Genomic DNA, 144,179 nt, shown 5'->3' on the forward strand with positions numbered 1-144,179 from the left:
CTATTCAAAATTTTGTAGGCACACTAGCAGTATTAACAGCATTACCCCTGGAGCTTGTTACAAATGCAGAATCTCACACCTAACCCCAGAACTACTCAGTCAGAATTTTTGTCCTTAACAGGTGACTCGCACGCACATTAAAATTTGAAAAGTGGTGCCTTGGAGTCTGATGCTCACACTCTTGACTGTTCTGTTTCTGTAATGAAACTTAGATCACAGCAGTCCACAATTACCAGGAATCTCACACTGAGTTACAAGGAGTCCTGACTGAGTGCTGGATCCCAAACCTGATGGATCAACACTTTTTCATTAACTCTTTAAAAATTATATTTATTTACTTTCTATATCCTGCACTGTTACCCCCAAAAAATTTTATCTTCATTTATTTTGTGCATCCATTAGCAAGACGTGTTACCAAAAAGAAATTATAAAATATATGTAATACAATACTTTTAAGGTAATAATAATAGAAACCAAAAATAATAATGATATTGTTGGAAATAAAGGTGAAGAAAAATATGGATAAAAAACAGAAGCTAAAGGAGAGGAGGGTACACAAAATCCATGCAGAGAGATCTAGTACCTGTGTGTTCTTTTTCAATAAAAAGATTGTTGAGGACAGTGCCTGTTATGCTAGTCCATGCTACCTGTAATAATATCTCCATGAGACAGCCTTCTAAAATTTAGTGCCAGGAAAATCTTTGTCTAATTTGGAGAACTATTGTGCTCCTGTCTTTATGATAATAAGCTTATATAAATTACCAATGTTTCTCTCTTTTCCTAACTGCTAGCAAGCACAGGGCCAAATTTTTTGACAACTATTTTAACCTTCACAACTGAAATATTTCATTTTCTTTCCTTGAATACTTAAAATGATTTAATCTTATTGTATGTATGTTCTGTATCATAACCCAGTTCAGATCACTTTTGGAAGTGATTTCTGTAATGAATAATGACTATTAAATCAACATATAATCAATCAACACATTTTGTTTCCATTCTGACATTGGAAAGGATGAATGGTGACTTTTTTGCACCAGTAAGAAAAGTGGATTGCTCATTTCCTCTTAACCAATCTGATCCAACTGGTTCCAGAATTTGGAGCATGCCCAGTAGAGAGTGATTTCTAACAGAGAGGAAATGATTAAGGAATAATGTTGAGAGCTATACCTAAAGGAAAGACAGGAGTGACTGTGAAATTGGACATAGAGGAACTTATGTAGTTGTGTATGATGCCCCACTGTAATCTCTATGGATCAACTTCCCTTATGTGCCAATGTCAGCCTACAGAGGTGAGATAGCAGAGTGTGCCATTTTCAGTGTAGATAGTGTAGATACATTCACGAGTAAGATGAGAGTCCCACAGAATGTTTCTTCTGCAGAAAGATGTGTTTTTTGGTCATGGCCATGGAAAGATGGAGGTAGGCTACCTAGCCATGTGTTTTCATTTGCTTTAATACTTGAACATTGCCATTCAATTCCATCCATTTAAGCCTTTGGGTCTTGATTATATAGAGATCATCTGACTTACATTACAGTTTAATTAATTTCCTGCATTTGCTCCTTGGATGAAAGAAATGTTTGTGATAGATTTTGATGTGTGCAGAGGGGCTAAGGGGTGTGAAAGCATGAACTTTGGGGACAAAAGGACAACAGTGAAGGTAGTTGTGTCGGAAGATAGGAGGAAGAGAAAGTTTCTTTCTCAGTGGGTACTTTCTGCTCTTCCAGATCAGGAAGAGATAGTGGTAGGTTTTTCTTATTTCTCTATTATTTATTTGTTTGTTTGTTTGTAAGCTGGTTGTCAGAGTGGGCAGGGTGTTTTTCAAAAAGAATCCCAACAGCCTCAGTACAAAACTATTTGCCATATATCCATATATCTTCTTGTTCAGTTCTGTGAGTTAATTAAGATCTGGGAGTCAGCCTTAATTCTAGATTGTGTTGCTTGTAGCCAATTGTGTTAAACATTAATGTAATTGAAACTTTATCTTTTTAAAACCTGTGAATAATTCAGTTTTGTTTTCCAAAGTATTTTCCCTTAAGAATATTAATATCAAAAATACAACATATATCAAACTTTAAGAGTTTATGGTCACAGAAGTTACCTGTGAACAGGATAGCCTTTTTCTGCATAAGTTTTAAGTGAATAATTATTTGTATGTATATAATAAATACTAGGCAGTTTGGCTTTAGTTTTTCAACTATTATATTGTAATTATCTTTTTAAATAGTAGAATTTTAACTAAATTTGCAATATCTTACTAAACTTCTAGCATTAATATTGTTTATGCATGTTCAGTGGCATTCAGGTTTCTTGAATGTTATAGGTAGAACTGTAGGCCAAGCCTGTATAGAAGTCTTGCCTCTATTTTTATTTCTGCCATTGGGTAGCATTTTTTTTACAATTGATTGTCAGCCTGTAATTTTTTGCCTTGATATATCTTTAACATTTTACAGTTTGCATTAATTTTTATAATATTTACACCCTACCCTTTTGATGCATTTTTTAAAATAGTAAAATGAAGTGAGACGATCTTTATTTAATTATGTCTTATTGCACCAGAGGTTCTCAAGCAGGGTTGTACAGTAAAGATACTTGGGGAACTTTCAAAAATACAGGTGTCCAGGCTGTACCCAGATTAATTTAAGTTAGAATCTTTGGACCCAGGAATCAGAATTTTTTTTTAAACCTCCCCAGCTAATTCCAACATGTAGCCGGGTTTGAGAACCACTGGATGGGGCAGAAAAGCACATCTGCTCTGAGCCACTCCTGATGGCCTCAAAATTGATTTCAAAAAAGATTCTGTGCCTGGGGCTTCATACCCATTTGGTGTGTTCCTATCTTGCTTCCTAAATCAATTTCAAGCCAATAATAGCTTGAACCAGTATAAAAGACAGTGGGAGTATTTTGTAGCGAGTTTTACCTAACAAAGTCATTGACTTATTACAATACAAGGAATTCCAAACGTTGAGTCTTTTCATAGGCATAATTGATTGCATCTGAAGTTCATTATAAGCGCTCTATCTAGGAAATACCCAAGTAAGCATTCCACTGAATTAACATTCAACATTCAAATTGGGTCTACTATTCACAAATTATGTATATGAACCCATGGGGCAGGCATACATACAGATATAAAATTTAGATATATAGATACATATCTGAGAATCTTTCCTAGAGCCCAGAAGAATTGGTTAGTCTAGGTTGGTGCCAGGAACCTTCAAATTGGAGGCAGGAGCCTGAACTTTCTTTTCTTCTGTGTCTGCTTCTGCCTGAAAATTCTGTCAACTTTATTATGTAGACAGTTAAAAATGTAAAATCAGGTGAGATTGATTTCTCCTCTCTCCACCGCCCACATTTTTTTTTTAAGTGCAGAATCTCTGGATAAATATCCTTAAGTAAGAAAGTTTAAGTGCCTACTCTGACAGTTACAAATAATTTTACACAATAGGCAGACAGACAAATTGTGCTGATCGTCTGTATTTCTTTAAAAAAAAAAAAAGGAGAGAGGGAGAGAAAGTCTGGTCTGGAGACTAGAGTAAATCACAAAAGTGATCTCAAGTGAACAGAGATAGATTTCTGGAATACGGTGTGCAATGAAACCACTGACCTCTTATACACGGGTTCATGTCTTTTTCTACAGAAACAGATGGGTAATAGCATAATGCCGAAATCATGCTCTACATAATATGGACCTAGTGATTGCAGACCTGATTGCTTGCCATATGGTTGCTGAAGGGTTGAAGAGAAAATGGGATGATATGCAAACCCTTAAAAGCAACATTTTTATTGAATGGCCATTACATTAAAATCCAAACTCTGCAAATGAAGGCAGGAACTGTGGTGAATAATGATGAAATAACAAAGCAATAAAAACAGCAGCAGCATTGTATGTATTTTGTTTTCGATATGCAAACTAAGGGCAGACTTATTTTTGTCACTTTGCCTAGCATTATTATGAGCATTAGGGGGTAAGGTGGTGGGACATAAATGCCTTTAGGGCAGAAATACTGTATGTGTGGAGCATTGCTGCATTCCACTAGGTCAGAGAGAGAAGGAAATAATCACTTGTCCCAGAGGAACTGAATTTGACTCAAAAGCTACCTGCAGTATGTGACTAACCTCCGTGAAGTTCAGTATATCAGCAAGAAGCTGGTAGTAAAAACCTGTTTTAGAGTCTAGTGTGATAATGCAGAATGAAGAAGCTTGTTTACTTTTTGCCTTTGAATTTCCTCATGCAGATTTTGCTGTTGCCTCACTGTTGGCAAACAGGTGTACGGGATAAGGTGGATACCATTTCCCAGAGCACATTACAGTTTAGTTGAGCAGCTGTGATCTGTTTTGCTCTGAGTTTTGTTTTTAGTGTGTTACCAGGAACAGATAGTTTTTTTTTTCTTTAAAGAAATTTATTTTATTAGTTTGCTTCAAATTTGCATATACTTCATTTCCTGTTTTTTTTTTTTTAATGAATGTCTTTCAATCATGCAAAAATCCTAGAGTTTGTGTTCTCAGAAATGGAACTCAAGTACATTAAACTAAACCTACGAAGAGTGTATGGAGGGTAATATGCTGAGAGGTAAAATCTAAGGACTTCAGTGAGAAGTATTTATTTTAGCATGTGTGAGCTACTGATCAGGACCAAACATTTGAACAGTGTGTGTTACTGTGCTCACTAACCTATGTGGATTTGGGGAATTTATATTCCTGAGTGCCTACCTGTGAAGGTTCACTCCTCAAGAAAGGTTTTTTTTTTTTTTTATTCAACACCCACAAATGGCATCTTACTGTGAATTAACTTACTAAATTTTATAGATTTTTTTTTAATTTCTAAGAGTTAAACTATATGATAAGTAAGCAATTTGAAGAGTTTGCTTTTATTTTCCTCATACTTGATTTCTTCTGAACATGACCACTGTTGTAATTCCTATTTCCAGAAGCAGAAAGGTCCTGAGAGAGTTTTAAAGTTCAAGATGAGGGGCGCCTGGGTGGCTCAGTCGGTTAAGAGTCCGACTTCGGCTCAGGTCACGATCTCGCGGTCCGTGAGTTCGAGCCCCGCGTTGGGCTCTGGGCTGATGGCTCAGAGCCTGGAGCCTGCTTCCGATTCTGTGTCTCCCTCTCTCTCTGCCCCTCCCCCGTTCATGCTCTGTCTCTCTCTGTCTCAAAAATAAATAAAAAACATTAAAAAAAAAATTTAAAGTTCAAGATGAAAAAGATTCTGGACCTCTTGTGAATACTGCACTTGACCATTGTTTATAAAAATTTTATTTGGAGGAAGAGATTGATGTTGGTTAATATGAGAATGGGGAATATCCTTTAATGTACCTTGATTCTTTCCCTAATTGTTAAAGATGGTTAAGAATTGTTTTATCAAGTTGAAACTGTCCACTGTCAGGCTAAGTTACTGATATTTCAGTTCAGGGATTCTTAAACTGGAAGGCCGGTTAAAGCACAAATCACCTCACCTAACCTAGAGTTTCTAATTCAGTAGGATCTCCATGGGGTGGGTTATAATTTGCATTTTAACAGTTTCTCAGTTGACATAGATGCTGTGGATCCCTGGAACTACACTTTGAGAACCCTGGCTATGTTTTTAGTGCCTAGTTGTCAGGCAGAAACCTTAGTACTATCAAATATTATTTATTTGAACAAGGAAAAAGTTTTGCGAGCCTTCAATTTATTTGATGTTTAAAAAATAATGGCTTGTACACCTAAGGCAGCTAATGAGGCCACACTGAGCAAGCACAAGACAACTTTGTCTAAATTAGCAGTGGAGGTGCATGTGGAACCACCTTAGCCCTGATGAGAGAACTTTCCATGTTTCCTCACTGCTAAAAGCTATCAGCCAGGTCTGCATCCTGTGACAACATGCATCACTCTGATTTAGTAGCTTAGAGTTATGCACCTTCAAAGTCCCATTTGCTTTTGCTGGAAAAATACGAATTTCTGTAGCACCGTTTAAAGAACTCCCGACCACTTAAACGAATCCTGGAATTGTTAGCATTTCATCAGCCTCATTGCTTTTATTACTTTCTGTGGCCTAAAGACATATGGCAAACGTAGTATATAGTATTTAAGACATTTTATGTATGGCAAAAGAGTCTCCCCCCCCACCCACCGTGATGAGGAGCATTTTCTTCCTGCCTAGAAAGCTGATTTTTATACAGCTTGACTAGTGACATATCTCCTGTGTGGCAGAAATAAGTTTTGCATAACTTTTAAGAGCCCAGGCTGACCTATTTAACAGATACCCAGTGCTACATAATGTATTTAGGTCAAGCATTGTGTTTGAGCTCCTCATCACTCTTGTACTAGTCTTGCATTCTGTGAAAACCTCAGGTATATCACAGATACAGATATAGGCCAAGGGATGTTGTCTGATATCAAAATGTAATAAATCTCTATATAACATAATTATCATGTCATCCAATCCTACCGCTATAGTTAAAAAGGAATCTTAGATTTTAATGAAATATCTGCCCTACTGATTTTACTATAAGGCATTCACAATGCTGCTATTAACACCGAGCTATAACTGGGCTACTGTAAAACATCAGTCAAGTGAAAATGCTTTTGAGTGTCATTACTGTTTGGAATACTTTTCTTTAAAAATTAAAATAAAATGGTCTTCTATCATATTTTTGTAACTTTTTACCTGAGTAGTCGAATGATTAAGTTTTGACACATGCCTCTCAGGGTTGGGTTTTTTCCTAGCAGAAATTTCTCAGGTAAAGGTTGAAGCCTGAATATGGGCAGTGTCATTATCCTAATATGTTGGGAGATGAATCCATCCATCTTATAACAATACATTATTGCCTCCAAGGATCTTAAAATTGTACGAAAGTAAATGTGAACTTGAAATGAGATGTTGAGAAAATGCAATTTAAAAATTATTCTAAGCTAGCTTTTAACATATATTTATCAATCACATTTCTTCCCCCTGTCTAATTAGAGAACATTGATTTTTTTTTTTAAGAATTGGTGCTAATATCCTTTTATTTTTATGTTCATGTCTCCCATTGTCTCCTCTAAGATATCAAAACAAGTGCCTTGAGCTTCAGGTAAACCTATATCTGAAAGGGATAAGAAAAAAAAAAAAGCTTCTCATTTAATTCTTTAGCTTTGGTATGTAATATACCATTATTCCCATTTTATCGCTTGTAAACTAAGATCCACTTGCCTACCAGCGTAAATCCATTGTATACCATAGGTTAGAAATCAACTTCCTGCCTCATCGTGTAGTTATACCTTGGCTGCAGTACTCAGGCTGTAAAATCAGTGGGTCTCAACCCTGGCTGCACATTAGAGTCACCTGGGGAGCTTTTGAAAAAAAATACCAGTGCCTGGGCCCCACCCCAGCCCATTAAGTCAGCATCTCTGGGGACGGGGCCTGGGCAAGGATTTTTTTTTTTTTAAAGCTCCCCAGGTGATTCTAATTGTGCAGCCAAGGTTGAGAACCACTGTTTAAAATGAAACAACGTAGAAGTTCATCCTCAGTCTTACACAGGAATCACTTTGTCAGCGTCCACATTTTTAGTCACAGATTGCTAGCTACTCTTACACAAAAGAAAATTAATTATACCCATGGAGGGAAGGAGAATCTATGGTATTAAATTCAATTTGGTAACCTACTTACACTGAGAATGGGGCACTTGACCGAGGCTTGAGGAAAAAAAGCTCCGACCAAGTTCAATATGAAAACGATGACTGTCCTGGATGTCTTCCCCCTGCCTTTGATTTAGAGCAAGAATTGGTGAAACAGGGCATTGAATGCACAAAGCCAGATGAGTTACTCACCCACTCTCTTCCCTCATCATTGTCTACAAGATGGTGATAGGAATAGGGTGGTTATGAGAGTAAAGAACTTAACAGATCCATGTATTGAAGGCATGAAATAAGTGTTTTAAGAATTAAGGATCACAGTTTCTGCTTTGGGCCAATGACAAAGCAGTAAAATTGCCTCTCATTACTTTTGTTTCTGTATACCAAAGGGATAGATTAAAGTGGATATCAGTAGGTATAGTATGCATCTTAAAATCAAATGTCAGTGACCTTTAAATGAGCTATTTGGACTATTTGTGTGTCGTCTGAAGATACTTGAAAAATGAATTCCTCCTCTTCACTTTCCCCTTCCTATTACTGTTTTTTTCTTAGATGAATGTGATGTTAATACAGCTTTATTGCTGTCATTGTGGGACAAGATCTTGTTGGGGATAGGGCACATATCCAAGAGCATAACTTTGTGAATAGTGGCCATGGCATAGTAAATGAGGAATTCTACGTGAGGTGTGGTTAGTGTACTTCCATACCCCATGCACTGCTGTTGCCCATGTTACTTGGATTTTATAAACCTCTACGTTTGTTTTTCTCCGTCTTCCAGAAAGTAAACACATATTTACTCTGTGTATTGTTTCTTTACTATGATTTTTTTGGTTAATTATTTGAAAACATCATTTATCAACCTTAACCATTAGCAATTTGTCACTTGCATATTTTACATCACTGGTCATTTATTATCTTTTATTTTTAAAATACTAGTAAATTTACTGGCATTTCAAAATAAAAGAAAGATAGCAAATTTTATTGACCTTATTAAAACACATATGTGCATATGTGTGAACTTCAGCTATCACATGATCTATTTCTAATGTCCTGGTCTGAAGTCCACCACCGAATTGGTAGATTTATTATTTTTTTAAAAAATGTGTTGGGGCGCCTGGGTGGCTCAGTCGGTTAAGCATCCGACTTCAGCTCAGGTCATGATCTCCTGGTCCATGAGTTCGAGCCCCGCGTCAGGCTCTGGGCTGATGGCTCAGAGCCTGGAGCCTGCTTCCGATTCTGTGTCTCCCTCTCTCTCTGCCCCTCCCCCATTCATGCTGTGTCTCTCTCTGTCCCAAAAATAAATAAACGTTAAACATTTTTTTTAAAAATAAAAAAAATAAAAAATAAAAATTAAAAAAAATGTGTTAAGATGGCATATAAAATTTTTTTCTTTAAAGAAAGATACTTAATTTTCTTTTGTAATCATGACAAGATTTTTACAAATACAGAGGCTTTTTAAATCATTCAATTTAAATAATTTATAATAATGCTGTTTTTTACTCTATAATCTTAACAATGTGGAGAAAAGCTGCATTTAAGTGAAATGGGTAGTGTACTTTTTGATTCAGTCCCATTCAAAAGCATGACCCCAGTCTGAGAATCTATATATTAATTTAGGTGCATTAAACATTCTCCCCTCCCCGAAAAACAAAAAAGACCAACTGCCCTCAGAGGAGAAAATCCTGCCACATGGTGCGCCTTCATTCTCATCCTTTTGTCCCATTCCCAAAGCTTCCTCTACGAGTCTTCCATTTTGATTAACAGCCTTTCTTAGGAAGTGGGAGGCAGAGACTAAGATGCTAAACTCTCTCTGAAGTGTGTGCTAAATGATTCACAACAGTGTGAATGAATCAATTTCTGCAAGCATTCCCAACCTTTTAAATATGTAGTCTGCCAAATCTTTGTTGGATTACATTCAATAAAGAAAAAAAAGCACCTTTCTCCATGGCACCTCTTTCCACACAACCCACAGTATGCCAGCCCTTTGAATTTCAGCTTCATTATACTTGCCCCAGAGATAGACAGTGTTTGGGGGAAGCATCTACTATTAATTGGTCTTGACATTTCAATGTGTTAAGGTTTACCTCTTTCATTTTCATCATTGCCATTACTATTGGGGTTCATTTTAGTGGCCTCAAATGTTTATTTTAAGAAACTGCCAGAAATAAGAGAAACTGAACATTCCTATTGATGCACAAGTACATAATGCTGAAGAGGGATTACCTTCTCCCAAATGGAAGTGAAATATCTTTTTCTGAGTATTTCTTTTTGAGGGAAAACAAGTCAGCAACAAATGTGCTGTTTACACTTAGCTAATTGTGCATTTAGGCAAAGGTTGCCCAATTTTTAAATGCATCAGTGTAAATAATTAGAGTTCATTCTCAAAACTGATCTGAGAACTAAGTTGAATCTCCAAGCGGTGTGATATAATTTAAGGACCAGTATTTACTTAGGGGAAGTTGGTGACTATATTCCAAAGGCAGCAACATTAACACTTAGGGGTTGTCTTTTATTCTGTTGACCGGTGATGTTCTCCCTCCATATGGGAGTATATTTCAAGATTGGTATCACTGTTTAGAGCAAGGACTCTCATGATTCCCTGTGTGTAACTTAGGAGCAGTCAAACCTACAATACCTAAAACTCAGCTTAAATTCATTATCTCCAAGCTCAAATTCATTATCTCCATTCCCCTTCCCCTACCAAAAAAACCCTCAATTTCCCTTTTTATATTCTGTGTCTCTCTTAGTGGTATCACCATACCCCAGTCATCTAGGCTAGAGAAGAGGTTTTGTAGAAGGGAGGTTATGAACTACACATAAAGAAGGTTCAAAGACTAGTATGACATCACTAGAGGAGTACCTTTAAGGTCTGGTCTGCAGACATCTACACCAGAATGACATATAGTTTTGCTAAACTGAGAGATTCCTAGCCTGTCTTCAGATCTACTGAATTCAAGATGCTGAAAGTGTGGCCCAGGAATCTTTATGTTCACAGGCTCCCCGGGTTAGGCTTGCTCAAGTTTGAGAACACTGTTGTTGAGTTTTAACATTCTGTTTGACATCTCTCTTAATTTTTACAACTAATCATCCAATCCCACTGCATAAGCAAGACATTTATTCTGAGCATACATTTGTTACTGAACTCCATGATAAGAAAAGAAGTTTGGCTATCATGTAGTTATCAACATAGGAAAAGAGGGAGAAAGTTTGAATATTAGGTCCCAATTGTTTTAAAGAAATCTCTCATGAAAACTGGAGGATTCCCATTACGAAGAAAAGAAAATTCAAGCCATATTAGTTAATGAAGTTTTGTGGTTTGGGCACGACATCTTCATATTCTCCCCTGGGTCATCTCTATCCCTCCCTTTTCTCTCCCCCTTTCCCTCTGTGCTTCCCTCCTCATTATAGAACTGTTGTGAGGTATCTTAGAATTTATGCTCTGAAAGTTCATTTCTTTCTGTGGCAAATAATCATCTTAAGTAGCACCAGGGTTTTTTTTCTTTTAGAGGAGAATGAAGAAATTTCACCTAGACACAAATTATATTTAATATCCCTGAATGGGGTAATGAAGAATATCAACACCTTATGTAAGAATACAAGGTACTGTGGAGGCACGTGGGTGGCTCAGTTGGCTAAGCATCTGACTCTTGATTTCAGCTCAGATCATGATTCCATGGTTTGTGAGTTCAAGCCCCGCATTGGGCTCTGTGTTGACAGCCCAGAACCTGCTTGGGATTCTCTCTCTCTCTCCCTCTCTCTCTGCCCCTCCTCTGCTCATGGTCTCTCTTTCTGTCTCAAAATAAAAAAAATAAAATAAACTTAAAAAAAGAGTACAAGGTACTGTGGTATTTATGTTGGGGTGCAAGGAGATCTGATTATTACATTTAAAGAATAAAACATTTTTTATTTCTTAGTATTATAAAATATTACTTTTTATTTTTTATTTCACAGTTTACAGAGATTTAAATTTAGAGTTTATTTTTTGCAGAAAGTAGGGATGTTTCCCATTTGGTAAGAAATGGAGGTTAATGATTTACTAAGCTCTGTGACACTCAGTTGGGATGTGGACAGGGAAGGCCAAAGTTTCTAGGGGGTTACTATCATAAAATAATATTCCATTTTTTTCCATTGCCAAAGTAGAGGGTTCATTGTATCTCCTGTGCAGACTAGAGTGGTTGAGTTATACACTTTTCCCTAAGAATGCCATCCAAATTTCATTCTTTGAACGATTAAAGCCAAGAAGCCCAGAGAAGTAAAAATACATCTAGATGGGCTTCATGTTTGCCCTGGTTGCTTTTTTTTTTTTTTTTTTTTTTTTTTTTGGTGCACCGATTATTTTCTGGGTAAGTTGGATGAAATTGCTGTCACTCACCTGTTAACATCCTGAGTCATTCTTCCTGCAAGAGAGAAGAAGATAATTCAGGCTCTCATTGCTTCCTCTCTGGTCAGGTTCCCTAGCAGCAAAGCCTGAGACAAGGATGCACTGCAGAGGAGAAGGGGTGTGAGAAAGCCCGGTAGGGCGTGTGGTATAAGCGGGAGTCTAGTTTCAGCTTGCCCTGCAAAGTTGATGTCCCTTAAAGTTGAAGGAGCTGGCTTTTGTACCCCTCATTTCAGACAGTCCTTGTAGAAGTTGATAGTGGAGGATGTTTTAACCTCTCCAATGAAGTGGATTCTCAAGGCTGAGGACAATTCTGCAGAAAAGGGGACAGCCAAGGCCTTTAGCGGTCAACACTCCCAGAAGCTGGGGGATGGCTGCCCCCTGGGAAAGGAGTTTTGCAGGAAGAACCAACAGCATTCACTTTTTGGTTTTTGTCTCTCATCTCTTCAGTTCATGCTTCATTCTGCATTCATCAGGTCATCATTCTGTTCAGAAACTACCAAGACTTTTCACTGCCTAGAGAACACATTCCCAATTTTCCAGTGCTCCCAACTTTTTTTTTAAGTTTATTTATTTTTGAGGGAGGGAGGGAGAGAGAGAGAGAGAGAGAGAGAGAGAGAGAGAGAGAGAGAGAAGGATCAGGGGAGGGGCAGAGAGAGAGGGAGACACAGAATCCAAAGCAGGCTCCAGGCTCTGAGCTGTCAGCATAGAGCCTGACACACAGGGCTCAGACTCATGAACGGCGAGATCATGACCTGAGCCAAAGTCCAATGCTTAACCAACTGAGCCACTCTGGTGCCCTGTGACTTTTATATTTCCAATCTTTTTCTCACTGTTCCTGCTGTTCTCCCTAGGTAAGCAAACCACCTCATCCTGCACACGTTTCACAAATTTCTTCCATTCCTTTCTACCTGACATACTTCTTTGATTGTTCCTTCATCTCAAATGCTTTCTTCCTCATGCCTTGAACTTAGAGTCAACAGAGCAATAATTGAGTTCCCATTTGAATACATTTTTGCTTGGGTAAATTATTAACCTCTTTGAGGGGCTGTTTAGGTCTAAGGTCAAATGAGATATTGCATTTTAAAGCTTTAGAAAATTCTCTCTATGGTACTCACTTATAAAGGAGTCTACCCACAAAGACACCATGCTCCTTTTATTCTATGAACTTTGCTGTGGAAGGTTCTTGATACTTTTTTTGTGTCAGCTGTTTAGTATTTATCATAAGTACACTTGAAGTATGAGGCAGCACTAACTCTGGGCAAACCATCTTAAGTAGACTGTAAGCTTCCCAAAGGCATGCCCACTGTGTAACCATCTTCCATAGTGGCTAATGTAGGCGGTCTTCCATGGAGGTTTGTAAATTAACTTATTTATCAATGACAACGTGTATCTGTAGAAGGAAAGAGAGTTTCAAGGCTAGATGATTACAGTTAAAAAATCCAGGTAAGTTTAGGTTTATGGTTGAAGCAGAAACTTAGAAGCTAATGGTGATATATAATGCACAGTGATCAAGAAAATCACTGGACAAGGGAACTTTTTATGGAATCAAGGGACCTCTCATCCAAATATATGTAAAAAATAAATGGTTGTAGTAACCAGTACATTAGCCAAGAAGTTCCAGAAAGTCATCTCCCAGTTATTTGCTATCTTCACTTTTTATTAAGTTAAAGTCAAGTAAAATATACCTTTCAAAACATTTTCAATTTCCTTAGAAACTTTGAGTATTATATACTCTTCTCTCAAGAATAAAATATTTAATTAGGATATCTGATTGGAACTATGTGTCAAAATGATTAGAGTCAGTAGGTTAATTATAAAAGGCAATGTTATTAAGAATTATTATTTGTTATGTTCTTAGTGGCTGGAGTTTATTTTTTTAAGTGTATTCCATTATGCCCCACGGGTATTTATAGACCAAACTTCTTAGCAAGTCTGGCTTTCATGATTTCACTCCATACACTCGGCTTGTACAAGTGGCTATTGAACACCAGCCAAGATGATTCACTTTTTATCATACGATGGAGCTTACTTTCAATATGGTTCTATCTTGAGATATCTGTTTTCTGCTACTAGTTAAATACCAGTGACATATAAGGTAGTAAGCATTCATTGAACACTTTAAAATACGTAGTTCGGGACTTTAATCAGAAAGTTGGGATCATGATGAAAAAATAAACGTGGACCGTATCACTCCTTTACCTCCCACTGGAAACTCTGAAACAGATAGGAGGGAGAAAAAGAAATTGTGAAAGACCTAGAGGAATGTCCAATTAGCCTGCTTATTTCTACTATAGTTGTAATTGATCTCTTTTGAAAACAATCCATGGTTTATGTGTGTCTTTCAACTGAAACTTAGAAGATGAGAAAAGATAGGATATTTGGAATGTCATATACAGGGAAGTATTTCTGTCAAACACATTATTGAACCTGGAAAAAAATGAAATTGAAACAAAGAACACCTGCTACTTTAACTCATTTAAAAAAAACCATAATATTCTTTACTTGCTGACTGGAAATATTGTATTTTCAGAGAAGAGAAAGTGCTAATCTAAATGGGAGAAAAATGTAATGATTCACTATGCAATGATATGAAATAAGAAATATTTTAAATTGGGTGTTTTAGTTTGTGGAGGGGTAGGCATTTTGTATAGAAATGGTTTTGCTCATCAGGTGGTGAATATTTCTCACAAATTGCAGTAAAGAGAATAAAATCGGCTTGTCACTAAAGATTTTTTTTTTATTGACATCTTTAGCTTGTCTTCATGCCAGTAATTAAATTGCTAATTATGTGTTTCTGTTACTGTGGTCATGCCTTTATTACATAATTGCTTCAAGTTTTGCTCAAATCACTAACAATATTTACTTAACCTTTTTGTGCATTAGATAAATTTTAATATATAAAAGCTTTGGAACGAGTTCATTGACTCTGTTTTGATTAGCAAAATCAAAGGAATTCTAACCTTTCTTATAGTTACATGGGTTGGGTCATATTTTCAATGAGATTGCTGATAATTATTAATTCAAGCAATAGCAATCATTGAAAGACCAATTTAAATGGAAGAGAAAAAACACAAAGAAAACTTTTCAAAACCCCAGTGCCCATTCTAGAAAAATAAAATGATCTTTCTTGAGGTAATTGGAAATACAAAATTAATAATTTGATCCTTACTATGTGCTCATATTTTTCCAAGAAAATATTTGACTAAATTGTGGGTAATTCAGATACCAAGCTTCCCCTCCCCTTTTGAATGTAGGTATAATTTTTGTCAGTGTTTCAATGTATTCAGGATTTTTTTCTCGTTTATTTTATGCAAACCATAGGAGACATTTTTCTCAGTGAAGATTGCCTCTTTATTTTATTTTGAAATATTTGTATATTTGTTTCATTAAATGAGATAATGCTTTTTCTTATTAACATAATTTCCAGTACATTAAACATATTTCTCCACAGACAGAAGAGAGGAATCAAATTAAATGACAGCTAAATCACTTGCAGCAATTTCAACTGTTAAAAGAAATAAGTGTCTCTGTTTTCTTTGTGATCACAAGATGTGCTGTAAAGGGAAATGAAATGCTAAAGAAAGAAGGGAAAACATAAAGAAATAATGACTGACTTATTGCAGTAATACCATGGAGAGAAGAAAAATTCACTACAAATAAAAGGAAAAGTAATATAGTGGATTTGAAAGTTACCAAAATTCATTTCTTATTGATGAGTTCAGTGGAAGCCTAATACTAAGTAAACTGATGGAAAAAAAAATCAATGCAATAAACTATGAATGATGAAAGTTGAAATAAATACTTTGCGTATGGAGGACCATTATTCTAAATGTCTTTAATTTTTTAATAATTCATGTCTTTATGTTTATAAAAAAGGAGGAATTATTGCTTGGTAGACTTGAAATGCATGTAAAAAGCATCTACTAGAAGCCCATATTTAGTAATAAGTCCAATGATATTGGCGACCTTATGATTTTACTATCATATTCTGACTTTGACAAAAGTACGTTGGGGGGAGGTGAACCTGACTTTTAAAAATGGTGCTGACAAATGATCCTGGTGCATATTTTACCCTGTCACAGATAAACTACTTTCCAAAAAGACAATTAATTTTTGGACCATGGAAAGAACACAACTCAGAATATGTATGTATATTTGTATATAGTATATGCTTATGAATATCCTGGGGGACAGCAGTAGCAATTTTGGCAAAATTCAGCACTGCCACACACATGCGTATGCATACATATCTGTATCTATATCTGTATCTATATCTATATCTGTATCTATCTCTATATATCTATATCTATATCATCTATATCTATATCTATCTAATCTATCAATCTCTATCTATCTATCTATCTATCTATCTATATCTATATGTGTGTGTGTATTTTTTTTATGCTGGTAAGGTTGTTAATTTGTTCAAATCAAGCATACAGCCCACCTGGTTCTCTGTATTTGTAGGTGGGCTTATGCATTCATTTTCTCTCTTCACACATCATTAAAAAATAACTAGTTAATTTAATCAATTCAATCAGGAGGCAGTCAATTCAGTATGGGAAAAAAAAGTCACTTGAGTCACTTTTACTGAATTGAATCTGTCTGCATTAACCTAATACAGTTGATCTTGAAGCCCTCGTTATTTAAATTTTTGTCTCCCTCTCCCTTTCATGTCCTCCAGTCAGTTTGTACCCCAACCCTTCACCCTCTATCTTTCCCTTTGCCCTGCCACCCCTCCCTTTTGGCTTCTTTTCTCCTTTCCTCCAACATGTTGGGAGACCTTATCCATCTGCTCCCTCTTCCCGTTCACCCTCCTCTTTCCCCCTCCACCACCACACACAGTTTCCTCTGCCCCACTGGAAAAAAACGAAAAACAAAAAAACCACTCTAAAGCTGGTCCTTCCTTCCTGCCTTCCTTTCCTCCATCCTTTCTTTCTTTCCTTCTTTTCTTTCTTTTTCTTTCCTTCTATCTTTCTTTCTTTTCTTTTCTTTCTTTCTTTCATTACAGAGATTTTGAAACTATTGCTTTATTGAAAACATCTGACTGCCAGTATAGACTATGACTCTTAAGGTAATGTGGTTTTTCCACTTTAGAGACCCCTTCATACTAAAGGTTCTTGGGTCCCCACTCAGTATAAACTTTAAGACCATCTCTGGGATTATTTTCTTCTCAGTATGATACCTTGTGGGTGTGTGGGTGTGAGCTGCAAGTCGCACAATTTTCTGAGGAGGAGGGAAGGGCTGACATGCAAGGGAGGGGAAGGAGGCAATGTTAATGTTCAGGACTCCTTTTGTGTGCCCACTTTGGAAATACTTCTCCTTATCTTTCATTCAGAATGCAGGGGATAAGGCAAAAGTGCAGGCCACAACTGAGAGATTTTGAATTATGCATTAAGCTGATAACGCCCCAGAATGCAATCTGATGTCAATAAATAACTAGGCTGGTAGGAGGAAGGAGGTCACTTTACTTGTGTGGAGGGCACCACATAGGGAGAGAATAGAGGAAACCTAGGTGAAGGGTGAGAGGGAGTTCACATACTTTAGCTTGCTCTGATGAAGAAGTAAGAAGAGTAAGTTAATATTGAAATTATTTCCTAATGCTTATTTGCTTTTAAATTGATTTAACCAAGATAACAAGACTCTCCAGTGTGGGCCCTATGTGCCCAAGTTTGCATTTGGGGCAGGGTTAGCCCTTCTGTGGAACCTTATGTAAAGAAATTCTGTCTAGGGGAGAAATTAATTTGAATCCTTTAATGGGACCTATAAACTCTTTAAAAAAGCAAGATTTTTCATGACGAAATTTGGCAAAATACATAATAGGACACTCAGGGTTTTGTTTCACTGGGTATCCTTTCCTTATTAATATGTAGTAGAAACGCGGTAGAAGTTAAGCTAGTGGAAGGAGCAGAAGGATTAAAAGAATGCTATAAATTACCTCCCTGGCCCATGATACAGCACTGCCCAATGCTGATGAAAACTAAGTCTTTAATCTTTGCATTACTTCTCCTGCTTTAGTCAGATGCATCAATGAATGTGACCATTTTCTAGTATGAGAAATTAATCGTGGTTCAGGGACACACACACACACACACACACACAATTTAAAAACATATTTAGTTTATTTACCAAGAAAATGGAAAATGTCCAGGGTGGAGACACTGGCCGATTAACATCTGAATTTTTGCCTCTTCTTTTCTCACACACAAAAAAAGAGAAGAAATTACACATATATTTCATCATTTTCCTACTTTTAGACAGCAATTTGAAGCCTCTGGTTCTGCAATCAGAAGCCTGTGCTTAGACTCTGCAGCAGTGAATGCGTTTGGTCAATTCTATATGCACACATGGATATATACACACCAACAAATTAAAAATGAATCTGGGAAGACACCCCGCTCCTTAGAGAGTCATATCAAGCAGTGTTTAAATTAAATAATTTGCAGAGTATGGGGAATAAAGCCTTTGTAGCAGTATCTGGAGGTTATCTTCCCTTGGGAAATTCCTGTCATTTAGTCCAATCTGGTGCATGCCAGTGAGACACACATTCATGCATACACACACTGGTAGATAGATTTTCTTTCATATCTAAATTATATTTATTTCTTGGGGTTATCTGCCATTTTGTGTTCATGTCCAGCCAAAAAAGAAGTGAACCTCTTGTGAAGGGTTTAGGTCATTAAGATCCAAACAAAGGAGAGGAAAGGTTGTTAGTGAGTAGAAATAAGGGAAGGCTTACTTCTTCTGGCATAAAGCCAGTTATCCCACAGCTCCTGGGGGAGCATGGCTGTGATCGGGAGTATGTTTCAGTTCAGGTCAGTGTTTGATTTTGCTCCCAGCCCATTGACTGATGGCAAGCAAAGAGGAGACATGGCTGTGATGAGGTAATGTGAGTGGGTAAACCACACGTAGCAGAAATTAGTTGATTTCTTGCTACTTGTTCTACTCAACCAATATGAAATCTGAACTGGATGTTAAGTAGAAGTTTTCCAGTTAGAACCACATGCCATGTTTCTATTTAACTCATTTCTGTATCGTTGGATGTATTCATAGCCTAATCAGCACACCTGTCCTGTGGAGAACTCAAGGCCAATCACAATAGGGATGGTGAAAGATGTTAAGAGGAGGTGGGAGAGAAAGAAAGAGAGAGAAGGTACCTAACTATGTTATCTATGTATAGGGAATTTTTAAAATCCTGGGTATGAAAATAGAGGTATTTTCAAGAGCAAATATTTATTTTCCTCAGGGCTAAGATTATCTTTGTACCCCTTAGACTCCCACTTTAATCCCTTAAAAAAATTCTTATAAATTACTAGTAGCCTATATAGAAACCATGAGTTAGGGCAAAATTCCTGGTGACTCCTGCATTCTGGCTCCCCTCTGTTTCTTTGACAAAATACTGGCGTATTATTTTTCTAGGACTGCCATAACAAAATGCCAGACTGGGTGGCCTAAATAACAAAGACTTATTTTCTCACAATTTTGGAGGTTGGAAGTCTGAGAGGGAAGTTGGTTAGCAGGGTTGATTTTTTCTGAGACCTCTCTCATTGGTGTGCAAATCTCCATCTTCTCCCTGTGTCTTCATACGGTGGTCCTTCTGCATGTGCATGTGTCTGGTGTCCCTTTGTGTCTTCCTATAAGGACACCAGTCCCGCATTTCCTTAAAGACATTATCTCCAAATATGATTACATTCTGAGGGGGTTAGGACTTTAACATATGAATTTGGGAGTATGTTCAGCCTATAACAACTGGTCTTCCAAAATATTTGGTAGAATGATAATTTTCCCATGCATTTAATCTAGCTTACTTAGAGATTCATTTCCCTAACTTTCATTCTCTTCTGCATGTTTATTTAGAACTGATTGAAGGTAATTTATTACGATTAATGTAGGTGGTTGTGTTTTGTTGCCTTAAGGAGTGAAGGTTGGGGAAAGAGAAAAAAGCTTATTTAAGACAACAAACAAACCTTGTCTGAATTTTTTAAAAAGAGGAAGTCATCTCTTTTTCCTACTAGAACAGCATGGCAGCAGGCAGACAGTTTTATCACGGAGACTAAAAGAACAGGTTTTCGAGTCGGCTGCACACGCGTGCTAACTCTGACCTTGAGCAAGTTGCTCAGCCACACCGTTCCCCTGATTGATTCTGCCTCTCTATACTGTGGATAGAAGTAGAACAGTTTCAGAGGGTTGCTGGGAGGATTAACTGAGATGATATGTGTAAAGTGCATGGCATATTGCCTAACTCACAGTAAATGCTTATTATGGTCTGAATGTTTATGTCCTTCTCAAATTCATACGTTGAAGCCCTAACCCCGATTTATGGTATTTGGAGGTGGGACCTTTGGGAAGTAATTACGTTTCGATTAGATCATGAGAGTGAGACTCTTGTGCTAGGGTTAGTGCCCTTACAAGAAGAGAAAAAGATTTCTCTCCCTTTGGGGGCACTGCCAACGAAAGACAGACAGAAGGCAGCTATCTGCAAGCCAGGAAGAGAGGCCTCACCAAATACTGACTCTGCCCACACCTTGATTTTGAACTTCCCAGCCTCCACAACTATGAGAAATAAGTTTCTGTTGATTATCCACCCTGTCTATAATATGTTGTTACAGCAGCCATCGCAGACTAAGAGAGTGCTTAATAAATACTTACCGAACGATAATAATAATCACCACAGATACTTACAGAATGCTGTACTGTTCACGGGTCTTGACAAGATAATATACCCTTTCTGAATTTCCTCTGATTATAGATTGTTAGAGGTGGAGCTAGGAACAAGTTCTTTTTCTATTAGTTTAAGTGGACTTTGATAGAGAGCTGGACTTACAAAGTATAGGAAAAGGACAAATAGGCTTTAGTGTTACCTCCTGTCCTCCAGTGATCCAAAGATGCTTAGTCAAAAAGTAGAGCAATGAGTCAGAGGGACAGTGGAAAAGAGGGGCTGGGGTCTTCTCACAGCCTGAGTGTCACCAGGAGCCTGGCTTGTCCTCCTCTGGAGAATCTCAGCCTATTTTTTCAGCATAAGTGGCACACACCAGGTGTGTGTCCTCTGAGCTCTCAGAGGGAAAAGCCACCACACCCTCTCCTTGTCCACTGGGCACAGTGGCCCAGCCTGAGTCTGGGAGTCCCAGACACATCAGGAACCACAGGACACTTAGGACTGGCTGCGAGGCAGAGGTTACCTACAGTTTTTTGTAAAAGGTGTCATTGTGTGCCAAACACGGTCTTACGATTAAGTGAAGTTTTGCCAGTGATACTCAAAATGCTGTACTGTAATCAACTGGCATCAGCCAGCACTTTACTCTCAAGGCCCTCAGGGCTCAACTATTTTAGAAATAGTCTGGTAACTAAGGAAATATCTATTGTTTTAAAGTTGCATTTCCTTAAGGAGCCTGTGGCCTCATAAAAGGGATTGTCCCATGAAAAGCTACTTTAAAATACAGTGCTTAGTTTTGAGAGAAATCTTGAGAAGTAGAAAGACAATTAGAATTGAATACAAAAACAAGGTGTTGGAGCTATGTTAAAATAATCTACTAATAGCTGATGTTTATTGAGCATTTTCCTGGGAGACACCATGCTAGGCTCTTTATATATACATATATTTTACCTTATTTAATCTTCTCCATAATCCTATGAGATAGGTATATGATCTCTAGTTAAGAGATAAATAATGAACTAAAATAGGATTGCCAGGATTCAAACCCATCTATTTGGGATATTTAGCTGGGCTCCATTGCAACCAATGGCAGTGGTTCCTGTATTTAGATGATGATAGGAATCACCTGGAGTTTCTGAAAACAAAACACTTTAATACTGTACCTAATTGTAAAAATGTGAAAATATAACACAAGAGATGATTTGTATAATTGTTAGTTGAGAAAGACTATTCTAAGGAACAGACAGACAATCTCTGTATATTTGAATTATATACAAAGTTAAAAGTCAAGCAGAGAGCTTTTAGAAAGTAGTAAGAAAAAGATCAAACAATACAAAAATGGGTATAGAATATAAACAGGAAGTTCATGGAAGAAATGAGAATGACTAATAAGCATATGAAAGGAAGCTGAAAATAAAAATGTTCTTTTTAATATGTTAAATTGGTAAACTTTTTAATTATGAAAAATATTTAGCATAAGTGAGTTGTGGAGAAATGGGCCCTTTTGTACTTTTTGTAGGTAAGAGTAGAACATGATACAGCTTTTTGGAAGGGCAATTTTTCAGTATCTATTAAAATTTATAATTCACATATGTTTTATACAAAAATTCCAGTTCTAGGAATCTATATTGTAAAAAAAAAGAAAAACCATGTAAATGAAGATACAGTATAAGGATGCCCATTGAAACATTTTATTTTGCATATTTAAAACCATCATATAAGTTAGGACAATAGTAAAAGCAAGGTAAAGGCTAAAATATTTATGATTATATATACTATGGAATACTACATAGCCATTAAAAATAATAAGAAAAGTAGATAATTTTAGATAGATCTAGACATAAATTAGAATAACATGAAGTGAAAAAGTCCATTTGCAGAACAGTATGTGTAGTCTAATTTTGATTATGAAAAATGCATACACAAATAAAATAAAAGTGAATATGTAAAGAAACTTAAAGACACATCTATATTTAATAGCAATTAACTCTGATGGATAGCTGTTGAAGGCAAAGCAAGAACATTCTTTCATATTCTTATTCGTATTGATATGGAGTGTGTTGATTTTTGGCCATAAACATATATATCTTTCATTTAAACTTTTATAAAGTGACCCCCTGAGTGATTGAAAATATTATTGACTCTAGAAAATATTATTGACTTTTATATTGATAAATAAAAATATCTGCATGGTTAAAAAGGTGGGCTTAGACAGTGGCTTTTTAGGTGCTAAGTTTTCTTTCTGCTTTTCATATTTTATTTGCCAGATATTCTATAGTGAGTACTATGCTCCACCCAGAATGTATTGAAAACAAAATCCCAAACAAAGATTGAGATCCAGGGGTCAGCATGTTATGAAGCTACTGGGATAAGTCTGGCAGTTAGTTGGGTTTGAGAGTAACTGACAAAGGCTTCACATCTTCAAAGGATTTAAAGACAACAAGAAGCTTAGAATTTGAATATGCCTAGAAAGAGTGATTTCACTTAAATTTTGCTTGAAGATAAATTCTAGAGAAGTTAATTGTTTCCTTCCTATTCATGAATACTGATTCAGCACTCCTTTTTGGCTTCCAGATTCTCAATCTACTGTGGTGATGCTATTACTTTGGTAAGTTTTCCACACTTGCTGAATATCCTATACCTCATGCTGCTATTTATATTAACTGCATATGGTCGATGCTCTAATTCCAAAGTCAACACTTCTGAGTATGTATTTAATTGTTTACAGAGTAAGCAGTGGGGTGGTTTTAGAAAGCCCATCGCTGGATTTCCACCTCTTCTTTTACCTCTTCTTTTCTTTCTATTTGTGATACGTTGCAGAGTTTCCAGGCTATTGCGCTCTTAGAAAAGAGACATGATTACATTTTATATATGAGCTCCTTCCTTTTCCTATCTAGCGTTGGAAAGGAAGGGCCAGATGTGTGTGTTTTTAAAGGAGCCTTGAATTAATCTACATAACTTTGGACAATCATGTCTGCGTGCCATCATGTCTTTCTGACACACCGGTATGCACACCAAATGTTTGTCCACTTAACAATGAGACACTTATTTTTGTATTCCCAGATTTCCTGATACCTGCTTAGAATGTAGTTTCCTCCTGTATAAACTGTGGAAGAGGATCCATTTTCCCATGTCTGCTCAATACTTCTATACTGACCCATTTTTGCCTTCTGCCTCTTGGGTGTTTCTTATTTTGAAGGTTAGGGTATGGGTGAACTGTTCTATCTCCCCACTTCCCCAGCTACTGAAACACAAATCTTTGGAGAAAAATATAAAATAGATACTTGTGGATTGTCTGTATCTTGAAGGTCTTCTTCACATTCCATATTTTGGAAGCTCAGTGATGCTAGAGTTCCGTAACCTTTTGGCCACAGTATATATCCCTGGCTAAATGTCTCTTGATACTATAAAAAAGCTATAAGCATAGGAATTGTTATGGGGGGGGGGGGGAGAAAGCTCTTCAATAATTAGGATTCATCTACAACTAGAGCATTTTATTAATTACACATTGTAATCACATGGATAGTCACAAAACCAATCGTGCAAGTCTGTATTTAGAGGTTTGTAGACAGAAGACTTAACGTAAACATAGAAACCTAGTCAGCTGTAACCTGCAAAGAAGATAACAAGAAGGATTCTGTCCTCTGTATGATTTGTGAACAATGCTAAGTAAATATTCATCATTAATATATAATAACTGTTGCTTTTGGCAGTTCACTTTTCATTTAATTTGATAATGTGTCCAGTAAATGAAGTGGTACAGGCTACAGTGTTTTACCAACACAATTGCATATTTTCAATCATTGTTAAATGAAGGCAGCTCAAGGCAAAGCTTTAACCCCCACTAGTTTTGTGTGTGATAAAAAGAGAAGGCGCTATCAATCTTTATTGTCTGTCTCGCTTACTGTAATTGCATTCAATAGTCCACTGATTCTGTTGTCTGTGCTAATGTCAGGAACAGAGGAGAGCCAGATGCTCAGACTTGATCATATGCATCCAGTGGCCACTTTGATAAGTTGGCAGCAAGTCGCTGGGTTTGATGATAAATTGTTAACGCTATAGATTATGAACAGCTGAACACTGCAAGTGTACATGGAGGAAACTTCTTACCTTGTTTTAAATCTGGCATCATGATGCTAGCTAAAGGGCATGTCATGTATTATTCAAATGCATCTTGCTCTGGAAACGTGCCAATGACTCATTGTATCCCTATGAATAGTAAAAGCAACAACAACAACAAAAATCCACAGTGATTTGAACATGACATTAATGGTCCCAGGATTATGAAAAGCATTTTGAAATACTGTTTAATAGTTTTGATTATCTAATTCAACGAGAAGAAAGCTTCTGAGTTGTATTCACATTTAATCCATATTAAATCATGTTCTTCTTGGTCATTTCTGTTATATTAGCTGATAATGAGGATGTTTTCTAAAAACAAACTGGTTTTTCATTAGTTAAAACCCATGGCAATTTGCCTGTGAAGGGACATAAATTGGGACTGCGGGGCAAGCAATGTGTTGAAATTTTTGCCAAGATTTTGTTTCACATAGGTGTTGCTGCCTCTAAGAGAGATGTGATATAGGCCATTTGTACAGAGTATACAATAGGTCTTATTTCTATTGAGCCTATGTGACAGTTGTAAAAGTTCATGTCATGGTTCTTACGTCTTTAGACAACTATTAAATTGTTCTAAAACAACTATTAAGTTGTTTTAAAAAGCCAAGATGACCGTGAACTCTATAATAGTCTCATACCAGAGAACACTGAGCTGTCGACCACATTTTAAATGAAAAATCCTAAGTGCAACCAGATGAATATTTCTTTACCATTGGAGGAATTGCTCTTGAAGTCTCTGATCATTCTGTGGTTCAGTTTACCTAAAATAAACACATGTAAGAAGTACTGTTGGATTTCAGGATTGAGACAAGAAATGCAAGAAATGTCTCTTGCCTAACTGGTATGTTCCTTCTTTAGATAATGGAGATTTTGTAACCCTGTGAATTCCTTTTTGCCTGTGCTGCTAGGAAACTCAAAAGTCACTGATACTTACTTTTTGTTAAAAGTTTTTATTTAAATTCCAGTCAGTTAATATACAGTGTAATATTAGTTTCAGGTGTACATTTTAGTGATTCAACACTTACGTATAACACCTAGTGCTCAACACAAGTACACTCCTTAATCCCCATCACCTATTTAACCAGTCCTCCCACCTCCCTCCCCTCTGGTAACTATCAGTTTGTTCTCTATAGTTAAGAGTCTATTTCTTGGGGTGCCTTTCTCTTTTTTCCTCTATGCTCCTTTGTTTTATTTCTTAAAATTCATACTCACTTTTTAAGCTAAGTTTTCAGCTATGATTCTCTCTTCTATTTCTCCTTCATTCTTTTATTACCTTACCTTGTTTTTCCTGTCTCTTATTGGCAGGATGGGTATATTGGGTAAATGGATAGCAGAGAAAAGAAGAGAGGGAATCAACTTTACCATGAGGTTTTAAGGGCAGAGTCCTAAGTGTGTATCACCAGAATAAGGACCGAAGTTTCTAGTTATGACCAAGATGGGATTCTAGCTGACATTGGGAAAGTTACTTCAATCTCTTCTGGGTCAGTTCCTCATCTTAAAAAAAAAAAAAAAAAGATATAATAAAAGCATTTCATAAGATTCTGGTGAGGCTTAATTAATTAATATAAAGTAAACGTTTAATCCATGTTAGCAACTGTGATGGTGATAATGTTCGTGTGAGCTCCAGAAGTGAAGATAATACAGTATGACCCAAATGTTAGAATTTACTTCTGATGGCATCAGAAATTGAGTCCAAACCTTAATGCATTCTCACACACAATTTGGTGTACTACAAGTTAGATCCTGTTTTAAGCAAGCTGATATATGATACTCTTGGCTTATTCATTCGATTATTTAGGAGATGCATTCTTCACTCATAAAAGATGTCTTATTTTGTAAAATTCATTTTATTGTTCTTTGGGTTATCAGGCTTTTCTGTAAAGATCAGTGATTTACATTTACACAAGATTTGCAAGAACTTTTTGGTCTGAAGTATGATAGATACTGCTCTCCTTCTCTTAACACTTGAGAGAGAGAGTTTGACTCAGATAAGCCCTCTCTACCCAGATCACTAGGAATATTGCTAGTCTTCTGTTAATTGTGGTGAAACTCTCAGTTTCCTGTGGCCTGAGGGGCCATTCCTTCCTAAACTTGGTCCTGCCCTTCTCAGTCCCGTAAAAGTTAGAGTTCCTTGGGGTTTGCCTCTAGGCTCCTTGCCTCTCCACCTACACACTCCCCCTTGTGACTTCATCCAATCCAGAAGTTTTAGTATCCATCTCTTTGCTGGTTGCCGCCAAATTCCCTTCTCCAGTGTGGTCCCTCTCAGGGCACTTCATTTCACTTATCCAAGGGTGTTTTCAACATCTCCATTAGACATAAATAATCGTGTAAAATCTAGCTTGCTCCCCACCCCCGCCAATCTCCTCCAGTCATTCCTAGTTCACTAAGTACTTATCGCCATCCCGAATTGCTCCAGCCAAACTCTTTATCCTCCGTGCTCTGCTTTGTTGCCTTCACCTGCCACACCAATCCGTGAGGGAGTCTGGCTGGGTCTCTCTCCAGAACATACCTGACTTGGTCTGCTTCTGTCCACTTTTTCTTTTCCCACCTCAGCCACCGTGCCTAAACCACCTGCCACTCTCTCACTTATCCCACTGCAGTAGCCTCCTGGGGTCTCTCTGCTTCCCTGCAGGCTTCCCTTATAATTTATGCTACTTAAAGGTGTATTTTAAAAACACAAATAGTATCATGGTGCTGACTTCTTCCTAAATCCCTCCAATGGCTTTCCATCATACTTGGGATAAAGGCCAATTTTTTTTTTTCCCCACTGTCTGTGAGGGCCTATTTTTCTGAAGTCACCTCTTGTGTGCCCTCATTCTTTCTCTTCAGGCATGTCAACACTGCTCTTACTATGCCTTTGCATAGGTGTTTAGTCTGCTTGGAACACTCTTCCCAGATTTATAAGGAACTGGCTGTGTTGTGTCATTCAGGTCTCACTCAGCTTGGATGCCATCTCCCTTGGCTTCTCCCAACATGCACCCCCCACTGTGGCTTGCATTTTATTTTCTTCAAAGCGTATAACTGTCTGATTATTTCCTTTATTTATTTGCCTATTTTCTGTATTCCACTATTACATTTGAGCCTCATAAGAATGTGAACATTTTTACCTTGCTTAGCCCCGAGCATTGTGCTCAGCTTATCGGTTAAGGCTGCAGACTCTGGGATCAGATTTACCAGTCTGGATGCTATTGTTGACACCCACTGTCGTGTGACTTCACACCAGTTGCTTCATCCTGTGTGGCTTTGTTTTCCCATATGAAATGGAGACCATGGTAGCGCCTGCTCATTACTGTTGCTGCAGGGAATAAAGGATATGATACATGTGAAATATTTCTAATAGGTCTGGCACTCGATAGTTTTTGTGTATTTTCCTACTCTCTTTGAATAGTACCTCCATATAGTTGATATTCAGTAAATATGTGTTGAATAGCATGTGAAAAGATACATAATGATATTTTCATGTTTTGTTGATGAATATTTCTGAATATTATCTATTTTTTATATTAATCTATGAAAAGATCTTATGATAATTTTTTGACCTCAGAAGAGTATTTCAAATATTTATGATGTTTAACCAATGGACTGTTATTAGCAATTATGTTGTCATTTGAATTTCTAAAATTGATTAAATCTTGACACCTTACTCAATAATTTTGGCAAATTAGCTCACTCATCATAAATGGTGAAATCACCTATTTTTCTTTTCCTTTTTTTAAAAAATGTTTGTTTATTTATTTATTTAGAGAGGGAGAGAGAGAAAGAGTGCCAGCAGGGGAGGGGCAGAGAGAGAGAGAGGGAGAGAGAGAACCCTAAGCAGGCTCTGTGCTGCCAGCTTGGAGTGTGATATGGGGCTCAAACCCACAAACCAACTGTGAGATCATGACCTGAGCTGAAACCAAGAGTTGGACGCTTAACTGACTGAGCCACTCAGGCGCCCCTATTTTTCTTAATAGAATCTTAAAGGCTGATAAAACTATTTTCTCTTATTATACAAGTTTGAAAATTATTTGAGATAATTAGAAAATTTGGTTGAGCAAAATGAAAAAATAAAAATAATCTGTAATTCCTGATATTTTATGTATCCTCCCACTTCCAGACTTTTCTGTATACTGATATGTGTATTTTGTTTGATATTAGCTGTCTGTGTAAGCCTGAAACAAAGGCAATGGGACATGGTTTATTTGGGAAGTAATCCCAGGGAGGTCACTTGTATTGCCATTGTTAAATATATTGTTTTTTTGAAATTGATTTTTTTTCAGTGTTTGTTGCATGCATAGAACTACAATTGATTTTTTAAATTGTATCCTAAGACCTTATTAGACTTAGTAGCTTTTTTTTGTAGAATTTTCTAAGTATACAATTATATTGTCTATTTTATATTGACAATTTTACCTGTTTCTTTCCAATTTTAGGCCTTTTATTTCTTTCTCTTGTCTTACTGCACTATATAGGACCTCCAGTAAAATGAAATGGTGAGATCAGAAACCTTTACCTTTCTTCCAATCTTGGAGAGAAAATATTCAATTTAAAACCATAAATCTGATGTTAGTTGTGAGCTTTTAGCTGATACTCTTTCTCAAACTGAAGTTTCTCCCTTTCCTTTCTAATTTTCAGGGAATTTTTATCATGAATGAATGTTACATTTTGTCATTTTTTCCCCCTGCATCTATTGGAAAGATGATATGTTTTTCTTTTTTATTCAGTCAATATAATAAATTTTGATTTATATTCAAACATGAAACCAGCCTTAAGTGTATTAGCTATGATGTATTATCATAACCACTTGATTATGATGTATCATCTTTTTAATGTATTGTTGGACTCAATTTACTAATATTTTGTAACGGATTCTTGTTTATTCATGAAAAGTTTCAGTCTGTGGTTTTTTGTTTTTGTTTTCCTGAGAATATCTTTACCAGGTTTTGATATCAGAGTTATGTTGGCTCATCAAATGAGTTGGAAAATGACCTCCCTTCCGCTATTTTTGGAGAGAGTTTGTGTGAGATAGTTGCAATTACTTTTTAAAAATATTGGATAGAATTCACTAGTGAAACCAGATGGGTCTGTCATTTTCCTTGTGGGGGAAAGCTTTCAATAAAAATTTAAATATTTTAGTTGATATGGGGCGATGCAAATTTTTTATTTCTTCTGTGTCACTTTTGGAAAATTGTGTTTTCTAAGAAATGTATTCATTTCTTCTAAATCCTTGAATTTATGACCATACCTTTGTATACAGTATTTTCTTAATGGCTTGTATTATCTGTAGGATCTGGCGTGATAGTCCCATTTTCATTTCTGATATTGGTATTTTGTGTTCTCTTTTTCTTGGCCAGCTTTGATACAAGTTTATCAATTTTATTAATCTTTTAAAATCAATATGGGGCACCTGGGTGGCTCAGTCGGTTGGGCGGCCGACTTCGGCTCAAGTCATGATCTCGCAGTCTGTTAGTTCGAGCCCCGCGTCGGGCTCTGTGCTGACCGCTCAGAGCCTGGAGCCTGTTTCGGATTCTGTGTCTCCCTCTCTTTCTCTGACTCTCCCCCATTCATGCTCTGTCTCTCTCTGTCTCAAAAATAAATAAACGTTAAAAAAATTAAAAAAAATAAAATCAATATTTATTTTGTCCTTTTTTCTATTGTTTCTAATTCATTGTTGTTCTTTTTCTTTTTCTTTTTTCTTTCTTTTTCTTCTTTATATTTGGGTTTAATATAATTCTCTTCCTATTCTGTTCTGTTAAGATAGAAAGTTAGATCACTGATTTTTATGACTTTTTTGTCCCTTCATAAACATTTAAATATAATACTATTCATTCCTTTTTAACTACTACCTAAGTTGTATTCCACAACTATTGATATATTAGGTTGTCATTAGTATTCAGTTTGAGTGTTTTCTAATTTTTCTTTATGGTTTCTTCTTTGATCCACAGGAAAAATCAGTGTATTATTTAATTTTAAAATATTTGGGGAACTTTTTAGCTACCTTATTTTGATTGACTCTAGATCTCACTCCATCGTTATAAAAAAAACTCTGTAAGATTTCAGTACTTTAAATTTATTTAGGTTGATTTATAGTCCACTGTGTAGATGAAAAGATTGTGAATTCTGCAGTTGTTGGGTATACTAGTCCATAAATGTCATTTAGGTCAACAGTGGAAGTATTCTGTATCTTTATTGAATTATGTCTGACTTGTTCTATCACTTATTGAGAGAGTGTCAAAATCCACAACTAAGGCCATGCATATTTCTCTCTTTATTTCTGTCAGTGTTGTTTTAGGTACTTTGAAACTCTGTTATTAGGTGCATACACACTTTGTCAAGTCATGACTTCTTGATAAATGGACCCTTTGTTAATTTTGTGTTGTCCCTTTTTATTTCTTGTAATACTTACTGACTTGAAGCCTAATTTGCCTGGTATTATTATAGCTACATGCTTTTCTCCTGAAGCTTTGGGATCTTTCTCCTATCTCTGGTTTAACACATGTTAAAAACCAAACCCCTGGATTTCCAAGAAGGAGCTCCATGCATACTTCCATTCAGTCCTTCCCAAGGCGTTAGATAAGCTTTCTTCTCTGTTTTTCAGATTTTTCTTCAGTCCTGGGTCTGGGGATTTCATTAACCTTCTTGCTAGCTCAATACTACATTAAAAGTACGTTTGTTATGTTTTATCCAGCATTTCTAGACATTTCTAGCAAGAAGAACTTTTAGGTTATCTCGTCTACCATATTGATGAAATTAGTAGTCTCACTAGGCCTTTTCTTGTACAGTTACATTTTTTTTTGATATTCAAATTTAATTTTCAATTTTTAAAAATAAATGTAAAGAATAGTAAGGATGATAGCTATTATTCAAGTCTTGAGGTTTCTGACACATGAAGATTATAATGGAACTTCATGAGCTTTTTCAGTATTTCAAAATTCCTGATGTCACTTATTTTATATGAATATTCAAAAATGCTATGCGTGCTAACTAGTGTATCATGTCTCTTTGCTCTTCACTAAAATCATATTATCTCAGTGTGATAACAATGGTTACATAATGTTGGTCTGAAACACTAGCTCTTGATGACATCTGAGACTAATGAAACATTTTTGTTACACCAAATACTGAGCAGAGTATCTCAGATATTTCTAATTTCATAGTGGTGAGACTTTAACACAATCCCTTTTTCAATATTCCTCAATTTTCTCAATCCTTTTGTTTAATAATTTATCTCAATAATTTGTAAATGTTGCCTTATTGTATTACTAACCTCTTATTTATACTACATTTTGTCCCACTGTCCTATTCATAAATTTTTATGCTAAACAATGTACATTTTATAAAAAATAAACACAGACCACTGGGAAAAGGAAAATAAAAGTAATCTTTGATTACATAAATATTTGGATCCACTGCATTGTGGCTTTTTGGGCATAAAAATGTGGACTAGGGGCGCCTGGGTGGCTCAGTCAGTTAAGCGTCCGACTTCGGCTCAGGTCATGATCTCACAGTTTGTGGGGTCAAGCCCTGCGTCGGGCTCTGTGCTGACAGCTCAGAGCCTGGAGCCTGTTTCAGATTCTGTGTCTCCCTCTCTCTCTCTGTCCCTCCCCTGTTCATGCTCTGTCTCTGTCTCAAGAATAAATAAAAACATTTTAAAAAATTTTAAAAATTGAAAAAAATGTGGGCTAGATGTCCTTATTGCAAAATTGTCTTGGGAACTTGGACCTCTCTACTTCCATTCTAGAGCTTAATATGATTATACTTTGCAATTGTGCCATGTATCATAGCTGAAATTCTAATGGTTGCACTTATGAAGCACAGATCGGAAATGTTTTCATTTTGTAAGATTTTGTTCTAGAACCAGAAGACAAAATAATGGAGTACCTTTATGTAAATCAGCCTTGATCTAAGCATCTGGATTATAGTAGTGAAGTATATTAGAAGGCTAATTTGCTAATCATTTCTCTCAACTATGGATATAATTATAGAAACATAGACTTCCCAGTTTGAAAAGGTCATAAAAGCTAACTCTTTTTTGGAAGTTAAATCCCATTTACAATATTCCTGCCAAGTACTCTTCAAGTATGGAATTCAGCTCTTGTTCTATAGTTATGTGCCCAGTGATGTAAGGTCTCCTGACTTTAGAAGACCAACTGTGCCTCCCAAAATAATAAATAACCTTCAACCTTTGGTGAGTTCCTTTATCTCACTATCACTGAATGTTCGTGCTCCTGAATCTAAATCATTGTCTCATGCTGCATGGGAAAATTGGGACCCCAAACCCAGTGCTTCATTGGTTTTCACACACACACACACACACACACACACACACACACACTCATCAGCTTCGAGCTTTCTCAAGTTTATACATGCCTGTGTATGTGTGTTGTAGGGGAGGATAGACAGGAGTGACATCATGCAGCCTGTAGGACTTTTTGACAGTTTTTTTTTCCTACACTCTCTTACCCAACCCATTCAGTTGAGGTAGTGGTATTCCATTAAGAAAACTTCCATTCGCATTCAGTGTAATTCCTGGGTTAATTCTGTTCTAATTTTATCAGAAAGTTACTTTCCACAAAGGTTGTGCTCACCCTGAAGGAAATTCTGCTGAATAGTTTTTTCTCTCATCACAGAATAATTATCTTTAAAAAATATATTAAATGTCTACCTACATGTACTGTACAACACTACCAATTTGAAATAAATAACCTGCTAATTTGAATATCTTTCATATTTGAAGTTAAGAATTGGTCAAACAGATGACCCTTGAACAATGTGGTGGTTAGGGGTGCCCACCTCCTGCACAGTTGAAAATCTGAGTATAACTTTTGACTCCCCCAAAACGTAACTACTAATAGCCTCCTGTTGACCAGAGGCCTTACTGATAATATAAACAGTCAATTAACAAATATATTTTTATGTTATATGTCTCGTTTGCTGTATTCTTACAATAAAGAAAGTTAGAGAAAAGCAAATGTTAAGAAAATCATAAGGAAGAGAAAATACATTGATGGTACTGTACTGCAAAAAATCCACATATAAACCAACCCACAAAGTTCAAAGCTATGTTGTTCAAAGGTCATTATAAATTATAAAATTTCTGGGAATGTGAATTTTTGTCCAGGAGGGGAAGATTTTTGCATGGATTTAATCATAGCAGGGGTGCCACCTTGATGAAAGGAAATAACTTGCTTGCAGCTTAGATAGTGATAAACTATTGCAAAATACTCTTATATTACATTCACATAAGTAGAGAATCAGTAGCTAAAAATGCATTGCCAGATATCTGTCCTTTATTACCTTCATGAATGGATACATTAGACTAATCTGTAATAAGCACATTCACTTTCTAAATGGAAAACCCTCAAAAGTACTGTCAAACCTTAAATGAGCAACTACTGACTACTCAAACACTGGGCAGCATGGCTTCTCATGTGGTTTCAAAAGTGCTTAGGAAACAGAGCAGTTTCATCTTACCCAAAGTTTTAATTAGACTAATTTCTGAATAATGTACATACATTATTAAATCTTACTAATATGATGATTATTTTTATACAGGGTTATTTATGCAAGGTTATTGGAACTTTTTCCTTTAAACTAAAAGAGACATTTACTTTTGTTTCCTCTCATGGCAATGTTTTTCTTTCCCCTGTCTGTGCATCTGTCCTTTCCCTCAGATTCTGAATGGTGTTGATAAAAATATCTTAAGATCTTAACTAAGATCTGGGAAATCTTAACTGAGAAACCTGGGGCTATTGCCATGCCTATGAAAATTAAGTGTTGAGAGTGAAATAGGTTAGGTATTAAGAAAATATGAGTTAGTAAGAAAGCAATACATTTAAAAGAGAAAAGAAATACTGAGAAGGAAGATCTTTTGGGTGTTGGAAAAAAATTACTGAAATATCTTTGATTCTATTCATACTTATGTACCTGGTAGTGGCAGCGGTGGTGGCAGATGTTGGAGAATTCTTACATTACTTGGATGTTGTTCTCAGTGATTTGCCCCAACATTTTCCTTAGAGACAGGGACCCTGATAAGCACTATATATGTTCATGTATGTATCTCTGTCCATGTTTTTGATTGAAATCAATCCTGTAATAAAATACTTTATTCTGCTACATCAGTGTGAATGTATTTATAGCCATGGGAATTATTTAATGTTGCTTGATAATCTGTTTTGTTTACACTGAAAAATCATTAACTAAGTAGCAGAGAAAACAAGAAGTGGTTTGTTAAATTCGTATTACCTACTGTTCTTTCTTTTTTCTTGTATTTTCTTCAAATTAATCAATTAAAATGCACAGATGTTCAATTAAAACTATAAAAATTTTCCATGGCTACAGCTGTTTTGAAGCTACATTGTTGAAAATTTAACATATCTAGTAATGATTCCCTCTCAGAAGAAATTAAATTAATGACTCTTTGCTAGATTATTTTCCATTTGATAAATTAAACAAAATTAGAAAAAAAACCCTGAGACTTACAATGCCTGCTACATTTATTAATTAGCATGATAGACTAGCAGATATTAATATGAAAAGGCAACAAAATGGAAAATGTTTCTTATTTTTCAAGTGGAATACCTTCAGGACTGCAGTTTATCTTACCAGCAAATGGTTATACAGTATAAATTTTTAAAATTTCACCTGTAAATAGCAGACAAGTGACAAATTTCGTCATCTCACATAATAGAGATGGTAGAGATGTGATTAGGCCGGGCAAATATAACATTTTTTTTCACATTTTTGTCCAACTTCTGCATGACAGACAGTGATCCTTAAATAATAAGTAGAGAAACACGATCTTTTTTTTCTCGGCTGTGTTGCTTTATCTCAAAGAGAATTAGTACTTTTTTTCTCATTTCTAATTCATTGTTTGATTTTTAAAGGTCTGCCCACTCATTTTTTTTCCTTATGCCAAAGAACTAGTACATGCTCATTGCCTTAGTCATTGTTCTCTAGAGAAACAGAACACACACACACACACACACACACGTATATACAGTATACACATATACATACATACTAAGAGACAGATTTATTTTGAGGAGTTGTCTCACATGATTGTGGGGGGCTGGCAATTCTGAAACTTGTAGGGTAGGCTGACAGACTGGAAACTCAGGCAGGAGTTGATGTTGCAGTCTTGAGAAGATTCTTTCTTCTGTGGGAATCCTCAGTCTTTGCTTTTAAGGTCTTCATCTAATTGGATGAGGCCCAGCACGTTACAGAGGGTAATCTGCTTTACTTAAAATCTACTGATTGTCAGTGTTAACACTTCTAAAAAATATCTTTGCAGCAACATCTCGACTGGTGTTTGACCAAACAACTGGGCATCATAGCCAAATAGGTTGATGTATAAAATTAACCATCACACTCATTGAGGAAATTTTAGAAAATAAAAATAAAGTGAAAATGGATATTTAAAAAGTGCGTGTAATGAAGAGCCTGCAAATGATCTCTGCTAACATTTTAATGTTTATCCCTAGAGTCTTCCTCTTATATTTATATATCTTTTCTTCTTCCAAAGTTGAGAATACAGTGGTTATCTCATAACTCATTATTCTCTTAAGAGTATAAACACCTTTTCACTTTACCAAAATGATTTCTTCTGCAACTCATATTTAATAGCTGCAATATAACCAATTGAAGGAATTGTTGGACTCTTAGGTTTTCAATTTTAGAAGGACATTATATCTTTTCACACTTATCCTTTGAATATATTACTACACACTCATTTGCTAGTTAAAAATATGCACATTTTAAAACTTTTTGCATGCATTGCTAAATTGCCTTCCAGAAATATTGTGCCAGTTTACATTCCCAGTGGCAATATTTCAGAGGCCTGTTTTCCTTCCTTTTTTCAGTATTAGGTGTTAGAATTAAAAATATTCCAATCTGAAAGATTAAAAAAATCTTTCATTGTTGTACTCTGAATTTCCTTGAGTTTTAGTGATGTTGAATGAGTTTCTTAAGTTCATTGATGTTTGTAGTTCTTTGTGAATTGTCTGCTTTGCCCAATTTCCATTAAAATGCCATATCATTTTCTCATTATAAAAACTATACAATGTATGTAATCACTTTGACTATCATATATTTTGCAAATGTTTATTCTAATTTATTATTTGCCTTTTGATTTTGTGTATATTTTTTTGATATACTAAAGTTTTTGTTTTTATTTTTGAGTAACCAAATCCATTAGTATCTTCTGTTATGTTATACTTTCTGTTTCATATATTATAGTTTTTCTACCTTGGGATTGTATGTTTTCTGTACCATTACAGTTTCTCTTTTTCTTTTTCTTTTTTAGCTTTGAAACTAAATTTGATATATGGTGTGAGGCAGGGATTATTTTTCGGTTCACAATTTTGTTTAAAATGCAACTTTTCTATCCTTCTAAACATGGGGAAATGACATGCAAAAGACTAAAAGGCTGGAAAGGAAAAACGTATACATTTCACATCTGGTAGACCCAGTATACATCACAATGAATCTACATTATTTTATTTTCTATCAGAAAGCAGAGTTAAATATAATAGCGGTTGCCTGAGGCTTTCATGTGTGTGAATATGTATGTATAGGGGCATACGAGGGAGCATGCCTGTGGGATGACAATTATGGTTCTGAGAACCATTTCCAGTGTAGCTCTATGATCTTATTAGCAATGTGTTCATAGATTTGGACATTTTTCTTCATGGACAATGCCTGCATCGTTAGTCAATAATCACACTACAGTGTTTTAACTGCAGGGGTATTTATGTGCCAGGGCAGAATATGTCCACAGACAAGAAGCTACCAATGACCAAATCTTGTAATCAGTGAATAATTTGTGGGAGAAAGTTTATGACACCACTCCCTAGCACAGTGCTTTTTTGTGGCCTTAATGTAATTGTCACTGTATTTTTTTGTGCCCTCACAGGAAATGTCTTCCATTTATTCTTTACAAAATTGTAAGTTATTGGGTAACCCGGCTACAAGACACTGCAGTGACTGACATAAATCTTACCCTGGATATGCTCCTGTTTTCTCATCTTAAAAACGCTCATTACTCCCATCTTCAATATTTCATCACTAGATGTAGGACAGGAAATAGTGATGTGAAATTTTAAGTGCCATATTAAGAATCATGATTTTCAGAAGCAAGCTTGTGTTTTACCAATATGGTTCATATATGTACCAATTTATTTTAGATTAGTAGTCTCTGTATTTGAGATTATATTTTAGGATTATCCTATGGTTCAATTTAATGTGGTGGAGTTCCTTATTAATGCTTGTAGGATTTTATCATGTACTGCCCAGTTTTAGACTTGAAGTTTTTATGACATGGGGTTTGGAATTTTGCATTTTGTCAAACTCCCCAGATTTCTATAGCCACTGAAAATTTAAGAAGTATTAGAATACTGTTTCTGGGTTTAGGATTAATACATTTGGGGGAATTTTTCATGAAACATTGTGAAAAGGTAGGGAAAAGTGCCTGGCATAGTGGCAGCCACAGAGTAGCTGTGTATTACTTCCTTAATCTGGTTATTAAAAGCAGTTCGTAAACTGATCTTGTTTGGTCTGTTCTGCATTTGTGTCTATTCCTAAGGAAGCTTCCATTTAAATACATATATTTTACAGTGTATGCCTTGTATTAGTAATTTTTATGAACTTAACATTTAGAGGACAATGTTTATTGACTCTTCCATGTGAACAGTTCATCATTCTGTTAAAGATTCAATATTCTGAATATTCTAGGAACATAAACATCCACAAGTCCTACTTGTATTAGCTAACAGAATTGCCGCATATTTGCACAGCTGTTAAATGGTCATCTCAAAATTTCAAAAAATAGTTCAGGTGTGTAGAATTATTCAAATTATGTTAATATTCAGAGGTTTATACCAAAATAAGAAGATGCCACCTTGTGGTACAAAAAAAAGATTCTTTAGTATGTGTGTAATATGTGGTTGACAAATCTTTCAAATATGTGGTCAATGAACCTATCTGAATAAATAGAAAAGGCAGCAAAAATGCTCATGATTACAGTCAAGTGTTTGAATTCAGTAACTATCTCACAAATAGAAAGATCATATGGGGAGAATTATGTGGAAATGTGCTGTTTTATGAAAGCAGGGGTCTATACAGCATTATACAATAGTCACAGAAATTAAAATGAAGCATTTCAATAATATTTACTTAATATGATAAAATAAGCTCAGAACATACACTTCAAAATTAAGGTCATGTTGCAGTTTTGAGAACAATTGCTATATTTTTGTTTCTTTAGGTAAAAAAAAATTATTATGATTTAATTTTAATGAGCTTAAAGAGGTTTTTTTTTTTTTTTAACTCTGAACAACACTGCTGTATGTGATGTTTTGTTAAAAATGACAAAGATTATTTGAAGTGAATTATGGACTATGGCATTTAGCTACATGATGATACCTTACCTCAAATTATCCTAGAATTTCTGAGGATGAGTCAATTTTGGAAACTATATAGTCCGATGTTCTTCGTCTTATAGGTGTGTAAACTGAGGTATAGAAATGTTGTATGATTTGTTCAGTATCTATCACCTCTTCAGCAGTTGACTTTATTCTGTGCTCCTTCTATCTCCCTATTCTGCATCTGAATTGGTCTCTTGTATTGAGAAGCTTTGTTTCTCAGAAAAAGAACAGAAGAGGATACATTTCTCCCCTCTGAACCTTTCATTAAATGTTTATTTTGTTGCATTTCTCCATAAGCATTTTTATATTGCCATTTTCTCCTCTTATTAGAATACTCAATATAGTTCCAAATAGTGCATAATTGAAAACAGTTTATCATATCCATTTTTATTTATTAGTATAATAGTATCCCTGCGATCTGGTGGCAGGAAAGTACTACACTATTTTATTGTAATTTATCCCATTTTAAATGTTCATTTGGGTCTATGAAATTGCATAATACTTTTTAGAAATGCACTTTCAGAGTATATGCTGGAAATAACCTCAAACATCAGAACTGGTTTAGAAAATTTTGCAGAGGAAAAATTTGGAATATTGTGGGATATTCCAAATTCCAAAGTTAAATAGATCAATCAGCCAGTCGTTTCAAATATTTTGAAGTGTGTGCACATAAGATCTCATCCATAGACATTTGCCAATGACAGATGACAATGGAAAGTACCAGCATTTATTGTTACTGGAATTTTAGAGGAACGAAGGAGCAGTGGATGATTGTACCTATCAGGAAAACCATCCCAGAATATATTTAAGTGGGATCTTGAGGAATAAGAAGAATTCATATAATTAGGTAGCAGTGTGTGGTGGGGCACTCTAGGCAAAAATGATGTGGCCTGAGGTTATTTCTCTCTGGCATATAGTAATTAGAAATTTGCTTAGATATGGCCAGGGGCCTTATATAGTAGTATGACTGTTGAGGACATTAAATGATGAACCAGGAATGTTTAGTCCTTTTCCATATATAATGGAAAGCCATGGGTGACTTTTGATTAAGAAAGTGATATGAACGAACTGGCACTATGGATAAAGATTATACAGAAAAATGTGTTTTTGGAAAATAACACGAAATGACATATAGGTGTGATGATGAACCTTAATTGAGCAGATAATCTTTCTATTTCAGGTGTGCTTTGATTTGCAAGTTTACTGAATAAAGTATTTTTATTATTATTTTATTATTTTTATTTGGGTAATTTCCCTTTCTTATCTTATTGGCCAGAAATAGGCAGTGGAAAAATTCAGACTTGGCTTTTCAACAGTCCATCTTTTCAACAGCACTGACCTATAGGCATACTTTCACCCTCCATGTGCAGATTTCCTTTAGATATAAATAATTAAAGCCTAGGGGCGATTATACATTAATGAGGCGGTAGAATACCTCATCCTTTATATGCTTTACAGATGGTGTATATAGGAGGTTAGTTAACTCAGTATGGCCCTATATAGGCCTCAAGAACTAAAGAAGAGCTTTCTTGAAAACGTCCCTGTGGTAGGCAGAGTAATGGCTCTCTAAAGATGTTAAAGTTCTGGTCTCCAAAACCTGTGAATGTATTAGGTTATATGGCAAAAAATAATTAAAGTAGAAGATGGAATCAGAGTTGTCAGTTGGTATGAAAATAGGGAGATTATTCTCCATTATCTGAATGGGCCCAGTGTATTTATAGGGGTTCTTAAAAGTGGAAGAGGGAAAGGAGATTCGAGTGATAACAATGTGAGGACTCCACTCACCATTGCTGGCTTTGAAGACAGAAGGAAGCCACAAGTCAAGGAATGTGAGCAGCCTGTAGAAGCTGGAGAAGGCAAGAAAACAGACTCTCCCTAGAAGTGCTACAGAAAGGGATGTAGGAAAAGTATACAGAGAGTGTACAGAAAGGGCACGTTGATTTAGACCCAGTGAGACCTATGTTAGACTTCCCACTTACAGAATTGTAATATGATACCTTTTTGTTGTTTGAAGCTACTAAGTTTATGGAATTTGTTTTAACAGCAGTAGGAAACTGATACAATCATGGCCAAAGAACAAAGAAATAGTTATAATGGTGGTAAAGATGACGATTGTTCTCCTCTACTTCCTCTTTCTTCTCTTCCTCTTTGTCATTATCATCATCTGTAGTTACCCTTCATGGAGGGCTTACTATCCATCTGTTAAGTGCTGTGCATATATTCTCACCCAGTTCTTACCACCACTTTGCTGGTAGGTATTACCTCATTTGTGACAATAAAGGCTCTGAAGAGTTTGGGGAGAAATTGGCCAGGCCTTTGCAGTTTGTATGTGGCAGAGACCAGATTTAAACTGTTATCTGAGGGGCGCCTGGGTGGCTCAGCCAGTTGAGCATCCGACTTTGGCTCAGGTCTGATCTCACCGTTCGTGGGTTCAAGCCCCGCATCGGGCTCTGTGCTGATAGCTAGAGCCTGGAGCCCGCTTCAGATTCTGTCTCCCTCTCTCTCCTGCTCACACTCTATCTCTCTCTCTCTCTCAAAAATAAATAAACATTTAAAAATTTAAAATGATTAAATAAGTAAACTGTTATCTGAGGTCAAAACTTCATTCTCTTCAGTGTAGGAGTGGCAGGGAAGCCATAGAAACATGGAGCTGAACATGTTGGCTCTGAAGCCTGACCACCTGGGTTGAATTTTGGCTCCTTATCTTGTTGGTTGGACTAGTGTCTGGGACACAGTAAATCCTCAATATATCTTGCTATTATAATGATTAATTTTGATGATTATTATTCATAGATGGGATAATAAGAGTAGTCATTGTCATAGGAGGGTGATTTGTTAAAGTGATCACTACCACATCCATTTTATTGAGCTTAACTATAAACTGTAAACTTTTCAAACTTCATTTCATCCTTGAACCTTATTAATTAATGCGGCTTGATCCTTATTTCTAACTGCTGGACATACCCTGTTTTACTCTGTTAAGCCCTGCCCTTTGCTAGACATACTGTGAAATATTTACTCTAATTCCTGCTCTTTTGACTGGCCCTAACTTTGTGCAGAGAATTTCTCCCTTTGGAAAGTTACTTAGTCAAAGAAAAATAGGTATTTGAGTGAAGAGAATAGTCTCTTGGGTATAAAGTGATGATCTCTCTGTTCTACCATTGTCAGTAGATGGCATTGTGATTTCATTGGATATCTGCGCAACTCGCAGCCATTGTATCATCTCACAGATGAACCCCATGCCATGCTTAACCTACCCTCAGTCAGATTAGAAGATAGGTAGCAAGCCCAGAAAGTTGTGCTAGGGCAATACCAAGTCACTGGGCCTCCACAGTAAACATTTGGTAACAAAATGACAGGATTTCTGGTTGTTCCAAGATTCTGATTCCATTGGCTAGTATAAGGCTGTCATTCATCTCTGGCCCTAGACTAGGACTGAAGTATAGGTGTCCTGGGCAGCCAATTCCAGGACATATTGTATCAGACACCAAGTGAGGTCCCAACACCTGGGACCGGCAGATGTCAGTTTCTTCCCAGTTGGCTTCCTGCCCTTCCACTTGCTTTTCCACTCCTTTGACTTCCACAGTACTCTTTTCTCCTTGCTCTTCTTTCAGCTTTCATTCTTGCTTTCCTTTATGGAAATAGTTTTGACATGAAAAGATAGTTTTCTCCAGTTTTAAAACTTCTACCCTTTACTCTTCTTGTTTTACCCATTCTTCCTGGATGCTTACTATCACCTGTATGCTGTTGACTCCTCATACTATCTCACAAGCTCCAGAATTCTTAACCTGAGGTTTAAAATTCTAAATCCAGTGGTTTGCCAACTGGATGTTTAGATTAATCTTGAAATCAACAAGTATGAATTTCAGCTTGTCATCTTCCCTCCATACCCCTGTATCATCTCAGTTGTGGCATCTTCTCATCCCATCTTCATATAATAATAAACTGTTTTTCCTGTGTTTATCTATTTTAATGTATTTCTTGATTCTTTCCCCTCTTCTTCCTTATTGTCACTGTCCTAATTCAGACCCTCATGTTTGTCAACTAAATTTTAATTTGGTTTTTTATTTTTTTTACGAATAGGTATAAATTTTATCATTATATATATTCAATAGTATACCATTAAATATTAAAAAAATTAAGTCTTTCCATTCTTTTAATCTTAGATAATACTATCTAAAATGTTATATGTTCCCATAGGTTTTCCTCTAGATTATTATGGTTTATTTTTTCCTTAGTAATTAATTATTAACACTATTATAGTTTCTTTTTAATGTTAAAATGTCTTTCCCATTATTGTCATTACTTATTTAAGTTTTGGGTACTTGCATCTTCTTTCTTGATGGAATTTGTTGACTGTTTACTAACTTTTATAAAAGTCAGCTCTTATAATTACTTATTAATTTTAGGATATTTTTGGCTTTTTAAACATTTTTACTCATTTCTACTTTTATCTTTAATATCTTCATTTTATGTGAATTTCTTAGGTCTTTTGTTGTTGGTGGTAGCTTTACGATCATGAATTTGCCTCCAGTTTTCAGCTTTCTAAGCAATCCATAAGTTGTAAAATGTGGTACTTGAAAAGGTATTTATTTGATGTGGAATTTCACACATATACAACGTAAAGAGAATAGTGCCATCCACCTCAGTACATATCACCAAGGTTCAACAGTTACCAACATTTTGCCACACTTGCTTCACCTGTGCTCCCCACATTTTTTTTTTCTTCAGTATTTTAAGTTAAATCTTAGACATCATGAAGTGAAGTAATATAAGTTATATTTCAGAATATGTATGTGTGTCGATATTTATGTGTATTTGTATGTATATGTGTGTGCAAGCATATATGTATATATAAACACTCACATACACATTTTCAACTGATTGGGGAATCTTTGGGGCTTGATTAAAATATTTGCAGTTGCAAAACATGTAGTCAGATTATTTGATCTGTATTATTTCTGCTTCTGATAATTTATTGAGCTCCCCCCCTCCAACCATGGGTTAGCATCTTATTAGTTTTTAAATGTATCTACATGGATTTCTCAAAAGCCAGTAAACTCTATTTTTTAGAATAGGTGGCTCAATATTATATTTTATTAGCTATACAAGTCCAGTTCTTTATGTTACCTTTATTTTAATTGTTAATAGTCCGATTCTCCATGATCTCAAATTCTTCATGATTTGTCCAAGATGTATTAAAATCTATCATGATAACTTGTTTCTATTTTTCATTTTATATTTGCCTGCCAGTTTTAGCTTAATATATTTGAATGTTGTATTTTTTAACACATAATGGGTTTTGGCTGCTTTATTTTCATTTTCATACCTTCTATAGATATGAAACATCTTTCTTTTATCTCATTTTATGTTTTCTGCCTTAAACCTATGTTGTCCAGAGTTAACATTGCCACCTCTACTGCCATTTAATTTATATTTGCTTGAGAAATCTTTACTCACTCTTATTTTTAACATATGTATGTACTTCCATATTAGAGATATCATAGTAGCAGCACAGAGTATATCTTTTGACTCAGTCTGTTCATTTTCCAGCTACTTCCAATTTTTCCAAAACTGACAAATGGGGTCTTATTTCTTTTCATGCTTATCTTCCTTTTTATGTGTTCTTTCATTTCCTTCAATTTTTGGATTTCTATAGTTTTTGTTACTTTTGTTCTAGTTGCTATTGTTTAAATGGACTATGCTTTCATCTTCTCTAGTGATTAGGAAAGTAGACATCTTGATACTTATTCTACTTATTTTCCAAAATATCCAACTTCTGTTTTTCTGAATATTAAAGTCAAGAAAGAAATAATATCTTGTTTATCCACAAGGAATGCTTTGATAGTCCCTTCCCCATCCCCTATTTCTTGCTTCTTAAAGGGGTGCTGGACTTACAGTGATATTTTAAATTATTGTTACTTTAAATCTATTCTTTTATAAGAATTAATTTTGACATTTGCCTTCGGATTTGAAAATATATTTGCAACAGCTATTTAGGGCTAACACTTAATGCTTAATTATTTCAGAGCTCATCACTGGGGTTTATGTCCTAGCTCTCCTATACATGAGGTTTTTCATTTTAATTCAAGTCTTAGCAGTCTTTTCATCCCAATCCATTTTTCTATTTAACTCAGATTTTTTTTTATGGTATATTGAGGATGGCAAACACATTTCTAATTTTTTTTTCTGGTTTCCGTAAGATCAACAAATACGTAAAACTTCCAAATATTTTCTTTCCTTGATTTACCATGTTTAACCACAGGTCTTTTGTTGTTTTATTTCACTTACATTCACTCAAATGAGAACTTTATTTCCAGATGTATTATTTTCCATTTTCCGCTGTCCCTCCTTTCTTCACATACTATAGCTGAATGTATTCATTTTCCTTCCTTATTTCCAGTGACTGGGGGCATTCGTGGAGTATAGGTCTTGCTCCAACTGAAGTGGAATCCTCTAGTACCTCCACCACTTACTCAGAATAATGGAATCTGTTGAAACTATAAGCTGCAGGATTCACTGAGAGCAGTGCTCTTCCAGTTCTTTCTTCTACACTTCATGTGTGGGTGCAATATCCTCCCAGAATGCAATATGCTATAATTATCCTCCTACCTTTCTGTTCCTCAATCATTATTTTCTGAGGGTTTTTCTATCTGAGCAGCATAGAAATACGAGTGGACAGGAAGGGAGAATAATATTATGTCTGCCCCAAAATCAGCACCCATTTTGAACAGAATGGCTGCTCAGTTTCCTGTTTATGAAAGGGTCCAAATCTCTGAGCTGAGCTGTGCAACAGACAAAGGGAGCAGGGGCGGGGGGTGGGGGGGATGCAAACCTACTGCTCTTTCAAGGAGGTAGATTTTGCTGTTTTATGAGGTGATGCTTAGATAGGCTACTGACTGTTTTCTCACTCTTGATGCATCAGCCTTATAATCACTCTAAATTTTTCCCAGATTTCTGGCACTGAGTTTCCTGTCAGTCTTAGTTTTCTGTGTTAGAGTTTTCCATTTTCATATGTATGTTATTGACGATTGGGAGAGGCAGTGCCAGGGGATGGTGGCCAGATGCCATTTTACACCAGAAGTCTTCTATTATCTACATTTAATGGTTATAAATAATGAGTGCATTTGGGAATACTCTCACTTGTTCATTCCAACAAACCCTGGGACCCATTTTCTTAGGAATTAATTAATTCAACACCTACTATGTGCATTTTCAAAAATATGCCCCGTATTTAGTAGAATAAGAAAAATCACTTTTGCTTCAGATTATTACGATTAGAACTACAGAGTTCGGTTGAAAGATCCGTGGTCCAACAGAGTCAAAACCACTTTTCTCCTTGGAAAATAGGAAAGCCTATACGGAGAAAATAGATACAAAGAAATGAATCTTGAGAGGTATAAATAGATAATCAGAGGCTAGGTAGAGAGGTCAGGGCATCCTAGGCAGAAGGAAAAGCTCAGTGACAGAGTGTAGCATGAGATCAGGAAGTGGTGACAGGGTACAGGTGAGTAAGCTAACAAGGTTTATGAGACCCCCATTTGTATGGATGGTGGTTTGGAATATGGAAAGATGGATGGCAGGAGGATTGATACGAGAGCACTTAGAATCAGCTAGGCAAGTAAAAATGTCAAACAGCAGCAGCAAGGAGGGAGGGGAAATGGCAGGTTAAAAGTCTCAAGTTCAGAGGTAGAGGACGATAAAGGAGGAGTGCATAATTGAAGACCGATTCTTCTGATCTCCTAATTATATAAGGTACATGTCTGATACAATGGTCAAAGTAATTGATATAGAAAAATAAACCATTTCTGATTTCATCATTTTCAGATCAATCTTTTGCCTGCTTTAGGTTATCACATATGTGTTTGGGTTGTGATCAAATAAATCTACTTATTTTAACAAACTCTACAGTAGTACTGATATCTTTCTTACTGTGCCAAATAGTCACATTTCTAGTGATGAAAAAAACTGAAGGATAAATCAGATTTCTCATAAATCCAAATAGAAATTCCTGATAGGCCTAGTTTGGTAGCTAATCCTATTTTTGATTTCTGAACAAACAGTCTTTTCACTAGAATTATCTACTTTCATGCTCAAGAAAGTCATGTAACTATCTGAAAACTCATGATAATTCACAGGTTAAAATGGAAGCCATTTTGTACCTTTGTTATTCTTGCAGGAAGTCCTAGTTCCAAGGAATAGATTTCTCTTATTTATTTCACATAGGTGTGATTAAAATGAATCATAGGAGAGACCAAGTAGAATTATTTCCCTAAAGTTTTGGGAAAACTAATATTCTATTCAGAAAACCAAATGGTGTTATCCAAGTGAAAATATTATTTATCCCCCAAAGGAATTTCTACCTATTACCCACAATTCTGTTAGATATGCTTCTCATGTTTGAGTTTCTTGCCCAATATCATTTATCTTGTATTCAAATGAAAAAAAAATCCTTAAGCTGTATTACTGAGAAGTTTTCTGCTAATGGGAAGGAAAGTAAACAGTAAAACAAAAATCCTTAATATACACAAGAATTGTTTGAAGGACTTAAAGTACTCTTTTTGTAAACTCGTGATACATTTATAGGCTTCTGAAATAGAGAAAGAAATCTCCATTTGCTCTAGTCAATTAATTTTAGAGACACTAGAAATGAAAAATAGAAATATAATACCTATCATATGTATAAGTACAAGTATATTATAATAAATATATAAATATATGTGTTACCAGGGTTAATAGTGTGGTGATGTGACATTCTTCCCACGTTCTGACAATAGGGGTAAGGATTTTTAGACAATACTTAAGCTTGAACCTTGATATTCATTCCAGAAATGATGCTAAAATGTTCAGTGATGCACTTGTCTTAATTTACTCAATTTAAAAACATAACTCACTGCCCATTATATAGTATTTTTTTCAAAGATTTAAAAACTCTAATAAAGATTCTGACACCATGTAATCAGCTACCATCAATATGCAGAGGCTGGTTTTCATTTTCCACTTTTCGTTGAGAGGCAGTCCTTAAAGTACCGAAGACCAAGCTGTACTTGAAAATGGTTGAGATTCGCTTGTGCTTACATCTTTTCTATTCCACCTCTACTTTCAAGACATGCTTTCATTTGACAAGGATGCTTCGGAATTTGAATTTTAACATGTAGCTGTGTGCATTAGGCATGCAGATATACACAATGTATATTATTTTGCTTTTACAGTAATTATTTTCATTTATGAAATTCTAAATTTGATGTTAAATATTGAATATTTTGGTTAAGTGACAGCTTGTGCTAGCTTTAGGATATTCCTGCTTGATAATTATTCATGAGAAGAACAGCTGAAAACAAACTAGTTATACACCTTGGCAAATTACTGTGATTGTAATTCTGTGAAATTTCCCCATGGCCATGTGACTTTATTATAAGTACTCTAACAGTGCAGATGTCCAGAATGTTGTCATTGTCACAAATGTTATTCCTATATTCAAAGTTTTTGAATTACTCTTTACTGCTTCGGAGAGAACGTGAGGAAGGAGATGAGACACACGCAGTATGGATGACAGAGCATATGCAACTCTTTTCGGCGCCTGCCCTCCCTTGGTTAGGAGTGGGCATGGTGCTTACGTACATCACTCCTGTAAGATACAGAAGCACTGGCATTTTTGTGAAATCTAGATATGATGAAAACATTTCCTATTAAATGTTAAGAAAAAGGAAAAATAGCCCCAATTTATCATCCTTCAAAAAAATTCAGCTGAAATCAAATGTTATTTCCCTACTCTCCTTCTCCCTTTCAGTTCCTTCCCCATATGGTTCCTGAAATGTTCCTCCATTTAAATGGATTTTAAAGCTCATTCCTTATAGTTCCTAGAGCATTCATTGCTTTTGAGAAAAAAAAGAAAAACATTTTAGCATGTGCTATTTTTGTTATTCTAATTAGCAAAAACAGCTGGTCCTGTGCAGCTCAGACTGTAGTCTTTTTCAACACATTGTTCAGATTTTTTTTTCCTCCTCTTCTGTCAAGCTACAGGCTACCACCTCTCCTCTTCCCACACAAATCAACCCCCAAAACACCTGCACACACAACCTTAAATATCACCTACATCTGCCATGACAGGAAAAGGGAAGCAGCCTCTCCTTCCTGGTGGCTGGGCAGGGCTCATGCACCAAATTATGTGGAAGGTGAACAAATGTCATTCACAAGGTACTCACTACCTCATTGATTTTACATTCACCAAGCACTTTACTCTGTTGTCTCAAAAGTACAGCTATCTCATAGTTTTTTTGTTTCTTTTCTTTCTTTTTTTTTTCCTCTCGACTCCTCTGGCAAATGGGAGTAGCCTCTTGTAGAATCAGAGATTGAAAAATTGGATAATCAAACCTAACTCACAATTTGGTATCTATCAAAGGCATGTGACTGCCAATGATCATTGAAGCTGATCAAAGTCACACTCTGTTGCCATGGCAACGAATCCCCATTTTGTTTATATGGAGGGGTACTCACCACAGGAGAATAATGCTGAGAGGAATTAAATTTGTGTTGTTGAGAAATTAACATGCGGGATGCTTAGGAGTGAATTGAATGGGTGCTTATCAGTGTGATTTTTTTTTTTTTTTAACCGGGGTGGGGGTTGGTGAGGACAAACCATGATCTGTGGAGGGTGTCATTATGGAAGAGTCCAGTAAAACACTGAAATGTTTCAATAGTGCATTTCTAAGGTGGAGTCCAGATGTAAGGTAATAGTTTTTATTGGGTTTTGTCACTTACACATTTCGTGAGCTTAAGTATCTTCAAGCTCTTTGACTCTTTTCCCTTTTACAAATTTAAAAAGGATTACAAGAGGATGTATCTTTTAAGTTTTATATTTGTTTTTCTTTGGAGCTGGAAACAATTCTTAATCTAGCACCACTAATCTGCTAGGTGAGATATAGTATGATTAATGTATTCTCATTTTCAGTTACTCAAGATCTCCCCTAGCCAAATTCTGGTGTTGAATGAAATTTTTTGCATTTTTAGTTTGGAAGATATCACCTGGTCATGAAGGTGATAAGTCATTAACAAATTTTTTCCATGATTTTTTTTTGGCATTGCATGCTGTTTAAAATTTTTTTATAACAAATTATAGTCTCTTTTTCAGAGAAACACGATATAGATGGGTAATTTTAAACGTCTTATCACCTTCAAATGCTAGCATTTATTGCCACCTCACCCATTCTTTTTCCATGTATGATTCTCTTGCCATTTTCTCTGTGGTCCTTCCACTTTATCCAGCCTCCATGTCAAATGTTTGTGCTAGAATCCCATCCACACAGAACCATCATTTCCCTCTCTCTCCTCCTCCAGCAGCTGCCAGGGATCATTTACTCACACTTCCTGAAGTAAACAAGACTATCATATGTCCAAAAACCAGTTTCTTTCAGTTACACTTGCTGTTTTGGCCTTCTACCTGTTCACACTTCTCTCATTATTATTCAAAATATGAATTCCACAAATATTTGAAGTGACTGCTTCTTTCAAGGCTGTGCTGACATGTAAGATGTGATCCCAGTCTGGGAGTTTATAATCTTGTTATGAGAAAGGGAGAGAAACCAATACTCACTGACAGTCTCCTTGGTGTCAGTGCCCCTGCTCAGCACTTGATGCATTTATACCTCATTGATTCTCTGTGCACACCAGAGATGAGCAATGCCTCTATTATTCAAACAAGGAAACTGAGGCATGGAGACGTTAGGCAACTTGCTTAAGAACATGTAATGGAAGACCACCTCTAAGGTCTGGAGTGCCTTTCTCCACGATCCATGTTTTCTTTGTTTTTTTTTTTTTTTTTTTGGTCCATCTGAGGTGATAAGACAGGTAACACATACACACATAAATACCACACAAATACCACAATGGAATGAATGTTACGTGAGTGTTAATGACAATTTCTGCTTCAGAAGGGGAAGATAAGGAATAGGCCTCTTTTTTTAATGATTATTTATTTTGGGAGAGTGAGAGAGAGATAGCATGTGCACGAGTTGGGGAGGGACAGAGAGAGAGGGAGAGAGAATCCCCAAGCAGGTTCCTGGCTGTCAGCATAGAGCTGGAGGCGGGGCCCAATCTCAGGAACCCAAATGTGAGGATCATGACCTGAGCCAAAATCAAGAGTCGAATGCTTAACCAGCTAAGCCATCCAGGAACCCCTGGAATAGGCCTCTTTTAACCAGGGTGTTTCGGGATAATTTTGAAGAGAAGGTAGCTTTAGTGCTGTGAAAGTGCAACAATTTTCAGGTGAAAATGAAGCATAGAGGAGAGGTGACTTGTTCTGTGTCACCTAGGTCCACCAGGAATGTTTATTGGTGCTTACTATTTAGGTTGAATACTCAGAACAACAGTGATAGAATCTTCATGGTTATTGTTTTTGTGTTTCTCTTGGTTTCCACACGAATAATGTGCACTCATAATTTCCAGCTGAGTGCTTGCTGCTTTTTTTTTTTATTTTTAATACCTGGATTGCTTATCAAAAATAGCTCTTCTAAAATTTTTTTAAATATTTATTTTTGAGAGAGAGAGAGAGAGAGAGAGAGAGAAACAGAGTGTCAGTGAGGGAGGGACACAGAGAGAGGGAGACACAGAATCCAAAGCAGGCTCCAGGCTCCAAGCTGTTAGCACAGAGCTCGACACGGGGCTCGGACCTACAAACTGTGAGATCATGACCTGAACCTTGCCATCGTGAACTGAGCCGAAGTTGGATGCTTAACCACTGAGCCACCCAGGCGCCCCTCAAAAATAGCTATTCTAGAACAGGATATGGTGGATGATATATTCCTATTTTATGGAGCTATAAGGCACTTGGAACATACAACCTTTGTTAGTCAAATTAGATTGAATCATTGAAGAACTACAATTCTCTATTGTCTATGCTAATCAAGGATACTGATAAATGAAATTCAGGCAGAAACCACTAACCATTACTTTACTGTTTACTTCAACCCTTTCTCTTACCAAGTTTTGATGACATACTAAGGTTATAGTGAGTCCCTTTTCTGATTGCTGGAGGTGTTATTAAAAATCAAAGAAATAGGGGCGTCTGGATGGCTTAGTCAGTTAAACATCTGACTCTTGATATCAGCTCAGGTCTTGATCTCATGGTTGTGAGACTGAGCCCTGCATAGGTCCTGTGCTGGGCGTGGAGCCTGCTTTGGATTCTCTCTCCCCCCACCCCCTCACGTGCCTGCTCTCTCTCTCAAAAATAAAGTTTAAAAAAAAAAAATCAAAGAAATAGAAGAATCCAAAAATAGAAAATATGCCCAATTATCTAGAGAGAGAGGATTGAGTCAGGAACCAAGGGATAGTAGGTTTGTATACCAGCCCCTTAGTGGTGTAACTCTTGTAAGGCAGTGATCTTTTACTTCCTCATTTTCTCATGTATGTGCTGAGAATGATACTGCTATTATCACTAGACTTGTTAGCAAAGAAGTATGGAGTAGTTCCCATGTCACTTTTAAGGGAGTTAATATTAATTCACTATAGTAGCTTTAAGGAGAAGGTCATTTTCATAAGAAAACTATCTTGCCACCCAAAGAGGTCAGATCAGTGTTCCCCTCTTTAGTGAAGCAAAAGGCTGCACACTTCCTGTGGTCCTTTCTACTCGGAAGTGAATCCAGGCCTCCCTGGGAGACCTTTGTGCCTGTTGAGTCCCTGTCACCATAGTGGGAAGCTGTGAGCAGGAGAGTACCTCCACACTGACACTTTCTCCCACAGGAAGATTCTTTTAGCCCAAGACTTAAGAGAAAATGCATACAGATTTTTTTGTTTGTTTCTTGAAGTATTTCCTTGGAGGCTTCTTCCCTTAATGCTGCCCTAACACCCCCCTGGATGTCTCCTTCCTCTGATAATGAAAGCAAAGCTGCTAAATTTAAGGAATTTCTTTCTTTCTTTCTTTCTTTCTTTCTTTCTTTCTTTCTTCCTTTCTTTCTTTCTTTCTTTTAATGCTTATTTATTTTTGAGAGAGAGAGAGAGAGAGCAAATCGGGGAGGGGCATAGACAGAGGGAGACACAGAATGCGAAGCAGGCTCCAGGCTCTGAGCTGTCAACACAGAGCCCGACTAGGGGCTCCAACTCACAAACCACAAGATCATGACCTGAGCTGAGGTCAGATGCTTAACCGACTGACCCACCCAGGTGCCCCAGGAATGGAATTTCTTTAACCAGAAGTATTACATAATCTCATTATTTATTGGTTAAATGTGCTTGAACCACTTAACTCATTTCTTTGGTTAAGAGGAAAAGAAAATCTGGTCAATGCCTTCCAGAAAGTGAGTCAATCAGTTGGCAAACAATGCGTGTGTTGTTACTATTGCTGACAGGTTATCTGACTAGTAAGAAAAGGTTTTCAGGGTACATTCCAAACCATCACCTGAGCATTCCCAGGCTGTTTTGACCTTATCTAAAAAAAGCAGGAAAAATGTGTCCTATTGCTTCAGTGTACTTTTTGTACATTTTGGGGAATTTTGAAAATGTTCCTGTCAAAATCTAAACGAGGCTGTTGCAGGGTGGGCCATTTAGAGACCACAGCTCTATGGTTTCTGGTTAGCTCCATCCCCACCCGTTATCCCACCCATGGCTCCCAAAGAGCTTTGAGGGCTTTTGAGGTTTTAAAATAGACCTGCAGTCTGAATGGCAGGGTGAGGAGTAAGGAACAGGGAGCTCCAGCTTGGCCTCCCTGTGTGTTATTTGGGCCTGAGGAACATGCTGCAGGTTAATAATAAAGTTGCAAACTTAGCACACAGCCTTAGTACCGTGTTGTTCTTGCCACAGTGGGTCTTCTAATTAACAAGGACATCAGGCCCTCCTCTCTTCATACTAGGAGACCTGCCACCAGTTTCAGCTTAATCAACTTTCAGTCACTTGGTACACATCCAGAGTATGGGGACTTCAGTAATTGCTCAATTGTTAAGAAATTGTTAAATAGGTTTTGTGCAGAAATGAAGTTTCTTGAAATACATTTGCATCATCAGAATCTAAGTTTATGTTCCTTGGCAATTCTGTCTACCCCTAAGTTTCTGAGTGGCTTTTTCACTCAGTGCTATTTTTATCCAGCACAGAGGAACAAATACATAAAAGAAATCTCAATTTGTTAAAGCCCAATATTAGGGCATAATGACTGGATTCAACAATGAACTGACTTTTGAATTTTAGTGAATGAACTAAATGAACGGATTGGAAGCCTCTGCCTTTGGAAGTGGGCCCCTTCTGTTCCTCTATTCTAAATTTCGTACTAGAAGGAAAGTTATTTTGCAGGTATAGTCCTTTGCCTGGAGGTCGCTTTTAATTTACTTGAAATGGTGATTTCTTTTCCCTCTTTCCATTAAAGCATTCTTTCTATTCAAGGCTAGAGCATTGAGAAACTGTAGCAAGCATTTAGATCTTTTGTGATTTATAGATTTTATGTATATATTCCACCTGTAGTAAGCCAGCAAATATTCCCCTTTCCATGCAAGGAGAAATATGGCCTAAAGTAAATAAGAATGTCAGGGGTGGGAGGCTTAATGAATTTCATGAATCCTTGGGAAAACAAGAGCCCACAGATGACTTTCTCTTCTATCTGTTTTGAATGCAAGAAACCAGATAAAATATTGGCTCTATCAGAGCCAAAATAGAAGATTCTGTTTTAACTAGTCAGGGCAAAAAGGTAGATAGACACAACTGACGTAGGTAGACGGATGACAAAAAATAAAACCAAAAACTGAAAAAAAAAAAAAAGGCCCCACACTAATTGTAATCCTACTCTACAAACTATAGAGATGGCTCCTTTCCCACTGGTTTTCCTGCGGGATGGGAAGCAGAGAGGTTTAACTTCTCTTAGCCTTTTTGTAAAGCAATAGCAGCCTCCCTTTGTCTTCATGGCTGCAATTGGTAGGATGGAAGTACAGTCCATATACCTTGAGAAGAGAAAATGGTTCACATTGACCAATTTTATTTGACTTATTATTGAAAAAATAAAAAAGTTCGCATTCTTTTTTTTTTTAAATGTTCATTTATTTTTGAGACAGAGAGAGAGACAGAGCATGAACAAGGGAGGGTCAGAGAGAGAGGGAGACACAGAATCCGAAGCAGGCTCCAGGCTCTGAGCTGTCAGCACAGAGCCCGACGCAGGGCTCGAACTCTAACAGACCCTGAGATCATGACCTGAGCCGAAGTCGGACGATTAACCCACTGAGCCACCCAGGCGCCCCAAAAGTTCACATTCTTGTTTACACACTATAACTATCATTCATCCTTCTATTGAGAGGTGGTGTCATTAGAGAAAGAACTTACGATGAAAGAAAGACACCTTGAATTTTAGTCCTCTGCTCCTAGTTGCTGTATAAGCTGGTAAGATACAGAATTCCTCTGGCCTTGACTTGTCTGATCTATGTAATGGAAATAATATTTTATCAACCAGAAAATAGAACCTGGGAAAAGACAAGGCATTATTGTTCCTTCCACACATGGGTGCAGTTTTTATGATGGGCATGTACCACCAATATTCTCGGATTTTAGCTAAGAATCAAGATTTCTCATGTGCTATAATAAAATGAGGCTTCATGCTGGACAATAAAGCAAGAGAAAAGTGGGGAAAGCCCTAATGGTTTTCCAGCTTTATTTCAAAAAGCATTTCAAAACTCTCAGAAAGACAAAAATGGACTTTTTCAGACAGTTACAAAATAATTGTAGGTACTAGATTAACTCTGCATGTTGCTAGTTTATTGGGTTTATTGTTGATTTGTCTGTTTCTGGCTTCCTAGTAAATAGTACGTAAAGCAAAACCTTATTCATTTCTTCAGTTATTATACAGCTAACTTTTAAGGATTTGAGGATGGAGTTGCCACATTTTTGACATGCTTATCGATCGTACTAAGGGTTTAAATAATTTGTTCAACTCATCTGTTGTTTCCTTTCATTTTTCCCCTACTTATGAAAACTACAGTTCCTCTGGACACTTAAAAAACAACATACCTAATTACTGTTTTAGTTACGATGGCTGCATAAAAAATTATCTCTAAATTTGCCAGCATAAAACATTTATTTATTAGGCTTATTGATTCTGTGGGTCAGAAATTCCAGTCATATCACGGGGGGACAGCTTGTCTCCACTCCAAAATGCCTGGGCCACAGCTGGAAGACTAGAAAGTTGGGAATCATTTGAAGTTTGCTCACTCACACTTCTGGCAGTTGATACTGCTAAAACTTTGCTGGGGTTACTGACCAAAATGTGTATCTGTGACCTCTTGATGTGATCTCAGCCTCCTCATAACATGCAGAGAGAATCCTGGGCAGAAGCTGTACCCTTCGAGTTGGACAATCATATAACATACATCTGTACACTCTATTGGTCTGAGCAGTCATAAGACTGACATGTTTAAGGGAAGGAGAAATAGATTCCACTTCTTCATGGGGGTTGATTCTGAAAGAGCATGTAAGACTTAGAATATTGCTGTGATCATTTCTGGACAATGCAGCCACCTCCCCCTCAACGTTGTGAAGTTGTAAAATATATACAGCCAAGAAAACATCCAAAGCAAAAAGTAACTATTAGGCAGGTGCCTTGCTTCTACTTACGGGGGTGGGAGGTACTTTTCTTGGGGAAAAAAGGAAGAGGAAATAGTTATAAGCAGAGATTCATCTGTAACAATTTAATTCAATGGCTTGTAAATTCTCAAATAACAAATATTCCTAAATTAAATACAAATATCAAAACCACATTGTAACATCAAATTTAGATGTTTTCGGATGGATCTCATCCAATTTACTCCAGTGGAGTGGATATTTCAGTTGCTGAATAGGGTTAAAGATGGCAATAGTAGTGGTGTTCTCAAGGGAAAGGATTGTGGTGACCATATTCCTGCTCTGGTCAGGCTTCTAACCATTTGCTAACTTTTGAGAGTATTGAGTGGGATCAGAAAAAATCTTCGAGATGTTCACTTATTTATTATGTCTTTCATTCAAGCCACACTGGTTGAATACCCAGTGTATGCAAAGCATGCTAATTATTATTTGCTCTGTCAAGCACACAGATTGATAGTAAGCTGTGTCCACTTACAATAGTAATAATAGCTGCCATTTATTGAGCACTTAGTATATGCCTGGCATTGTGCTAGCACTGCATACAGTGTTATTCATTCTTATAGCATGAATTCAGGCATACGTAATTATCACCCATTTTACAGTTGAGCAAACAATTTAGGAAAGCTGATTCCTTGCTTAGTTTGTATAGCTAATTAATAAAAGATCTTAGTATCAAACTTTGCTTTATTGGGCTAAAAAGCCTGTTCCCCCCCCCCCCCCAACTAGGCTAAACTGCTTCTTCCAAGAACTTGTCTTAGTGGGGAGAGGGAAATGAAAGAAGATATATTTATAAATAATTCTAGTGTAAGTTGAAATTTGTTAAGTATCCAAGAAAGCTAGGGCATTAAGAGAGCCTACTTCTTTGTGGAATAATTAGGGGGAAGGTTCAGGGAAGTGGTGGCACTTGAGTTAGGGCTTGAAGAATTGGTAGGCTTTTAACACGTGGAGATGGGAATACAGAAGGAAATCTAGATGTTGGAAAAATGTAGCCGGATTATGAAGAGCATGGAGCCATTTGGGTAATAGCAAACCATACCACTGAGATGAATCCAAGTTTGAAGATTAATGAGTTAGAAGGCTGGAAGTGTGGATTGAGTCCCTTTGGTAGAAGTTCGGATGTGGCAGCTAAAGGAAGTTCATCTAGGAGTTCTGTAATTCACGGTGAGCAGTTGAAGGTGTTTGAGTAGGACAGTCACATGGACAGAGTAGGGCATCAGGGAGAGCAATCCAGATGCTACCTAGGATGGATCAAAAGGGTTTGACATAGCGATGCTAGGAGGTTTGCAAAAATCTGGAAGATGGAAGATGGTGCTAAGGACAGAGATGGGATTATGATGGGAATTACAAAGAGAAAGAAGGAAATGTATTGGCAATTCCAGAAAAAACTAACAGCAAAGAGAGAATATCTGTATTTCTCACCAACTGACTAGTTGCTTGAGTAAAACATATTTGCCTCTTCCCTCAAATTATCTGTTTTTATTTTATTAAGTCATAGTCTCCGGGGGCCCTACTGAGCACCTGCCTCTAATTTGGAAATGTGTTGTCATGGCTCCTGTAGAGGCTGTTCTGCATTTGGAAATTCATTTTCTATTCCGTTTATTTCGATTAAATGCTTTGCTATTAGACTTCTTACAAGTCATATGCCCTGAATACAAAGTTAGAAAATAATATTCAGCGCTGGAAGTGCTGAATTGCTGGTCAGTGTTGTTAGGAGCAAGAGGCACAAAGGGGTAACGGTGCACACTGCAAGTAATTTTGTAGAAGAGGTTTATCCAATTTTTGCCCCTGAAATAGTTCAGATTTTTTTTAAAAAGGAAATGATGTGCCTGGTTCATTCTGTTAACATTTCCCTGTCCCTGTGCCCCTCAAGGTAGGTCTGTGCACATGGAGAGGTTAATATTAATATTGCCTTTTTACAGCTAAATTATCTGGCTCTAGAACCATTCACAGATTCTATTAAAGACCCCTATGGAGGATTGCTTCTTCAAATAGGCATTTTAATTCACCCGGGTACAATAAGGTGTTACCTTCCTTTCATTAATAAAATGGGAACTCATAAAGAAAACCAGATTATCTTGAATTTATGATCAAGTAATTTTGTTTCTCTTAGCCTGGATAATAATTGTGAAACATCATTTCCCCCCTTCTTTCCTTTTCCCTTCATACACTTCGACATTCTTAATTTCTCATGTTTATTTATCTTTTTTATTTTAATTTGACAGGGAAAGCTATCTAGGACCCCAGGAGGCAAATGCTGTGACTCAAGAATTGGTCCTTTCCATCTTCAATTTAATGAAATAATAAGCCAGTAATTGATTTATATTTATATTTACATTTGCCTTACAAATTCTGGGATTTTTGTCACCTTTATTGTAATTCCATAAGTAGTCACCAAATTACTTCCAATAAACTCTATTTTTCCTTTACCTACCCTGTAACTGAAGTCTTTTATCGTAGTCTAGAGGCTTTGTTCTTCCCTCTGGTTTCTCGTGTCATTTTTCCTCACCATAGGTTTTCGTTTTCATTTTAAATTGTTAATGAATTATTTTTTTGCCTCAAACTCTCTGTACCTTTATCAGCAGATAATTTGTTCCAAACAGCCTAACATTGTGTCATTCTACTTTCCACATAACCGCATCTCAGTAGTCTGAAGAAGACAGTCTTCTGATGTTATTAACAATTTAGGATACAATTTGGAATTGGAAAGTTAGCAAGGCAGATTTCTGAGCATTCCAGTTTGGTTTCCCAAAATTTTTTCACCCAAACTGTGATCTTTCTGGTCTGGGCCTTCCTTCGTTCAGACACTAGTTGCTTTATCTATGCTTACTAAGGAGCATATATTATCTGGTAATAACTGAAGATTAGAAATAGCTAATTAGAAGGAAGATTGAGGAAAGAGGGGCATGTGAGATGTAAACAAATCATATCTGAAATGACAGCTGGTTGCCTGATGTTTCTGAAAAATGTAAAACTGAAAAATTAATAGCTGCATTGATATTGGTAAATATGGTCTCTGGAGCACGTACTATGTGTCAGATGCTTTTCCATATATCATATGGAAATCATATATCACCACAATTTAGGTTATCAGTGTTCCCATTTTATAGATGAACAAATTCAAGCTGATATTCTAAATTATCAAAATCACCACAGCTAGTAAGTGGCAATTCCAGAGGTTTCTCTGGGTCTGTGTGACTCCCCAAGCTATGATGTCATTCTATTGTACCTTGCTGCCTCAGTGTGCTGTGGTAGTTGTCTGTCAACTTTCGTCTTCCAAGAAAGCATTAACTTCTATAGCTTCTACTTAAGGAAGCAAAAAAGCAATTTGTCTTAAGAGAATTCCATTGAAATTAAAAAAAAATACTTTTTGGTGTTAGGAAATGAACATTTAAGTTATTTGAAAAACTAGTTATATGGAAAACCTGATACCACAAGAAGACAAGATAAACTATTTCAACATAATCCTGATATCACACTTTCAGGAAACTTGACTCCAGATTAGATTTTTCTCAAGCTAAAAAAAAAAAGTTCCCATGTTATATATGTTTTCTCTTTCTTTCTTTCTTTCTTTCTTTCTTTCTTTCTTTCTTTCTTTCTTCCTTTCTTCTTTCCTTCTTTCTTTCTTTCACTTTTCATTTGACAAGCATTGAGTGACTATTATTTACACAGAGACACTATCTTGGCTTTTCAGAATTCCACCAGATCAAGTAAACAAACAAAATGAATTACAAAAAGCATTAAAAGCTCAGTTGCAGTATAGGTTGGGTAAGTAAGTGCTGCAATAGTCCCCCTTTCTCTTTACCTCATCCTGCATATTGCCACCAGAGTTATTTTTCTCTAAAACTCTCATCTGATGGTATCACTTTCTGGTTTTAAACCTCTGACAACGGCCATCGCCTGTTAAGTAACTTTTGTCCCTTCAGAATCTGTTGCCTTTTGCCTTTTCTGGCTCCTCTGGAGCTGCCCTCACCAGAGCTCAGACAGTCTGTACTGCTCATTTCCCCTCCGCCTCCCCCCGACCCCCCAAATGCTAGGCACTCTCACATCTTCATGCCTGTGTTCTTACTGTTTTGTCCTGGGATGTGTTCTGCCCTTTCTCATTCAAGTGGTAAGTCTCCATTCATCCTTCAGGATCCAACTCAAACCATGCCCCTCTTCCTGCTACTTTTCTTGACAACCTGCTCCTCCCTGTTAGGAAAGAAAAAAAAGGTGATCTTCCCAGAACACTTCATATCATAGCATTTTTTAAAAATAATAATAATGTAATATAAAATTATTTTGATTTGTCTCTGACAAAAGCACAGATCTTTCCAGAACATGACTTTATTCATCTTCATATCTTCATCTCAGGATTCTGACACATACTTGGCCATCTATAAAGGTTGGAGGAGGAGAATAGGATAGAAGTGGGTGAATAGGTAAGTGCTATGGTAAGAGGGACTAAGTTTTCAGAAGTGGTTGGTGGTGGCTTCCCAGGGGAGTGGTATGTAAGTGTGGCTTGAAGAATGAGTAGGAATTTAGCATTTCAGTAGACAGCTATGAACAGGTTCACAGTGGGTGGAAAGAGGGCCCCATAGCACAGAACTGTGTATCTGAAAGCTTGAGAGAACATAGCCTGCTTGGAAATTGCAAATAGACTAGTGTCTTTAGAGGTGAGCATGCAGAAGAATGGAGCAGAGTGGGCTTGGAGCGAGAGGTGGCTTCATACAATGATGAGCCTGTGGGTGTGAGGATTTCATTCTCTCATGCAGGTCTTTGGGGGAGCCAATGAGGCTGTGGCAGTCACCCAGGTGGACGTGGTTGTGTGGTGGCGAAGGGATTGAGAAGGCTAATTGGGAAACTCTGGCACAGTTGGAAGCAGAGACAACGGCCTGTCTGAGATGGGATGTAGGGATGCTCACGTTTTGCTAGAACTTCTGTCCAGAAGTGTCTGGCTTAGCTTGTTCCTTTGGGCCTTACTACAACTTTTTCAGACTCTGCTTGGATCTCTGATGTTCTGATTTTATCCCCTACACTTTCTCCCTTGTTCTCTCCACTCCAGCTACCCTAGATTCCTTGCCATTCTTTGAACCACCCAGAAAGTACCCCCTCAGGGACTATGAGTTTTCTACTCCTGATTCCTTGAACATCCTCCCTGCCAGTCTCCCTTCTGGAATCTTTCCCCTTTGACCTGTCTTAAATAGCACCCCTGGTGGTCACTCTCTCACTTGTGACCCTGCTGTGGTTTCATTCTTGGTCCTAACACCTGCATTTCTTGTGTATGTTTTCACTGCCCTATTTCCCTTACTCAGAATGTAAACTCCACGAGATTACACAGTTTGTTTTGTTCTTTGCTGCATTTGAGCACCTAGAAAGAATTATGCCTGACACATAGTAGGTACTCCATAAATGTGTATAAATATGACAGTGTTCTCCAAACTTTTTCACCTAAGGACATAGGAAATAATAATATGTGCATGGTATCAGGGTATATTGGAAGGGACTGGGCGATGTCTATATGCTACTTGGTTAAAAAAATAGTAATTACTTTTTTTTATGTTTAATTCTAATAAGAAAAAGAAAATCAAGTACTGGGGAAAATGTTAAATTTTGCATTTACATAAAAGTTCCAAATAAAATTTTCGTATTTTCACAAAATTTTATTGCCATTGTTACCTCATGGCACAGCTATAACCTATTTGCCACGTCCCAATGGATGTTGGCCCCCCCATTGCCTCTTTCCATTCTGTCTAGATTTGGGATTTTGCCTCTGGGGCAAAGCTTGCTGGCAACACTGTGTCCCTAGCCGCATCCCACACCTTCGTCTTCCACGTGGGAGCTGGTCTGATCTAGCAGGGCAGTGAACTGGACTGTGGCCCATGCTATTATCGTAAGGGCACTGGAAGTGAGTTGCCTGCATGATAAAATAGTAAGTAAGTAATGTTTGTGAAAGTTTGGCGTGTTGGAGGCCTCCTTGCTTAACCGCAGCTGAGCAGCACCATCTGCTTGGGAACAGCCAATTTGTTGTTTGTTTTACACTGAGTTTATTAAAGTTACCCAAGGGAGAGTAGGAGGGACCTTATTTGGAAACTTGTTTCCTTGAAAACCCACATGATTTAGTGGAAAGAATACTAGAAAAGGCTTCCCGAGACCCAGGTTCTAGTACCACCTATGGTCTGAGCTGTATGATCTAGTAAACTGCTGATTCCTCTTAGCTCTGGTGACTTCACATACAAAGTAGGAATAATACCTTTCCTGCTTATATCTCAGAGCTGCTGTGACAATCACGGCAAATCCTATAATGGCAAACTATAAGTGTACCATAGAACTTAGGATGTTATTTTTTTTTTCTTTAAGTATTGTTGTTAATACTGGCTTTAAGTTATTTAAGGGCTTCCACATTTGTAGAGCTCTGCTCAGTGAAAATTAGATTTCCCATCGTAGACTATCCCACTGGGGTGGTTGCCAGGGTAATTCTGTACATGTGAGTGCACATAGAGTCAGTCCCTAAAAGCTTCAATTGGTCCAGGCTTCCTTATCCGGAAGCTTCAAAAGCCACTACATCTCTTATCCATTAAAAATGAAAGACTCATGAGTAAGATTCATGTTCCTATTTTAAACCTGACAACTTGTTAAGTTATATATTTCTAAAATGAACTCATCAGCATCAAGACTTATCTACAAGCGTTGAAGTGAGGCTATAGTTAAGCATAGATTAACAAAGTTTTATTAAAAGGTTACCAGTCCTTTATTGGGACCGTTTGCATATGTTTCTCATTTCTTCTAAGGATTTAGAATATGTTATCCAAATTATTTATTATCTTGCTAAAATCTCCAGAAACAAATGGAAACTTAATGTTAGTTTCTCTCCTCAAATACTGATTATGTTCCAAAGGTGATTCAGTGTAACTGGTGAAATGATCTTTAGTTCAATTCTCAATGCAAGGTATGATGTTCCAGTTAATAAACATCCATTAGAAGCCTTTGCTGTAATTCCTGGATATCTTTGTTTAATATTAAGGAGCATCAAGGGCATTAAACATATACTATTTTTTCCAAGCATTTGTATTGCTATTTCGTGTTTTCATCATTTTGCTAATCCTACTGTTGAGAAGTTTGTTCTGATTATTATTTCTTTAATGTCTCTGTGTGCTTCATGGACAATTTTTCCCCCTTTTGTCTCAATGAAACCTTTCTTTCTTATATCTACTGCACAAACAAGAGAAAAAGGGTGTTTTAAAAAATTATCTTAAATTGCTCTCATTTTTTAAAACACAAATATTTTCAATTTGGTGTTTTGAATCTCAGGTGAAGAGTGTAAGAGAGACTGTAGAAAACATTACTTTGGAGAAAAGTTCCTATTTTGGTTCCACAGATTGGAAATCAGATTTTTCCAGGATTTTTACAGCATATGTAAATTGACATCCCCTGAAATTTGGAGACACCAAAATAGAAAGTAAGGCCAGATTTATTTTCACTTTTAGTAATCTGGCTCTATTACCTTGAATAAACTAGTCTTTAGAGAATCATTTTTTTCCCCTCATTCTAAAAGTTAAGTAAACTCTGTATAGAAAATATGGAAAATTTTGGAAATATGTAAATAAGAAAAAAATATATGATTAATTCCACAACCCAGCTATAACTACAGTTGATGTTTCAGTATATTTCTAACCTGTTTTTTTTCAGTGTTTCTCAAATATATATATATATATTTGAGATATATATATATATCTCAAATATATATATATATATGTATATACATATATATATGTATATACATATATATATATATATTTTTTTTTTCTTTTTAAATCAGGCCATGATTTGTTTATACTCTTGCATTTTGGTTTTTCTTTTACCATTACATTATGAGCATTTGTGGAAAGGATAAACTGAATAAAAGTTATTAAATATTCAATAGTACATTAAAAGGCTATATGTTATTCTTTATATGGATATTTTATAATTAATTTTATTCTATTACCATCAGGTAGGGATAAATTTGTAATATAAATAATTCTTAAATGCATGTTCCCATAAACAAATTGTTTTCATTTTTAATTGTTCCTTGGAACCACCAAATGTTTTTTACATTTCTCCTATCAATTTGGGTATTTTTTTCTATATCAAAGTTATTAACCTTTATTGAGGCAAGTTTTTACTTACCAGTTAGAATGTTAGAAAAATTAGTTTCATTTATTTAGAAACATTAATTAGAATATATTTCAAAATTTTCTTGGCTATTTTTCATTCAATAAATATTCATGGAGTTCCTCCTCTGGGCTAGAGATGCTAGGCAAGAAGGATATATTCTCTCTTCTCACCAGACACACAGCATAAGTCTAGAGAAAGTCTTATATTTCTTTTAAAACTGAACCCTAAAATCATTTTGGCAAGGTTAAAAAAAAAAAGCAAAGATTTTAATTGTAATAACACTAAGCACATGAAATAGAGAGGAATTGACATTCTTACTAAATTTAGTTGTCTAAATCTCTATATCTGAGACACAAAAGGTCACTTCATGTATTCTTTTATGATTTTCAGTGAAAATCTGTGTATTTTTCCTGAGTATTTTATTTTAAGGTTCTCTCTGGGGAGAACTTCATGGTTTTGTTATACTTTGAGAAACATTTTTTTCCCTATCTTATTGTATGTATAGAGGACAATGATTTCTTTTTAAACATTTAGTTTATATTTGGCCATTTTCTGAAACTCTTTTCAGTTTCTCTAAGATACAGACATAGTTCAAAGTACATCTTTGGCACCACCTGTTGTATTAAGTTGACAACTTACGCAACTCTTGGTCTCGGTCTCTGTGTGTGAACAGGACCATAAACCACCTTATGGAGTTATTAACAGCTAACGAGCTACGTATTAAAGAATTGAGCACAATGCCTGGCACGTAATAAACATTCAGTAGAGCCTAGATTGTTACTACAATTTCCTTAAATTCTTTAAATCATTTACTTATTTATTTCAGGTTAGCCTAATGTCTCCCACTATAATTAATAGGTTTTTCTTTATTTACTTAGATACTATATTATTCAGAGCATAAAATTTTATTGAGATTCTACCTAGATGGCAGATTATACTTATTATATTTTGATTCTTTTTTGTTCCATTTAAGTTTTTAATTCTAATTCTTCTAATATTCTAATAATATTCTTCTAATATTCTAAGCTTTCTTTTTGTGTGTGATATTGACAGATATCATTTTCTTTTTAATCTGTCTTTGTCTTTTGTGTTAGCTGTGTTTCCATTAGCAGCAATGGCCAGAACGATTCACCCCATCTCAAATATTTTGTTTGCTTTTAAAAATAGTTCTACGTATAAATATTTTGTGTTATAATTAATGTATTTGGTAATATTTCTCATATTTGTTTGAAACAGTTTTTATGCTTATTTCTTTTGTTTTCTCTGCTGCTTTATAGATTATTTTTTTCTTCCTTCCTTTGATTCCTTCTTTCCTTCCTTTTTTTTTTTTTTGGTTTGCTTTTTTCTCCCTACAGATATTTATGAGGTATACATTTGTTTCTAGCACTAGTAACTATTTTTATATTAAAATAAAGCTTCTTAGGCCTATATTTCTCTAATTACGAGCATAGAGAAAAAGCTGCTTTTGATTAGCCACTATGTAAGATGAGGAAATTTCCTCCTTTACTACTTTCTTTGCTTTAAATTAATTCTCAGTTTATGTGAATATAATCTGGGGTGTTAAATTTGAATACTAAATGTTAAATAATGATTTTTTTATACTTCTTCTCTTACAAGAATCATTTTTAAAATTATTCATTCAACTTAATTATTACATTAAAAAATTTATATTAATATTCTTTTTACTTATATTTATATTTTGTTTTCATTTTTTCAAATTTTTCTATATTTTCTCTTAGCTTAAATATACCATTGAGTATTTTGAAAGGTATATGGATCATACTTTCTGAGCCCTTGTGTACCTGAGAATATCTTTTTATTGCCATGTAGAAGTACCACAGTTGTTTGTATATATAATTCTTGGGTCACAAACTTTTCCCCACAAAATCGTATAGACATTGTTTCATGTCACCTAGTATTTAATGAAGTCCAACAGAAATGTAAAACCAACTTGACTTTTTTACTTCTTTGTAAATAACCTATATATATATTTTTTCAGATACAAATAGAGTATTATTATATTTTTATACTCCCCCCTTCCTTTTTTTTTTTTTTTTTTGGACATTAGTCCTTAGGAGGGCTTTCCATTCTTCTTCTATAGCTTTTGTCTCATGACTCATTGTTTTTTGTTGCTGTCCTTGTTCTTTGTGCTTGGAAATGTACCTTGTATTGGCTTCAGTATCAGGGAAGAAGTTTTTTCTGCACAGTTGAGCATTGTTTCTATAACGCAGATTCAATGATAATAGAATTCTGGATCCCTTTTAATCTTTTCTTAATTCATTCAACTTCTTTATCACCTACATATATATCTCAACTAACTCTCTTTTCAAACCAGTCTGTATCATTTCACCATTCACCTCTTGCTTTTGAGGTGAATTTTCTTAAATCTTATTGAGAATACTAAGGAGATGGGTTATTTTTTCCCAATAGTTAAGGAACAGTTTTTTTGTGTGTGTATGTGTTTTCTCGTTTTCTTCTGTGTTGTTGACCTTTGATTTTATGTTGGAGAATCTTTTCCTAAACTGTTTTTTGTTGGTTTGCTTATCCAGGAATGAGGTGTGATCTATCCGGGCCAGGCTTATAAATATACCATGCTGGGTGGGTAGATTCTTCTTAGAACATCTCACCATTTTCCTTGTTATTAGAATTCCTCTAAAATCTAGGCTTATGGCCAAATGACTAGTGTCAGGTAGTCATCTATCTTGTGACATCCTTTTGAAAAGGGGAAGAATTTTCTGTTCTGTTTTGATCACCTCGATTTGAATATTTTTAAGCATCATTCAGATTTTCTTATCCCAGAAATAATACATAGAATCTCTAATGCCCAAGTAGCATCTCTTCCAGGGTTCTTCTTAATTCCAGACTTTGGTCTAGGTTCAATGTGTCCCTGCCCATTCCAGCCTTCATATAGTCCCTTACTAAAATTGAAGTCTGTAAAAGAACATAGAACAGCATGGACTGACAGGGGTTGAGGATGGAGTGGCACAGTGAGGAAGGATTAGCTCTGGTTACCTCATATAGAAGCTTCTACTCAGTTCCTGCTTTTATGATCAGCAGAGCTACCATGTTGCTGGAAAGAGGTACACAGTGAAGGTGACTAAAAATCCCCAAATTTCATTTCCTCTAACCCTCTTGTCTTATTTCAGGCTCCGTCTACTCTTTGATTACATGACATTTCTCCTGGAATATAGCAGATTATTTATTAACATGTCAAGTTTCCACTGCTATGGTAACTTATCCTTTTTCTCCCCTGTGTTTCAAATATATGGAGAGAGGGATGAATTAGATGCCCTTGAGAATAATCCTGATCTTAACACAGAGCATTGGTATGATCCATAAAGAGAGCACCCCACAAGCTAAAGGTAAAACAGTGAGCTGCCAATATACCTTCTATGTGATGTTGTTAATAGAGGATCAGACCTAAGGCTTTTCTGAGGATTCAGAAGTGGTGGCCTTACCATTATTGATGTGAGAATATGGGATACAAATATTATGTTCTCATTAGAGAATCCTAAGGACTTATCATGCATAATGAATGAAAGGAATGTATAGAAGGGAATTGACAGGGACTGTTACAGAGCTGAGGATCTGGGAGTTTGGGTCAGCTGATGATATTTAGAAGATCTTTGCAGTTCTGTTTATTAACCTGCAATTCTGCTTATTCTCTAAATTAAATAATCTGTTCTTTGAGGTCTCAGCTGTGTGTTTAGAATAGCATTTCAGGACAACCGTCTCTCAAGTTTTGAACATCCCAAGGGAGCCATTTTTAAAGACACCTCTCATTCATGCATGCAGCTTTTGAATTCACATTCTTGTCCCTGTTCAGAATAGACGGCTGCTTCTGCAACTTCAGAAGACTTTCTGACTTAGACTGAGGTCTGTCACTGTCATTTTATGGCAGATTGAATGTAGTGTTGGTTGTCAGTTTCAGAAAGAATTAAATACTGCCTGCTGTTGTACATCTTTAGGCTAGGGCTCCTTTTCAAAGCACAATTGGGCCCCTCCTTTTATTTCATGGACTTCCTGCTTGGTAGAAATCCAAAGGCACGTTAATGTCTTCCAACCTTGAGATGGCCACACTTAAAGGGTAGGAAACATGAAGCCAAATCCAGAACCAGGACAAATATTTAAGGAGTGGTGTATTAATAAGGCTTGGTAACCAGAAACAAAGAGCCAGGGGGTACGTCACCCTCATTTTACCTGTCCTCACACAGGTGACTTCCTGGAACTCCGGAGCTGATTTGTAGTTGAAGGACCCTAACAGCTAAAAAGGACTGCTCAATATTCACCCAGAAAGTTATGCCCAGAGAGCAAGATGGGTGGCCCAGGACACTTAAGAAGAGAAATCTGGTCCAGATAGGCAGTCTCAGGCTGTGACAGACCATTAAAGCCTATGGAAAATAAGACTTACAGATGAGGTCTTATGTAAGTTTTGTGTTTGGCAGAAACACTTTACTTTGCAGTCAATAACCTTATGATTAAAATAAGGTCTTTGTTCAATAAGAGAGCTGGCTGAACACTTTATCGTTCCAAATGCCCTCCCATTTATTCTGAATTAGCTTGTTCACACTTTAATGGATAAAAATTTCCATTTTAGGTTTTTATATATGATTATGCATTGCAGTTAAAGCCTCTTTTTTTTGGAAAGGTTTTACAATGGGATTTTATTTGTTTGCTAGTAAAATTTATTACCGTAATACTTTTACCATCCTCATTTAATCTTCAGACTTCTCTTTAAAAAAAAGTCAATTCACCATTATGTTAGCTACTCACACTGAAGTGGGGGGAGGGGGGAGGGTCCAGTTGCACAGTGTATACATTCTTATCGGCTTTGTCTTGAATATTTTATTCTGAGGACAGTGAAATCAGTTTTCACAGAAATAAATCATTTAGTCATATTAAGATTTGAAAGGGTTATAAATGCTTTATTTTCAGCCATTATTGTGAAAATAGAAAAAGGGGGGAAAAACACCCCATGCTATCATTTAAACATGTCAATTCTTCAAAATAGTGTGGTGGCAAAGCTTCTTTTTATTATTTTGAAACAACAAGATTGGGTGAATAACTTACATCTGGTTTATTTCCTTTTGAGTTCTTCTCTCATGGTCATTTTGAATATGAATATACATTTCTGAAACAATCATTGTTATTTTTAGGGCATATATCAAGAAATAAATAACCTCTTGAATATGTTTAATAAGTAAAAGAAATATTCCTTTGTATAGATTTTATAGATAGATTTTATATAAAGATTTCTCTAAATTTATTTATTTATTTTAAAGTTTAATAAATTTCTGTGGATTCCAGGAATAAAGTATACAGCCCATTTCCACTTTTTTATAACACTTTTTTTATGTTAAGACCAGACCTATTTAGTTATTGGTGCTTTTGTCTCCAGGTATGTGTTCATTCATATATGTAGGTGAATTTATTTATTTTAACACTCACTGTGTGACAATTTAAACTCTATCGTGTCATTGAACTTTATGTTTGAGAAATGTTTGCCACAGAATTCAAGCACTTCTAAGAAACCCTAGCACACAATGAGATAAAGATGATCTAGCAAAAATGGGCGCATTACTATGGTCACTGATATTTTAGGACAATTCAAATGAATGTAAACTAACTTGTAGTTTTTAGAATTTTTTTTTTCTGAAATGATCAATCAATCTGATTATGTCATAGAGTTGTCCTTCAAAAGAGAAAGAATAGAATTTTAACTAATGTTCAGTCTCCAGGCACAGTGCCTTCTTACTTTTCACCCAATAGATGGTAAATTTTTATTTTCATGGTGTTAATACACATCAGGTATTTTAAACTTAAGTTTGTATGGCTGTGCTTGAAAATAAAGTTAATATGAAAGGTGCTATAAAAATAAAATCAAATTCTATATACTACTTTTCATCCATACACACACACACACACACATATACACACACACACACACACAAATCATCAGTCCAAATTCATATTCCTCTAAAAATATTTGTAAATGTTACTCCAAATACCCATTTGGTAGATTCATTATTGAATCTTTATATAAAATTCATCTTCTATAAGCTATTCAGAATCTTTAGAATTCTTCAACATGTCTTAATAATTGTGTTTGAGCAATGTTTTACATTTATAGGAGTTTTAAAAAGGCAGGTGCAATGTGACATATCAGAAGAAGCAAATTAAACTCTTGTAAAGCACAGCTGGAATGCTAAAAATGTGTATTTGTAATTTAAATATGTGACACCATCACACTGTAAAATCAGTTCATAATTAGAAAACATCTGTTTTTTCCAATATGATGCCTAATAGTATATTTAAATAATTTAGAATGCAATAAGAAAAAAAAAAGTCAAGGAACAATAAGTGATTTACGGACATTTATTTTCTTTTGTTTTCATGCCCTGTAGGAGATTTTGGAATAACCTATCATTTTGAGGCTACTTTTTGGATAGAGCATAATCATCAGTGATGAAATGCATATGCCAAACATATGTGCTGTTATGACCTTATTGTGTTAGTCACTTAAATAAATAAATAAATAAATAAATAAATAAATAAATAAAACCAGGTTGTGTAGGTTGCGGTGTTAAGGATTTACACACTGATTTTTCTCTCACCCTACTTTTTTTGTTTGTTTTAATTAAAAGACATTGAGACAAATAGAAGTTGATTATTTTAACAGGAAATTTATGTGAATGTATTGCAAATAAAGGGAAGCTGTTGAGTTGTATGCATTCTGGAAATATACTTGAACCAGGTAAAATATTGAGTTAAAACTTAACAGGATCAATTCGAATTTAGCTAATAAAGTTTGAACAAAACCACAATTTCTCAAATGAAGTTAACATGGTAGATTAGCCGCACATCTGTCATCAGCGTTCGCATAGGAAGGTATTTATATATGTGTGATGAAAACTCAAACGGGTATTTTTATTCTAACTGAAGTGTGCACGCTGAATAGTCTATTGCTTTATTGGCAGTAAATTGTGTAACTTTTTTTTTTTTTTTTTTTTTTAACCACAGTCCAAGTATTTGTTTCAGATATGGACAAACCAAATGTGTTTTGGAAGGTTCTGTTTTTGATATTACCAGCCTGTGTCTGGAAAGGTTTTCTGCAGATCCAAAAAAAAAAAATATTTTTTTAAATAGAAAAATAAAATAAAAATAAAAATAAAGCATTTGCAGCAGCTACAAAACTGAATAAAAGCAGTCAGTAATACAGGTCAAGAGTACTTCTTAAGCTCAGTCACCAAGCTGTGGTGAGTAAATTAAATGCAGCAAGGCCTGCCGGAGGAGGAACTCTGCTCTAGGAAGGGGGTGTATTAAAATGCACAGACTTACCTTTCTATTTTAAATGCAGTTTTGCCACTTTCATTCTTCTGTGGGGGGTGGGGGCAAAGACTCACTTTTTTGCTGGGTTAGAGTACACAAAGTTAATCTGCTGCTATTTATACTCATCTACTTTGAATCGCCTTTTATCCACCTTTGCTGCCGCCGCCCACCACTCGCCATTCATCAGTTTATACATTGTGCGCCAGGGCAAATAATGACAGAATATCTAGCTAAAGAAGGGGTACTTAATCAGCAATCAAGATTCAATTTGTTTTAATTTTAGCAGGTGTTTGTGAGGTACATTGATGGGAGAGATAATATGTGCTGCTTTCATTAGCTCTCTTGTTTTTGTGCTTGAACATTTAAGAGCCAGATGTTCGGAGGTGAGCTGATCAGAATATTAAGTCTCCAGAGGTTGGTTTCCATAGTGTTTTACATTCCTTTCTTTATCTCCCTCGATTCACCCTGAGCTCGGAGGTGCAAGTGCTTGCAATGACAGACTCTATCTCAGCGTCCTGTTCAACTAAGGTTTTAAATTAGTGGCTAATTCTCGGTATAAAATGCTTTCGTTTAATAATCTGCCATTAATTCCTGGACTCTGGGTCATCCTCTTTTCTCATTCAAAACTCTTTCCACTGATAATCTATTTTAGAAATTATTTATGTAGCAGCTGGTATTTCATCAGGATATTTTCCTGAAGCAAAAATACGAGAATGACATAAGCTACAAAGGTACTGACCCCATCATCTTGTTAAATCCATACCCAAACTTGATCAGTGCTCTGTCATCAACTAGTCAAAACATGACAGTGAAGACAGCATCATGGCCTGAACAACAATAGCAGGGCCATTTGAAATTGGTAGCTTTGCTGACTTTGAAAGTTATTACCTCTCGCAAGGAAGTGTGAATATTCTTACACGAAATTATTTTATAATGTAATATAAGATTACTATGTTACAGTTTGCAATAAACCATTAATAGGAGTTGGAGAAGATCTAATCAGTAGTTAGGCTTTGTTTTACAATTTTAACTCAGTTGTAACTGAATTTAGCTTTTATTTAATAGCTTTTCTACATTACATTTTGATAAGCTGCACGTTTTTTTTTCTTCTTCTTTTTCTTTTGGTTTTCCCACATGCTGGAACATGAATTCCCTTTCTGCTGAAAAACAAACCTACCAATAAAGAGTTAATTGAATTGGCATTGGCAAGAAGATGTTTTCTCCTACTATTAATTGTTCTCTGTTTACTTTGATGTTCAAAGATTGTACTGTTTTATAAGCATATTTTCTTAATTGTGTCACCTTGTACCATAAGTATGTCAGAGGGGAAACATTTGCAAGTGATTAGATATGGACCTATGTGTCACCAAATGTATGAGGTACATACCCTTATAGGATATAATTGTGATCTTTTAATATGCAGCCATTGACCCAGACTTGTTATTATCTATTATAGTTTATAATAATGTATCTCTTTATGATTAAATGATGATGCCCGGCAGAACACTATGATTAGCATTTCAGTTATTTATAGATTATGTCAGAGCAGTAATAAACATAAAATGCTGTTAATGTGTGGCTAATGAAATCTGGACATGAACAAGTTTATGAATTGATATAATTCATTTGAGTGTTCTAACTGAGCTGCTGGTTCTTGTCATAATTCAAAAGCTTAGCAGGGTTCACCGATTAGGTGGTAGACTAATTTGCTACAAAAAGTCAATGGGTTTTCATCGTCTTGGGCCATCATACCCAGCATGGCTGATTGCATAAGGACTATACAAAGTAATTCTCATAAATATGTTTATTAAGCTTAATATGTTTTGTAAGGATAGGATAGAATCAACTATTACACAACATATGTAGAACAAAAATCACAGTGTTAATTAGATAGCCAAAAAGATATGTACAGCAAAATCATGAAAGGCTAGAGAATTATTTGATTATTAAGGGAGGAAGAAAACAGGGTGATTCAGGAGCAAATGCTGATGAAGACTGCAAAATGAGGATGCCTTTTGTCCCCCCTTGAGATACTCATCAAGTACACATTAAATTCCATGTGACCAGTGACGACTGGAAGCTGCAAGTTACATTTCTCAGGCTGTTAGTACAAGCTTCACGTCTGTAGCTCAGTTGAAGTTGCCAAGGAAAGATACCAGTTTGTGCTTTGTTCTAATGATGTTAATATATTTATTGGAAAGGTCTTTTTAAGACCAAATCTGAAACTATGATTTCTTCTCAGGAAGCAATATCCAAAGATGTCTCTGAAGGTTCTTAGAGATCAATCTCTACGACTAGACAAAGAACACTCACTCTTAAATCTTAGGCAGTAGTGGCTGGCTCCAAGACACGCCACACTCGCATAGGATCACTACAGAGCCATGTCTGATTCATTAAAGTTAGGTCAGTTTTGAATGTCATAATGTAAAGAGAAACAATACATTGCTTTTCCAGCATCAATGTGAATGTAAAATATTTGGTTTCATTGCTGTGTTAGCCTATCTAATTTAGGTGCCATTTCTACAACCAGATGTTTCTTTTTACTAATTCATCAAAGATCTTTAGAAGACAGAACTAGGAGAAAGGATTATTCAAGGGGTCAGATTTTGTTTGGATGATGATGATGATGATGATGATGATGATGATGTTGATGATGATAATAATAATAATAAAACCAGCACTACCAATAACAGCAGCTTTCCCACAGTAATGATGAGTGCTTTTTGGGCACTAAGTAAGCCTGTGATGTGGGCTATAACTGGGCATATCCAAGTTGAGGCTGGATAATCAGATGGATGATCAGACTGGATCAGCATTTCCCAAAGAGTGTTCCATGGAATATCAGTACCTCAAGATGCTCTATTTTTTAAAAAAGTTCAAATTAGTATTGTAAATACTATCTATGCCATTCTCTGGTTCCCATTCTAACTGATTTAAAGTTAATACTGGGGTGTCTGGTGACTCAGTCAGTTAAGCGACTGACTTTGGCTCAGGTCATGATCTCACAGTTTGTGGGTTCGAGCTGATTGCTTGCTCAGAGCCTGGAGCCTGCTTCGGATTCTGTGTCTCCTCTCTCTCTCTCTCTCTCTGCCCCTCCCCTACTCGCACTCTGCCTCGCTCTCTCAAAAATAAATAAATGTAAAAAAAATTTTTAAGTTAATATGATTATTTAATCCATGCAACAAGCAAGAAAAAGTTTAGGAATCTAGTAGGTGTTCAGTAATTTTTTTGTGGACTGAATACATCCATTAATTACAATTTTCTGGAAAGTTCCTTATTGCTGGTAATGAAGCAATTTTATTTCATTATTTTTTAATGTTTTATTTACTTTTGAGAGAGAGAGAGAGAGCACACAGCGGGGCAGCAGCAGAGAGAGGGGGACAGAGAATACAGAGAGGTCTCTGTGTTGACAGCAGCAAGCCCGATGTGGGGCTCACACTCGCAGCCCGCGAGATCATGACCTGAGCCGAAGCTGGATGCTCAAGTGACTGAGCTACCCAGGTGCCCTGGGATTGAAGTAGTTTTAATGTAAGCCACAGCTTCTGCATATTTAATACAGTTGATTTTGTTGCTTGTCCTGTAGCTGTGGCATAGGGTAAGTTTTTGCTTTTGTCTCTTTTAAAAGAGGAACTAGGCAAACAACCAGAAGAATAGAATCTTTTTGCTCCTTGTTGACAGTTTTTTCCCCCTAAGGCTATTTTGTCCTCAGAGTGGACATTTACCCCAAAATCTTTTTGGGTAAGATACATAGTCCCTTTCCAAGCACTATGAGTGGACAGTGGAGAGCTCCTTGGGGTAAAACTTTCATCACTGCCTCTACAAATATTTTTCAGGCATGTACTCTTTTCTTTTAAGTTTTTATTTAAATTCCAATTAGTTAACATACAGTGTAATATTAATTTCAGGCGTACAATTTAGGGATTCAGCCCTTCCATACAACACCCATTGCTCATCACAAGTGTACTCCTTAATCACCATCACCTATTTAATCCATCTCCTGTCCACCTCCCCTCTGATAACCATCACTTTGTTCTCTATAGTTGAGAGTCTGTTTCTTGGTTTGCCTCTCTCCTTTTTCCCTATGCTCATTTGTTTTGTTTCTTCAATTCCACATGAGTGCAATCATATGGTATTTATCTTTCTCTGACTGACTTATTTCACTTAGCATAATCCTCTCTAGCTCCTTCCACATTGTTGCAAAAGGCAAGATTTCATTCTTTTTTATGACTAATATTCCATTATAGATATAATATATATATTATATAATATTCTAATATATATTATGTGTTTATATTATATATTCCATCATATATATGTGTGTGTTTATATACACACATGTATGCATACATACATACATACATACATACAACTCTTGTTTATCCATTCGTCAGTAGACGGACACTTAGACTGTTTCCATAGTTAGACTGTTATAGATAATGCTACTATAAACATTGGGGTGCATGTATCCCTTTAAATGAGGATGTTTGTATTCTTTGGGTAAATATCTAGTAGTGCAATTGCTAGATCATAGGGTAGTTCTATTTTTAACTTTTTGAGGGACCTCCATACTGTTTTCCAGAGTGGCTGCACTAGTTTTCATTTCCACCAACAGTGCACGAGGGTTCCCCTTTCCTCACATGCTCACCAACACCTGTTGTTTCTTGTGTTGTTGATTTTAACCATTCTGACAGTTGTGAGGTGATATCTCATTGTAGTTTTGACTTGTATTTCTCTGATGATGGTGATGTTGAGCATCTTTTTATGTGTCTGTTGGCCATCTGTATGTCTTCTTTTGAAAACTGTCTATTCATGCCTTCTGCCCATTTTTAATTAGATTATTCATTTTGGGGTGTTGAGTTTTATAAGTTCTTTATATATTTTGGATACTACCCTTTATCAGATATGTCCTTTGCAAATATCTTCTCCCACCAGAGGTTGCCTTGTATTCTTATCCTATAACATTGTATACCTCCCTCTACTACTTGACTAGTCATGTTATATTTGAAGTGTTTATCTGTTTATAAATATTGCTTGAACTTATCAAAATCAGGGTCTGTGTCTTATTCTGCTTATGTGTACTCCAGTGCCTAGCAAAAGTGCCTAGTTGGGGTAATCTACATGGTAAGTCTGGAAAGAAAACAAGGTCATATGGGGAACATTTAGGAAAGATGGTGTCTTTGGAAATGTGAGCCCTAATCTTTGGAGTCCAACAGCATAAAAGTCCCTGGAGCTTTAAAAAAAAATATGAGGCTAGATCCCATTTTCAGAGAGTTCATTTCAACTGGATAAGGCTTACAAGCTTATATTTGGAAAATAAACAAAAAGAAGGAACATAAAACAACAGCCTCCCCAGTGAATTGAGTACCTGTTTTAGGCCCAGGAGACATCACACATTAACTTTAAGACCCAGTGCATCACTAAAAGTGTAGTCCTGAGAAATACATGGAAACCCAAGGGCTCATCCAGAATTGAGGTTTGCTTCTATTCAGCTGTAGATGGAAGATCTTATTAATCCCTTAAAAAAGAGGTGATTAATAGAGAAATATACTTGGGAGAGATATAGATATAGATATAGATATAGATATAAGTACATGGTATATGTTTAGGTATGTGTATGTATTATATATATGTATATATATATGCATAATGTATATAATGTCTGTATATAAATGTATCTTAGTTTATTGCTTGATAAAACTATACAAGTTCACTCAGGATGTTTTGTTATGCTAAATCAGTAGAGCCAAGTAGGGAAATTCCCTAGTGCCAAACTGTAGAATCCTATAGGGTATCAAAAGTAGTAGTGGAGGTTCTTAAGCTATTTATAGTATTTCCAACAACTTAAAATTGTAGATTCACCTGTGATAAGACTGGATATGCTGACTTAAAATGACAAGTTTCTTGCTTTTGGTTATAATGAAATAAACTTAATTCAGTGTTTCTGATTTGCTCATGATGTTTTATACTGAAGGCATATATGTATAATAAATGTCTTCATACCTGACTCAGTTGGGACTGGTAGTTGTTCAAATTATTGGAAAAGTTGATAAAATCAAGAGTAATAAAAATAATACCTACATATAGGACACATTTTATTTTAACTTAAAACTTTGAAAATTGGTCCAATGATTGAGATTCCATATAGTCTTTTTTGCAAAATGTATGCCAGTAATCTAGGCTTTCTGAGTTTCAATTCCAGTTTCTTTCAGGTAGAATGAAAAATTATAGATGCTTCTGAAAAAATTTGAAAGCAGAATCTATTTTTTTTTAATGACTTTTTCAGGGGCTTCTGGGTGACTCAGTCAGTTAAGTGTCCAACTTCGGCTCAGGTCATGATCTTACAGTTTGTGGGTTCGAGCCCTGCTTTTGGTTCTGTGCTGACAGCTCAGAGTCTAGCACCTGCTTCAGATTCTGTGTTTCCCTCTCTCTCTGCCCCCTGCCCCCCGCTCCCCCCGGCTTGGTCTCTCTGTCTCTCTGAAAAATAAATAAATAAACATTAAAAAATAAATAAATAAATAAATAAATAAATAAATAAACGACTTTTTCAGTCTGTGGTGGCTTTCCCCAAACCTAGTACTACAATGTTTCTGTGTGTGGGTGTGTGGGTGTGTGTGTGTGGGTGGTGGTGGTGGTATGGGGTTGGGGGGTGGGTAGCTCAGTTTTATTTATCCAAAGCATTGAATGTAGTATTATAGACACAATAATTCTTTATTTTGCCCTCATGTCTCATTGGATTGTGAGTCATTAAGAGAGTGTTTACACATAAACATGTGTGTGTGTGTGTGTGTGTATTTGATTTACAAAATATTGAAAATTAATCATGATTTAATGGAACTTGTTTAGTTGATAGAGTGTTTGGGAAAGAAACCAAGAGTCAATAAGTTCTCTTTGACAAAAAAAAAAATTAAAATTATTTTTTAATGAATCCCTTGATTCCAGAGTCCTAGCTTAAAGAAATGTATTCTTAGTTTCTTTAAGTAGAAACAGCTGACCAACATGTTATGATCTAGGTGTGTTTGTGTGAGGATAAACTCTGCTCCAGCATTCAAATTCCTGGTTAGACAGACACTCCTAATGCAGATAATTTTACAGAAAAGGTCTTTCTCTATTCGGGATAGGCAGGAATCCAGATCTCACAAAATTGTGTCTCAGTGTGTGCTCTCTTATAACAACATTTTCATTTACAGAATAAAATGCTTCCAACTTTTTATCAGGTTCTTCATAAAATTCTCTTTTTTTCTCATATTATCTGTTAGAACAGGACTGAGGTCCTTTATCAAAGGTTTTTTGTTGGTTTCTTCATTTTTTGTGTTGAAGACTGTTTCTGTATCCCAGAATCAACTCATGAAAATATTTCAACTCTGTACCTTTTGATTGAGAAACATCTATTTGCCATTAGTAGAACCAAACACTGAGGTCTTGATGGCCATGAGTGTCCTCACCTCTTGTAGTTCAGGGATATTCAACTAGAAACCAACAGTTAGGGATTTAACACCTAAGAGAATGTTAGTTAACATTCTCTTTTCAGACATCCTCGTCATTTCCCAGCCTCTGTCCCTGTAGGTGTCTATATGTGACTAATTCTTACTGATGGAATGTGAAGAGAAGTGATACATCACCTCTAGTCCAAGGCAGTTAAAAGTGGGTGGGCCTTGCATATCATTACCTCATCTTTTGCTCCCTGCCTATCTTCTTCTTCCTTTTCCTTTCTCCCTCTGTCCCTCCCTTGCTCTCTTCACTTGTGTATTAGAAGTGAAGGAGACTAGGTGGAAGTTCTTGAGTTGCTCAGGAGAGAATTTTCCAAATCACAAAGCGGGAGAGGGGTTAAGCCACTGAAATTTCAGGGTTTATTTGTTACCACCACATATATTAGCTCGTTCTGAATGATACAGTGGCTCACTGTAGCACAAAGTTTATTAGAGGAACCAGAAGAATTTCAGTGGAATATGTTCTCACCTGTAACACATTTCTATACAATACTGCTAACTGTATTGATAAATCAGATCCAGCTAAACAGTTATGAATAGCTATCTGCTTTTTGCATCTGTAAAGACTTATTTTGAGTATACAGATAATCAAAGAAGACATTTAAAATGAGCCAGCTGTAATAGAGCCAATGAACAGCAGCAGTGGCCCTGACCTCCTCCTCCCCTTCTCCTCAGTCCTGATGTTTATTAGGTACTTACTAGCTTCCGGGTGTTTTCTAAGAGCTTTACTTGGATAATCTAAATTAATCCTCACAAAAACCCAGTAAGGTAGGTAGCATTTTTTTCCTCATTTTACAGATCAGGAAACTGATGCCCAAGAGGTACATTGCCCAAGGTCACGTTGCTGGGAAGTGAGAGGATGAGATAGGAAACCCAGAGTCTGCCGCCAGAGCCCATGTGCTTAACCCCTACATTATGTTACATAAGCCAGTTTCTTAACTGATACTCACAAGTGTGGATTTGTAGATTTATAAGCATAGTGCTGGGCATGGAGCCAATACTCCAAAAATACATTGGTTAATTTCTTGGTGGAGGGCTTCCAGAAGCCAACTCTTTTTGGTAGGTGAGGGGTCGTGAGCAGCATTGCATCATTTAGGGCTACTGAAGCACCTCTGTTTCCAGCCTTTTCTTCCTCATTCAGAAATTCTGGTGGCGCCTTGAACCCAGAGATACCAAACATTCAGAGCTTCTTTGGGAGAGGACGATTATGCATAGACTGGATTTGAAGAGCTGTGTACCATAGAAAAGGGCTCAGCTTGTGGCATACAAATTATCTTAAAATACCTCATGCCTGTCTCCAAAGCTTCAGTGTATCCCTTTGCCTGTTTGCGAGATTCTCCTGATCTAACCTTGTTTTCTACTGTCTTTGGATCACAAACTCTGTAAGCAAAGGAATTGGTATAAATGATACCTGGGATGCTTTATTTTCCCCGCCAGGCAGATCATCTAACTGTGTCCACCATCCATATTTCTTAATCCTCCTACTATTCCTTTTTCATGTAGTGAAGAGTGTTCAAACATTGGGTCAGACAGACCTGGATTTGAATACAAGCTGTATCACTTAGTAGAGGTTTGTCCCTGGGAAACTTAACAACTAAGTCTCTGTCTGTCTCTCCCAGGACCATATCTCTCCACTATGAAATTAGTATAATCACATTGACTTAGTACATTCTGGCCCATAATTGGTTCTCAGTGAACCTTCACCTTTTAGTTTCTGTCCGTCTGGACATGTATCATTTTTCAAAGCCTAACTTTTGCTCCGTCTCCTCCTTGAAGCCTTCTGGGATGAATTCAACCCACACTGTATATTTCTCCTCAAATTGCTTCTGCATTTATTTTCCTGTACTCCACAAATGATCCTTCATTATACTTGGCATCCGAGCTGACATCCATAATCAAATCTCATTTAGTCTTTCTTCTTTGTCTTGATTATCCGACTAGTATGCAGGTTGAGGGTAAGGAAGCTTTTTTGCCTGCATTTCCCATAGAACCGGGCACACAATAGACAGCCAGTGCACGCTTCTTTTAATTGTCAACCCATTTACCTTTGCTATAAACCAGCAGGAGAAGGGAACAACTCAATTTAATGATTGCTTAATTTATTTTTGTAAGACACTGCATATGGAGACATGGGGAACCCCCACGTGAGAAAAAAGTGATACAGAAAAAAACTGAGTGCAAAATGCTATAATGCAACTTGAGAAATAGAAACACAGGCCATCTAAAAAATGGAAAAATATACATTTGGTTTGGAAAATTAGAAAGGATGAATGACATGGTTTCCATTACAATGGGTACTGTCTATTTACATTTTATCCATCACCAGTCCAAATGCGTCATTGTCAAAGGCAACTGAAAAACTGCTCCAAGTTCATCTGGAAACAGAGGGGAGTGCCTCAGCCATGAGTGCATTTGCAGGGCATTCCTTCTGTCCCACTTGGAATCCAGCACTTACTCTAATGGTCCTTGATGACATGGGTCTCCCTTCATCCAACTTATTTCTTTAAAAGTAAATCTCATAATGTGAGGATATTTGTATATAAATTTAGAAGTACATGTGTTTTAATTTTTAAAAAGCTAACAGATGTGTGGAGTGGAAATGTAAAGAGTTCATTTATAAAAAAATCATCTGTGATGATTCCAGGGTCTGTGCAGAGGCATTTAACATTGTTCCCTCCACATGTCTCTGACTCAACACATGACTCCATGAGCATTTGCTCCCTTATCTCCCACATCAGCCTCTGTTCAGTTACCTTTCAGTATCATTCACGCTACACACATTCTTTTACCGTGGAACATAAATCTTTTTCCTGTCTCAACAAAAAAGTGCTGGGTGTAATCATACACCACCAGCTTTAGCCATATTTTGCTGATCTTTTCATTTGCCGCCCCCCCCCTTTTTTTTAATTTTAAACTTCTAGGGATTAAATTTGTTTTTGCCATATTGTTCCCACGAATAATTTTGCCTTCCCTTTGAAGATAAACCATACCTTCTTCCTTTCCTTTATTGAGTTAAGGGGAAAAAAGATTTGAAAAGATTTGTAATTAAACTTGCTTCAATAAAGTAATCTATCATGAATCACTCTAACAAATTTGACATCTGTAATAAAACTTCACTTTTACACATACCCCTTTATGTCAGCCCAGATCTTTTAATATTCTTAGGAAGGGAATCAAAATAATCATAGACTCTTTGTCAGTACAATTAGCATAAATGCCCTGAATAATTTGAAAACATCTACACCTTAAACTTCCCTATGGCCTACTTTGTCTTAGCATTTAAATCTTTCTTTTTGGTGTGTGTTGGGGGGGCGGGAGGGGATAAGCCAGTGTGTTACCCTTTTCTTGATCCTAATGTGAAATTCTCTTTCTGCATATCTAAATACATATCTGACTCAACCCCTTAGAAACCTTACCCACTTCTTTATCTCCTTCCCCATTCACTAGCTTCCCCACCCTGTAAAGTTAAAAAGAATTATGAGTGTAAGCCAAGAGAATGCTGGGCTCGGAAGTGTGTGATTTGAAGATGTTGATGATAAGCATGGAGAATTACAACTACCCTCTTTAACTAGAATGTCATGTGTTTTGCTCACCACCCACAAAATCCCACAGGCAACTTAGAGGAACAGTATTTTGTCTGTGTCTGTATCTTACTATTGCAGTATGTTGTAATGGAGCAAACATACACATTCAATATATGAGGCAATTTAATTTAAAAAGTATTTAGCTCATGTACTTTGGGGAAAAAGTCGACTCACTTCAGAAATACTATAGAATTCTGTAATCCCACTATCTAACACAAAAGAGGACTAATTCAGAGTCTGGATAGCAAGAGTTGTTACGAGATAAATTATCTAAAATATAGGGGAGCTAAACTTCTCAGCAGTTTTCAAGATACTTGGAATATAGGCAGCCTTTGTACAAATAAATATAGGTGTTACTTTACATAATAGGTAGTTATTATATAGAATGCAGTACCCAAAATGAAAAAAAATAGCTTCACTAATTTGTTTACCTATTTGAAGTTGATGCCACTTGAGGATCACTACTACTCCGTGCTATAAAAATATCTCCCAGCCTCTCCTCCCCCAAATTTACTGTGAGAAAGAGAATACTGAACTAAATTGACAGTGGTTAAGTCTTGCAGTTATTTTTTTTTCTATTCTCAGTTAGTTATTAAAAGATTTGCTAATAATCCTTGTCCCTTTTATTATCTTTATAGAATGTTCCTTAGAGTAAAAATAGGTGTTTGATTCTTCATCAGAATCTTTGAATTTGTAAGTAAAACATTTTTAAGATCTCTTTAAAATAGGATGGCTTTAAACTCTTAATGGCTATCTAATATCAACTTGGAGGTCTATAAACAAAGTCAGCCCAGCTGCCATTGTGAGTTTGGATTCTTCAATAAACATGGATGATACTCTGATTTTTTTTTCTTCTTGCTTCATTCCGTGTGTAATAGAAGTGGTCAGCACCTATGCACCAAGCACACTGCTAGATGCTTAGGGGCATAGAAAATGGTGGACAGATATAATTCCTCCGCATAAGAGTTTCCAGTCTGTTTAGAGAGAATATTCAGAGCACATGTGGATGATGATCCTTCTATAGATCATACATCCAAACAGAATTAGGAGCAGGGAGAATGTTCTGGTGCAAAGCAGCCAAAAAGGCATTCTGGAGAATGTGAGGCAGATCTAGGTGGAAGAGCAGAGAAGCAACATTGTCTGGCAAGGTAGGAGGAATAGAGCAGGTCTGTGAGTAGCATAAGGAGAAGCCTGTAGAATGGGCTACCGAGAATACGGGAATGGTGGCAAGAGCTCTGGACTAAAAGCTAGAGGAAGTATGAAATATTTCATGCTTCTGACATTCTGCTTCTTCATCTCTAAAATGGAATAATTATACCTCCTTTGCATATCTTACAGAGGAGTTGATGGCTCAAAAAAAAATACTTGTGGAGGTGCCTTGTAAATTGTAAATCCAAGTGTTACCGGTGACTGTGTATATGGGGACATTTGGAGAGAAGCAGAAGAGGAGGCCTAACAAGGCTACTGCTAGCGGAGAGGTGGTTCGACTTGCTTCAAAAGATAGAACTAGCCACAGGGAAAATCATGCAGTTCTATTAAATTTTAAAAATATTTCCTGATATCGTAATAGGTGATAATGATGGAGATTCAATGATGTAGAAGACAAACAGAGGCTCTGCCCTCCCTGATCTTATGATCCTCTTCTCCCCCAGAACCCTGTCTTTGTCCTAAACCTACCGAATCTCATCATGACGCAGTATTGCCCTTTTCAAAAATATTGTCTTAATTGTGGCCTCTTGAAGACTTAACATGTATTGGGGAAGAAAATGACTAAATGTTAAGTCACTTAAAAATGCCAGGTGCTGAGAAAATATTCCTGAGCATTTCATTGAGGAAGGAACATGATAAAAATAGCCTTTGAGGAATGTTAGTTAGTTGTGGGTGTGAAGAGCGTGTTATGGAGAAGTGTGGCAAAGGCAGTTCCTTCTTCCTGAACCCCTGACGCTCCCAGGCCTTCCACAATTAGCAGTGCCATGTGACTAATTCTGGCCCATGGGCTGTGAACAGACATCGTTTCACTTCCAGGCAGCGCAGTTAGTAGTCAACGCATGACCCTCCAGCTCTCGTTTCCGGTGTGGCAGCCCTGCAGGTCCCTGGTTGGCAGACACCCAAGACGGAAGCAACGTGTATGTCTCTCTGAGTTGCTTCATGCTGGAAGCTGCTTTGGAGAGGTGCGTGGAGGAGCAGCAGCCTTTCATGTGAACACGAAATAAACTCTTTTGGCTCCAACCCCTGAGTCCTATCCTGACTCTTACGGCGAGATGGGCTGGTGTCAATAATCTGCTAAATGACAGGAATATTATTCTAGGAATGAGACAAAATAGACAGAGTGGGGGAACGCCCTGAATGCTCTGCTTACAGTTCCTAGCACTTGTGTGATGTCATTCCATTCAACTTCTCACCCATTAACCGAAGACTACGGGTTGAAAACCAATAAAATACATTGTTGTTAAGTTTGTCAAGATTATATGCAAAAACAAAAACAAAAACCTGAGAACTAAATCCCAAGGATGGTGGTTTAATGCATAAGATTATGTTCACTGAGGGAGGAAATATATGCTGGATAAAATCTGCATGGAGACATTCCACTGCAATTTTCTCGTGTCCATGTTCTCTTCTGATGACAGAACAAGCCAGAAATGACTCTACATCTACTGCCACGTCATGTGGGCTTTGTTGACTGTATGGGCAGTTTCTCAGTGAAGAGAGGCATTTCAATTATTCCCAGTAGCTGTGTTCTTGTTGACACCTTGATGCCATATAGGAAAGAGTTAGTGAGCTTTAGCCTCTGGAGCTAAATACATTTTATCAGGAAACAATTTCAGCAATTGACTCTCATCTGGTCATGTTACTTATATCTTGTTATCTCTCAAGGTCCCTGTAATTAAAGCAGGTGTGTGTCCTCTTAAATTAGAGATGTGGCAACTGTAGATATTGCAGTAAGTTCCAACAGGAGACCCTCGTTACCCTTAGATTGTGTAATTAAAATGAAGCTGGTGGGAGTGTTTGGCCAGGGAAAGTGTCAAAATGGGAAAATATTTCCCAGTGCAATGAGCTTATAGGCTACATCATAAATGAACCAGAAAACATTTCAAACAAAATCACAAAGACTCCTGCCCTCCCTCCCACCCTCCCTCCCTCTTCCTCCTCCATCTCTCTCTTTTTTCCCTTTTCCCTCCTTCCCTCCCTGTCCCTGTCTTCCTTTCCATAAGTAGGCCAAAGCAAAATCTTAATTTAAACGTTTTTCCAGTATTCAATGTGACACGTAAGACCTTCTTGCTATTTTAATAGCTAATATTCTAGTAACCAAGTGACCCAAAATTGTTTAATGGCAGTTTTAGGGCTACTTTTTCTGTCTTAACTGGCTAAAGAGCATGTTCCACAACTCTTGAAGATTGTGGAAAAGTAAAGACAGTTGAGGAGGAAGAAAAACTGTTGAGGTGAATGAAAAGAAAATGTGATAAAGAGGACCCAAAAAAGAGAATCAGGGGCGGAGAGTGGCAATATTTGTCTGAGGCAAATGGGTGAGGAGGGGCTAAAAGGAATTTCCCCTGAATACATGTGTGTTTTGCAAAGGTAATTCCACATAAATAATACGTGGTGCTAATTACTATGCTCAGTGCTCTTGGATGTACTTTTTTATTGTTGACTATTTTTAGAGCAGTTTTAGGTTCATAGAAAAGTTGAGAAGGTAGAAATTACCCATATACCCCCTGCCCCCAAACATGCAAAACCTTCCCCACTACCAATATCCCCCACCAGAGTGGTACATTTGTTACAATTGATGAACCTACATTAATACATCATAATCACCCAACCTACGTTGACACTACATTACAGTTCACTCTTGGTGTATATTCTGTGGATTTGGACAAATATATAATGACATATATCCATCAGTATAATCTCGTACAGAGTATTTTTACTGCCCTAAAAATCCTCCGTACTCGACCTATTCATCCCCCCACCCCCAATCCCCATCTTCTGGCAAATGCTGATTTTTTTTTAACTCTCTCCATAGCTTTGCCTTCTCCAGAATGTCATCTGGTTGGGATCACATAGTAGGTAGCCTTTTCAGATTCAGATATGCATTTAAGGTTCCTCCATGTCTTTTCATGGCTGGATAGCTTATACTTACTTTTTGAGAGGAACATAAAATGATCTTCGCAAGTTAGTCTAGAAGAAGAAATGCATGGTAGATGATATCAGTCCCCTCACCCACATTCCCTTGGCTCCCTCAGCCCCAGTAAGCAATCTCTGTGCGGGTTGATGTCTTCCCACCTCAAGTTTCTCTCAGCTTCGCTACTTCAGGGCTTTCTCTACCTTAGCTGCTTTAGCCCCGATTGGGTGTAGCCTTGGAGAAATGGAGCTAGAAATTTTCAGGGCCAGGTCAATTCTCAATCGTGGACTGGATCAGAGAATAAGTACCCCAACCTTCTAACCCTGCAGTGGTACAGTTCTGGGGTTCATGTTCCTGAGGGACCCAAGAGAGAATAGTTCGGTGTCCACAGTGATAAGAGGCTGACAACTCACCCTCACCTGCTTTCCCTCCTTCCCTGACTCACTCTCCCTGTTCCTTTATGCCGGCTTCCTGGACTCATGTCCCAGTAACCTCAGTTCACTAAGTCCTTGTCTCTGTTTCTGCTTTTGTAGGAATGCAAATGAAGATACACAGTTTCCACCATAAAATGCTTTTCAAATTCAACTCCTCAGTTCGTTTAATCTAATTTTCAACTCTGTTTGGAATAAGTTGAATTGAAACATGTTTACCCAGACACCCACCTCCTAAAAGAATGGAAAACAGAATTATGGGACAGTCTCATCTCTCCCACCCCCAAAATGTTTTTATTGGTCAGGCTAGATGCTTACTAGTGCTTTCAGGGTTATTATCAGAAGTGCTAATTGGTTAGTATACAACACAGCTTATTCTAGCATTACAAGAAAAAATGCTAAAAGTAACGTATTATTTTTATTTCCCTTTCCTCAGCCCCCACAACTATTGAGAACCGTTTAACCTCTAAGTTATTAAGGATTTTTTTTTTCTTTAGAGATGACAATGCGTGATGATTTCTATGTCCTTAGGGCAAGGGTAAATCTTGGTGTGCAGCCTGAACCAAACAGATAAATATAATTATTATTTCTGTATATTTGATGATGAAAGGGTTTCAGGCTCCACAGACTGATCTTCCTGTCGCCAACTGCGTACTGCCGAAATTTTGATTAAAGGCTCACTGAAGTAGTTTATCAGTATTTGTTTGGTTTCAGGAAGTAAAATATGTGAGCTCAATATGAATGACAGACTACATCCAACGAGAGCATTTGTTTCATCAGCCTGGGAAACTCAGAGTCCTTGCTGTAGATAATGTATGAGGAAGATATTTTCCCTTCTCAGATTTGCATAGAGCTCAATAGTCCCCTGATTCCAGACATATTACGTTCTGTGGTAGCTCTCCTTGCCTCCATCTTCCTCTTGCAAATGCGAATGTGCTAGAATACAGACATCATTTAAAAAAAATAATTTAAACCCTTCAAATTCCCCTGTCTGGAAAATGTTTATACAATTTGTAACAGAGAAGCCCAAAGTGCAGCTGAAGACAGCCAAAATATTTTGCTGACTTTTTGAAGGGATCATTTCTAGTCAGGAAGAAAAAAAAAATACTGATCTTGATAAAAGGGAAAGAAAGAGTGAAAAAGCAGTTTCTGATTTTTAAACTTTTGTGAAATACTAAAACAATATTTTAAGAAATTCCTTTAAAAATATTAAAATGGATGAGTAGATAGAGATAGGCTGTGAAATGCCCTTGAGTTTCTTGAGTCAAAGCAAACTAATGTTAGGGGCACTATAATTAATCTAATGTTTTCTTGTATGTCTGAGAGGAAAAGGGAATGATTGAGAAAGAGATGGGAAGAGAGAGAAGGGAGGGAAGGAGAGAGATAGGAAAGAGAGAACACACACACACACACACACACACACACACACACACACACACCTTGGCGAAGGGATATGAAAAGAAAACAACACAAACAAAACCATCAAATAAGCATTTCCAGGACTCACTTAGTGACTATAGAATGATGATTTTATTTTTAGTGCACACTTTCCTATCCATAAATGGAAAGCATTAATTAATACAAATAAACTTTTGATAAATTTCAGCTACTTATATCTGTGTATGAAACTTGAGGTATTTATCTTAATCAAGCCATTTAACATTAAGAGTTTTTAATCTTTTCTTTTGATCATTATTCTCATGAATGTGAACCTCATCACTCTGTATGTACACACCATGTACACAAGTGATTGCAAAAACAAAACAAAACAGACATCAAAGAAGGATGCCTTGATTTCTTTCTGTGGAGCAAAATTGAAAGAAGCAAAGATATACACCATCTATTGTAACTTTCGTGTTTTTCCAAATTGCCTGCAATACGTCAAGCTCTTTGTTCAGATCTTTTAAAATAGCATAAAGGGACAACATGCAGAACATTTAGAGTGAAGGCTGACAGTGTTTTTTTCAGCTGATGGGACTTGGGGTAAAAAATAGTAATAATGATAATCATCATCATCATCATCATCATCAACCTGCACAATGTGAATTAGAAATGAAATACCTATCTCTACCTTTTGGATTTTTGAGTTTCTCTACACTTGTAATATAATCTTTATATTTTGAAATGGAGGCTTATAATCTCTTTTTTCCTTTTATTTTCTCTTTCTCTCTCTTAAACACTGAAGTCCCTTCTATGTGTGGGATAAGTATACAGTGAGGTATATGATAGGTGCTACAGTAATTTTGAAAATGTGTATTATTTGGCAAAATAGTCTGTAATGATTTGAGCCCATTGTGTACATCTGTATTTGGACACTTCTTTAAAAGTGAATTTTTGATCTGATAGACCATAATGACTTCTTCCATAGCAAATCCCTCTAGATGCTGAATTATTGGGCCTCCACTGCAGTTATGGTTTATTGGGTAAATAATAGTCTGACTGTACCAAGGCAAAAGTTATGGATGGCCCAACGTGCATGTTAGCTGCCTACAAATCTTTCCATAGTTTCATTGAAAACAATTACCTGAGTATACAGGCCAATGGGAGAGTTAGGGATTCCTTTTGCATAATTATAATGCTGTGCCTGCTATACTTTTCAAGGCCTTTTGTTCTGCATTTTTCATTAGAAGATGACAGCAGTTCTGAGAGGTCAGCCCCGGGAGCTTGTTTAGCCAATGAGAAAGCTGAATCTTAGCATGTTAAGTGACTCACCTGGGTCCTTGGAACTCTAGATGGAGAATGTGGCCATGAGGGTGGGTCTCCCTCTGCTGCTGGGCAGCTGCCTTCTTCTCCACACGCTCTACAGCAGGTGTAAAGTGACAAGGTTAGGTTTAGCATTTAACTTGAAGAGAAAGGGGACTAATATGATGTTTCAATGTCAGCAATATTAAAGTTTGATTACATTTTGAGATCAAAACAGAGAAAACCATTTTAAAACATTAACAGGAAAAGAGTGGTAGTGTTGAAAAAGAGAATTAGTAGTTTTATATAAGAGCTGAAGTTCTGGGTTTGGAAATGTAGGTGACAAGGGTGTTCATTGCAACCACAGGCACTGAACTAGGTTCCACTTCAGTAATATTACCAAGAGTGGCATTTTTTAACAAATGGCCATTATTGTGTATTTCTTAAAATAAGTTTCTTAAAAAATACATTTTCAGAACTGAGTTTGCTCTAGCGACTTACACTTAGGGCTTTCAAAATGTGCTAGAATGTGAGTTAATAAATTAAGAATTTTCAAAATTCTCCCTAAAGGTTTCAACCTGTTTGCCTTTTATTTTGCCTTCTATTTGTTCTTGCTAACAGGATTACATCTGTAATATATTTTATGCAATTGGAAATTGAATATTTATTGACACAGTCCTGTGTGAAGCCACGCAGTCTGGCAATGCTGGGCCTAATAACCCGAGTAAGATATCCCTGCTGTATTAGTTTTTTTTTTTTATTACTGTTATATAAATTACCACATATTTATCTACTTGAATCAACACCCATTTATTAGCTCCTGAAGGTCAGAAGTTCAGCACCATGTGGCTGGGTTCTTTGCTCAGGGTTTCAGTAAGGTAAAATGAAGATTCATTTGGTCTGTTTTTTGTCTGGATGCTCTGGGAAGAATCCACTTCCAAAATCATTTTCCTGGCAGAGTTCAAGTCTTTGTGGTTGTAGGACTGAGATCCTCATTTTTTGGATGGCTTTCTTGCCGGAGACAGCCCATGATTTCTAGAAGCTACCTGAATTCCTTGTCTTGTGGCCCCCTCTCTCTTCAAACCTGCAATGAGAACTACTCATGCATCAAATCCCCTTTGTACTTGGATTCTCTTACTTCTCTTTATGATGGAGAAAATTTTCTGTATTTAAAGAGCTCATGTGATTAGGTCAGATTCACCCAGATAATCTATCATCTTAATGTCAAGTGATTTAGAACTTTAATTCCATTTGTAAAATTTTTTCACAACAGTGACTAGATTAATGCTTGATTGAATAACTCAGAGAAGGTGTGTGTACAGCAGGGACCAGGAGTCTTGGGGGTTCATTTTATAATTTTGCCCACCACACCCACTATAAAGGAGGTGGAGGTCCTTTAAGATGGATAAAGCAAAGATGTATAGAGATAGGATACAGGAAGAATTATAAGAGCCACAGGAGAGGGATAAACCAGATGTTATAGAGATTTTAAAAAGGGAGAAACCAGTTTTGCTTAGGAAAATCTAGAGAGGTTTCATAAAAAAGAACTTGAAGGGTGGGCAGTATTTTTATTCGTGGGGATTAGGAAAAGACGCTTGAGGCAGAGATAGCCACACAAACAATTGCACAGAAATAGGAAAGTGAAGCATGTTGGGGAAATGGTTAGCAGTGCTATATAGATAGAGGTTGGAATGGGTTTGAAGTGGTGAGAAATGGAACTCCAGAGGTAACTTCTGTTTGGGAAGGACTTCAAATGCCAGGCAGATTCATTTGCCTCTAAATGGGTGGGGATGTCCCACCATGAAAGTCATTGGATATGGGAGAGATGCGATGGGAACTATGCTTTAGAAAGGTTGATAGTGCAACAGGAAGAAGTAGGGGTTGGGGGGGTGGGCATCCAGAGAGGTTCTCTATAAATACCCTAGAAGGTAATGAGGGCCTCAACTCTGCTAGGGAAAGTAAGAATGAAAGGAGGGTAATGGATGAATGTGGCGATAAACTCTAAACTAGAAAACAGTTTGCAAATATGGAGGGAAAGGAAGGGAAATTTGACTCCACTTTGAACCAGCTCTCATCAGTAAAGACAAGGACATCAGAATGATTTGCTTTGGAAAGAAACTGCAATGAGATAGGCTATAGATAGCACACTTCAGATGGAATCATTGTTGAAAGTATTCTTGGACCTCAGCAATAGAATGAAGCTCTTGGGAATGAGGCCACCAAGACCATATTGGTTGGATAAGGGGCCAGAGAGGTGGAACTAACTAACAGGGCTTTATCTATGGCTGCCATGAATAGGCCAAATGTGGAATTAAAATAAATCCAGTCATGGAAGCAGAAGGATGCGGAGCACCTGGTAGTGGATATGCTTGGGGTCTCAATCATTTTGGAGAATTCAGTGCCATAGACATGGGGTATATAGTCTAGTCCCCAAATGGAAGGGGTTAGTAAAAACTAATTAGTATACAAGGGACCCAGTCACCTCTAGGAAAACCGATGCACTATTCAGAAACCATTCATACAAATTGTCTGCCCTTATAAGTGACCTGAGTTAGGAGAGAGTTTCAGTCTGGCAACTCACGTTTTCCAAGACCTTGGTAGACACACTGGGAATAGAACTAATGTCAGTTCCATGGGTTAGATTGTGTGAATACAGTGATATATATTAGCCACCTTGAAAATGAATGACATGATCTGTAAGCTGAGGATGTTACTATCATATTTACAATTGAAAGAGAATAGACAAGGCTTAGACTATTATTTAATATTCTGACTTCCAGAGAATAGTCAGTCCAAACTTTCTGACAAGCAGGTGAGAATGTGGTCTGGCCCTTAGAAAAGTGATAGTGATCCTATATGCCTTAGAATTTTAGGAAAAGCAGCAATGAAATTTTAGGTATATGAAAAAAAGGGGTAAGAAAATTGTTATTAACTACTCTTCACTAAATTTTTGAGAGAGAAATTTTTAGAGAGAAAAGAGATGTGCTCATCAAAGGGCAGGCTTGCTGGGTTGTTTGTTTATTTTAAAGAATCTGGTAGTTCTGTGTTTGTTTGTGGATGGAGGAAAAGGAACCAGCAGGAGTACTGAAGATGAGGATTGCAGAGCAATCAGATGCTCTGAAATTAGGAAGGAAAGAGGCAAATGGATGTGAGAGGCAGTCTTAGTGAAGTTAGTGGGATCCTCCCCTGGTGGGAGGACAGCTTAGGTTCTTTGTAAAAAAAAATGTAGAACACATCATCCTCAATCAGTGATGCTGCCCATCTAAAAATAATTAATATCGTCTTAATAAAACCTGTTTTTGAAAATACTTGTATGACAGGGACACCTGGGTGGCTCAGTCAGTTCAGCTTCCAACTTCAGCTAAGGTCATGATCTTGTGTTTCATGGGTTCGAGCCCCTCACTGAGCCCCATGTTCAGCTCTGTGCTGACAGCTCAGACAGAGCCTGGAGACTGCTTCAGATTCTGTGTCTCCCTCTCTCTCTGCCCCTCCCTCACTTGCTCTCTCTCTCTCTCTCTCTCTTTCTCTAAGATAAATACACATTAAAAAATTTTAAAAAAGAAAATACTTATATGACAGATATGCTTTTATTCTCTCATACCTATTCTTCATATTAGGATTTAGGTTTCCAAACTTTTCTTTGAAGTTTTCCTCTGACCAGCCCTTGTTTTCAGGAGGCTGGACAATGAGGGTGGGGATGTCCTTAGAATTCCTACTTAGATCTTTTTGACTATTCCATGGAGTAAAGTAAGACAGAGGGCCCTGACACCAAGTCTGGTAAATGAGAATCCCCAGGAGTGTGTGTTTACCAGAAGGGAAGAGATAAGGTGCCAGCGGGAAGATGAAGTACAGGTTCAGCTGCCCAAGGAGGCCACAAAGCTGGAGAGTGTAGTGAGTGGAAGGGTGAGAATGAACTTGGATTGAAACACCTGAGCAAAGCCAGAGACATGGAGGAAGGAGGCATGGCTGAAATGCTGGATTAGCGTCAGACAATCATGCAAATCTTCATCATAGAATGAAAAATTTATTTTTTTTCACCTAGCACGACATCAAGGTGTTCTTGCCATGCTGAGAAAGCATGCAGGCTCTTAGAACATCCTCCAGGGACTTTCATGCCCCAGCCTCTCCTCTGCTTTCTTTATGAGCATCTTTGCTTATTCAGCCAAAAATACCACTTTTACCTCAGCTTTTCCCACACAGCTTCGTCTTTACTTGAGATACCTTCTTGACACCATCTTCCAAAACCACTCCCTTCAGGCCACAAGTTTCTGAAATCCCAAGTTTTTCAAATTAAAAACGTACTGGCAGAATTAATAGAGCTGCTTGCAACTTGCTCCTCCAATCTAAACAAGAGGCCATGGCATCTTTCTATCCCACATCCTCCAACAGTCATAGTACCTTTTGTTGCACCTGCTGTTGAAAGAGACTTTGTGAATATAACTTTAAAAAAATATGTTTCAGTTTTACCCTATCCTCATCAAATGTGTAAGTGCTTGGAGCACATTTAAATCTCTTGATCTTGGATTAACCCAGTACAGAGTAATATTGTATTTAACATACAATTCTTGAGTGTTCACTGTCTTCCCAGGATGGTGGTGGTGGTGGTGGTGGTGATGTGTGTAGGGGATGGAGATCCAGGTAGAAGAAATCATGGTTACAAAAGCAGAGGCAGGCCTGGAGGAATTGCAGTGCGTGCAGCACAAGACGTAGGATGCTTGAGGACATGGTGGTGTGGACAGTTAATTCAGCAGTGTCTGTTGAAAAGAAGTGAAGATGTTTTTTGAGGTATTTGGAGTGGATTCCAAAGGCAGTGGGGGAACCACAGGTCTCCAAGCAGGGGAGTAAATTGACTGATTTCAGACAGGGTCTGATTTTTTTTCCCCCAGCCATTCCTCACAGTCTCTAACACCCTGGAGCTAGTCAGTAAACATATTTGCTGAATTAAATGATGTTTCATCCATGGAAGTGAATGTAAGGCAGGAGCAACAGTGTGGTGACACTGTAGCAGGGGGAAACTGGAATCTGGAAGAACGGATAGACCACTGCATGTATTCCAGTAAGAGATGGTGGAGATAACAGGGTTATGGGTGATTTTTATTTTTGTCTTTGAATTTCTGATTGTCTTGCAGATTTCTTAAAATAAGCATGACTTATATTTATCATTTAAAAAGCCTCTTAGACCTTATTATGAAAGGAAAAGGATATGACTGACTCAGTCATTGGGAGTGCTCATGAAGAGGACAGAGTTGAGAGACATTTGGAAAATAGTGGACTTGAAGAAATGACCTCCTGCCACCACATGTGCACATTTCATATGCCTTAAATTTATTCAGTTGGATTTTTTTTGCTGAGCTCTTCTGAGACTGTAAGGTAATCCCAGGCCTCTGTGAGTGTAGGTCTAGGGCGGTCTCCCTAACAGACTTTTGGCAAATTGAGGTCCTCTTGTGAAGAAGTGAAGGAAAGACCTCAACCAGGTTAGAAGACTAATGTTTCTGACCTCAGTCTTTCAGGGCAGCCCTTTATGGGAGGCAGTGGTGCCCATGGCTCTGCTCCATACAATCTTCAGGGACAGTAGAAGATCACCTACCACTGGCAGCAGTTTGGGAGTTAGGAAAGGACGATCCTGAGCTGTATTTCATATGCTAGACTGCCTAGTCGATTCTTATTTCCTGTGTTTATTTCCTAGTTCCATTATCCTTGTTTAGTGGAATCTGGTTTCCATTTTGTTTGTGCTGGACTTTGGAGAATTGAAGAAAAGTTGTGTTTTCATGTTGGATTAAAACATGCAATGGAGGCCTCTTGGTGTGACTTTGGTATTAGTAATTAGCATAATTACTTCCCAAGGGGAAGATAAATCTCAGGGTATGGTTGGGAGGCTGTCAGTTCCAGACATCTCTCCCTGGTAGTGATTCTCTCTATAACTGTGAAGGGCTGGGGTCTGGTCCTTTTAAGGCATCTACATTCAGCTTGGTGCCTATTTTAAGTCTGAGGGTAAAACCAGAGAAGACAGAGGGTTTGAGTATGACTTGATATTTCAGTTTGCCAAGTTAGAGAACAGTGTCATGGATAGATAAAGCATTCGTGAAGGACAGGTTTTATGGAGAATGATTATGCTTGACTTTGGACAGGCTGAGGTCAGAAGCTAGAACTCAAAATGTCATATCCAAACAGAGGATGATAATACCAGTTATACTACCTCATGACATTACCATAAGAACAAAAACAACCACCACAAAGCTACGGATTGATTCTAGAAGTTGACTGAGATAATACATGCCAAAGTACCATTACATATGTTACTAATATTGAAAATAATAACCAGTATCTCTGTGTATTGTCCTGTCTGTCACCTTCACATTCCTATGGTGTATTATTATCCCTTCTGTTCTTAGAAACACTTTTAATTGTATTATTGTCAGACCTAGAGCAAAGATTTATTTGGAGCACTCCTTTATCCTTTAGTAAGAAAGGTTTTAGCTTTTCCTGGGAAAGTTTCATTTAAGATGTAACGATTAAAGCTTAAATATAGCCTGATCTCAATCTATCTGGTTCAATGTTTTCAAAATCATTGTTCCTTAAAGTCTGGTAATTTTTGGTTTCATTCATCCAGGACTGGGAAAGATACTCACATGTGGAATTGGAGGAAGCAAATAATTTCCTTTTAAACACCACAAAAATCCCTGAATATTACTAATACTATAAGGCTCTTTTTTCACTCAATTTATCTGGAGAAACCCTGATTTGCATATGTTTGCATCTATTTGCATGTGAAATTCAAGTGACTCCCAACTCCAAGTATATAAGATGAAACAAATTAACTCTTTGTTTTAACCTGCTGTGATTCTTGTCTAACACTATGTGGTAGGTTTGGAAATTTAAGTGCCTTTTTAACAGAAGAAGAATTTAGGAAGTGTGGAGGTGGGCATTCAGGGTGTCATCTTAGCTTCAACAGTAAGGATAGGAAGTCACCCGAAGAAGCCTGGGAGAATGTCAGTATGAACAAATATATTCCCAAGTGTGGGCTTCCAGAGCACCCCTGCATTGATCAAAGAAGATCCAGAAGAAGGTTTTGAGAGACTTCCATCTGTAAACAGGGACTCACAGCTAGTAGAGGCAAAGCGTACCCTTGGTCCCCTGTACCTCCCCATTACTGCTATCCCCATATTACACCCCTGCCTTCTTTCCAAGGGTCCTTAGGCCTTAAGGCCTGTCTTAATTTTATGCAGACATATATCTATATATATATTTGAGAGGGGGAGAGACAGAGACAGAGGGAGGGGGGTTAGAGGCATGGAGGGAGGGAGGGAGAGAGGGAGGGAGGGAGAGAGAGAGAGAGAGAGAGAGAGAGAGAGAGAGAGAATCTCAAGCAGGCTCCATGTTCAGCACGAAGCCGATGTGGAGCTCAATCCCATGGCTCTGGGATCATGAGCTGAGCCAAAATCAAGAGCCAGATGCTCAACTGACTGAGCCAGGAGCTCCTGTGCAAATATATATTCTAAAAGAATTGTATATATTCACATTGCATTTCATTAGACATGTTTTAGAAAACAAAAATCTCCCCTGATACCTCTCTCCATTACATATAAATAGATACATATATGTATACATATAAAGTATATTCTTCCAGCCTTAAGAAATAAAATACTCGAGGGGATTTTAGGTTCTTTGGAAAACCAGTAACTATATATGTATACAAGCCCTGGGATGGGAGGAGGGGTAGGTGTTCTTTAGAGTCATACAATTAAACCTTAAAGGTAGCTGCTTCCTTGCCTCCTTTTTGGATCAACTTCTAAGACTTTATTACCCAGTGCAGTAGCCACTTACCACATGTGGTCATTGGGCACCTGAAATGTGGTTTAATTGAGGTGTGCTGAAGGTGTAAAACATACACCTATTTTGAAGGCTTCCCATGAAGAGAAATAACGTAGAACTTTTCACTCATAATTTTGATTTGATGTTGAAATAATATTTTGGCTATACTGGGTTATGTGAAATATATTATTAAACTTAATTTTCTGTTTCTTCTTCATATTTGTAAAATGTAGCTGGTGGAAAAATTAAAATGACTTATGTGGCTCATACTTATGGCTCACACAACACTTCTGCTGGGCTGTGCTGCTCCAAGAGAATCTTTTCACTTTAATACTAAAGGGAAACCTGTAACAAAAGCTGAGTCAGGATTGGGCTGTGGCGGGGAGCTCTGGCTACCCATTACTGATGTTCTAGATTATTACTGTTTGTGATTTGAATATCAGATGTCTTAAAATCATTCTAATGTGGATCTTGTTTGCCTTACCTTTCTTTCTATCCTGCCCATGTTTCTACTATGATTCAATGCAGAGACAAGGGAAAGCTGGTGTCCTCAGCTTTAGCTCAAATAAATGGATTTTTGTTGAAACACAATTTCTCCTGATGACTAGTAAAAACTAATTAGGTTTTGTCATTGATTCACTTGGAATTTTGTCTCATTCAAACCTTGCTACTCTATTTAACCTACTTCTAGTTGGCAAATATCTGCTGCCATGTTAGGTTATGCTTTTTTGCTTAAATTAACTCTTAAATAATCTAGCATAGCAGATACAGGAGAATGGGTGTGTGTGGGGGGGAAAGTTTTCACTTTTTCTTTTTAATACAAGACTGATTTTATTATATTACCAGGGAAATAAGTTAGATTGCTCTGGCAGTCTCAATAAATCACACATGAAGTCGTCTTTTTTTCCCCCTAAATTAAATTTTTATTTAAATAAAAGTGTTATGTTTGTATTTGAGCTGACAGCTAAATCTGATAATTAGAGTGCATGAAGTTGGCTTTGATTGGCATTGTAATTGGATTGTCATTGGGCTGAGAACCTATTATCTTTGGATCATGCCCCATGAAATCTGTTGAAGAAACTTTGCTGCCAGTCATTAGAGCCACCATCTTGGCTTACAAATTAGGTTTGAAAGGCTTCTTACCACTGGGAATGTAATTTAAACCACTGCAATTGCACTCCCATTAATTAAAATTATATTAAAATTATGGTTCATTTTCTAAATATTTTTTTCGTATTTTATTAGACATACTTATTACTAAATGCTTAACAAATTACATAGCAGCGCTTAGTAAAATTATGTTTCAGAGATAATCCATCTCTTCAGCACATGCTACTCAGTATCAATAGAATTAGTCAATGTTAATCATTAAAAGATATACTATTTATGTTTTTCATTACAACTTTCATAAAGAAGCATTTCCATTATTTCAACATAAAATGTGGGACCAGCAATGTCTACTGTAAATTAAGATTGGTCCTGCCGATAATGAAATATGCAGCTTTGCTATAAGGAGATGTCATCTGTTATGGTCCCAGTTATTCCTGCCTTAATTTTTTTCTTTTCTAAAACAATAGAAGCCTGTAAAAGAGAGAGGACTTTTTTTTTCTTTTTCTTTTTCTTTTTTGGATAGAAGATTAAGGGGGAAAAAAAAGCACACACATGCCAAAATCTATGCTGCTCTTTATTCCTATTATTGTCTGCTAAAAGCAGATCAGAGCTGATTAAGACAGAAAAGGAGCTTGTGAGGGCTGAGAATAAGAATGAGGCAGGAATTAGGGGGTGAGGCTGGTCTCTCCTTTCTGGTGGAGATGGGGATGCGTGTGTACCAGGGCCCACAATGCATACTTCCTTTACACTGGCCTTTCTCGTGGCCACAGAACCCCGGATCCCTATGGGCAGATGCCATAATCAAAAATGAGGATATGAAGAACTCAGAGGCATACTTTCTGAGACAAAGAACAAGGCAGAGATTCTTATGTTTACTTCTCTTATTCTATTTCTTTTCTTTTCCTTTTTTATGATTGATGTTGTGATTGTTCAGGAATATCCCCTTATCCCTCAACTTCTTGCCTGCAGATATCTTTGGGGTGACATGTTGGTAACTTGGATTAAAAAAAAAGAACAAAAACTTCATTGAGATTTAAAAGTATAAAACAAAGTTTTCAAATTTGTCCTGATTTTTTTTTTAGATTATATTAAATATCTGTACCCTCTCTGGCCTTCTTGAGGATTCTGTCTCAGCTACATTTTTACATGGTACCTATTTCCATTGTTGTTTCAGTCTCTAGCTTCAGTGGTTTGCTCAGTATATGACATATAATACATGTTCAGTAGATATCAAATTGAATTGAATTAGAATTTTACTACTTCTAAAGATGCTAAGGATAGTTAGAGCCAAATCCCAAGTGGGCTAAAGTACCACATGGGTGACAAGGTATAGTTGATAAGGTACCTTCGTAACTTATTTTATTTACTCTACCATATGGTGTTTTAGGGTGAATACTACTACCTGTTTTCTCAGCCCCCTTTTCACAATAGATGAAGACACTGAGGGTCAGAGAAGTGAGAGTTTTAAGGCCACGTCGTTACTGAATAAATAGCAAAGCTGGGAGTAGACTGCAAAACTTCTGTCTCCAAGCTCCGGGCCCTTTCCATTCTTGCATGCTGCCTTCTGTAAAAAAGGACAATGTCCCAAAGTGAGGGAGAATGTGGGAAGGCACACTTTCACTTCCACTCTTATGCACCGGTGGGAGAAGAAATGAGAAGACAATTAATAATATGGCTAAAAATCCTAAAGAATGTGTGAATCCAAGACCCTTTGATTCCCTTTCTAGGAATATGTTCTAAAGAAGTAATCACATAATGAGTTATTTAATTATGGCCAACTTTTATTGGCTGTTCAAAATGAACCAGGCACAGTGTTCAGTGCTTTACATGTATTTTTTCGCTTCAGGCTCAGAACAGTCCGACGAGGTATGTTCTTACTCTCTCCTGAAACAGATGGTGAAATGAGGCATGGGAGGATTTTATAAAATATGTCCAAGTGTCCATGTTGCATGGCTATTTGGGATTTGGACCCACATCTGAACCTAGAGCTCTTCCTCTCCACTGATCTGCTCATTGCTCAGTCATTGCAGTGATGTTAAAGCAGAGAAGCTCAGAAGCAATATAAAAGCTTGGCAATAGGGAATTTGTCTAGGAAAAAAATCCTATAGACTCTCCGAATGACGCTTTAGATGTATATAATGGATATTGAAAGATGATTACAATAAAATTGAAATCTATAAAATACTATTATCACACTTGGTAAGCACATGTCCGTGGAAAAATACCTAGAGGGATTATAGCTCATTTTTTTCTTGTTCTTCATCTGTATTTTCTATTTTTTATTACAATGAACATGCCTAATTGTGTAATTTTTTTTTTTAGCTAAAGAATATAATTGGGGAATAGTTTAGAACTTTTGAAACATTCAAATAGCATCAACAAATTTTCAAGAGGTATGTCCCAAGCAAAGAATGAGTTTCCCTTCTGAAGAATTACTTTTGTCTCCTATTCCTCCTGGATAGGACCCTTCTGGTTTCCCACTCACTGACCCTGCAGTGGGCCTTTGAGCTCAACAGAGCGTCAGGGAGGAGGAGGCTTATTGTGAGATTGGGCTTGGAATGTTCACTGTTGCTCATGCAGTAGAACCTGATTGAGAGTCAACCCCCTTTCTTTTTTGGATGGGCATGGCCTGTGGAAAGGAAGCGTGACAGCCAGATTCTGGGTAGCTTTGCACAAGGTTGAGTTCACATAGCTTGAGATGCAGTAGGAATAGCAGAAAAGAAGGTAGGGGCCTAAGCTCTGAGAAATGAGGACAAAGAGGAGAAAAATGCCCGCCTTCTGTGGGGTGGACAGTCCCTTATTGTCCTCATCTGGCTCCCTTGGTGGGTAAACTCTATGTCAAAGCAAAAGGCCCAGCTGAAGGGTCAGGAGAACAGGGCTAAGGCAGGACTGAACTTTCTGAGTTGGAGTCAACCATGTGCAGGCTTTTCTTCAGGACATGCCTCAAATACCCATGCACGTGCTGTGGTTGAATCTGTGTGTGTGTGTGTGTGTATATATATATACACACACATATATATTTGCATTTGTTTGGGTGTAAGCAGTGGCTTAGGATCTATTCAGGTTCTTACACTTGCAAGGGCAAGTGGGGATGGGGGGGAGGAGTTCAGCAGAGAGACACCAGGTTCCCTATACTTCTTTCTATTCATACATTAGAGATTTGAGGCATCCCATTAAATCTCATTTGAAAAAATTGTTCCAGAGCTGAAATGTCACCTACAAAAGTTCAGAGTGTTTAGGGGATGAGACATATGACCTGTAAGTTCCCTCGTGTGGTAGAAAAGAAGATAATGGATGCTGCCCAGAGAATGCAGGCCGGAATGAGAGAGCTATGCATGAGAAGGATAGAAGAGTTGTGTACTAAAAGAAAGGGCAAAGGAGTAGACAAAAGAAACCCCACATTTTTACAACTTTTATCTTATACTGATGATGTATTTGCAGCTGAGAAATGTCTAGAAATGGTTGCCAAATTATTTACTGGCCAAATAGAATCTAAAGTTTTGAAGGATTAAATTTTCTCAGGGAATATCAGTCATTTTAAACTAACTGTTGTTACAGTATAGCTGCCAAAAAATTACATATATAATCACCATAAATTCCTCTATGTGTGTGTGTATGTGTAATTTTTTGATATTCCTAGAATTTAGGTGTGATTTTCGCCTGAGCTCACATTTCCAGTCCGAGACAGTAGAATTCAGCTCCTCCATAAAAGTTGGCAGTTCTGTCCAGCAATTCTTATGCTGTACAATAAGAGGCAGTTGAGAATAAAAGCTCTGAGATTGAACTCTGGAGCCAGACCCACTGAATGTGAATCCCAACCTGCCATTAATTAGCTCCATGGCCTTGGTCAAGTTTCATTAACTTTCTATGCCTCAATTTCCTCATCTGTAAAATGGGGATGATAGTAGCTCACTGACAGGATCTTTTTTTTGAGGATGAGTTCAACATGAATTGAAACCTTATATGAACTGAAATACTTACGACCATGCCTGGCACACAGAAAGTTCTATAAATGTTAGATGTAATTGTTGTTATCAGTTTTCTTCAACACTTACCAAATACCAAGTATCGGAAGAGTCGAAAGGACAAAAAAGATGTATTGCTCTTCCTCAAAAATCGTAAATCTCAGATTGCTAGTTTTCTCTATTTTCTCTATTGTATTGGGTCATATTACTGCTGTCACCACTATCTTTCTATCAGAATTTCGAGTTTCAAAGTTGTATTATTGAAGAAAACATGGAGTTCTCCTTATAGATTTTTTTTTTATTCCCTAGGAGAGATAGTTACCTCCTTCCTAAGCAAGTCAAGACCTAGCAATTCGCTGCCTCCAAGGTGAAGCAGCCCCTACTTAGATAACCACAGTGGGATTGCAGTGAAATCCTTTGAGTATAGTGAAGGCCCTATGCTCCCCTCTTGGTAAGTGAAATCATTGATCTGCTTTTAAAACTAACTTATCTAGGGGTTATCTATATCAACATTCATACTGAGATAGGCAAGGATGCACACAGCTAAATGTACATCCACAGTATAGGCACACACTTACAGAATCCCTCCACACAGCTGGGACCTCACATTCAAATTTGAATGGTTTTTACTGAATTAATGTACTCTTTCCTAAAATCAAGAAAGAGCATGGAATCTTTGCATTTTTTTTCTTTTCAATTTGTGTTAATATAGACATGAGCCTTTATTGGGAAAAGTAGAAAGCAATGTGTATGAAACTTGGACTATATCCAACTGAAAAAAAAAATGAGTTCAGATGCTTTCTGTGTTGGTTTTCGCCTCACATGCAGATTGTGCTATTTGGTGAGAGAAATAATTAGTCATTTACAGGTTCATTACATAGTATGGTTAAACCTGACCTTCTCTTCCCTTTGGCTGGCTGGTGAGGGACCTTTCTCAGTAGGTCCAGCTGGCTAATATGGCCCTTATATGTACAAACCTATGTAGTACAGTCTGTTTCTTCCAACTCTAATGCCACTCTCTTTGAGATCCCGATTTTACATATGGCAAGGAAGAGCCTACATGTCATTCATTTTCAATTCTTTGTATAAGATTTCTAAATGGGACGTCCATCCTCCATTCCCCCTCCTACAACAAAAACGGCACATTGTTATTTAAAGCAAAAGCTTTATAGATTAGTTGTTGAATGTGATATTCATCTCATGAATAACTAATAACATAAAATAAAGAACAATGAAAATGCAAATTATCTGCACATATACAGTGGCAGTTAGCAGTACGAATAGCCCTCCTGAGTTCGTGCAAGGTAGGCAAAAGCCAGTCAAATTTCTGATTGCACCTAGTCCTTTGAGTTGCTGAGACAATATCAGAATTCATCTCTTTTAGGACTCATTATTGAGGCATGAAAAAAAAGAGATTGAAATCTGGTAGAATTTCAATTCTTTCGTTAGCATTATTAATAAACAAGAATTGGCAGAAGCTAAACTGATTGGCACGTACATCTGGAATAACAGAAATAAATAAAGTTTCAGAATGGGAGGAAGGTTTCCTGCTGGAAGGATTTGGGTAGAAAATAGCACATGTATGAGGACAGCTTCAAATCTAACCAAACCTCAAATAAATCTCAGTAGCCCTTGTAGGATGGAAGAGGGGGACAGGTGGGTGCCTCTTTCCATGGAAGACATACCTTGCTCTTATTTTGGGGGAGAGTACAGAAAGAATGTTAGGGAAATGGAAGTGGAGAGTAGGTTCCTACAGCTATGAACAACCAGTCTTCGGAGACTCACTAGGGAAAGATTTTATTGTTCTAAGTATCAAACTGATCCCAGGCACTATTTTCTGGAATGGCTCTTAAGAAGACATTAATGGTAAAGGATCTTCGGCCTTTGAAAGATTTATATTAATACACAGAGCCAAGATTTTATTTTATGTGTACACAGTGAAGTAGCCTATCGCTTGATAAAGAGCCAACACCTACCAGAAGCGCTGAAATTTTCTTTCTCTTGCTCACCTACTTGTATCCAGTTTATGTGCTCCTTGTGTACACTCTACATTTGGAAAATGTATTCAGAGTGATTTGATGCAAAAAGGCTAGATTTTATTTTCTTGATAGTCTTAAACCAGAAGAGGACTCTTTGCTATGTATTTTAGTGGCAGATTGCCCTGTATCAGTCTTCGTAAAGATCTATCACAATAGTCATGCAATGAGATGTGAGCAACGGACATGTGCACAACTTAGGATCTGCCTTTTTATAAGACATTAAATTACATTAGATTTTTTTCTTTCCCTGTTGCAAGAGAAAGATGAAAGCCAAAGGCTCAAGAGGACCATTTAAAAGCAACAGGCCCCACAGATGGCTGACCCAGATAACTGATAGCATGACATTACAGCCCCACTCTGTGTGGTGAGCTCTGACAATTCTGAGCCCCCTGGCTGCCCGCCACTAACTGCCAGCCTAAACTGTGCTTCCTGTGACCACGTCAAAGTCTTCTTTGGCCTAATAAAGGACCTCCCCACTCTCCTCACCACAGGCCAGCCTACTATATTTCCTTCTGAATCAGCTCATGAGAGATTCACTACATTCAAAAAACTTACAGAATTCATGAAACTTCTATCTTGATATCTTGACTCCTACATGACTTATATCAGTTGTCTTCAACCATTTGTACCCAAGTATCCTTAATGACATAGGTGAGTTAGACTCTTAATCCATGCCTAGTGAACCAATGGCAAACAAGCACTTCTTAACATTTCTTTTTTTTATTTAAAAAAATGCAGGGAAAACTTATATTGTACTCCATAATGTGTATGTGTTTTAATTTCTTGAAGTACTTAACAAACATCCCCTGCTGCCATGATGTTGAATTTTAGAGAAAAACTGATACTCGAATGTAGTCTCCAAACCAGCAGCATCAACAGCATCTGGAAACTTACTAGAAATTCAGATTTTGAGGTATCCACTTACTCAGTTTGGGGCTGAGGCCTAGCTATCTGGTTTTGAACAAGTTCTGTAGGTGATTCAGACACATGATAAAGTTTGAGAGCCATAAATCAAAATGTTGTGCTATGTTAACCATGAGGCTTTGAGCATTTCCTGATGTGGTACTCTTAGGTATATCATTCCTAAATTGGAGAAGTGTAAGATAGCTGTTCTCCAGATTTTTTAAAGGTATGTTTACATATGGAGAATATGTACTTGGATGTACCTAAAGTTCAGGCAATTGGCCATTCCACAAATATTTACTGAGCACTTACTGTGTGGACAGTTGTGCATTAGAGATCTACAGCAGTGGGCAAAGCTATTATGGAATGTATGTTCCACTGTGGGAAATAGCCAGTAAGTAGGTGTAGTATTATGTCTTGTGGCAATACGTGCTATGGAGAAAAAGAAAGCATAAGTATAGAGATCAAGAGTGTCTGAGTTGGGACTTTTAGATAAGGTAATCAGGAAGCCTCTCTAACAAGGCAGCTTTTGAGCAGCGACCTCAATGAAGTAAGAGAAAAGGTTATGAGACAGACTGTCTGGGGGAAGGTAATTGTAGGCAGAATGAGGGGATACCATTGTCATGTTCTCCAACTTAGAATATGTGAACCTTGACACTTGGAGTGTTTCTTGTCTTCTCCGTCTGGGCTGTAGGTCACTGAAGATTACTCCCCCTTTCCCAGACCAACTGTATGCTAAAGATCCCTTTTGTCAGGAAAAGATGGTTTAACTCTTCTGGTAAATATTCTATCTGGTCGTTATCTCTAAGTGTGTCTTCCGGTCAAGGGGTCAGTCATTGAATCCTCGGCTCCGGATAAGCAAGAGCATCAGCCATAACTCCCCACTTTTTCATCTCCCCAAACAAAAACTTGGAATGCAATTTACAATATTTCTACTTCATGAATAACTTTGAAGCTACTCTCATGTATGTCTGTAGTAAAGAAAATCATTCATAAGCTTTGTACTTTACTAATGGAAGAAAACATTACTTTTGACCTTACTTGCAAGTATTCTCCACACAGCACTGTGTCAAGACAAGGCGGCAAATCCTGGGTTGAAAGTACCATGATGAAGGTCCAGGTGATAGATTCAATCCCTATTTGTGGCAGTTAACTATTACCCCAGAGACTCACAACCCTTACTAAAGTGAGTCTTTTTAAATTAATGTCATCAGTGCAGGGCAAAGTATGAACCATTCTGACCAAAGGAAAAGCATGCCAAATACATGCACTATCGACAGCAGATAAAGATGAAAATCATGCAATTTTGTTTGTTGTAACATGTAAAGGAGGCTGTGATTGAGATTGGAGACAAAAAAATCATTGCTCTTTCCTCAATCCATGGCCTTTTTCTAAAAATGAAAATGTTCAATGGAAGTACTCTTCAGCAGTAGTTTACTATCCTGAGGAGTCCCCAAGGGGTTTTCCTCTTCATCCTGTTGCAAATGCACAGGAGAGTTACAGGAGGGATTCACTGAACAGCAGTTGTGGTAGGACAGCCTGGAATTTACCTGCCTTTGAAGGTGAACAGACAAATGTCCATCATCTGTGGGACCCACTGTGTTACCAAAAGTGTAAAGACAGCCATAAGTGTAGTCTCGTAATTCCCACATGTATTTCTAATGATTTTTAGAAAAAGAGCAAAAAAGGAGTCACAATTGTACTTTATTTCACTTGAGACAAAAAAAGGTGGTCTCACCGAGATCTGTGGCCTGATTTCACTTTCTTCTCTTTCCCTTTTTCATTCATGTGCTTCTCTTCTCACTGCTTTACTTTCCCTGCCTTTTGTTTCTCTGATTTATCACTGGATCTCTTATCCTCCCATCCTTTGATACAATATGAAGTTTGAAACCTCCAACAGTCGTTTCTGTCAAAGAAAGCATATAACCTCCACGTTGGAATGTCTTTGGAGCTGTGTGAATAAATGTGTTGAGAAGGAGGAGATGGTTCCCAGGTAATTCTTGCAGACAGAACTGCAATCCAATTCTGGATCTGCAGTCAAACCATCTACAGAGATAAACATCAGAAGCAAATTTGTATTTATGGGGCAAATTGTCCTTTGCCCTCAACCCAACATTGAATTTGAAAAATTCCAAGCTTTATTACATGTAGAATTGGTTTTTAATGCTTCAAGGTGTACGTAGGTGAGTGAGAATGTAGTTACATTCTCGCATCCATTGGTGACCCAATTTTCTACAACGTCACTTTGCATGTAAAAAAAAAAAGAATAATGATGAGGGAATGAAATAGTTACTGTCATGAAAATGTTGAAAATAATCTGGCAAGTCTCAAAATTTGGGAGAGATTTGAGGCCAAGAAAGACTTTATCAAAAAGACTTTAAATACTGTCTCCAATTTTTCTATATCTTGGTAATAAGGACATAGCATTTTTCAATCTAAAATGGTTTTCCTTGTTTATGGGGGTCCCGGAGTCAGGGATGCAAGACTGTACTTTCTGGTTTATCTTCAGATGAAATTCAGCCAAGGGGTTCAGGTGGAGGGCATCTGAAGTGTTCTGAGAAAGCAACAGTGTGGAAATCTCTCATTGCACCAGCAACTGACTTTTCCACAGACACAGAGGTAGAAAATTACAATTCCTCCCACCCTACCCTGCATTCTTACCGGATTTAAGGAATTCCTGCTCCACTTTCTACACAGACCTGGTGTAGTTCATGCTGGTGCCAAATTGGACACAAGGGGGCACCGAAGTGCCACAAATTTTGCCCTGGGACCTTTCTCCACGTGCAAATTCCCATCTACAGAGAAGGCCAGGAAACTCTGGCCCTTCAGGAGCATTCTTCTTCCCAAGCTTACTCAGTAGAGGCATTACCATGGTGGTTGGAATCATAAAACATTGCCCACAGTTTGTGTTTGCCCAAGCATCTGTCTTGGTGCCAGTTTGAAAGTACTCCACCATAGTGGTTGAAGCATCATATTAAACTTTTTTTTTTCCTCTTTAACTAATTCAGCACTGCATGCTGTTTTTTGTTTTTGTTTTTGTTTTTTTTTTTGAGAAAGTGCTAAAAAACCCATTTGAAAGGAAACTCTTTCAATTTAAAAAATGATATTCTTTTCTAACAATACATTTCAAGTATTGGTGTCCTGAATATATTCTTAACAAGGAAATTATTTTTTTTCTTTGTAATCGGTCCGTTTGCCAAAGGAGACCGTCATTTGTTGATTTACTTCCTGTGCTTTGTTTTTCTTCTTTACCTAAAAAGTGAAGAATTGGCAGCGTTCTTGCCACAACGTGAAAAACCATGGGATAATTCATGGAGCAACAATAAAGTTATATGTTAGTTTCTCTCCCTTAAAAGAAGATGGGGAATTTGACTATTGATTTCAAATTTTCTCTGTCTGGGCAGGAGAGCTTGCATTTTATTAAATGCAGTCAATTTGTGGTGAAATATTCTTTTTATTTTTCAAGATAGATTGCTGATTTACTTTAGAATGGTGGGGAAATAAGGCTGTACCTGCTGAGTGCTGAAGAGAAGCGTTTATTTGCTTTATTGATTTGGTCCATTTTTGTGAGATGTTTTCTATGTATTTTTCATTTGGCTACAAAATGTACCCACAAATGGTTCTGGCTGCTGTACTGCTTCGGTGTCCTGGAGAATAGCTCCAAAAGAAGAGTTTAGAATTTGCAAATGGTTCTTTTGTTGGAGAAGCCTTTTGTCCAGGGAGCCCTGTCCCTTAGAGGTGGACAGGCATAACTACAACCTCTATACTTGCAGTGATCTTGATTGGTTAAGTTCTCTTACAGTTTGACAGTATGAATGAAATGGAAGTTTGGGCTTCCAAACTAGTACCCTTAATTCATTGTTAAGCAGGAAGCCTGTTCGATCGTGGGTACTGACATCAATGCAAGGGATATTAAGCTTTCAGAAATGATCCTTTGGGCCTTGACTTCTTATTTTCTATAAGGGGGTAAAAGCTTCCTCTTTAAAAACAAAATGACAGTACTGCTTCTAATTGAAAAATTATTCGTTTATATAAAAGACAGCCTCCTTAAACACCATTCAGTTAAGCCAAGCAGGAAGAATGCGTAATCCATAGTGTTAAGTGGAAAAGTATAATGCACGTGTTATCTACAATATGTAAAACGTTTGTATGTTTAGGAAGGGAAAGACATGGAATAAATGATGTAGATTATTTTGTAGGAGTTGGGATAAGAGGTGAAAAAATTTAAAAATTTTTTGATTTTTGTTGATTTTATAAGATTGTTTATGGGGGAAAAGGGCATTGGATATTTTCATAAAATGGTAATTCCTTTAGGTGACTGGGGCCAGTTATCTCATCATTTTCTGGCTTTCTGAGTTAAAATCTTCTGAGTGTTGGGTTTTTTTCAAGTGATACCTGATTCAATTGGAGATGACCATTTCTACGTTCTTTAAAGAGAAAGTCAGAGCAAGCTTTTTAGATCTACACTGGAAAGGTGAAACACAACTTTTGTTGAAACTTAATTATGTATGCTCTCTTTCTGATTTTGACAAAATACGCAGGGTCCATTGGCACTTTCGATTTCTTGGATAAGCAGGTGGAGGAAATAAACTTGATAAGTTCTAAACTATAGTAAAAATAGTAGACTCAACTATACTGAAAAATAATATAGTTTAAGCTATATAATAAAATTCCATTAACCAAATTACCTGTTGCCATGAAATACATATATTCCCCAAACCCTATGCTTACATGTCAGTATTAAAAACTATACATGTGTATATATATGGATATATATTTTAAAATAAAATAAATTATATACGTAGTTTTTTAGGGGAAAACAGTTTTATTATACAATTAGTTCATATACGTATGAGGTCAGTTAACTCTCTTCAGCTTTTAGTCATGCATAGAAGGCTAGCTAAAGATAGCATATCCAACCCACTTCATTTCCTATGTGTGCCTAAAGGCACTGATGCTGGATTTTGGCAGAGAAAATAAATTCAAATATAAGAGGATGTAGGCATGTTGATTTCCAGACCAGAGGAAGAAGTTAAAGAAGTAACTTTGTTTTGGATAGAGGTGGGTGGGAAGGGACGTTGTCTTTGAAGTAATGTTGGGAGCTTAAATCATTTTCTAGGAGCCTTTCCAAATTTAATTATTTTTGTGCTCAGTGTTTCAGATTTCAAATAATTCCAGTTATCTAGGTTCCAATACAGGCATATGGGTCCCCCCAATTTCCTGCAACTTACAAATGTATTTGTTTGAGGGAAGGAAGTTTCCAAGGTGGGATTCATTTTTGTGGTGATTGTGGTTGTTTTCCTTGCGCACATTTCTAGGCAGGGTTTATGAGAGCAGCCCAGGGCATTTTGCTTACCTTTGACTAAAAGGCAATACTTGAAGGTAATCTTTTGGGTGGCAGAGTAGGAAGTGGTCAAAGAAATATATAAGAGAGTAACCTTGGATCAAAAGCTTTGCCAATTTGTCAATTCTTGCATGGTAAAACAAACAAACAAAAAACAAAAACAAACAAACAAATAAAAACCCTAAAGATTTGATAATCCCGGGTTCCAAGAGCAATACGTTTTCATTTCCATCACTGTATTTCATCCTGAAGAGCAATTTGCCCATCTCCATTATGTTTCTTATTTATATTCACGTATGGGTATTTCTTTACATTCAGCTGTCTCTTATTATATACGGAAGGCATAGTATACTTTTCCAGTCTTGCTGCATTGTTGTTGGCTTGGGAAATCCCTACGTTTTAATAAAAATGTAACTCATACAGGATTTTTGTGACCACTTAATTTAATTTTTCCTGATACACCTTATCATGGATGCTATTTTAAAGTCCTGCTGTCTTCTGTTTATGGCCCCTTTCTCTTTCAAATTCATAAGAAACAGATTAACAATGTTTGTAAAACATTTTGTTTTGCATCTATGTGATCTTATAAGCATTTCTTTCAAATGAATTCATTTTAGCTACCTAGAGAGATACCACCCAGAGTTTATATTTTTAAGTAAGTAACTCAGCATCACTTCTATTTTTTCTTGTCTAAAAGTTCTTTTTTAAAAGTTTATTTATTTTGAGAGAGAGAGAGAGAGAGAGAGAGAGAGAGAGAGAGTATGCACGAGCAGGGGAGGAGCAGAGAGAAAGGGAAAGAGAGTATCCCAAGTAGGCTCCATGCTGTCAGCATGGAGTCTGACATGGGACTTGATCCCATGAACAATGAGATCATGACCTGAGCCAAAATCAAGAGTTGGAGACTCACCGACTAAGCCACCCAGGTGCCCCTAAAAGTTTTTTTTTTAATTAAAATATTCATTGATGGGAGAATAGTGAGTTCCCTTTCCCAAATATGAACAGAAGAAATGAATGATTGACTGAAATTTTCATTTGCATCCAGATGTCTTGGCACTCTTTTGACATAGCCTTAGTGTGTGTGTGTGTGTGTGTGTGTGTGTGTGTGTGTGTGTCTGCAGGCCTATGTTGCAACCCTCCAGTCCCAGGTAGAAATTGATGAGGCCAGTTCTGGGATTAGTAGGTGGGGTGGGTGGGTGTGGTTTCAACCAGTCACCAAGATACTCAGTTATCTTTACAGGTACAGGTGTGTTGGGATGAAACATAGGGCTAAACAGCAGATGGCATGTGCCTACAAATTCAAATGATCAATAAAAGAAATGTCTGCTCTTCGGGGACTGTACTTGTGGTCTCATAGCAGATCTGACATTATTCCACTCGTCTTAGAAAAGGGGGACTCGGTTTATGTCAGTTCAAGAAATTATTCTTCATATCTCTTCCAGAGAAGTCTGTTGTGTAGTATTCCTAGAGTTATTACCATTTGGCCTGCAGCACTGACTGCCTTTGAGTGGTAAGGAAAAGTGATCCCCACACAATGAAGTTAGTAAACCAAAGGTATTTGAGCCTCTAGTATAAATGTGTTATTAAAATTCATTTCTTATATGGTGAGCCATAACTAATTTCAGAAATTGATTTTATCACCTAGAATCAGCAATATCTTTCTGTCTGCAGTTCACTGCTACATGGACACATTCTCTTTTAAATACATTTTTCTCTTAATACTGAGAATATTATCTGATGTCTCTATGTGAGTGACATACTCCAAATCCCATCTGCTGATCTTCCTTTCAAATATCCCGGTGTCCTCCTTGTTTCCCATTTTTTACTGTTCAGGCCCTCCACAGAACATGATTGTCCCAGCAGACCTTTTATCCAAGGACTGTTGATCACAGCCCAAGAGCTGTCATCCTATTTGCATTCTGTGGATGCATCATTATTCACAACATTTGATGTCCATAAAAACACATTAAAACTATTTCCTTGAGCAAAAATAATCAGCTCTCTGCTGTACATATCATTTGTATACTCAAATTGTAAAATGTAAATTGATATATAAGAAAATGGCCCATTAACTTTTTCATTAATGACAATAATACATTTTGTACACCAGCAGCAGGAGGATCTTGCCTTTACTTTGGCAACCTGAAGGGTAAATGGGGCCCTCCTTCTTTTTCCTTTTTAATTTCATAAAAGTGATGGGTGTCATCAGAGATTTCTTTAATGTATTCTTATTTGTCTTCGAAAATGGAAGTTGTGACTTATAAAATTGAAACTTCTCTGATACATAGGTTAAGTGTTTTTCTTTTAAGAAAAAGGAAAAGAAATTGTTTGCTATTTGAATATTCTTGGATAACGTATATTATCTTAAAATGTTTATTGTTTTTACAGTGCTTAGTTCTATGCTTCCCTATTACATTTAACATAACTGCGAAAATCTTAAAAATATTAAAAAATGGCATCTTTTGTGGCCAGATGTACAATCAAGTTGAAAATCCTTTTTGCTATGGAATGTGGACATTTTTATTAAATGTTATTAAGATTTACTTTGATTACTTTTTGTTAGAATTTAGTGCATTTTCTTTATGTAAGTGAATGTTGAATGAATCATCTGTGGTTATTTTATGTAGTAATAATAGTCATATTCTTCCAGGTTTTAACTCCTATAGTGCCTACATGATAGTTATCAAACTGCAGCATTTGATTCAAACATAGATTAATAATTTGTCTATCACGGATACATCATGCACTAACAGATAAAGAGCATCTGATATTAACTGAGAAATAAAATCTGCCTTCAGTAAATTGCGTAGAAAAATTACACAGTACATTTAAATTACCATTTGCTTAGCAACATGCCCTTGTAGCCATTCCAGTGGGGCTATAAAATGATCGATTTACTTTAATTTTCTACTGAATCCTGAAAAAAAATGGCTATCAGTAACCTATCCCTTCATCATAGCATGCTGATTCACTCTGTGTATTAAATTTACTGGCAAGGAGCAAGACGTTAACAAAAAGTAACAGATAATGTGAACATTTCATGCATAATCTGTAATATGAGATATGTATTAATAGGGAAATTATGATGCATTCAATTATTCTGAAATGCCTTCCAGAGATGTTTTGATTTGGCTGCGCTCTGATAGCAGCGGCACAGCGGGGAGCATCTCAAGTGATGAATAACCTAATCTCCTAATCTCAAAATGGGCACTATTCACAGCTAGCCTGGGAGAGGCTGGTGGAAGAAACCACACTTCACAGCCACGGCCACTGAGAAAAATACAACAAAAACAACCCCAACAACCACAACAAAACAACCAGCAGCCAAGCTGGCCACCCTGCCACCCAGCCTTTTAAAAATAAAGAAATGAAATGCACATCTCTAATGAATGCTGTTTTGTCCCTTGTGATGGCACAGGGCTAGATTCTAATCTGAGAGGCACCTTCTGCTCTTCCCAGCAAAACTTACAAGACAAAAGGCTATAAAAATGATTGCACTTGCATTAGTGCTTTAGGACTCCGGTAGTTATGAGACATTATGTATGCACAAGAACCCTTACTAATTTGCCACGTTTCATGCACACCTGGAATGATCTGCCCCACGTATACATCTTTTTTCTTTTTCTTAATTTCTGAAGAAAACCTATCACAACAGGAAACTGATCATTTTGTATCATAAGCCCCATGTTCTGTAAAGCTGCCTGGGTGTAATTAAGCGTCTACGTTTACTTCTTCGTGTGGGGAACAATGGTCTGGCTCCTTGGAGAGGTCAAGCAGGATTTATTTTATTGTGTACAGAGTCGGAGCAATGGGGGAGGCTGTCAAGATAGTAACTGGCCATTCCTTTGCATTTATGTGGCCTTCCCTGTGTAACAACAGGGCTGTATCCACCCCCGCCCCCACCCCACCTTTGATTTACTTCCTTTTTTTCATGGGATCATTGCTACAAAACTATTAGTTAATACCCTGCTGTAAGGAAAAGAAGTCCTGAGGAAAATATGCTATGCATGTATGCCTTCCCCACCCCCAAATTACTTGATTGCAGCAGGCTCACTTTTTGATTAATGCAATTTTGCATAAGGTAATATTACACGAGTGTATTACTTTTCAGTAATTATTCAATGGAGTTAATATGGCAGACTTCTTGAAGAAAAATTAGAACCGTGGCGTCTCATTTCTCTAAATCCCCAGCACTGTTCAGTAGGGTAACAATAATAATTATGTATAAATAAATAAATTTCTTTTATCAATGTTCACTTGGGCTGGAAATAACGGGCAGCCTCATCCCCAATCAGAACACTAACGGTTGTACTTTTTAATTAGCAGTGTTCCGAGGGGCAGAGATGATTTTATGTGCAGTTTTGTTATGCTGCAGTTTGGGAGAGTGACACAGTGATTTGTTAGAACAAGGATCTTTGCAGTTTAATCATCGTGTGAAATTACGTGTGCTCTTTTGCTTTCGCTTTTCCCTGTACCTTTGGGTTTGAGCCACTCCAAAACGGAGGACAGCAAGGCATGTGGACTCCCTTTCCTAAAGCAATTTTCTCTCTTCTAGGTCTGATTTCACGTGAGCATCATTTTAAACTCCAGCAAGATGTGGTTCTATTTAACTAGCCCTTGCTTACAGAGGTCCCATGCCTACTATTACATTTCCTTACCATGATACATACTTTGCAGTGCATTTTTCTCACTAATCATGGTTTAGCAAACAAGGAAGATGAGGGCCCCGTTTTATGAAACTTTCTGATGAGTGATGTTCAGTTTATTTCAGTCTTTAGTATACTAGAATGTACAATTGCTCTGAAGATAAATAAAAGATTCAGCCGGGTGCCACTGGAGAGCAGAGCAGCATGTCTTTGGCATTGCTTGAGACTTATCTGATTTGGATTTGTATACCTCATGGGGAATGGCAAAATATTGGAACAGACGGCTTGATATTTCCGAAGAATATAGTGGGCTTTATTAGCACCAGTTTCGCTCCCTGACTGACGGCTTTTTCAAATTTTTTATCTTATTAATCCGTGCTACTGTATGTAAATGTTATTCCTCTCTGCATAAGGGAGGCAACCAGCGATTTGTAATAAATGCTTATGAGTGCCTGAGGCTGCACTTAAACTTTAAAACATCTATTATTAAGTTGCAAAAAAACACTGTAATGGCCAATAGTGACCTCATAGGAATTTTAAACTGTGGTCTGCTCTTCTGCATTAAAAACAAAAAAATTGCCTCAAGTTAGAATTATGAGCAATGCTATTTTAACAGCTGCATTTTGATTATTAAAGTGTGTTTTACAACTGAATTACAATGCTTTTATGGACTCTAGGTATAAGATTTAAAAAGGTCATTAAACATAGTCGGGTCTTGTCACAGTAGGTGTCATTGTATACAATGGACACTATACAATCTATTTTATGTCACTGCACTTAGGATTTAAAATAGCATGCAGGACCATTTTAGTTTGTTTAACCATGTAGATTACTATAGATCTCTCAAGGATTTTTGACAGTTTGCAGTCTGAGATGACTACTTTCATTATTATTTTATTAATTTGACAAGAAGCCCTACAGATTTTCTGTGTATCACTGATCCATTTGTCCCAGAAATAATTAAAAATGCCAGCCTGGAGCAACAGACAACAGATACACTTCTGGCAAATCAATGTTCAAAAATGCAGTGCTTGTACTGTAGCCAACTCTTTGGTCCTGAAACATTTCTACATTTTCTCAATCTGATCGTATATGGGCTCATTGACAATAGGTATTGACCCAGGGTGTAGGTTTTCCAAATGCGGGACCTTTGAATTGATTTATCCATTATGTCACATGCTGGATACTATATGTAATGTTTACATCTCTTGCTACACAAATACAGGGCGAAGTTGCTTTTCCCAGGGCTGGCTGTGCCGTACGCGGCTCAGCAAGGCGGTAAATGTAAACTTGAGTTTGCCTTGCCTGTGCTCTGCCTGTTAGCCACCAACATGTAAATCTTTAATTTTCTTTTCATTAATCTGGCACGGTGTTATGCTTGTGACTGGCTAGAGTCTGTGCCATCCGTGGAACTGATTTCTGGGTGCCTGATTGTTGATGAGGACACGGGGATGGAGGTGTGATAAGGAGTATAGAACCCTCAAAATATTTGACAAAATGTCACAAAGGATTGTATTTGCATGTAGGACTGTGGGTAGGACATAATGATTAGTGTGCAGTGTGTCGCTGGCACTGCATATCCGAGCTCATGCAGATAACATGTCTGCTGTACAGCTTTGAATATTGTATATGTACTTTGAACATATCTATGACTAGCAAAGCTGTCATTCTGTTGGAAAATGTAGCTGCATGAATGACAATCCTGGTTTAATTTTTTTTAAAAAGAGGACATCTTCTAAATAATTATTATCATGCTAATAACATTTGTATTCTTTTGTGTATAATTAAGATCTGCCTGTCTAAGCATGAAATAGGGTTGAAATCGTGAGGAAGTATGCTATCCTTAACCTATTTAGTAAATCAGTTTTAATTTGGCTTCCTTTAGGTTAAATCATAACAATAGCACGCTGTATGCAAAAATCCACAATTCTTGGCTGTAAACAATCTTGGAAATATTTAATACTCAGCAAAGCTTCCCACAAAATTAAAGAAGCGCCTCTTGTGAATGTTAAGTGCTGAATCAAAAATACTGATTCAACAATCATAGAAGTCATATATTTTTAAAAGTTAACGTTAACTCTTTATATCTCAGAGTGATAAATACCCAAGCAAGTGTATGTTTTGACCTCTTTGGCTTTGGCATGTTATTTTTTTCTCTTACGTAATAAAAAAATTAATTTAAGATTCCTACTCCACCTACTTCTGAGAAAACTCGAGGCAGCAAACAGGATAAAACACAATGAAAAAATAAGCCATTTAGGGATAAAACATAACAGGTTATGTAATTTAATGATCACAAACTGTTTTGGAATACATCATGCCTTTTTGTTCTCTTAAAATAGGAATATCTGTTGTTGGTGTTTGGTTATTTTTTTTTCCTTCTGTAATTTCATGGCTAATACCTAGCCAGGCAATTATACTAAAAGAAATTATCTTTGTCATTTTGCAAGGGTTATTCTTTATTTCCAAGGTACTCATGGCTTCAAGAACCTAACAGATTCCTCTTCCCCATCCCGACTCTAACCATTTACATTCTGTGATTTATAAGGTTATTGGAAAACACCTCCATTTATCAATTATGAGAGAGCACAGACTGCTCTGGAGCAGTTCAGGCAGCATCCTTGGCAAGTGAAATGTCTAAGGGGGTGGGAGGGGAAAAGAAGGAAAAGAAAAGAACATGGCAACAGGAGGAAAGTGGGAGTGCAAAGAGCTGGTGGTCAGTGATGCTTCTGCCTTTGTTTTCCTGCTGAGCACTAGCTGCCCTTCCTCCCACAGCTTTCCTGGTATTGTGCACACAGGCCCCTGCCATTTGATTTCTCCAACCATATTTTTGGTCCTGTTTTTCTATGAATGTGTATTTGTTTTTCAGTCATCAGCAGATATGTTCTGAGTGTGTATGCTCTGTGCATCCTGCACTTGAGGGCCTAGAGTTGGGCACAGCCCCGTGAGGAATCTGAAAGAAAAGATTGTAAGACCTACTATGGCCACTGTCATGGGCCAAACAAGATTATCCACAAGTGCCAATTAAAGATAAAAAAGAAAAGACAATGTGAAATGAGTACTAAATGAAATCGTCTTTGCAAAATGGTTTGTGTCACAGTGTTGGACACATCATAATTGCTTAGTAAATGGTACTCAATAATAATAATAACAGTACCTTGATGACGGTCATCGTGGTAACATTGATGCCAGTAAGGACTCAGCAGTTGTCATAGGGAAAGAAGTGAGAACAGACCAAATGTTTCTACCACTTCTGAAACTCTAGGCATTTGAATGAGTTTTTCACAGTGGAAGCCGCTTTGGTGGGACCTCTGCTTATGCTTGCTGCCTGCCCCTCACCCCTACTCTCCTACCTCCCCTACTCTTGTTCTTTCTCCATAGCATTTATTACGTTCCAAGCAGTACCTAATCTGCCCTTCGCTGCTTTTTGTCTATCTCCCCCTACTTGAATGCAAGCTCCATGAGTACAGGGATCTTTGTCTATTTTGTTTGCTGCTGGATCACAAGCTCTTTAAGAGTGTCTGCACTGGGTGGGTTCTTACTAAATATTTCTTGAATGTTGAATGAATGACTGATGGCTCCTCTAACTTGCCCAACTCCTTCTGCTGTTTCCTAATCTTGTGACTGGACTTCTCCCATTATATACCCTTATATTAACAGCACACTCAGTGGCCATTGTGGCCATGCTTTTTATAACGAGTCCACTATCCTGGGGAAGGAGAAGAGAAGAAGATTTCCAGTGCCAGCTGTGTGACTGATGATAACTGTATGCCTGTGCGAAACTTCTGGGAACAGCTGGAAAATCCAGTTATGGGTTCCTGATATGCTTGCACATTGAAGCCAGTTTTTCTGGGCAGGCTTTTTCCTGATATACCCACTTCTCTGAACAATTCCCTCTAATGAGCAAGTGGTTAAGTGAAAAGGCTTTAGAATCAGGCAGACCTGGGTTTGATCCTTCTCCCCCACCTTTACACCAGGCTAACTGAAGGCATGATTTTAGCCTCCCTAAGCTCCACTCTCTTTATTTATAGAACTGAGCTAATAAAGGTACCTGCCTCCTGGGTGTTTGTTGGGAATTAAATGAAATGCTGTATGAATTCTGCACAATGTTGAGCAAGACAGAGCTCAATAAATGGTAGCCAATGAATTGACACTGCTTCTAATTGGTATTAGTTTATGAATATTGTTATTATTTTGCCAGCAGTCCACTATGTTGTGTTAAATATTATCTAACACATATTATCTGTGTTTCACACAGTTCTCTCTTTCTTTACAATCTACTCACTTCTCCTTTAAGGTATTTTTCTTCTATTTATTCAGGAATCTAAATTGTTAGGATTTATTTATTTTTTTTAATTTAAGTAACTAGTTTAGGAGAATATACTGAGATTTGAAATTATACTTACTTTAGAATTAAAGAGAGAATTATTTTCCCTCAGGTCATAATCATTAATAGAAAGAGTTGAGTAAAGGTATGGGATTTGGATGAAGGACAATGAAGAGAGGAAGATAAAGGGAGAGATAGTACCATAAAGCCAAGAGACACTGTGGAGGCCATGGGAAGGACACAGAAGGTAGGAATGAGACAACTGAATGAAATGAAATAGATATAAAGAAAAAGATAGAAAGGATCAGGAAGAAAATGGTAAAAATAGAAGACATGGAAAAGAGACCCACCATATATTTATTTGGATTCCTTATGAAAGAAAAGACCGTACTAATGAAATGAAACAACTATTTAAACAGAGATGCAATTTGAGAAAATTCTTCTGAAAGGAAAGAATGAACCTACATACTGACTGGACAACAGTGCCAGGAAAATTGACTCATTTTAGTCAATACCGTGCACATTATGGCAAAGTTATAGGGCTTGAGCATCCAGGCAAAAATGATTATTTAAAAAGTCATTTTTAAGGGATTAAAAGTTAAGCTAGCTTCAGATTTCTGTACAGCAGGCTTCAATCCCCGAAGACAACACAATTAAAATCTACAAGATACTTAAGGAAAGAAAATATGAATGAAGTATTTTATAGCTAGTCACATTCTCCCTTTAGTATAAAGACTCTAAACCAACTGTTTTGAACACATTTAAGTAGTCAAGGTGTCTTCTTATTATGAGCTCTCTGACCAGAAATTACTAGAAAGTGAACTTTAAGAAAACAAACAGAGCAAAACCACTGGCAGTGAACATTCCATATATTTAATAAACTAAGACTAAAAATAACATGGCAAGTAGAGTAACAGAAAACAAATTTTATAGGTTAGTGATTCTCAAATTTCAGGTACATAAAGATCACCTAGGAATTCTGAAAAATTAGATCTGGGTGAGACCTCGGATTCTTTCTTTCTAACCAGCTCCCAGCTGATGCCAGCTGGCCCCTGGACCATGCTTTGAGTAGCAAGTGTCTCATTATAACAAAACACAACATAACAAAACACATACACACACACACACACACACACACACACACAAACACACACAATAAAATTAGGAGGGGAAAGCAAGTGGAAAATAAGACATGTGATTATTTGTTCAACTATAATAGCTGTGAGTTAGTATTATCTACCACTGATAAATCAACTTATATAAATATAACTTCTAATTACAAAGGTAAATATTAAGAAATATAATAATACTGACAAAAATCAAGTGGGGGAGGAACAGGATGGTATGCCAAGGAAGAAAAAACATGATACTTTTTTCATTGTTCATGGTAGGAAACTATTTGATACAGCCCCAAAAATCAGAGGACCAAAAATATTATATAAAGATATAGTTATAAAGGTAATGACTAAAACAACCATAACTCATCTCATTCTCTGTCTCATCACTATAAACATTTTCGGCTGGATAATTCTTTGGGTGGGTGTTTGAGGGGGGGTGTCCTGTGTGTTTTAGGATGTTTAGCAACATCCTTAGACTATTCCCACTAGATGCCAGTAGCACCCTGCCCCCTTCGGTTATAACAACCAAAAATGTCCCAGACATTGCTAAATATCCCTTGGAATACAAAATTATCCCTGATTGAGAACCACTGTTGTATATAGCCCATCACCATGCTTTCTGAGAAAACATTAGAAACATTCCTACTTACGGTAGAAATAAGAAAAAGATCCACATATCCAAATGATTTAGAAAAAAACTAAAAGGATAGGCAAAGACGTGCCATGCAAATGTAAACAGAAAAGAGACAAAATGGTATTAATATCAAACAAAAAGGAATGCAGGCCAAAGGCATTACAGAAATAAGATGAATAAAGCCCCTTTGTAATGGTGAAGGATGAAATTTGCAATGAAGATATAATTGTTATAATTTTCTATGCACCAATACCATAGCATCAACATATAAAAAATATAGGACATTCAAAGGAAAACAGAAACAATAATAGTTCACCTCTTATGGTCCATGATTAGATGAAGTGAAAAAAAAGTCGCTATACAGAAGACTGTAATAATTATGTACATTTGTGTGTTGTATGTTAAGTTCTATTCCATAAAAATAGAGGGGAACATAATTTTCCAATAACTATAAACCCTTACCCTGCTCACATCCTAAGCAACCAAGGAAACTACAATTGTCTCCAGATGTATAAATAGCAAAGTGAACATTTTCTGATCACAAAGCAACAAAACTAAAATTGCGAACAAAATCAGAAAATAAAATTTCCTGCCTCCTGGAGGAAGATGTCTCAAACTCTGGGGGTCACAGCAGAAGTATAAACTGAAATTTCAGAATATATAAAATAACAATCATTACCGTACAGTACCTATAATAGTTGATAGGATATAGCTAAAGCAATGTTCAAAGAAAAGTCATTGCCTTATATTCTTGTATAAATAAATAATAAAGATTATAAGAATCAATTATCTGATGTAAGAAGGAACAACAAAATGAACGTAAGAACTAAGAAAGAACAGCAGAAATCAATGACTTATAAAAATAGACAAGGAATAAAAATGGTATAGTTAGGCTCTTAGCTAAATTACTAAAGGTAATAGAAGCTAAAATAAAATTCACGAAATAAGAAGGTAGGATACCCACAAAATTGAGGAAAATAAAATATCAGAGGGGACTACTCAACTACTTTAGTCAATATTTTACAAATAAATTTAAAATTTCAGGTGCGATAACGTACTTAAATTGACTCTAAAAGAAATATGAAGTGTAAACAGATATTTTTCCATAAAAGAAATAGAAAACATTTTCAGTTCTCCATGCCTCCCTCTTCATCCCATCCTCCCCCTCAAAAAACCAACCAACCAGCTCTGATGGCTTCTCAGGGGAATTTCCACCAAATATCTAAAAAGCAGATGATTCCAATGCTGTTTAAATTATTTCAGATCATAGATAAAAAGGAAAAATCCCGAAATATTTTAAGTGAGCATAACACTGGTTTTTAAAGAGCAACAACATTTGAATATATATCAAAAGCAAATGATATACCAATGTAATCAGACCCGGCCTTGCACTAGCTTCCCCAGATGCCTGGGCTGCACCTTCATAGGGTCTGATGTGATTGGTTGGTGCATACTGGAAGTGGGTCAGCATTGCTGTGTTGTTGTGTTGGTTTTTGTATTTTTTAAAGCTCCCTATGTATAATAAGATAGGATGATCACTATTCTAGATCAATATCTTTCTAGAATATCAGAAGAAAATCTTAAATAAATATTAGCATTTGGAATCCAGCAGCATATTAAAAGAATAATACCATATGACCAGGATCTTTAATATGAGGGTATCTAATAATATCATATTAAGAGAAGAAAAATGATCTAACCATTTTCCACAGACATTAAAATGTCATGTTACAAAATTTAATATTCATGCTAAATTTTTTAAAAACTCAATAAAAGAATATATCCATCTCAAACCAAAACCCATCATCATGGTTTCTGGGACACAGAAAGAAGCATTCCTACTTTTGTTAGAAATAAGGGAAGGAGGATGTCCACCATCGATATCTATTATTGTACTAGGTAAGCTGGCCAATGAAAATAGATGAGGAAGAAGTAAAAAGAATAAAAATTGGAAATGAGGAGGTAAAAGTATGATTATGCAAATGATATAATTAAATACTTTGAAAACAAAAAAAATCAACTAAAATTACTATAACAATAAAATCAGGCATCAGGATACTAAATTAATATACAGATGTCAATAGTTTTCACATTTATAAACAACAAATTAGAAGGTAGAATGGGAAAAAATACCTGTTTTACCATAATAATAAATAAGTAATAGTCATCGATGTGAGCTTAACAAGAAATGTAAGACTTATGAAGAAAATTTTAAAATACTTTTGAAGGCCACAAAATACTGTATGAACAAATGGAAGAGCATAGCATGTTCTTGGATAGGAAGACTGAACATCATTAAGATGCTAATCCTTCCTGAGTTTACTTATAAATTTAACATGATCCTGATAAAAATACCAAGCCTTTTTTCCCCCAAAACTAGACAAGTTGATTGTATAATTCATATGAAAATCAAGAATATCCAGGAAATTTCTGAAAAAGAAGACCAATGGGCAGAAATTAGACAGACATAGAAAAATGTATAATGGTATGATATGACTTGTGTAAAGGAAAGGAAAAATTATATACACACAGACCCACACCATATATATAATACATACACACATATACACATGTGTATGGATGTGTGTGTTTGGTTTTCATGTGCATACTCTTGTCCTCTAGCAATATAAAAAAAGAAATAAAGAGGAGTGATAACCTAATTGAAGACAAATGCACTTACCTAATGCGGGATAGAGGTGGGAAAGAAAGCCTTCACGGAGTACATTTTTACCAATTTTGATGTTTGAATCATGTAATTGTATTTATGTATTCTGAAATAAATAAGCAAAATATAAACCCATTTATAGAAAAATAGGCAAAGGACAATTTGAAACAGATTTTGAGTATCACTAATCAAGAAATACAAATGAAAGCAATGATAATAATGATACTTTACTGATCCTTACAATATGTTAAGTACATGACAAGTACTTTGTATGCATTGTTTAGCTTAATCAACAAACATAACCCTACGACATAGGTACCTATATGATTTTAGGAAATTTTTCAGCTTTTTGTTCCTTGTCATTTCCAATGTCCTAAAATTACCATTTTTCTATTTTATTTTCAATGGAGAAAAAGTAAATATTTAAAAAGAAGTCTAGTGTTTTTAACCATCTTGTCACTCAATCTTACTACATTGTTTGCCTGAATGCTTCTGAGCTTTTCTTTCAATGCCCCACATTTTCTGTGGTTTGAAAAGGTTTCATGGCCTTCTCTTGGTTCATTATCTGTGTTATCAAATTAATTCAGAGACATTATAACAAATTTTTTTTTGCATGTGATGAACTTTATTATTTCAAAACCAGTCATCAATAGATGAACAAATAACTTTGGAATCATCCACTATATGCAGATGGTGAGAAACTTCAAGAGGTTGACTGAAAAGATAGATCTGAATGCCATCAAGGGCAAGTTCAATGGTGGATTCCTGAGCCCTTGGCATGTGTATTTAAAGAAACCCACTCAACTTAATAGGAGCAATAGTTAAGGTGATGGAAGCTAAGCTAAGTGAGGCTTGCTTAGCTAGGAGAAATACTATTGCAGACTTCAAATAAATGATGACACATCAGGGGCAGCAAAACCGTAAAGCATGTGAGATCTGCTTAACACTGTTCAACCACTTACTAGCTGGATGACTCAAAGAAAATTAACTAATCAAACTAACCAGTCTGTACTTCAGTGGCCTCATCAGTGAAGTGAGATGATCATCATACTGACGCATAAGGTTATGGCGTGGATTAATATATATACAGCTCTTGGAACAATACTGAACACATGGTAAATGCTCAATAAATGAGAGCCATTATCACTATTACTGTGGTAAGATCCCAGCTCTCTTACACAATTTTTGGAACACACTGCCTCTAGAGATATTTCATATAAGAAGAGGTGCTTATAGAAGATGAACCATTTCCTGCAACAATTGACAAATGTGGTGGAGAAAAAATTAGATGGTAGAAAGGAAAAAAGGGAGAAAGGAGAACAGAATACAAGTATGGAAATTTAATTGCTATCAGCAGTGATTGTGACTATTAAAGTTGACAGTGAGGATAATGATAACACAGAAGTGATGCAGGGATGAGGATACTAAAGATTAGAACTATGCTATACTATCAGATTAAGCAGAACCCCAGGAAACATAGAAGAAAGCATGGCCATCTCTAGTTTGCTTGTTTGTGGAAAGCTTGCTAAATTCTTCACACCTTTCTTCCATGACCTTTGAGGGTGTAAGATGTCATTATATGATGCTAAGCAGTAATATTTCTAAGTAATAAATTGTGTAAAGGAATATCATATCTAGGTCCATCTCATAAGCCATTATATATTATGGATTCCAATTTTCTTCTAATAAAAGGCAAAAGACAAAAGGATTATAAAAATTTGTGCAAAGTATAAAAGATAAAATGAGTTTCTTCACATGACTTGGAAGGATTATCCCAGAAAATCTTTGATGAGACTCAACTTAGCTCTACTTGCTGCATCCCACCTTAGACACAGCCATGGTTATGGTCATGATCAAAAAGCAAGACGCTATTTTGGGCTATTTCAAAGGCGAGCTCCAGGGCCACTGCTAGGGTCAATACTCTTTCAAATTCCATTTCTCTATCATATATACATAGCTTTCCAACAATATTTGTAGTGTTTCTGATAACTAATCACTGAGATACACAGGCCTGGCTCATGGTCCATGAACAGTAAGTGGTCAGTATTATTACTTGTTCAGCACAAAAAAATATGCTAGAAAAATTATATTATCCTTTTTGTAGAGATGAATGAGTTGAGTCTGACTAGGCTGAAGCAAATCATCCAAAATCACATAACTAGTAACTTAGAATTGGATTGCAGGCATATATGACAGCATATCCCTTCTTTTCCACATATTGGTGCCCACACACTTTAATACATGAATTTGTAAAATCCATTTTGATTATCAGAGTTTTGTATGTTTTTATCTAACTTTTTTTGCTGTGTTTCAGTGTTTTGAGCTTTCCAAAAACATAAGATGTTAATGTCTTTATAAATATAGATATAGATGTTTGCTACATATTGAGAGACTTTATAAATACGCACACATACACATTTTGGTCTCAGCTAAACTGAATCCCATCAGCATTTCAGTATGCTCAAGTCTCTCCCATCTAACACACACACACACACACACACGGAAATCAGACAAAAACCTTCCTTCTATCTCATGCCTCCTTCAGCTATTACTCTGTGTAACAACCACACCTCAGAACAAGAATTCTAAAACTAATTGTGTCTATCCACTCTGTTCCTTTAACTCTCATGTGTTCCTCAACCTACTCTCTCTCTCTCTCTTTTTACCACTCTGATGAAAATGTTCTTGTCATGGCCACAAATTCTCTTCCATGTTCATAAAACTAAGGGCCAATTATAATTCCAATGTTCTTTGACCTCCTGCATTGCTTTGATGCCATTAGCCATTTTTTTCTTAAAATGCTCTCTTCTCCTTTGAAATCAATGGCAATTTGGTTGTTGCTTTTCCTTTTAACTCCACATCTTCTGGACCTTTTATTCAGGCACTTCTATGAGTTCCTCTTCCTTGGGTTCCATTATAGGTCTTCTTTTCTTTCTCTACACACTTCCCTGCTTGATCCCATCCATTCCTGTGACTTTGATGCTGTCTGTGGTTCTAATCCAAACTCCTTTCCTGATCTCCAGGCCAATTTTTCCAACTGCTTACTCAATATGTCTATCTGGCCCTCAATCTCATATTTCTAAAAATTGAATTTCTTAACCCCAAACAATAAACCTGCACAACTTCTATATTTCTCATTGTGAGCCTAGAAGTTTATAAAGCACAGCATTCAGGAAACATTTATTCAGTTAATTCAAGAAGCATTAAAGTTGGATAATTCACTTTTTTTCTTCATAACTCAGTAACATATTGATAGGGAATGTTTAAGAAATATTTTGTAAAATAGCATATAATCATCTCTTCCATGCCCTGTGTGGGATCCCAATAGGATGACCCTTGCTTAAAGCCCACATCTTGAACTTGGTCCATAACTCCCAGTGCCCCCATTGACACTCATGGGTGGGTAATCAGCTCTGTAGAGCAATGAGGTCTCTCTGTACAATCCTGACAGCTTGTTACTGGACTTGAAATTCTGTAATCTTGGAGTGGCCCATCGATCTATAAAGTGGTCCACCGTAATAGAATAATTCTACCAAGAATTAAGCACAAGCAAAATTATTATGCTGCCTGGATGATTGATGAATTGATAAATGTATAGGAAGATAAAGGAATCAATGAATAGAGAGTCAACAGAGATAGGGGAGATACTTTTATAAGGAAACAATATATTGAATATTTCAGACAAAATATGCTATGTTTATTGAGGACTTATTTTGTACCAGAAAATATTCTATGAATTTGATATGTATTAGTTCATTAAATTCTTCCAACAACTTTATGAGATGAAAATCTCATTTTCTGTGCTAGGAGCCCAGTAATAGGGAGCTGAAATAACTTGCACAAGGTCGCACATCTAGGAGTCATAAAGCTTAACAAACATATTATAGATGGTCTTGGTATGTAAGATTTGATCTCATTAAATGATGATTGGGAAAATAACATAATCATAATTCACAAAAAGGAAACATACTAGTAAGTAAATACATAGAATATTGTTCATCCTTCTTAGTAAAGGAGAAATGCCATACAATAAAATAATACTTTTAATTCTCTTAAATTAGAAGCAGAAAGGGAAGGAGGGAAGGAGGGAGGGAGGAAGGAAGGAAGGAAGGAAGGAAAGAAGGAAGGAAGGAAGAGAGAAAAAGAAAGAAAAAGCATTCCTAATTTGGCAAAGTTGTGGTGAGTTAGGCAGGCTGTCTGCCAGGAGTGTCTTGGGTACTGCACTTAGAAAATGATAGATTAAATGAAAGTTATAGAGAGTCTGTTTCTGAGCTTTTAGTATGAAGAAACAATTAAAAAAAAAAGAAAAATTCATGTACCAAAATGGTATTGCAAAAATCTAAATGCCTAGTCATAGAGTGACATCATAATTCATGAAATCTGTAGATTATCCAGGCATTAAAATAGCCATTTTGAAGATGGAAGATATGTGTGGTGTAATGTTAAGTCAAGAAATCTGAATATGAACTTTATCTTTAATTATTACATATATAGTTAATTTTATGCCTGTGGTATAGATAATAGATATAGAAAAATGAACATAGTTACTATGTTAATATTGTGAGTTTCTTTATTGAATAGCATTCTTGTTGTTGTTGTTGTTGTTAGAACATTGTTGATGCAATATGAATTTACTTCTGAAATTCAGAAGTAAACCAATGAATTAGATCAGATACAAGGAGGCTTTGTAAATGGTCTGTAGCATTATTTGGAAATAAGCAAAGCGGCACCATTATGTATGGTAGAGCCTGGGGCTTTGATTACAAACTTGGTTTTTAAAATCTGACTCCAGCATGTGGTTTTAGATCAGTCACAACCAATTTGACCCTTAGTTTTCTCATCTGAAAACAAAACCTAGGCTCTTGGATTAGTAGTCAATAATATTTAGTTGTTTCTGATGTACTCCCTTCTAAGATTTTCTATAAAAAGCAAATAAAAACCCGGGCACCTGGGTGGCTCATTCTGTTGGGCGTCAGACTTCAGCTCAGGTCATGATCTCACAGTTCCTGAGTTCCAGCCCACATCAGGCTCTGTGCAGACAGCTCAGAGCCTAGAACCTGCTTAGGATTCTGTGTCTCCCTCTCTCTCTCTGCCCCTCCCCACTTGCGCCCTGTCTCTCTCTCTCTCTCTCTCTCTCTCTCAAAAATAAATAAACACTAAAAAATTAAAAAATAAAACTAAAAAAAAGCAAATAAAAACCAAACAAAAAACCCAAAGCCTAAGTCAATTCTATCAATTCTGTAAATTGAGAAACATTTCACTTGGTAGGCTACATCGGTATCTTCCTTTTTATGGTTTGTTGAAGCACTCGAACTGATAAACTTTTGGGAAGTGGAATCTTTGCTTGTCTAGTTTCCTGTGGGCCACTCTTCTCATCATCTCATTCAAAAGTTGGAAAGAGTCACCCTAGAGGCTAGGGATTTGAAAATGAAAAGACTAATGTGTTCTTTAAGAACATGGAAAGTCTTTTCTTTGTTATGCTAATTAATTCCTCTGCAAATAGAAAAGTGTGATGCTCATACTACCGGTGGCACTCTAGATGATTTTAGGTAGTATGTAGAGTTTTAAAAACTTAATAAGTTACGTTTTTATTTGAATATATATTAGGAAAATGATCACCAAAGTTTGACATACATACTCTAGGAATTATACAAGATGATTTATTTTGGTACCAGAAGATAATATTTGAACTCCTATTCATATTCCTTTCTTAACTTACCCTTTACATTTTTCTGTTTTTTTATAATGTTAATAGTGTATTTGTACAGTTACACAGGTATATTGTCATAAATAGAACAGTACATGACTGGCTGTACATGCTCAAAAATTTTACTTATGGGATATGTAAACCAAAAAATTTAGAGACCACTAAAATAGAGAAATATTGGTTTTCCACTTTTAATGTGGTATACAGTTTCCTTTAAGAATAAGATTCTTAGGGGGCACCTGGATGACTCAGTCAGTTGAGCATCAGACTCTTGATTTCAGCTCAGGTCATGATTCCAGGTTCATGGGATCAAGCCCAGAGTTGGTCTCTGCACTGAACATGGAGCTTGCTTAACATTTTCTTTCTCTCTCTCTCTCTTTCTCTCTCTCTCTCTCTTTCTCACCCTGCCCCCATCCTTCTCCCCTGCTCACATGCTGTCTCTCTCTAAAATAAAAATAAATAAGGGGTGCCTGGGTGGCTCAGTTGGTTAAGCCTCTGACTTCGGCTCATGATCTTGCAGTTTGTGAGTTTGAGCCCCACACTGGGATGTCTGCTATCAGCATGGAGACCACTAAGGATCCTGTCTCCATCTCTCTGCTTCTCTCTCTCTCTCAAAAAATAAATAAACATAAATAAATAAATAAATAAATAAATAAATAAATAAATAGAATAAGATTATTAGGAGAGTTGGGGCGCCTGGGTGGCTCAGTTGGTTAAATATCCAACTCTTGATTTCCGCTCAGTTCATGATCTCATGGTCCTGAGATCAAGCTTTGCATCTGGCTCTGTGCTGGACGTGGAGTCTGCTTAGGATTCTCTCTCTCCCTCTCCTTCTGCCCCTCTCCCACGTGCACTTATGCACGCACTCTTTCTCTCTTTCTCAAAAAAAAAAAAAAAAAGAAGGTTATTAGGAGAGTCAACATAGAGTAAATGATAGTATAGGAATAGTAGGTAGTATCAAAGAAAATCACAAACCAGGATGGTGAGACAAGAATTACTAAAGTCTGGAAATCCTGGCAGAGAATATTAGATGACAGAGGAACGATTTGAATATTCAAATAAAAACACACCTATATATTACTCTTTGCCTAAGATGATAGTTTTCTGGGAAAGCTGGTCATCCTGGAATTGCAAAAGTTCATTAGCCCTAATTAGGAAAAAGACAGAGTGGACACTGAGGGCATTTGGTAGAGCAGAATCAAAAGACCAATGAGGGGCACCTGGGTGGCTCAGTCGGTTAAAGCGTCCGACTTCAGCTCAGGTCATGATCTCACGGTTCATGGGTTCGAGCCCTGCATCGGGCTCTATGCTGACAGCTCGGATCCTGGAACCTGCTTCTGATTCTGTGTCTCCCTCTCTCTCTGCTCCTCCCCTGCTCACGCTGTCTCTGTCTCTCAAAAATAAATAAATGTAAAAAAAATTTTTTAAAAACCAAAAGACTGATGATGTCAGGTCATAAGGGGGTTTTGGGTTCAGAGGTCAGCATCTGTTTCTTTTTTTTTTTTTTTACATTATTTATTTTTGAGAGAGAGAGAGAAAGAACAAGTTGGGGAGGGGCAGAGAGAGAGGGAGAGAGAGAAAATTCCGATAGGCCCCATACTGTCACTGCGGAGCCTGATGGGGGCTCAAACCCATGAACCATAAGATCATGACCTAAACTGAAGTCTGATGCTTAACTGACTGAGACACACAAACACCCCCAGGAACTGCTTCTATGTAGCCTCTATCTAGTAGTTTCAGATCTATTTGTACATTTAAAGCTCTATTTCATAACTTATTTGGGGTTAAGGGAGGCTTGAAATTTTTATGGCATAAGAAAAAGGTCTAGATGAGATTAATTAATTCAGTCAAATATTTTACAGACAAGTTTTGCAGTCACCCCCCACCCCCAAAATGTACAAGATGTACAAAAGGATGTACAAGAGAATGAGCCGAAGCTGTTTACCAGGGCAAATGGCAAATAACTCCTAAATGGCTTATTTTTGACACACTAAAGATAACATATCCTTCCAATCTTTTAGTTTATAAGTTTGTGTCTGTTTTGATTTTTTTAAGGAAGAGTAGAAGGCTGGCTATGTATCTTTCTTAAAACGTTTTATAGACTCAAATGCTAAAAAGAATGCCTTCAGATTTTGATCAAATAGTCTAGTTTTGAATCTCTGTAATTGATTAGAGAAATAAGTAACGACTGCTGTGTGAGAATCATCTTTTCTAAGCCAGTTGAATTATGTGAGATCGAGGGAAAATAGGTTGTTAGTTGTTTTTGCCAAATAATTAGCTATTATTAGCATGTAAACTATATGTCAACAAATGGACTGGAAAAACACCCACAGTACTTAGGCCAAAGTAAGAAATTGTTGATTGCTGGTTTTTATGCTCAGGAACATTTTTAAAAACAAGTGACAAAAGCCAGCCCATCTGCATGATGATGGTTTGGGATCCAGTTTCATTTTTAGTTATCAGGATTGTAAGGAAGTTTTTGACCCTGTTTTGTGCCCACCTCCATTGACTTCCCTTGCAGTAATACATAATTGTGTATTTTTAGACATTTATGTACCTTTACCTGCCTAGAATTTACCTACACTTGTCACTAATGGGTGTGATTGCAGGATAAGAAGAAGGACAAAGGTAATGTTTGGGAACCTCAAAGTGAACTTTTTCTTGCTTGAGCACTCCTTGAGCAAAGAAATAAAAGTCCTAGAGACTTCTAGGTACCAGTAAGTACAACTCACTAAGTACTGACCTTTAATAAATCTGCCCAGTCAGACACATTCTTTTACTTAGAGAAATATAGGTCTGGAAGGGATTTTGAGCTGTCATAAAATTCACCTATACTCATTTTGGTCAGGACTAACCTGAGACTCAAAGATGTTGGCCCAAACACTTTTTTATCATTCCAGTGGCTGACAGCTCTCATTGCTGAATTTTCACTATGCTATGGCTTATTTCTTTTTGCCTGCCTTTTTAAAATGAAGACACACTATAAACTTTTCAAAAAAATTTTTTTTCATATACGGGGAGATATCTTGAGGTGACCTCTTTTCTAGGTGCTCACTTAAATATGCAGTGATACTGGGCATTTGGTAGATTTAAAACCGTCTTTTTGGTTTTAGTCTTGCCTTTAGTTTTTCCTCATTGGTTAGCATTGTCTTATAATCCAGCTCATCTCTTTCTTCTTTTTTTATTACTTGTCTTAGAGAGAAGCCCATAGAAACTCACAAACATAAAAATAGTAGAGGTTTTTCTTTAAGCCTGTGACTTTTACCAAGTGTCTCCTGTAGCTCATCTGAATTCCACAAGGGAGATCCGAGGGGAAAAAATAAAAATGGAACATAAGAGGGAGTTGATGGGACAAGGACTTTAGGAATATTATTGTGTTTCTAATAACTTCATGTGGGTTGAAGGCCATCTGGATGGCATTATGGGAGAAGGGCAGCCTGCTGGGATATTTGGAAAAGAATCAGGTTTATTAGATAACTTGTGCAGTGCAGTTCAGATTTGGGAACACCTGAAAGGAACAGAGAAGTCAGGGAACTATAAAAAGAAATAATTTATTGTTACAAGGATATTCTAAAAATAAATATGATATTACAGGTAAGAGCAGTAGTTAATTCTGGAGAGTTCAGATGATCAAAAACCCATTTTTGAGTTACTCAAAACAAGATAGAATTGGTGTTCATTTATGAGATAGTAGCATAGCCTTTATAACTGATAGAAAAATATGCAGTTTCCCCCCTTTTTCTGAAATAGCATATTCCTTCCTTTCTAATGTTTTGTTGACTTTCCAGTGGTTAGCTCATGTGAAAGATGTATTCTCGTTCCTAGAGGATTTTTGGAGTCTTGTACAGTTGGTTAGAACAGAAACTATTTTTTTCTCAATTATTTAAATAGAAATAATTGAGAAAAAAATCAATATAGGGAGAACTACTTAATTTATATTATACTTCTATTGTTCAGGTTATATATAAGGTATTACAGACAAGTGTTTCTCAAATACAAGAATGTGACCCCCAAGTTTAGAGACTTAAGAAACTAAAGTGTATGGTATAACAACGGCTTTCAAATTCAAATTTTTATAAGTTTGATTTATACAACTGCTTAAAAGAGTGCATATGAAGGCATGTGGGGCAATTGTCACTTTTGTTTTACATTTACTGCATTTTAAGTTACAGGACAGCCATTCATATTTGCCAATAACATTGAAAGAATTTGTTGAACCTTTTTAGGTAGTAACTTGTTCCCAGTGATGTGACAAATGACACAAATACTAATGGCTATATTTGGTTACATACTGGTCAGTTCAAATAATAAAAAATGATATTTATCTATAAATGTAATAGTCTATACTATGTATTACATATTTATACTTATATTTATATTTGTATTTGAATTTATATTTATGGTGGGTACGTAGTGGTAGATCTCTAAGAAGATTCTTTAAAAAATATATAATTAAAATGAAAACACTTAGAATATATTTTTCTTTTAATTATATATATTTATATAGTTAAATAAATATGGGAAATATGAATATATATTTTTATTTTTCACAAGAAAAAATTTTCAACTGTATGTGGTGATGGATGCTAATTAGACCTATTGGTGATTATTTCATGCCATATACATATATTGGATCATTATATATTGTGTAACCTGAAACTAATACAATGCTCTATATCAATTACATCTCAATAATATCTATCTATTTACATAATTACAATATATATAATTAAAATGAAAACATATTTAAAAAAAAACCCTCTCCAAGACGTATCCTCTGTGACCCCTAATTAGAACCATTGGTAAGGACAATTTCTTATTCCCGTTGGTTTAACTGTCATGTGCTATTATTTTCTCTATGGAGAAAAAGATGGGGTAGGGGCAGATGAAATAAATCTACACAGAAAAGATCATTATTAGATGTTAGATTTCTGGGACATGTAACAGTTGCCCAGTTTCACTACCTTATGTTGACAGAAAGCTGACCCAGTGAGATTACATGATTTATACCCGGTAGCACAGATAGTGACTGAAGTAAGACTCAGCCCCATGATTCCTGACTTCCATTTCTATGTTTTTGGAGCACAACTATTAAAAAGAGACATGAATGCTATTTTTTCTCTAAGCAATGGGAAGCAAATAGTATGTGGTTAATGTGGATACAGATAAAATTAAATTGGTCTTGGTTCCTAAATTTTCCTCTTTGTTGGACTCAATTAATTAAAAATAAAGTTAACTTTCTTCCTTGTTTTCTTAACTTCCGTCCTTCATTTTTGTCTTTTCTTTTCTTTTTTTTGGCCTTCATGTGCTATAATTCAAATTTTTATTAAGGTAAGAGATTCCTTTCTCAGGTTGAAGAAAAATACTTCATTTTGTACAGTCATTTAAGTGTGAGTATTAGAAACTGTCAAATGAAAAGTGGATTTATTTGGGGTGATATGGAGTACAGTGGCAATGCTTTGGGGTATCAAACCTGGAACATCAGATCCGAAGGGAAATTAACTTCTTTGTGATGTTCTGCTTCATTTTATGCAATTCCATTCAACTTTTTACCCCTCACCAAGCTCTGCTTTACCCAATTCGGTATCATATATCAGCTTTTGGGGGCCTTGGTACCCTAAGTCTCAAATGCCAATCATTGATACCAGCCTGTTTGTCTCCATGGTACCTGTCACAGAACTCAGCTGCACGTGTTCTTACTATCAGAAGCTTTCTTTTTTTTCCCCAAAGACGGAATTTCATGCTTAGTGAAAAGAAGTAATGGAAAATAAAAAATCCTTTACCCTTCAGATATTTTCCTGTGTTCATATTCAAAATTGAATATTATTGGGCATTGTATTTATTATAGTAGAAATTATTTTTGACGCTCACACTTCATCTTCTCTTGCCTATTAACATACTTGTACATTCAAGTCTGTATAAAGAAACTCAGCAGAGAGAGTGACCAAGGTCAGGATAAGGGAGACAGTGATGCCAAAACTGTGCTCACTCACAAACTCTCCCAGTATCAAGCGGAGACGAGGAGAGTAAATGCAGTACTAGAAAGATAATATATTATTTAATTCAACAAAGGCCATGTGATAACTTTGAAAACCTGGTACCTTTTCTACTTTCTAGAAGGAGACTCAAAGAAGGAAAAAAAATTTGTTGTTGTTTTTTCTTTAATTGGAAAATGCCTACAGTGTAAGTTTTAAGACTATAAGCACTTGATATTTAGAGATTTTACATACTTCTATGTGGCTTCTGTAATTCAAGGTTTTAATAAATAAAATGATAACACTGGCTGTCTTGTATTGAATACTTTAGTATAGCGAGAGCCATCACTGTGCTAAAGCTGTCTAGATACCTCGTTTCACGTAGATAGATAGATAATGTCATCATCCTCATTCTGTACATGGAGACACTGAAGTTCAAGGATGAGAAGTGTCTCTGCTAATGTTGCACTGCTATCATATGTCAGAACTGGGAAGTATACAGGCTGTGTAGTGCCACGGTCCTCACTAAACCCCTCAACTACTATGTGGTGAAGCCCACCAAACCATTGTCCTGTGAAATCCCTATCAGCCTTTAAGGGCTCACTAGTAGTACAGGTGGAAACAGGATATATTTATAAACCTAATGTCTAAATGGGTTAGATATTTTAGGGTCTGAACATATGATAGAATGTTATTATCCTAAAGCCTGAAGAAATGATAGTGATCTCTTTTTTATATTGTATCTCTTTTCTGTGCTTAGAATGCCCGCTTCTTTGTCCAGTCTTCAATGTTAAGACTTTATTCATCTTTCAAAGCCCATCTTAAATTAATTCCCTGTATTAAGTTAATCCTAATCCAAAGTGATTTGTTCCTTCCCAGTTCTGTGACCATTCAATTACAATGAGGACTTTCAACTCTATGTAGACTTATGGTGTGTGATCACTCAGGTTGGAGGGCCTATCCATACGGGTAGCATTCTGTCTGATTCATCTTTATACTCTCCATTGCAAGTGGCTTTCTTCTCATGGGATTTTATTGCAGATCTGTTGAATGAATAATGAGTGGATGAATGCAACGGAAATGGGGATGGGAACCTCCAAAGGTTGATCACTTCGAGGTCTATAGATGATGATGATGATGATGATGATGATGATGATGATGATGATCTAATATTTTATTCATGCTTATGCTGAGAAAAGAACTGTGAAAACTGCTGCATGATCACATGTTGCCCTCGAACAATCCCATTAAGAAGGGATTATTATCCCTACCCTACGGAAGAAATGGCCTCAAAGAATTAAAATAGTATGTCTAAATTCAAAGAGCTACTAAGAAGCAGAGTTAAGACTTAACCCTAGATCCATGTGCTTTCCAACTAAAGCCACCATGCCATTACAATTGACTTTTTTTTTAGCCCTCTGTGCTTACTTCCCAATTTAGGGTTGTACCAAACTCTCCTCCTATAAAGCCTTCTCCATCTCAGAGATGGAGGCGCAGAAGAGGGGAAAACCTAGGGCCACTGGATACAGTTGTACAGGATGTGCATGCAGTACTTCAGGAGGCACCATTCACAAAGACCCCATGTGCACAGTATGCCCTGACATTTGTGACCTCCCTGAAATCTGTGCCTTATTTGAAACAGTTCCCTTATTTTCAATGTAAATGTTGATTGCTTAGGAGCACAGTACATTTCTCCTTTCAACCTCCAGGATCATTTTAGGCAAAAGATATATTCTAAGAGACCTCTATATCTCTATCTTAGCTTTAAATTCTGAAATAAGCACAAAAGAGAAAAGAGCTTGTATACACTAAGAATCTTATTCACTAATTAATAATGAATGCCCACAAAGATATATCAAGTAGTAATTATGCAATTGCAATTCTAAGAACCTATTAAAAATATCTTTATTGCTTGAATAATTAAATCACATTGGTGACCAGTATCTCTGACTTTTTTTTGGTGTTATTCAATAAGGATTCTCCTAAAGGTGATTTTGATTCATCATAGGGTAAGCACTGCAAAATAAATAACCTGGCAGATGCAATGCCACATGACAGATCTGAAAGCATGTTCACTTAATCTCTGCCTCACTGTTTCACTAATCTATCTTTTTAAATATTTCCAAAGGTCTCCTCAAAGTCTTAGCTTGAGTTAACACTCTAAGCTCTTGATATTCATTCCTTCATTTAGAAACCATTATCCAAGTGTTGAAAAGAGCCACTTAGCCATTCATCCTGGGAAAGTAAAGATTTATTCTGGTTAGCTTTCAAAAATCCTAACTTTCATTTCATTATTCATTCACATATTGTCATAGTGGAGCAAAATCAATAGCAATACACTTAGATTCTGTGGGCAAGTGTAGTTCTTATTTGTAAGGCTGCACAGAGTATCTGGTGCCCACTCAGTAAGAGGTTTAAGTCATGGTCAAAATTAACCTAGGAACCCATCTTCGGTAATTTGTTATCAACAGCTATTGCTGTTCTGCCGAAGCAAAGTTCACCTTGGCCAGGTGTTTTCAGTTGCCTGCCACATGTGCAGGCAATGGTTTTTTCCTGCTTTCCTAATTTTATAACCTTATTCTTTCAGCTTCTTCACACCCTCCATTTTCAACTGCCTTTTTCATTTCAGCCCTGATCCCTTATCGCAGCATGGCTTGGCTTTCCAGCCTTTTGCCTGCCTGTGTTTTGATACCAGCGTTGCCCTGCTGGCTGCCTGGCTGTCCTGTTGCTGAAGTCCGCTGTCATCAGATCCCCTTTTCTCTTATTGTCTGAGTTCCTATCACTTACATAGCCTACTCAATCAAGGCCTTACCCCTGCCTTTCCTGAAAATAGCTCTGCATCAAGCTAGTGAACTGCCACTGTTAAGATCTTGGTAAATTGGGGATATTGATGATCTTTCTAGACAGTGTTGGAGAGATCTTTATGCTGATGATGACCACATCTTTTTTTTTTATTTTTAACGTTTTTTAAAATTTATCTTTGAGAGGCAAAGAGACAGAGCATGAGCGGGGGAGGGGCAGAGAGAGGAAAACACAGAATCTAAGCAAGCTCCAGGCTCTGAGGTCAGCACAGAGCCTGATGAGGGACTTGAACCCATGAACTGAGATCATGACATGAGCTGAAGTCGGATGCTTAACTGACTGAGCCGCCCAGGTACCCCATGGCTACATCCTTTTTCTAGACTAGAACTCTCCCCTCATTTTCAAAACAAAATATCCGGATAATTTTGTCAATAATTTCTCCCCACGTTCCCCACAATACATGTATCCAATATTGAGCTAGGGATCTCCCATAAACCTGGTCCATCTTCTGTATTCTGTATTCTGTATTCACTCTCTCTGGTGGTATCACCCTGGCTGGAAGCCTGAGAATAATTCTTGATGTCTTTTTCTTCCCCACCACATCCAACAACTTGTGAAATCCTGTCAAAACATTCGAATCATGCTGTCCTCTCTAGTCTCTCTCCTACTGTGCTGGTTTAGGCCTTAGCGTCCATTTTTTTTCAGCTCAATTGATATCATCTCTTCCAGACTCGCCTCCCTCAATGTGGTTTTCTTGGTTGTCCCTCAAGTATGGGATAAAGCAGTTACTACTTATTGTGACTCTTCATTATGTGATCCTTGGTTCTGTTTTCGTATCTTGCCAATCAATGTCTCTCTATGTTTCATGCATATCATAATCCTCATGGTTCACCATATCATCATCATACGGGCTCTCTCATTTGTAACTTTTTGATGTTCCTTGGTGTCAATTTAGTTTTCTGTTTTTTGCTTGGCTTTTGATGTGCACATTCAATTTGAGAAGACGTGGTACTTTATTAATTTAGACGAAATTCTCAGTTATCATCTTCCTAATATTGTTAGTCTACCACTCCCCAGTTTCTCCTCTGCTTGGATGCCCATGAGTGTGTAGTAAAGGTTCTCAATCCTCAATGTCTCAGAGCTGCCCTTTCCAGTTTTTATCTTCATTTGCTGCGTTACTGTTTGAGTAATGATTTTCCAATTCTTCAATTCTTCCTGCAACTAGTGTTTGTCTAGAGCTTCTCCAATTTATTGCTTTTAGTTATTTCAAATGCTGTGTTTCACATTTCTGAAAATCTGATTAAGTCATTTTCAAATAGATACCCATTTTCATTTCTGTTTACTCTTCTTTAAAGTAGAACTTTCCCCTATCACTTGTTCTGAAGGTTATTTATGTCTTTATCACTTTAAGGATATTAACTATAATTATTTTTAAAAAAATTTTTTAATGTTTATTTATTTTTGAGACAGAGAGAGACAGAGCATGAACAGGGGAGGGTCAGAGAGAGAGGGAGACACAGAATCTGAAGCAGGCTCCAGGCTCTGAGCTGTCAGCACAGAGCCCGACACGGGGCTCGAACCCATGGGCCGTGAGATCATGACCTGAGCCGAAGTCGGACGCTCAACCGACTGAGCCACCCAGGCGCCCCTAAATATAATTATTTTAATTGTCCAATTACCTTCATTTTTTCAAGGTGTATTCTTCCAATTACTGAATTTATCCATTTGCTCTTCTAACTTTTTGTGTCTCGTATGTTTTGGAATTGGTCTTCAAAGATTTGAATAGGATTTGTTTTATTTTCTATCTGTCCTTGTACTCATTCCTCTCTATTGTCCCTCCCTGTTTTGAGTTTCTCTCTGTCCAGGCACCCAGATTCTCCAGTTCACAAGTAGATCTTTGAAGGGCGGTGTGGCACTTTTTTCTTACCCTACTGAGTAAGTTAGGGTTGTGAGGTGGTATCTGCTGCTTAAAGGCTCTTAGGTCCCAAACTCTATGTAAATAATAGCACTAGATAGAGGGTACTGTTGGGAAAAAAAGGACTGTGACACGGAACTCCACTAAAGTAACGCATCTGGCTGCTTCCCCATCCTATTGTTCACTCCACCCCAGGGCAGAGGGAATGACTTATTTGCTTAGAGACTTTTTTGATATGGACTGAGCATATGTGCTTTAGGCTCTTCTGGGCTTTTTGTTTTTAATTGCCTGAAAGCAGGAATGGACAGGGATGGGAAAATTTTGGTCTGCTCTCTCGGCCAAGATATAATCTCTACTCTGTCTTTGTGAGCCAGCAGTTTTGCATTACTACCTGTTATTGGGTGGACAGATCTGTCTAATTAAAGGGACTGGTACCAGATGAACATATGGGAGGGGGGAAAAAGAGAGAGAGAGAAACAAACCGTAAGAGACTCTTACTGACAGAGAACAAACTGAGGGTTGATGGAGGGTGGGGGGTGGGCGATGCGCTAGATGGGTGAGGGGCATTAAGGAAGGCATGTATTGTGATGAGCACTGGATGTTGTGTGTAAGTGGTGAGTCACTGAATTCTACTCCTGAAACCAATATTGCCCTGTATGTTAGCTAACTAGAAATTAAATAAAAATTTGAAAAGAAAAAACAAAAAACAAAACAAAGGGACTGTTACCAAGTTGAATTGGTTATGCATCCAAGCTACACTCTCTAATCCAACTTGTATCTCTAGTAGAGCATACGTTTTTATTTTTTTTTATTTTCTTAATGTTTATTTATTTTTGAGACAGAGAGAGACAGAGCATGAGTGGAGGAGGGTCAGAGAGAGAGGGAGACACACAGAATCTGAAACAGGCTCCAGGCTCTGAGCTGTCAGCACAGAGCCAGACGCGGGGCTCGAACTCACAGACTGTGAGATCTTGTCCTGAGCTGAAGTCGGAAGCTCAACTGACTGAGCCACCCAGGTGTCCCTAGAGCATACATTTTTAAAACCTATCTTCCTGACTCCTCCCTGTCTTTTGCTTTCTCTCCCAGTTGGCTCTGAACTTGAACAGGAAAAGGGATCCTATCCACTGAGCTTTCTTGTAAATCCAGTAGCTCCTGTGTAGCCTCATGTGAGGGATTCTTAATCTGTTTACTCACAGAAGCAGGAATTCCTAGCCTCTTCTGCTGGCATCCACAGCTTGAGAGCAGCAGACCCACAGCTTCAGGACAAGGCCTGAAAGATTTATATTACTTGTCTGCTTTTAGGGCACAGAAGTGTGTCATTTGTATTTAAGCATAGCTATGCCTTTTGATATTTATTTATCTATCTATCTATCTATCTATCTATGCTACGTTGTAATAGTGGAGAGAAGGGCCAGTATGTGGCTATGTGGCTTTGCAATTCCACTTTCATGAGAAATCCTTCTCAGTGACTTTGTGCCTGCTGTTTCCTCTACTTGACATGCTTCTGCCTTGAACTGTCTCTCCCTGACCAAATTGTCCTTTAAGGCTCGACCTTGGTGAGTCTTTTTTTTTTTCTTTTTTTCCTAGAAAACTTGTGTTGTAAACTGTACTTACAACCTAGAAATGATCCTTTTAGGTGTCTTCCTCATTAGGTTGTAGGCTCTAAGATGGTGTGTTACACATTTTCATGACTCCAGCATGAGTCCAGTGCTTGGCACACAAGCAGCTTTAGTAAATGCTTGTTGATTGATTTATCATTAAAGTAAAGGTACAATTGTGTGTTTGTGTTGATAGATCATATATAGATTAATGCGTTCATTTTTTTCTTCTCATTTTTATTAGAATGTGATTTCATTCCCTCACCATTTCTGCCAATACTGCTTTAAGAATTTACAACATCTGAAAAGCAGCATGATGAGATGGAAAAAACATGGATTTTAGAGTCAAATTGTTTGACTTTGTTCATCTTCTTAACTTCTATCAGCATCTATTTCCTTGTCTGTTAAATAGGGTTAACAGTAAATTTTGCATGATTTTATAAGTTTTAATTGCCAAATCACATACTGAGCCCATACGTCTTACTTTCCTATCTCTGTTCTGGCTCCCTTGTATTATTATTATTATTATTATTACTATTACTATTATTATTTGAGACAGAGAAAGAGGGAGAGAGAGGGGCAGAGGGAGAGAGAGAATCTTAATCACGTCCCATGCTCAGTGCAGAGCCTGGTGTGAGGCTTGATCCCACGACCCTGGGATCATGACCTGAGCTGAAATTAAGAGTCACATGCTCAACTGACCAAGCCATCCAGGGACCTCATTGCTGTATTAATCGTTGCAATGATTTTCTAACAGAAATCAAGTTTGTTCAGAAGTTCTCCATAATCTTGAACTTTTCCCCATAGGCATAATCAGATATGGCTGCTCAGAGGCTATCTTGAAATGTAGGTTTAGTCTCCTTAGGCTTTTTCCTAGCAAAAGATTCAACCTGCTTTAAATGGAGGCTACTACTATAGAAGGCACCTTCATAAGAGGATTCTAAAAGAGATGCATATTAGGATCTTAACAGTTGGAAGGTTCAGAATACACCACTTAAACAATATTTCCAGGAAGGGGCAATCATAGAGGAAACCCTGTCACAGCATTAGTTTTAAATGGGCAGTCATGTGGGGCACCTGGGTGGCTCAGTTGGTTAAGCGTCCGATTTTAGCTCAGGTCA

Source organism: Panthera pardus, unplaced genomic scaffold (assembly GCF_024362965.1).
Source record: "Panthera pardus isolate Hobbes unplaced genomic scaffold, ASM2436296v1 HiC_scaffold_25, whole genome shotgun sequence".
In the NCBI taxonomy this organism is placed as follows: domain Eukaryota; kingdom Metazoa; phylum Chordata; class Mammalia; order Carnivora; family Felidae; genus Panthera; species Panthera pardus.